The 121896-nt window shown below is 43.4% G+C and overlaps 1 protein-coding gene across 1 annotated transcript; it reads right to left on the bottom strand.

Moving 5' to 3' along the window:
* Positions 1-1064: 1064 nt before the first annotated feature.
* On the bottom strand, positions 1065-92051 carry MYBPC3 (myosin binding protein C3). Its single transcript, XM_075836769.1, has 32 exons — positions 92036-92051; positions 91491-91751; positions 85389-85478; positions 84124-84207; positions 83623-83771; positions 80498-80615; positions 79674-79722; positions 71028-71084; positions 68913-68915; positions 61432-61598; positions 58076-58208; positions 57265-57267; positions 54374-54498; positions 52697-52802; positions 44896-45062; positions 40985-41150; positions 38672-38778; positions 36658-36687; positions 34003-34139; positions 32129-32288; positions 30231-30335; positions 29131-29319; positions 19898-20032; positions 17666-17833; positions 16273-16361; positions 9794-9989; positions 9574-9713; positions 9279-9438; positions 7300-7436; positions 5743-5929; positions 5064-5097; positions 1065-1380 (listed from the first exon to the last, which is right to left on the bottom strand). The coding sequence occupies exons 1-31, from the start codon at positions 92049-92051 to the stop codon at positions 5087-5089; spliced, it is 3645 nt and encodes a 1214-aa protein (XP_075692884.1). The 3' UTR covers positions 1065-1380; positions 5064-5086.
* Between the last annotated feature and the right edge of the window lie 29845 nt (positions 92052-121896).

Raw genomic sequence — 121896 nt, 5'->3', positions numbered from 1 at the left:
TGATGTTCCTTTTGGATCGCCGTGGTGTCTGAATGCCACAAAACGTTCATCCCCATTTTTGCCTCCCTTTCAATAGTTGTCACATTGTCCTTGCAGAACAGTAAAACGAAAGTTACATTTGGCTCCATAATGGCTATGATTGTGGTTCAATGAAGACCCAGAGCCCTTAACCCTTTTCCAGACTGAAGAAAACCAATAAAGTTTGTGAATATTTCCTGAGTTTGAGTTGGCACCATGTCATTCCTTCTTTCCCCTGTAGTGGCGCTGTAGGAGAATTGAATTCTTACTGCCAGATCCTCTAACAGATTACAGCTGTTAGGTGACATCCAATATGGCTGCACTTCCTGTTGTCAGTTACCAAAATTACTGCGTAACTGAATAGAAAAACGCCCGTATCTCTGTAAGTAAATAACATAGAATGACCATAGTTTGGCTGCTGCTCAAACTATAGAGATGGACGACCTCTCTTTTTCCAGAGTTTAAGGGTATGTTCACACGCAGAGTCAAAAACGTCTCAAAATATGGAGCTGGTTTCAAGAGAAAACCGCTCCTGATTTTCAGACGTTTTTTGTGTCACTTGCGATTTTTGAGCTTTTTTCAATAGAGTCTATGGAAAACGGCTCCAAAAATGTCCCAAGAACTGTCCTGCACTTTTTCGCGGCCATTTTTTTTAAGCGTAAAAAAACGCCGCGAAAAACGCTCTGTCGGAACAGAACGCAGTTTTCCAATTGAAATCAATGGCCAGATGTTTGGAGGCGTTCGGCTTCTGATTTTTTGGGGCGTTTACAGCCCGAAAAACTGCCAAAAAAAGGCAGTGTGAACATACCCTAACTCTCCATCGTGAACTTGCTCTTGAACATGTTTCTACTACTTTTGCGATGTACTTGCAGTAACTTTTATGTGATTCTGTTTTCTACTTCTATATGCCAAATCTCAAGAATGAAAAGTTTATGAATAAAAATGGATTTGCGCATGTTCTGTATACATGGATGGTGGACCCCCAGAATCTCCTCCGGTGGCCCAAATAACCCCAATCTGATATATAAAAAAAAAATACCTAGAAATACTGAGCATTTTTTGTTTCTTTATTTCACCTTCTGAAACCACATAAAGCACGTCCATGTTTTAGTGATACATTATCATTCCTCAGTATGACTAGACAGGAGTCCTATTACACATCCCTCCGTAACATTTAGAAAAACAAAAACAGAACAAAGAGCCCATGTATCCGTCATGGAATATGAAGTACATATTGCAGTGAATGATGACGTCATCAGTGGATTTTCGGCACTGCATTGTACATATGTGTAAATATTGTATCTGAATTAAATACTGCATTCTGTAGTTTGCACCTTTTCCAGTTCTGCCGCCGTTCTTCACCTAGAGAGAGAAAGGACATAGAGTTAGTGGTGGTCTCCATTATATAGAGACGTGGTCTCCAATGTATGGCTTTCCAAAAGCTGTTAAACTACATCTACCAACATGCCCTGACAGTCACGGATTCCCTTAAGGGGGTTAGGAAAAAAATCTGACTGCTTTATTCCCAAAACCGTGCCATACCTCTTCATATAAACACATTGAGCCCTATATACAGTGCCTTTCAAAAGTATACAGCCTCCAAAAAGTTTGTCAGCAGTAAAATGTAAAAAATGTAAAAAAAAATTGTACCTACAATCAATCACTTTAATAGCGCTGAGCTGCAATACCAGAAACAACCAGTGGACAAGTGTGGCACGGTTTCTGGAATATAGCAGCCATGTTTTTCTAATCCTATATCCCCGCTTTAAAGATTAACGGTTCTGTGCATGGACTTTCTGTTACATGTTCTCACTTTTATGTGTCCTTAGAGTTGGAGATCACATGACAGGAAGTCTAGGCAGAGAAGTCTGTTACTATGGCAACCCCAGAGCAAGCACAATCTTCACATTACTGCAGCAGTTAATAGTGGAAAATGAAACAAAATGTATATGATTATTTATTCAATTTGAAATCTATTGAACTATATTTTTTACCACATCCCACCAAGTGGGGGAAAGGAAAGTGACAACTGATGTTATTTTGCCCCACTAGACATTATCTTGGGGGACCTATAGTGTACTTAAGGCCTGATTCACATTGTGTTTAAAAGGGTTTTCCAGACAGTAAAAATTGATGGCCTATCCTCAGGATAGGCCATAAATAGCCGGGGGTTGGGGTCCGACTCCCGTGACCACCGCCGATCAGCTGTTTTGAAGGGGGTGCAGTGCTCGTACCATTCACAGGTATTGCAGCCTTCTATTGAAGTGAATGGAAGAAGATTCACAGTGAGCAAGTAGAAATGAAGCGGAAGCGGAAGCAGCGCTCGTACGAGCGCTGTACCCCCTTCAGAACAGCTAATCGACGGGGGTCCCGGTAGTCAGACCCCGACACATCAGCTATTGATGGTCTATCCTAAGGATACGCCATCCATTTTTTACTGGCTGGAAAACCCCTTTAACCCTTTTGGCGGAGGTTTATCAGGAGCAGTTGCGACGTATACCTTCGGCGGAAGGTAGAGACATATCCCTCTGTATAGGCGTACAGTTGGAAATGTCGCCCGTACTCCGGGGCTTCCCCAGGCACAGCGCTTCAAGGTGCACTGACGTCACTGTCCATATATGGACCGTAATGTCAGGGGCTTTCCACTACGGAGTTGCCGGCCAGAGCCTTGCAAGCGATCTGTCCAGGGACTCCTGCCTTGGGAAAGCCCTTGACGTCACTGTCTATATGTGGGCAATGGCATTGAGTTTTAATATGCTGGAATCTCCGGCCACAGCCTTGCCCGGGAATTCCACTCCTGGAGGATCCCCATATGTCGTTGTCAATATATGCACAGTGACGTCAGGGGTGTCTCGAATCCCGAAGTACCTGGCCCAAGGGCTACTGATGCTCTGGCCGGGGACTTCTTTGTTAAAAGCCCCTAACATTACTGTCCATATATGGACAGTGATGTCAGGGGCTTCCCCAGGCCGAGTGCTACTTAATGCTCTTCCCGGAGACTCTGGTATATACGTTTATCGTATACCTCTGACGGATGCCATACAGTGGCATCTGTCACACTTGGGCTCCCATGTTAAAAAAAATAAAAAGTATACCGCACGGCATACATTTTTTTTGCGGGATCCCTCAGGATGTAATAGCGTAGTCTCCTACATTCTTCCATAATTTACTGATGTAGACCATCCCGACGGAGGCCAAAAGGATACTCTTTTGGTCTCTGTCGGTGTAATGGAGCCCTATGGACACATTTATCGTGTATGTCTGGAGCTTTCCAGATGTACACGATGCGTGTAGGGCACAAACGTGTTGTGAATCAGGCCTAAGAAGCTACAGTATGGGTAACACTGTGGACCAACTCATAAAACATAGAGAAATAGCTCTTTAAAGGGGTTGTATAAGATCAGATAAAAGTCTGTTTTTTTTTTCCAGAAACAGCACCACCCATTGGCTGTGTCTGGTATTGCAGCTCATCTCCATTAGGGTATGTGCACATGATAGCAGGCATTTACGTGTGAAAAGACACTGTTTTCAAGAGAAAACAGCTGCCTCGTTTCACACGTAAATGCTCCTCGTAATATACGAGGCGTCTGTGACACTCGTAAATCTTGAGCTGCTCTTCATTGAGTTCAATGAAGAACGGCTCAAATTACGTTGCAAAGAAGTGTCCTGCACTTCTTTGCCGAGGCAGTCAATTTACGCGTCATCGTTTGACAGCTGTCAAATGACGACGCGTAAATTACAGGTCGTCTGCACAATACGTCGGCAAACCCATTCAAATGAATGGGCAGATGTTTGCCGCTGTATTGTAGCCCTATTTTCAGGCGTAAATCGAGGCATAATACGCCTCGTTTACGCCTGAAAATAGGTAGTGTAAACCCAGCCTCAAAGTAAATGCTGCAATACCAGACACCAGAGTGGTGCTGTTTGAGGAAAAAGTTGTCTTTTTTTTTTTTTTTTTAATCCTTACACTATCCCTTTCAGTGTATTACAAATGTATAGGGCCACAAAGGCGCTGCAAAAAGTAGACACTCCAGTCCTGCTGATCACTGTGGAGCACAGGATTACATTACACTGGAGGGACGATGCCAAGTTTTAATACACTACAAAGCTGTATCCGGCAGCTGTCACCAAACCACTAGAAGCAGATTTATATATATATCTATCTATATATATATATATATATATATATATATATATATATATATATATATAAAATGTAGTAAGCAGGGAGACACGGTTTTCCTGGCACACAGCGGATACTTGAGAAGTGATCCAGGGAGTGTGGACAAGTTATTTTTATCTTACAAAGTTCTATAACTTTATACTTTTATGTTCGAGTGGCAACAGGATCTGCAGGTTTCATCTCAATGTGGCAGATGTTGAATAGTGTTCAATGCCAACAACCATGTACATCTGTGCCCATATATGCCAGTAAGACTATGACTAGATGCTGTACAACGCATGGCACAAGTCACACAGTGCAACATTGAATCGTATCAGAGTGCGACTTTTGGCGGCACACACATTGCAGTTGCAAACATTGTACGACTGAATCCCTATGGATATAACCATCATGCAAATTCATCCAAAGTCATGTCCACCCTTGAATATAATTGTTTAATCTTAATAGGTTATGTGCTAAATAATTTCCTAATTTATCTTTTTAGCAGTCGGAGCTTTGTTTTTCTGTTACTGAGCTCCAAATCCCCTGCATAGATATGTTAAAATATCACATTCTGGCTACCTGCAGCCACCACTAGAGGGAGCTTACTGCATACTGTTTATACCTTGCTCCCTCCAGTGGTGGCTGCAGGTAGCCAGAATGTTATGTTTTACATCTATGGCTATGTGGGGGATTTTGAGCTTTGTATGAGAAAAACTAAGCATTGATTGCAATAAAGATATATTAGAAACTTAATCAGCCCAGAACTTTGTACCTAAAAATAACATGGTTTCAAAAAGTGGAGAATCCCTTTAAGAACCCCCAAAAATGCAGCCAGAGTTTTCTGCCCCCTCTGGATGCAGAGAAGTGATAATGAACTTACCTGCCCTCGCCCATCGCTGCTATTTACTGTGGAACTGCAAAATAAAGAAAAAAATATTTTTTAAACTTTGACTTTTTTTTTTCACTGCACAATAAAATACTATTCCGGTGCAGGATAGGAAGGGGTTAAAGTTAGTATGTCTCGGCTCGCGGGTTGTCCGGACATCCCATTCTAATGGCTGAGATCGGAGAAAACTCAGATCCTGGCCATTTAACCCCTTAGGGTACGTTCACAAGGGCTATTTTCGGCTGTTTTTCAGGCCGTAAACGGCCGAAAAGTCGGAAGCAGAGTGCCTCAAAACATCTGCCCATTGATTGCAATGGGAAAAACTGCATTCTGTTCCAACGGGCCGTTTTTTATGCGGCCGTTTTGAAAAACGGCTGCGTAAAAAAACCCTGCAAAAAAGTGCATGTCACTTCTTCATCCGTTTTTGGAGCCGTATTTCATAGACTCTAGAGAAGACCGCTCCAAAAACGGCCGTAAAAAAACACAGCGAAAATCGCGAGTGGCATAAAAAAAGTTTGAAAATCAGGAGCTGTTTTCCCTTGAAAACAGCTTCGTATTTTCAGACGTTTTTGAGTTTGCGTGTGAACATAGCCTTAGATTCCGCAGTCTATAGCGCTGGTGCAAACAGCCAAACAGAACATTGTACTACAAAGTGAGAGAACCAAAGACTCACCTCGAACCTCCAGCCGGCATTCAGTCTCAGCCTCTCCATGCTCATTCACGGCTTTGCATGTGTAGACACCACCATCAAAAGGACAGGGCTTCCTCACCTCCAAAGTGAGTACACCCTGTTTACTGAAAGAGCGGTAACGGGCCTCCCCAGACAGGTCCATCTTGTTCTTGTACCAAGTAATTCTTGGCTACGGGCAGAGAAAAAGAGAAAAGAAAGTTGAAGAGAAGGAAAGAAAAAATAGACTTAGGGTATGTTCACACGCCCTATTTACGGATGTAAATCAGGCGTATTACGCCTGGAATTACGGCTGAAAATACTGCTTGAAAGCGTTGGCAAACATCTGCCCATTCATTTGAATGGGTTTTACGATGTTCTGTGCAGATGGTCATTTTTTTTATGCGCCGCTGTCAGAAGACGGCGCGTAAAAAAGACGCCCGCGTCAAAGAAGTGCCTGTCACTTCTTGGGACGTAATTGGAGCCGTTTTCCATTGACTCCATAGAAAAACAGCTCCAATTACGTCCGTAATGGACGCTGCGAAAAATGCCTGCACATGCCATTACGTCTGAAATTCAGGAGCTGTTTTCGCCTGAAAACAGCTCTGTAATTTCAGCCGTAACGGACGTGCACGTGTGAACATAGCCGAAGAGGGAAAGAGGAAGGGGCTGAAAAGCAAAGAAAACAAGATAAAAAGAACAAGCGATAAAAGGTAGTGAAGTAGAGAAAGGGACAACGGAGGGAGAGGGCATACCTTCCAAAATCAGACTTTTCATGGGTTCAGCCTTTGAAATGGAACTCAAAGTGGTGGGGTTTATGCAAATGAGCCTCAAAAGGGGCGGTTCTGGGAGGTTTTTTTTGGGTGTTCCCGAATGGAACAAGGTGGGGTTTAAAAATGTCCCATGAATGGGATTTCAAATGTTGGGAGGTATGAGAGAAAGGGAAAGTGAGAAAAAGCGAGAGTTTATCAAGAAGAGATTAAGGAGGGAAAAGACACAGAAAGAGAATAAAAGATGGAATGAGAAAGGGCAGAAAGAAGGGAAAGATAGGGTATGGGAGGGAAAGAAGGAAGGTAAAGAGAGAATGTGAAAGAAAGGGAATGAGGAAGGGAGAGAAGGAAATGGGAAGGGAGTAGTAGAGAAGTAGATTCAATGAGAGTGACATTTAATAATGGATTTCCTTTTTTTTTTCTATTGTATCGCTGCCCTTCCCCATTTATAGTCCATATAATCCCAGTGTCCATATAATCACGCTTCTACATCTCAGCTGATAGTATGTATTCCTAAAAGTTGAAGGAATACGGGAACTATCTATGTTGCCTTATCCATGGACGATGTCCCCTCCTGCAGTCATGGTTACCAATGTTGGCGCTCTGGGACCGTATAGAAATAGGCGCCATATTACACAGTGAATCTTGTGCAATAATCTATTATTATTATTTCTCCAGGTGAACCCTATTAAGCTGCAATATTTCAGTGATGTGTAGACGGTAAAAAGCCATCACTTGTAATACACAATCCCATAAATATTCAGCTCTATAGTAACTCCGCTGATATACATACCTTGGGTGAACCACGCAGAGCACAGCTGAGGGTGGCGTTGTATCCTGCAACTACAGAACGGTTTATGAGAGGATGTGTGAATTTAGGAGCCTCATCAAACTCATGTTCTTTGTAATTGGGAGGTTTGTATGCAATTCCTAAGGGAATGAGAAAAAAAAAAAAAGTCAATTCCAACAAATAGTATTTGACTGAAATAGGCAAATTCACAAAGGTGACAGCAAAAACTATTAATGAATTATTCAACTAATAAAAAAATGTAGGTGGATAATCAGTGGAGAGGTGGCCAGGAACTACGGAAACAGCCAAGCTTGCTGTACTAGGCGGTTTCCTATGGAAGTGAATGGGAGTTACAGTAAAAGCCAAATTCACTTCTATGGGAGTTACGGAAACAGTGTAGCACGGCGAGCTTGGCTGTTTCTGTAATTCCTGTCCACTTCTCCACTGATTCCCCACCTGGATGCTGCGGCCAGCAGCAGCCTCACCAATCAAGGAGAGGTCGGTCCAAACAAACAAATTCTGATTATAGAGTCTCCCTCTGCTGTGACTCCCAGTGATAAAATCTAAGCAGTGTGGGAACCTGACAGAAAGTGTTCAATTCCCCTACAGCACCCCCACAGGGGAAATTAAGCATTACGTGGTGACCATTAAACTCAATGGCTGTCTGTGTAATTCAGGGAGCTATCTGCTCTGGCTAATTGTTTCTAAATGAGAGACCCCCTATTAACGCAGAATACCCTTATAGGGTGTTGGAAATGGGTTTTTATGAACTGTATAAATCCCTTTAAATATAACCATCACCTCCTGAAAGGCGTAGTCTCATAATTTAAAATATGAAAAATATATAAAAATATATGGCGCAATGCCTGATGGGTCCCATGACCCCCCGTTCGCCTTTTCACAGCGGCAGCTCTCCCCATAAATGCGAATAGAAACGTGGCTGCATGTTGAAGTCTTTGGAAGCTATAAACAAAACTGAGCAATGCTTGCTTGGCTCCCTTTTTTCTCAGTAGCTCTTAAAGACTTCATTGAAATTTGTTGGGAGCTCTGCTGCTGTGGACCAGCGGACGGGGTCAGGGAATCACCGTTCTCTCGACAGGTGAGGGTCACAGAGGTGATTCCTGCATCTATCAGACATCTACATCATATACCCCTTTAACTATTTATCTTGGATCTCAAACAACATATACTCCATGTAAGTGTAAATTGGTGGGTACGGGGTTATGGGTAACTTTTCCCAATGCCAAAATTGCAATTTTAGGTTTGACAACCTTTTTAATATATGTTAAAAGAAGACACTTGGGGTTGCCCAGTTTAGAAAACTCCTTACCATACACCCTCTTAGGGAATTCTGAGTTAATACAGGAGGGGCCTCTGTTGAGGACCCTCATCTCTCGGCCAGAGTGGAGAGCGGTTACAAAGAGCGTCTCTCTCTGGAGGACCTTTCCTGCATTACACCCGACAATCCATTAATTTAATTGACATCTGAGTAATGCTCCATTTCCCCTGTGGTGGCGCTGCAGGGAAATTGAACCCTAAAGGGGGTTTTACACTGGGCAATTATCAGGCAAACGATCGTTCATCTGCTGATCGTATAGTTTTAAAAAAGTAAAATATTATCGTTGTCAGCAACACATCAACCTGTGTAAACGGGGACGCGCTGCCGACATGATAATGTATGGGGACGAGCGATCGGAGTAACGACCGCTCGTCCTCATCCATAGCTCCGTGAGACAGGAGCAAACGTGCACCCATCAACTAGTTGTCCCGTTGATCAGCGCTCGCTGCACCGGCCAAAATCGTCCGGTGTAATAGTGTATCAGGTTTCCCGTCAGATTACAGCTCATCGCTGGGGGTCCCAGCCGGGAGCACATTGCCTTCTGCTTATTGTCAAGGGACTCTAACAAGTAGGGATTATCCAAACCAGGGAACCCTTTTTAGTATGTATTTCAGTAGACATTGCCGTATTCAAGCACATTTACCTGCTTTCTGGATATATGCACTGTTCTTGGAGCTGGCAGGTTTTTCGCTTAGACCACACATGTTATCACTGAATACTCGGAAATAGTACTCATTACCCATAATCAAATCAGATACAACACAGTTAAGACGTCTGTAATGTTCGTAGACCGTGAACCATTCCTGAGGAGAGAACAGAAGATGGAGATCACATACATGTATCATAGGAGACCAGGATCATCACATATTGGGTTGGGTCCTATACGAGTCCTTCATTTTTTTCTTTGGTTTTTCCATTTCGAGATTCTTTCAGCTCACCATAGTCTTTTTGTCTGCTTTTTGGATAGTGTAGCCGGTAATCTCCGTATTTCCATCATCTTGAGGTGGAGACCATTCCAGGGCAACATTGAATCCCCATATTTCCACAATCTTCAAATTCTGAGGAGAACTGGGCTTGTCTGAAACAGGACATTTCTATTAAATAACATTGGAAACCAGTGTCTGGATTCTGCATGGTTTTCTTGTCTATGTGACTTACCCACAATCTGGATATGGATGGTGGCAGCGTCCTCACAGTTCTCAATCTGGATTTTAACCTGGTATTCCCCAGAGTGATGCCTCTCAGCAGATCTGATGAACAAGATGGTGTCGGCCTCACTGTTTCTGATGCCAACCTGTTTTGGATCAATAGGTTGCCCGTCTTTCAACCAGGTGACCGCAGGGCGTGGCTTTCCCTGTATCCCAAAAATGTAGAATTGATTATGGCATATAGAAATGATAAAATTAGAACAATTTATCAAACAGCAATCACAATTATGCGCCGATTAAAGGCAATGCAGAACTATTGCGGGGGTGGAGAGGAAATTATAATGGGATCCATAGAAGAAGAAGAAGCCCACCACAAAGCTGTCTTTACCCCAAGTGGCGATTCTGGATTTCGGAACTAATTCTTGGGGTGGGAAACTTAGTAGGAACACCAGAACTGAGGAGGCAGAGTAACATTACTCAGATTACTTGGTGCACAGTCTTAGGCTCCATAGCAGAACTTAGAATAGGGCTTCACTCTTCCATGGTCACCATGAGCAGCAAGAGAAATGATAATGGCTTTCTCTCTGTCCCCTGTGTAGAATATGTCTTAGGCTTAATGGGTTTATAATGGAAGCCAGGACGATTTGCCAGATCCTTTGTATGTTGAATCCAGGCGGTGCCTGACAGACCCTATTTACTTATAATGGGGTCATCTTGTGTTTCATCAAGGTTTCCCCAATTTTAAACAGCAAGAATAGCGCTGCATGTTGCCATATTCTTGCCTTCAAAAGTGATAGATACCATGGCGAAACTCCCAAGGGGAGGGCATAACGGCAGTGTGAACAGAGCCACGCGCAGTACTATAGAGATCAACACTACCACCCCTTCCTAATCTCATGCTTAAAGGGAATGTGTCATTAGAAAATGACCTATTGTTTATATCAAGTTTTTATGTTAAACATGTTCAAGAATGTTGTGTGATTTATTTTTTTATTTTCTATGCCATTAGCTATATTAAAAAAATAATCCTAAAATCTTGTAGTTTTTACTCTGGCCACTGAGCCTCACAATAAACTGCTGAGAAGTGATTTCTAAAGAACAGGAAGGGTCAGTCATCTCATTATCATCACAGGCAAGATTAAGGGCCTTTTACACCGGCTGACACTCGGCTGCTGCAACGAGCGCCAATCAACAAGACATCGTTGATCGGCGCTCGTTTGCTCCTGTCACAAGGAGCTATGGATGGGGACGAGCGGTCGTTACTTCGATCACTCGTCCCCATACATTATTATCATGTCGGCAGCACGTCTCCCTGTTTACAACGATAATATTTAACTTTTTTTACTTTTTAAAAATGATACGATTAGCAGATGATCGAGCGTTTGATTGTTTATCTGACAAACGCTGCCCTGTTTACACAGGGCAATTATCGGCAACGAGCGTTATATGAACACTCATCTGCACGATAATCGCCCATTGTAAATCCCCCTTTACACAGACAGGTAACACCTCTATATAAATAACACAGGATACACCATTTATAATAGACTTTCTTCTGTAGAGATCACTTCTCAGCAGTCATCTCATCATCACAGGCAGGTTTACACTGACAGGTAACACCTCTATATAGATAACACAGAATCCACCACTCATAGGCTGACCCTTCCTGTTCTGTAGAGATCACTTCTCAGCAATCATCTCATTATCATCACAAGCAGGATTACACTGACAGGTAACACCTCTATATAGATAATACAGGATCCACCATTGACAATAGGGGAAGGACACAGCTCCCCTCCTCTCCCTCCCTGCACAATGACCTCTGCACAGGTCACAGAGCATGCCTAGAACACTCTCCCATAGAAGTCAATGGGTCCCCTACTGGTTCATGTGGCTGCTGTAAAGCATATCTCTAAATGCTGTTAACAGCAGCTCAGGCAACATGTCTGCCCCCATAATCATGTACAGAAAATAAAGGGTGATACATTCCCTTTAAATAGTAACTGTACATTCACAACACTTAAAATGTCACAGAAAATATCAGAAGATCTTGACAATTGTGAGGAATTGATACGGAAAATGAATTGGAAAATTGTATAATTGTGTTTTACCTATTATAGAACAGCACACCCGGACGCGTTCCTTTACAACAATAGATATTTGATAGAAAAAAAACACGTACTATATGTATACAAAACCAATCAATGTTCTCTTCATGTCGCCTAGTGGTCATAATTGGTATTACAGCCTCTCTTTTAAAACGGTCTTGTGTTTTTGACACTACATTGACATGTGGAGGGGGAATTTCAGTCATCTGTAATTGCCTCTTAAACACACCAGCCCTGTGAGATCTTGTTACAGAATTTATACACAGCATTACAAGAATCACATATAAGGGTATGTTCACACGGCTTATTTTCAGCCGTTTTTCGGGCCGTCAACACCACAAAAAATGGCTGACAAAACGGAAACTGAACGCCTCCAAACATCTGCCCATTGATTTCTGTTTCAATATGTCTTTATTAAACAGTTGAGACATCGGAAAATATATATGTGAACAGTTCGCAGGTAGAAGTAAATAGTTAAAGAGGCTCTGTCACCAGATTTTGCAACCCCTATCTGCTATTGCAGCAGATCGGCGCTGCAATGTAGATTACAGTAACGTTTTTATTTTTAAAAAACGAGCATTTTTGGCCAAGTTATGACCATTTTCGTATTTATGCAAATGAGGCTTGCAAAAGTACAAATGGGCGTGTTTAAAGTAAAAGTACAAGTGGGCGTGTATTAGGTGCGTACATCGGGGCGTGTTTACTACTTTCACTAGCTGGGCGTTGTGTATAGAAGGATCATCCACTTCTCTTCACAACGCCCAGCTTCTGGCAGTGCAGACACAGCGTGTTCTCGAGAGATCACGCTGTGACGTCACTCACAGGTCCTGCATCGTGTCAGACGAGCGGGGACACATCGGCACCAGAGGCTACAGATGATTCTGCAGCAGCATCGGCGTTTGCAGGTAAGTCCATGTAGCTACTTACCTGCAAATGCTGATGCTGCTGCAGAATCAACTGTAGCCTCTGGTGCCGATGTGGCCGACACGATGCAGGACCTGTGAGTGACGACACAGCGTGATCTCTCGAGAACACGCTGTGTCTGCACTGCCAGAAGCTGGGCGTTCTGAAGAGAAGTGGATGATACTTCTCATCAGAACGCCCAGCTAGTAAAAGTAGTAAACACGCCCCGATGTACGCACATAACACACGCCCAGTTGTACTTTTAGGGTATGTGCACACACACTAATTACGTCCGTAATTGACGGACGTATTTCGGCCGGAAGACCCGGACCGAACACACTGCAGGGGGCCGGGCTCCTAGCATCATAGTTATGTACGATGCTAGGAGTCCCTGCCTCTCTGCAGGACGACTGTCCCGTACTGAAAACATGATTACAGTACGGGACAGTTGTCCTGCAGCGAGGCAGGGACTCCTAGCATCGTACATAAGTATGATGCTAGGAGCCCGGCTCCCTGCACTGTGTTCGGTCCGGTACTTGCGGCCGAATTACGTCCGTCAATTACGGACGTAATTAGTGTGTGTGCACATACCCTTACTTTTCAACACGCCCAGTTGTACTTTTGCAAGCCTCATTTGCATAAATACGAAAATGGTCATAACTTGGCCAAAAATGCTCGTTTTTTAAAAATAAAAACGTCACTGTAATCTACATTGCAGCGCCGATCTGCTGCAATAGCAGATAGGGGCTGCAAAATCTGGTGACAGAGCCTCTTTAAAGTCTCAAATAATAATTAAATAGTTAATTCCTATGAGTTTTAACATTTTGAGAAAATGGGATTCAAAATAATATGGATAATAAAAGAAAGATAAATACAATTTCAATGGGAAAAACAGAGTTTCGTGCTGAAGGTGCTTTTTTTTACGCGGCCGTTTGAAAAAACAAGCGGTTAAAAAAAAGCCACGTAAAAAGAAGTGCATGTCACTTCTTGCGACGCTTTTGGAGCCGTTTTTATTGCATCAATAGAAAAACAGCTCCAAAAAAAAAAACGGCATCAAAAAGCGTTTGATGCTTTAAAAACGTCTGAAAATCAGAGGCTGTTTTTACTTGAAAACAACTCCGTATTTTACAGCCGTTTTTCGTTTTGCGTGTGAACATACCCTTAATGTGAGTAGTGCAATGTGAGCCGCTGCTCACTATAGAATAACCACAGGACGCTTATCTCCTTTTCCCCAGTAATTATATTTATAGCAGTTTTTCATTTTTAATAGCAATCTCTTATCCCTCCTGTCATTCCTTACCTCATATTTCATATCGACACACAGGATCCTAAATTTAACCAGTGACCATGACCACCATGTGCCGCTATCCGATGGTGCTCCATCATCATCTCCAAAACCTCGCCCCCCTGTTGTACATTCCCATCACTTATTTGCCTCCACTTCAACTTAGTATGAAGTATGAGACAAAATGACATTGGACGCTCTAATCACTACACAAACTTCTAAATAGAAATGTCCTTCGCTTTATAGCAGCTCTTATGGTTAAAAAATATCTAATACATTCTTGTCGTGCCTTCTGCTGTATCTGTAAACCACAAATCCATGGTGCATTACGATATTTGGACACCCCCCTTAAGACATTTCTAATACACAGCTATGATCGGTGACTACAGCTTAGATGCATTGTCTGTTGGAAGTCTGAGGTAGTCTGAAATCCACATAGTCTTAGGAGGTGGATCTCTCTCCCTCATTCTTTACACTGCAGCTCTGCTTGTTCAGATTGGATGTGGGGTATAAGCAAAGGCTTACCAGGAGCCCATAAGGAAGTCAGCATATAATTTCTATTACAGCAAGGATGGAAAAACTACTACTACTCAGAAGTTTATCAAGTACCTGCCACACATATACTGAGGCTTTAGTAAGTGGAAAGATTTTGGAGATCAGCATTGAGGCTGTTTGGGGTTTGCTGATGCCCTATTAGATATTTTTTTTAATTATTCCATATACTTTGATGTAACTTCTGGGGTTTAACATCTTCATATTGTGTTATCAGCTGCTATTGGTTTACATGGACAATTCAACTCCAAGATGTACTGAAAGGTTGGATGGAAGAAGATCTTGTTAAAGTCACATCCAGTCCCAAAAAAAATTAAATAATCGAATTCATTATTTAACTATGGCCTACCAAATGCAATCTGCTTGCTGCGATAACTGATAATTCCAGGGAGTTTGATTTTCACAATCCCTTTTTTGTTAGAAGGGTCCACCGAAAATATGTTAACCAGAATCTGTTCTGCTGCTGGTACAGTTGTAATCAGCTGTAATCAGCAGAGCAACCTGGCAGCAGGTGTTCATTTCCCCTGCAGCGCCACCACAGGGGGAATGAAGCATTACATGGTGTCCATTGATCTCAATGGGCTGTCCAAGTAATTCATGGATGTGCTGGGTCCTCCAGAGACAGAGGAGCTTTGTAGCCATTATCCGCACTGGCTAATTTGTGGAGGTCCAAAATGAGGGACCCAAAGCGCCCCTATAGTGTATTTGAATATAGGTTTTTAAAACCAGACACCGGCTATAATAGAAAACAATAAAGATCAGATATCTGAATAGGGGTCAGGAGAGCATGGTCAATTGAAAGTTGGAGATTAGTTTCTAAGCTTTCAAGTACAACAGCAAGGATTTAGGAGAAGCTCAGAGCCTGCTCTTCTGTAAGAGAACTCCACCCCAGCCTCGGTGATCAGCGATCTCTAGATTAGTAGAGATCAGTAAGTTCTTTCCACCCTGTGCGCTTATGGAGGCTGATGTGTTGACATAGGAAATGATAGGAACCCCCTCCCCCCCCTGCCTATAAATGAAATATAAAGTATGGTCAAGATGAGCTGGGCCCTGCTTTAATATGAATAAATAGTAGGTCACCCTTACCAGGGCCGGCCTCACGTTGGATGGTGCCTTATGCAATATCTTTTATTGTTATAATTTGGTATAGTTATTTGTACAGAGTATAAATGCCATTCTGGATGGTGCCCAAATAACGGTGCCATACGTTGACCAAATAATGTACAGATGTGTAAATAAGAATGCTATACAGTACCGCCGCCACCACCACTGAAAAATAATATACTGTGCAGTGCCACATAATGACTCATACCATCATATAGTACTCAAATAATACCAACATACAATGACCAAAAAACTACCATATATAAAGTAATCACACAACAGTGCTATACAACATCAAACTAATACTGCTATACAAATAATAATAAGATTTAGGGTGGACAGACGCTACGACTGCCAGGCAATCTAAGGCGACCCCTTCAGTAGTGGCTGCACAGGTCGCACACGAATAAAGCCAGTCCTGGCCCTTCTGACATGATCCACCACTTGGGCTATTATGTATTACTATAGGACAGCAGACAAGGTAGACACCAGTACAGACATAATTCAATGAGGCCATCATCCATGAGCCATGAATACCTGGAACGGTATGACAATGTTCACTGTCTCGCCAACTCTCTTCACAAGTTTCTGTCTCAGGTATCGTGGGAGCCAGATCTTTGGTCGTTCTGAAGGAAGATGAAAGGTATAAAATCAGAGTAGGTATAAACCAGAATCCTCCTGTGTTATATAGCCATTGGGGCAGATTTACTGACACGGTCTTATATTTATGGCTGTTGCACACGACCTAGTGCCGCTCGGGACGTTTTTCACAGCATCCGAGTGGCACCTGATAGTTTTCACGGACCCATTCACTGTATCTGGTGAATCGGATTCGTGTAAATGGACACGACTTTCCGATCCGTGGAAAGATAGGACATGTCCTATCTTTCCAAGGATCACGGACAAAGCCCGGCCGGCGCACACTGACGTGTGCATGAGGTATTAGACAGCATAAACTTGGACCAGGAAGTCAGAAGATGCCAAATTTATCAAAGTGGTTCACACTTTATAATATATTTGGTTGACGTATAACACATTTTTCCTTATACCAAATCTGCCCCGTTTTTGCTTTTGTGACAAAGTAAGAAAAGATCTGAAGGGCGGATTCTTGCAGAATGGTCGGAGTTTGCTTATATACACGATGGACAGGGATGCACATATAGACACGGGGGCCCTATAGCGGGGATTAAAAGCAGAACCCCCTTCTGACGCAGGTTAACAAAGCCATATTCTTAACCAACTGGAACAGGAGGACTTGATGTTTTTTTGCCCCCATCTCCCTTCTACCATCTTTGGGTTTATTCCCCACACCCTTGTATGTAAGACCTGTGGAGAGGTGATCCCTGCACAGGTTCTCACCACCCATTAAAATAATGGACGCAGCCAACCGAGTGTGGGCCCCCACTCTTAAGGGCCCTATTGCAGCCACATGGTTTGCCTCTGTGATATGTACACCCTTCATGATGAACCTGTGCAGTAGAAGAACTACTAGACTTCCCAGCTATGTCCCCCATCCAGGCAGCTTCTCAGCCATCATACAAACATACATATGCAGCAAGTAGGAACTGCTTTGTAACATGAGATATATTACAATAGTAGATCCATACTCCATTAAAACTTTAGAAACACTTCAAGCAAAGATAATACTAAATATTGAGATAGATAGATAGATAGATATGAGATAGATCGATAGATAGATGGATAGATAGATAGATAGATAGATAGATAGATAGATAGATAGATAGATAGATAGATAGATAGATAGATATGAGATAGATAGATAGATAGATAGATAGATAGATAGATAGATAGATAGATAGATAGATAGATATGAGATAGATAGATTAGATAGAATATTTTGCAACAGCTGGAAAGCTACAGGTTGGAGATCACTGATCTACATTATATTGCATGACCCTGTAACACTCACGCATGATCTCCCGGATGGTGACAGGCTCTTTCATGGTGCATGGCTCACTGGGTCCTGCCAAGTTAATTGCTCCGACCCTGAAGGTGAGTCTCTCCCCAGTGGGAAGATCTCGGATCAGACAAGATGTTCTCTCGGTCAAGCCTTGCAGTGCAGGGACCCATTCAGAAGCTGCAGAAAAAACGCAATGATCCAGTTAGGCTTTTTGTAATAAGGAGACAACACATAGAAGATCAGGTCATGGATATTACATAAATAGTGTGGACTGGGGTACATGCTGTACAAGCTTTTGGCAGGTGCAAATACTGTTCTGCACCAATGAAACCAGTCTGAATTATAACCACAACATCTGGATACTCTGCCGTTCTACTGAACCAAACTTACATCCCCATAAAGTCCTGTGGTGGTCTAAGTTTGGTTCAGTAGAATCACTGGTAGTCTTGGTGTTGTGGCTATAACAAGGACCCTCTCTCCAGGGGCCCCATAGCAGCCATTTGGGTTGCCTCTATGGCATGTATGACCCTCGGCTACAATCTATAAAGCCTTCTGCAACAATCCTTTAAAGGGGTCTTCCTGCTAGTACAAGTAATGGCATATCGTTGTTGATCCTCACTGATCCTCAGAATGAAGTGGTCTCTGCAGGCAAAAAGTAGAAGGGATTCTTACCCTCAATTCTCAGGATTTGCGTGGTTCCCAGAGCTCAGACCTCACGATCTTAATTTTATGGCACATGTGCCATAACATTTTATTGTGGGACTATGCCTTTAAATAATGCTAATAAATAAAACCTACATTACGAGCCTTTTACTGTAACAAGCATCTGGCACATGCTTTATCCGTAAACTTTCAGGCCCGATATTGGATACATGGATCCCGGTGTCATTATTTTACAAATGGAAATAGTGGAGTGCCTCATCACCCCTCTCAGATGTACCCGGAGCATCTGTGAATCCTCATCTGGCCTCCCTACACGATGGGCACATTAGAGCATTGGCACTTTGGCTGCTTGCTGTGTCGATAGACATAAGCGTCTTGCCCAAATCACATTAAATCATTATCAGCAGCGGGGAAGCCAGAAGTAAATGAATCTCGTGTGATGGGGGCAGTGAGCTGAAAAGCTCAGGTAACACCTGATTAAAGATAATAGGCGTAACCAGCCGGGATTACAATTAATATGGACATTCCTGGGCTTGTTTTTTGAGCTTTATCGTCTCCAAGTACAAACAGAGTGAAGTGTTTATCATGGCAGAGTCCCAGTTCATAAGACGGAATGAGAAACACAAGACGATAAGCCCTTAAGCTGCTCCCTTCCAGTGTCAGGGAGTCTTTGAGATGACTCTGTGCCTACATTAGGACGGTGCAGGAGGGCCATAAAGCGTACCTCCAGCTATAAATGAAAACTTGTCTGTGCTCCTGGATCCTTACTTATAATGTGCGGTGTTTCTATTATAAGCTCAGCTGTCTGCACTTCAGACACTGACTGCCTTCAATTTTGATGACAGGAAGTAGCCGTCTGACAGATGCCATTGTCAGCCATTTTAGCTCTCATAGAGCAGCTTTTCTGTCACCTGGTCACCAGAAGGTTCTCCTTTCTCAATTTCTCCCTGGCATTTAACAACAGTAGGAGAACCCTGAAGCCCTGAGGGAGTAAATCAGTGACAGGAGAGGGGTCCATTTTGCTATACAGCCACCCATCATCTCCGGATGTCCCTTACAAGATTTCACTACCACTGAATACATATACATGAACTTACAAACCAATTCTACCACTTTATTAGGGCTATGATTTGAGTTTTGTGTTCAACATTTTTTACTCCATCAGGTGAGCAATGGCAGACTAGGTGTACACTATAGAAGGCTTTTATTTTAATTTTATTTTTTAATAAGGCTGGAGCTATAGAAAGAGTCACGTGTGGCGCACAAGAGTTGCGGACTCTATACAACTTGTATTATTACCTTTGAAAAAGAAGTCAAATATGATCTTGTGACTAACTTAAAATTCCCAACCATGTCTGAATTTTTGCAATGGTTATATACAACCTTTTTGTGACTCACATGTGACTTTAGGCTGTTCTGTATCCCTAACCTAAAAGGTAAAATGGAGGAGATGTGAGATTTTATTTCTTTTGCAATTTGTAGGATATGTACTTCTGTTTTTGGCAGATGACTCAGTGGTAATGACCTGGAAAGCATGAATTAGGAATGTCTTAGAAGACAATTGATCGAAGCACTTACAACCCTCCTTGCAGTATTCCACCATGTATCCATCCAGTCCTCCGGCGCCGATTCTCTCTGGAGGCCTCCATTTCAGTGTAATGCTGGTGTCACTCACATCCTCGACCGTCAGCTGGGTGGGTTCACCTGTAGGAGCTGAAAGAAACAAAGGAAGTTAAACTATGGGGAACAGTGGCGGACACAGACATCTGCGGGCCCCTGTGCACAAACAGTATATGGGGCCCCTTGCTCTTCAATATCTCATCATAAATCACCGCCTTATGTCTCTCTTACAGTCTATCAGTAATTGCTAGCCATAAAATTCATTAGCTCAGGCATTTACATGCAATCTAATGGATAGTAGAAGGCTGACCATGGACCTCCTTACCTACTGGGCCCCAGTTCAGCTGCACAGGCTGCACCAATGGTATGTCCACCCCTGACTGGGAACTTATAAAGTGAAGTCATATCCAGCCCAATAAGTAAATGTTAGAAGTTGACATGCAGATGGGTCCTATTGTAAGTCGTCCTCGGCATAGTAACGACCGGTCTTCCAATGTCACACTTAGGCTAGATTCAGACGAGCGTGGGAAAACGGACGTGAAAAAAAATTTCACGTCCAAGGTGCCCCCGTGCGGGTCCTGTTTTCACGGATCCCCATAGACTTGAGCCTATGAAGGGATCCGTGAAAATGGAAGATAATAGGCCATGTGGACAGCCCCATTGAAAAACATGCGTCCGTGTGACGGCCATTGTTTTAACGGCCATCACGCGTGCGTATTCAACGCTCGTGTGAATTTAGATTGGGTTATAAAGGAAGAGTTTTGTATCTGAAATCGAAACACTCAATATTAAACCATTTACATTCAGCATAAGGGATCATGCACACGGATATATTCTGGCTCTGCATTTTAATAGGGAACCCGTAGAAGTCTCGAGCACTACAGAGTTTATTTTACCGTAGTCCTCTACAACATCGTATGCCGTATTGTGAAGGTATTCTCGCTTTTACAAGGATTGCTACTAGGGGAGAATATCTCATAATACGGCAATGTACAGAGTCAGCCACAGAGAGTACTATGGACCTGTAGGGACTACGTGTCATCGTAGGGACTCTGCCGTAGGCATGAAGACTAGTTCTGTCAGGGATTCAACTCTTTCTGCTGCAAATGATCTGATCTCACCTTATACTTATTCAGGTTCTAATCTATAAACATCATTTAAAATCCAAACATATCTAAAACTTTATTGATATGACCAATTTGCACAAATACAACAATATGGTAACACATCTCTAACAACATTCAACTAGAAGGATTCAATTGTTATATAAAATTATTTGTAGTACTAAGTTTGGGAATGTCATCATTTACATTATGTTCAAGTGTGGTGACTAAGATGAGATCTTGGGGACCTTTACATATCCGTACAGTACAATCTACGAGACCTCTACATACATGGAGTCTACATATGCAGCAAGTCCATATGTATCATGAAGTTCTCACCTCGTGGAATGAATTACAACACAACGTAAATCATAATAACCGAACGTCCTGTTTTCTTTAAGTTAGAGGACATGGCCCCTTTAAGCGATAAATAATAAGATACAAATTGTGTTTGCTATGTAAATAATATCATTCGATCACCCACATGTAAATATATAGATGTAGCAGAGCTGAATTTGTAACTAGTAGCAATAACACATCATGAGGAGTTGTGTATATCTCTTTTTCTCCATAGTCTTACCTTCTGGGTAATGATCATACTGATCGGATCCATTAGATCTAATTATTATCTGATCTACATATCGATCATAATTATTCCTTCAATTAAACTGGGATTATGGGGAACAGTGGAGCCATATTTTGCGGGGAAATAATTTGCTAGGGTCGGAATAATTTTTCCGGGTTTCATTCTCACAAAATATCTCTCCATAGCTCAGACCGGAGACCTATTATAGAGATGTCCATATCATTGGTGAGAAATTTGAACATGTGAGCACAGGTGCCATTTTTGGGGTTTTGTAGCTGCTTTTTCTAAAAAAAAGATATCGCAAATATAGCACCAAAAACAGATCGTGTGAATACTGCCCAACTCAACGCACATCAAATATTTAAATGACGAACTTCCTTACAGTACCAACATCCTACTAGCCCCATCATGCACACCTCTGCTGCTATAACATTATTTCGCTTCATTAAGCTACTGAAAATATACAGCAGGTCACAACGACCAGCTATTATCGCCTTGTAAATATATTGTTTCTGCTCAAAAGTATCTACTAATCCAACATACACAATGAATAACAATACTGAAGGCACAAAACAACCAACTGTACAACACCAGCAGCAAGAAGAACACATGAACTTCAATATGAAGACTTCTCAAGAGCCACCAATTCCACCAAAGGAAGCTCCAGATACATCTTGAACAATCAAGGTTGATGGGACATAAAGCGTCGTTCCACCAGTTGGTATCCCACAACCATCCCTCCAAACCTACAACGGTTGAGTCCTCAGAACTAACGGACATTGATTATTCCAACGAACGGAGTGATAAAGGTGGCCCAGACCTAAAATTTCCTTTTTTTGTTTTCTGATAGGTCTTCGAGATTCCACTTCAGCACGTTCCTCAAAACGTGACACTCGAGTCATGGTGGAAATGATGGAGGCTCCTGATGCAGAAACCAAACTTCCCACTCACGGTTCAAATGTGAGGATGAAAGAACTAAGGCAGGGATGTATTATCATAGGGACTGTACAAGTCTAGCGGAGGAGGGGGGGTTTGGAGGATGAGCTCAACAGAGACCCCACTCCCCACCCCCTTCTTATAGCAAGGAACATTTCTTTCCTGCATTCTGAGCCTTGATCCTCAACAACTCTAATGCTCTCACCTCTAAATATAGCAGCCACTTTGCCATCAGCACATTTACGAAACTAAAACCAGACAAGGAATGGTAATTTCATGAAAATAATTTGAGAAGAGGTCGATGGTCAAAGAGTGATAGGAAAAAGAAAGAATCTCAACACTCCATCTAACAAAGTCTTTATATATAGATCCTATATACGGTGAGGGCAGGTTGTGTGTTCGTTTCATTCGAGTCACCCCTCCGTCATTGTGTGAAAGGTGACACAACATTTAATGAAAATAGAAAAGACAGGAATTTTAGAAACCGCACGAAGACGCTACCAGCTGTCGCAGGGAATCTCTTAAATGTCACCGCGATCTGACTCACTTGTAATATAAAAATGTTATTACGTTCTACCACTTATGTATGAAGGGTTGAAATTACGGCTCTATTTCAAGTTACGAAAAGATACTGTCAAACCTCCACAAGGACCTTCAATCTTTGCACTACTACATTGAAGGTGGATTATTCTATTTGACCGTGTTTTCGTAATGGCGTCACAGAGAAATGACAGATACAAATGTCGAATTAGTTAAGGCGGCCTTAGAGGATGATAGAACAGATAAAAAGCTGCAGTGCACACCTCCGATAAATGTTCTTATAATAACGATGGTTACTGATTTGTTCGAATATTTCCTAATAATCTGCCAAAAAAAGAAAAATCAAAAAGTTTGTAGTTGAGGGATTGATCTAGGGGTCCATTTAGATATGTAATGGACGTTAATTGTCAATTTAAGGTAACACGTGTACACGATCAGTCAATGTAATTGTAATCAGAGGTTTATTAACAAGCCGTAATGCCGGTATCAAGGTCTATGGAGTCCCTGGGGCATAATGGTGAACGTAACTCTCAGAAGGGAAGCAGCGAAATGGAGAGTGAAACTGCCAAAAGTACCATAAAGTGCCCACATGCTACCACATAGTACAAAAAGGGAACCTGTCATATTGAATATGCGGTCTGACCTGGTGGCAGCATGTTATAGAGCAGGAGGAGCGGAGTAGATTGATATAAAGTTCTGTAGGAAAAGATTCAGTATAACTTGTAATTTATTGATCGAAATCTCTGCTCATTCTGGGGTTTCGAGTCTAGTGGGAGGTCCTAATCACTGATTGACAGCCTTCCCTGTAGGATTGTATATACAGAGATACCTGTCAATTACTGAGAAGGACCGCCCACTGGACTCCTAAGCCATAAATGTATGATAGATGCAGGTCCCCAGAACGGGGTCACTGGTCCCCGTCCCATCTGGAGAGGCGGCCGCCGCTTCCAGGCTGTGAATCAATGAAGAGATGGCTGTGCTTGCGTGTGACTCTCCATTGATTTCTATAGGAGTTACGGATACAGCCGAACAAACAGGCCACCTCTCCATTAATTCTCTGGAAGAGATTCCATGGATATTCCATGAATGACTTAGATGGGAATACCACTTTAAATTGTAATTCTCCACTATAATTTATTTATTATAAGTATTCCTTCATTTTAGCTTCAGGATCAACTCAATCATCATATGAAACCCAATAATAAACTACCTACCTGGAGGCTATAGGTGATACCAATTATAACAATATTAAAATATGGAACTGCTTTCTAAGTAATAGCCTAACATTTTCTTAAATATTCATCAAAAGTTGAACCTTCACTTTAAATCATGGTGACATCAGTGATGGCGCTCCTGGGTCGTCCTTATTTGGGCAGGGGATGCAGATCTTTGCCTCTCCTGCCTTTCTGGAGTAAAGTAGCTCTGTAAATAGTGATGTAATACTAGCTAACTTTACTTTTAGCAAGAAGCGTTCCTTAGAGTGAAACCTGGCCTGGTTAGAAAGGGGTTAAGAGAAATAACTCCATTGAACGTCTCAAGTGTCTTATTCTTGTCTACAATTACAAAACCTAAAACCGTGATGGCGTTAATGGTTGGGTGCGGAGACTCCGCATTGATCTCGTAACAGCTGGAAGGCTACATGATAACTGGGCACACCGGGGGGGGGGGGGGGGGGGGTGGTTGGGTCCCATCGGTGTAATTTGACTGATGATTTGTGGATATATGTTTTTTAATTCATCTCCTGGTATGTTCGCATGCGTGTGTGTTGTTCCTTTATGTTTCTTTGTTAAAGAAAATAATTAAAAATCATACATTGCTTAAATAACACCACCATATAGTGACCAAGCAACAGCTTCTTACATAAAGCAATGTAACAAAAGTGGGAAAAACTGATACAATGAATGTGTAGGACGTACTGCGGTTATCTAAAGCCAAAGAATTTCCTATCCACTTTGTTCATGGGGTGTTTATACCCCATTGATGGGAAGAACGTAGAATATAATAAACCTTATATGACAAAGGCAATTGCGGCACCATTAGGTTAGGAACACACTAGATGTAAACACTGCGGATTTTCCGCAACGTATTTCATTGTGGAAAATCCGTAGCGTATTACGGTAGCATCAGTCTGGGGGAGATTTGAACAAACTTCATCCACACACTGCGGAAAAAAATCAGCTGAAAATCGTTCATAAATTGACCTGCGGTGCGTTTTTTAAGCCACAGCTTTTCAATTTATGCTGAGGAATCGCTGCTTTTCTGTTGCAGTTTTTCCCCATTGATTTTAATGGGGAGGTAAAACCCGCAACAAAGAGGCATCTGTCGCGACTTTTGCAGCGGAAGAGTGAGTGAAAAAAAAAATACAATTTTTTTTTTTAAATTAATAAAAAGAAAGTTTATTCTTACCCCGGCCATAGTCCTAGTGACGCAATCCTCTATTCTGAGCGCAGCCTGGCCTCCTGGGATGACGTTTCATCACTTGTGACTTCTGCAGCCAATGAAAGGCTGCGACGGTCATAAGGACTACAGCGTCATCACAGGAGGCCGGGCCGCGCTCAGAAAAGAGGGACGCGTCATCATGACTATGGCCGAGGTAGGTATAAACTATTTATTTTGTTTCCTGCAGAATTTCCGCAGTGGACATGCAACCCGAAATACTGCACCACAATTAGTGTGTTTTTTTGGACGGAATGCTCTGCGGCTTCCAGGACGGATACGCTATGTACTTTTACACAGCGTATCCATCATGTGTGTTCCTATCCTTATACGGTTTACCACAGGAGCCGAGTTTTTAAAGAGGTTTTCCAGGATTAATAAATAAGGTTTAAAGAGAACTGGGTCATATAAGGTAAACTGGTTAACTGGCCTGAATAGCGCTGCCTCCATGATTTCAGTGCTGTTTTTCTTTTTTTCCTGGGCCCCATAGTTCTAGAGATACGGCCCACTGTTGAGTTGGCTCCCTATATGCTAATTTGCTGTAGTTAGCCAATGAGGTGGAGCTAGCTACCCTGCCTCTGATGCTGACCAATCAGCACGAGGCAGCTTGAGGGTACTTCACGCCCTGTTGGCTAACTACAGAAAATTAGCATAGAGGCAACCAACACAACAGTGGCCATATCTCTGGAATGAGGGGGTCCAGGAAAAACAAAAGCACTGGAGTCAGGGAGACCGCTCTGTTCAGGTCAGTAAACCAGTTAAACGTATACAGTATGACCTAGTGACAGGTCCTCCTTAATAGGTCTAAAATAAAAAAACAAAGTTGATATATGGTGTACAGCTGGCAAATGAGGGCGGGGATTGTCGGAGAGGGAACAGTATAGTTCTTGTGCATGTTATGTAGTGTGTGAAGATACCTTTAGTACAGTCTACATTAAATAGTGTGTGTGTATATATATATATCTATGTAGGTTCATGGAGGCTGGGTTCGCATCTGCATTGAAAAATCTAGAAACAATTATGCCACGTGTGAACAAGAGCATAGGGCAGTTATTCCAAGGGGTGGACACTCTAACTTTAGTAGTTACTGACAGGTCTGACACGGTTTGGACAGTTACCTTGACGGATGAATACAAATTCTGTATACATCCTCACGTAGACGACAGATCAAGGAACACGACTAGTGCTAAGTCTATATTTTAAGGTGCCATATAAATAGAACTGGCCTTTTCTGGATGTGTGCTCAAGTTGTCACCTAGACTATGTGTTTCTATGAGGCCTAAACTGGGCAATTATAATAAAAACATGTCTATGAAACTAGGAATTCCTGGCTTAAAATTAATTTAAAGTAGTTGTATGAGATTACAAAGACATGGTGGCTTACATCCAGAAACAGCGCCACTTTTGTCTATGGGCTGTGTGTGGTATTGCAGCTCAGTACTATTTACGTCAATGGGGCTAAGCCACAATACCAAGCATAGCCTGTTTACAAGAATGGCGCTTTTCCTGAAAGTAAGCAGCCATGTTTTTGTAATCTTATACAACCCCCTTTAATGATACACCGAAACATTCACAGAGACTCATTAGATCCACTTTAAAGGTTAACCTATGCTTTAAAGGGGTTTGAGAATAGACATTGGCGACATATCACTAGGATATGCCACAAATATTTGATTGCCTGGGGTTGACTGATGTGACCCCCGTCGATTGCTACAATAAAGTGGCAGCGGTGCTAGGAAAACTTGGCTCCACTTGGCTTACAGTCAATGGCCGACCATGCAGCTATCCGAAAAAAGCTGAGTGGAGGCAAAGGAGACAAAGTGGCGCTGCGCTTTCCTAGTTGGTACACCGTCAATCAGACATTCATGGCATATTCTAGCCATATGCCACCCATGTCTATCCTTAAACTACCCCTGGTATGTTACATGACCCTAGTAGTTCCATTTTGCTAATTATGATCTGAGTTTTACTTTAATTAGTCAAGCAAAACGTATATGTCAACCATTGTGTCTACGGCTGTTACCGACCATGAACATGACCTCAGATATTTCGTATGACTCCAAATGCCGAAGGAATGAACATTAACCAGACTGACTAGAACTCGGGTTCCCATGTGTTTCACATTTCCAGGACAGTGCAGTCCCTATAACAATTTTGCCGTAATTCTTATTCCTAATGTCTCGGCAGCCATTGCACATCATAAATATGAACTAAATACATTTTGAAAAGTGCAAAATAACAACATAATAGGATATAAGACGTCCGGTCCCCCGGTAGCGCTATAAAAATCTATGAAAATCTCATAATCAGCGCGGCGGAGGACAGGAACGTATATTAGTGAGTATACTCACATACTGCAGTGACCGCACTGCTAATAATTTTTGGTCCCCACATAACCCCTTTAAGGGGCCACAGCACTAAACTACTGATGTGGTCCCGGCAATCATACTGATGAGAAAGTAATGGCATATCCTAGCTATATGCTATCACTTCTGTGATGGGAATAACCCTTACAGGAAACACCTTAACCAGTATGGTAATTGCCTTTCCCTACACGGGTGTTGTGGGCGCCAGTCAGATGACAGCTAAGCTCCACCCAGAACAGGAAAGATTTTAAAAAAAAATGACAGCTGGTAATTATAGATCATGTAATGTACTTAAATTAATAAATCAGGGACTTTTAAGGTTCCCATTCCACAATCCCAGTCATCACAATATTACCCATGTAAAAACATGCAATTTTAAATGACCCTCCATTGCTCTGTGCCTTGAATAAAATATTATGAAATTATACATTTTGAATCAGATAATAACAGAAAATCAAACCAAAACCGGAAAATGCCCCAAAACAACACAAAATACCAGCTTTTCTAACCTAAAAAATTTCCCTTTTGCTCAAAAATAAATAAATACATTTATTGAAGGTCTATTTTTTCCACCATAAAATGAGTTTCTCTCTTGCGACAGTCCACTTTCCTTATGTACTATAAGGTCACGTGCAGGTAATAGAGGGGGTCCTCCAACAGGACCACGTACAGCCATACATTACTTGGAAATCCAATAGGTGCTGTGTAATGTTTGAAATGATCAGATGCAAAGCTTATCTTGGGGGGGTCCTATCGGGAGACTCCCCACAATTAATTAGTTAAAAGAAGACATTCCTAACTGAAAGGCGTTATCCAAAGTGGACAATACATTTAAATTCAACCGCACCAGGTTGGGTGCGACTGGCCCACCAGAGGATCCTCCAGTGGGCTCAGGTATTGACATAATAATGGGTCTCAAAGGTCCAGCAGTAGACAGCCCCATTCGGAGGTGACTTTGGAGCCAACCATTTACCTCTAGGGTCTATTTTTTTATGGGATGATTGATAAATAGCCTATTAGACCTTATTGATGACATTTCCGGTGTGTACAATGAAAATAGGAAAGTTTATGATGCAACTAAAAGTGGACATGTTGCATGTTCTATATAGATGGAGGGTGGTTCTCAAATAATTTTCTATGATGTATCCAGTGTCTGGGGTTCCTTGGGCCCCAAGTGTAGAGGTAAAAAGAAGAAAAGGTGGACACTAACTGTGCACAACTTACCGATTGGCATGAATGGCTGAGATGGCTGGCTGGGAAGAGACATGCCAATGACATTCACCGCATAGATCCTAATCTCATAAATCGCGCCTTCAATCATACGTTTCGATTCATAGGTCAGCTCTTTCACCAGGTCATAATTTAGCCGCATCCAACGGAAACTCTTCTTCTTCTTCCTCTCCAATATATAACCTTTAGGGACAGTGACAAAAATAAGGGTTGAATATGAGACTATGCCTCTCTAGACATCCGTATGGCAAAGTTGCATAAATTATTTGGTGATATTACAGACTATTGCTACATAACTAGGCATAAACCTGGATAACTGCCATAGTGGGAGTTGTAGTGATGGCCATGTTGGTTGCCATCCAGCTTTCTCAGAAACATATCATTAAAGGGTAACTAAACGTTCAACAAACGTCTGACATGTCATAGTGACATGTCAGAAGTTTTGATTGGTGGGGGTCCGAGCACTGAGACCCACCACCAAGCGCTAAAACGAAGCGGCAGAAGCGCTCGTGTGAGCACTGAGCCGCTCCGTTTCTGTTCGGCTTTTTCCGGAAATCGTTATAGCGGTGTACGGACTCAAGAGAAAGTCTATGAGCATGTTTTCCGGAAAAAGCCGAACAGAAACAAAGCGACTCAGTGCTCACCCGAACGCTACTGACACTTTGTTCTAGCGATCGGTGGGGGTCTCAGTGCTCGGACCCCCACCAATCAAAACTTCTGACATGTCAGAAGTTTGTTGAACGTTTAGTTACCCTTTAAGAACCACAAATCAGCAAAATATTATTACATGATTACTTTTAGTTCAAGTAGAGGATGACCTCTATTAGTCTTGGCGTTCCCATGTAATCCATGGGCACCCACTGGCTTCAATGGATAGATTGTAATACAACATTTTCCTGCAGAGTCGCAACATTTCCCCTGTAACGTTCCGGACAATATTAGCTGATAGACCGGGGGGCTTACTTTTATTTTTAGCAAGGGTTGTCCTGATAGGACAACTTCTTTGAGTAAATGTTGCCATTATTGTCACAGCTATTTAGTGACATCCTACTCGGCAGTAGTATTTATTACAAGGAGCGGGCATCATCACTCACCTAGGATTGGCATGCCTCCGTCATACTTGGGTACCTCCCACTGCACGGTGCAGAAATCTTCTCCAATGTTAAAGATCTTAGGGGATTCAGGTGGATTTGGGACCTCTGTGAGAAGAGGACAATGAGAAGATTACATTTCATGACTATGGATTGACTCTCTCAGTAGTCAATCACACGTTATTTAAGTACATGGCCAATGTTTGCATTTATGTTTAAAAACGATATGGGTTGAAATGAGTTGGGGATTAATTTCATCCCATCCCCCAATATCTAACATAACCAGGAACCCCGCAATGTGAAGGCTCTCCTGGATTGGTACCTCTGAATCATGTCATCTTATAATGGGCTATGTCATGATCCATCCCATCTTCTCAATAAAGAAGGTTCCTGTATTATTTAGCAGGTGAAGCATTTAATCATACTGTATGAAAGATGGGGTTGATCGTGAGATCTCGCATTACAATAAAAGTAAAGCAAAGTATTAGTTCAAATATACAGGGTGGGCCATTTATATGGATACACCTAAATAAAATGGGAATGGTTGGTGATATTAACTTCCTGTTTGTGGCACATTAGTATATGGGAGGGGGGAAACTTTTCAAGCTGGGTGTTGACCATGGTGGCCATTTTGAAGTCGGACATTTTGTATCCAACTTTAGTTTTTTCAATGGGAAGAGGGTCATGTGACACATCAAACTTATCGAGAATTTCACAAGAAAAACAATGGTGTGCTTGGTTTTAACGTTACTTTATTCTTTCATGAGTTATTTACAAGTTATGGGTGACATTATGGGTGTCAGGTCCGAGAATTCCTAGATGAACTGTTTCCTGGAAAGTGGATTGGTCGTCGTGGGCCAGTTGAATGGCCCCCTAGGTCTCCCGATCTGACCCCCTTAGACTTTTATCTTTGGGGTCATCTGAAGGCAATTGTCTATGCTGTGAAGATACGAGATGTGCAGCAACTGAAACTACGGATACTGGAAGCCTGTGCTAGCATTTCTTCTGCGGTGTTGCTATCAGTGTGTGAAGAGTGGGAGAAGAGGGTTGCATTGACAATCCAACACAATGGGCAGCACTTTGAACACATTTTATAAGTGGTCAGAAACTTGTAAATAACTCATGAAAGAATAAAGTAACGTTAAAACCGAGCGCACCATTGTTTTTCTTGTGAAATTCTCGATAAGTTTGATGTGTCACATGACCCTCTTCCCATTGAAAAAACTAAAGTTGGATACAAAATGGCCGACTTCAAAATGGCCGCCATGGTCAACACCCAGCTTGGAAAGTTTCCCCCCTCCCATATACTAATGTGCCACAAACAGGAAGTTAATATCACCAACCATTCCCATTTTATTTAGGTGTATCCATATAAATGGCCCACCCTGTACATAAACTGTTGAATATTTTTGCAGAGAAAAGCTGTAAAAAAAAAAAAGTGCGGTTTTCCTTTAAACGGTTCAAATAATGGAGGACTCACATAAGCTATATAAAAGGGTATTAAAGGAACACTCGAGGGAAAACTAATACACTGTGTTATGCCTAGTGTAGGCCTGCGGGGGTGGGGATTTACTTCTGCTTTGGTGTCCTTTAGATCTTTAAGTTATGTTCTACCCCCTTAAGCCCTGTGTAACATGTGCCTGAATTGTGCCCGAATTGCGAACCTGACTGTACTTTTATTTAATTTTTTAACAGGTTCAAGACCAAGTATATCTCCGCAGTTCTACAGTATGTCATTTTAGTGCCTTAATGCCACCTGGTGGTCAAACTACAATAGTATTTGATATCGTGCAGTTGTGTGTTGTGTAGATAGGACCTGTGGTCACATGACCAGGATGTGCAGGCCTTCAAGTAAGTGTTATACTGAAGATGGTGTTGTGACAGTCTCTTTAGTGTCTTACCAATGACTTTCACATTAATGGTCGCCTTGTCCTCTCCAGCTTCATTCTTAACCAGGACAGTATATGACCCCTCGTCCAGCTTCTCTGCCCCTTCAATGATGAAGACACAGTGGTCCGGGTGGGACTCCACATGGACTCTACCATCAGACTCTGAAATTATCTAAGTTACAAGTTTATTAATGTAAATATTTGCAAAGAAATCAATGCCTTCTGGGACATAAAACGGAGGAGATTCAAGTGACTGCATATATTCTACATAGAGGATAGAAAAATATTATATATCCTGGACACTTTTTATAGAATATACTGCAGCAGCTATCTATCTATCTATCTATCTATCTATCTATCTATCTATCTATCTATCTATCTATCTATCTATCTATCTATCTATCTATCTATCTATCTATCTATCTATCGGCGTAGCGAAGGGAGGGCTACCAGAGGCATGTGCCCTGGGTGGCAGGGTGGGGGATGTCAACAAGCCTCATTACCTTGGCCAGGGTATTTAGATACAGGGATTGGGAAGTGAACTAAGAGGAGGAAAGCCGGACATCGCTATCATTCTATCAACATTGCAAACCCAGTATAACAGTGCAGTTACCCAACAAAACAGTGAAGGTAAGTTGTGTGCGATCACATAATAGACAGTCCACACGTGATATAAGTAACTGTGCTCGTTATTTGCTTCTTTAACACACATAAAGGGCAAGGTGTGCCCACTTACATCCAAATCGTCGTTCACCTCCACCCCTGGCTCAGGGTCAGTCCTGACAGGGGTCTGCTCAATGACCTGATATTGGGAAATAAAGCTGAGACTAAAGGAAGAGTAGAGGATATAGACATGGAGGGAGTGGAGAATGGGAGGCTAACATATGTTGTGTTCAAGACAGCTGCGAGTGAGATCATGGACATGGAAAACCGCAAAGAACAAGAGCAATGTCAAACATTTTGGTTTAGAAGACATTCTATAAAAGACTATTCAGTCCTTGTGAGGTCAACGATGGAATGCCTCCATGATAACCTTTGGTAACCAAAATTCTTGCAAATCCCAGTCCCATCTTACTGGTTTCAATGGTTGTGCTATTAATATCGCTTGGAGATTCAGTGCTAAAAAACCAAATGACATTTGAGTGAGGTACGGTCGTTTAGGCGACCAGGTGTGAAGGATGGTTTATTTGCCATTGACTTCCACGACACAGGTCACCCTCGCTCTCTCTCGTCTGTGTCTGCCACGGACACTTTTAAAGGGGTTGACCCTTCGCAATCAGCTGTAATCGGTAGAGGTATCCAGCAGCAAGCGTTCAATCTCCCTGCAGCGCCACCACAGGGGAAGTGAAGCATTACATGTTGGCATTGATATCAATAGGCTATCCCGGTTAAGCACTGTTGTGTTGGTCCTCCAGGGTTAGAGACAATCTTTGTTGCTGTACTCTACTCCAGCTAAAAGATGGAGGTCCTGAACGTGGGACCCACTTCTAATAATTCAGAAATCAATTGCAGGGTATTTTAAAATGAGTTTACTAAACAAAAAAAAGCCTTTAATCTTCTGGCGGGTGATGCCGTAGTTGGAGGTACACTTTAATATGCATATTTACATAACATCTGACACAACAGAAGATATCGTTGGGCGCTGTGAATTGGGACCCTCACTATTCATTAGAAAGGGGAGGTCTGAAGTGCTCTTCCAAGCAACGTGTCTTTTTGGATCTGAATCTTCATGGTATGTTGATAGCACAACCATTGAAACCAATAAGATGGTACCGGTAACCATAATATGTCAGAAGATATGGAACTAACATCACTAACCAGAAAATACTGCCCTCTGTGGACCAGAACCTAAGGAGGTAGAACGTAAAAATACGGTCAATTCTCACCTTGTCTCCTTTACTCCAAATCACAGAAGGTGCCGGATCTCCAGAGATGGGAACGTCAAGGCGCAGCTTATTCCCAGCAACAACAATGATGGTGTCAGCATTTCCAGACATACAGTCCAGCTTAATTTTTGGGGGCTCTGATGAAGTTAAATAATCCACATGAGATAAGTGAACACAACAATGGGGGAATCACAGATTATACAAAAAGAAACATCAAACAGATACATGGTCCATGATGACAAGAAGTTCTTACCTCCCCTCACAAAAACGCACTGACCCCTTACAATATACAGTGCTTTGCAAAAGTATTCAACCCCTCAAAGTCAACAGATCGGGAGGAATTTATCAAAGCCTTTACGCTATTTTGATTTCGTATAACAAATTATGACGCTCGCCATATTTGTGTTTTAATTGCAACTTTTCATCCTCTCCCCACTTTTCAAAATTGGCACAAATAAGTGGGCGGGGATTAGCCAGAGGGGCGTGTCTTCACAGTCTGACAGTTTCGCCCTAATATACGCCAGAAATTGGCATAAATTATGGCACAAAATCTACAGCTACTCACAGCAGGCAAAGATTTAAAATCCTGGTGCACAGACTGCCAAAGTTGCACCAAATTTATTAAAAGGCGTGCGCCTCTCAACAGATTTGGCACATCTTACTCCAGCGCACTTTAGTTTAAGACTGGCATCTGAAAGGCCAGTCTTGGTAAATTCCCTTCCATATTGTGTCTTTATTACAAATAATATAATTCATTGTTGGGTGTTCTAAGAAATGTGAGCGGGTTGTCCAGATTGGGAAACACTGTTAATGCAGCAGAGCTAAATTTGTTATATGGCCCAATATGTCATAATATCAGAATAAAATATCAGTGGTAATCCGAAGAATGTGGGTAAACCTACCAGAGTTATCTTAAGGGTATGTTCACACGGCCTATTTACGGACGTAAATCGGGCGTTTTTGCCCCGAATTACGCCCGAAAATAGCGCCTCAATAGCGCTGACAAACATCTGCCCATTGAAAGCAATGGGCAGACGTTTGTCTGTTCACACGAGGCGTATATTTACACGCCGCTGTCAAAAGACGGCGCGTAAATAGACGCCCGCGTCAAAGAAGTGACCTGTCACTTCTTTGGCCGTAATTAGAGCCGTTATTCATTGACTCCAATGAATAGCAGCGCTAATTACGCCCGTAATTGACGCGGCGTTCAAGCGCCTGCACATGCCGGTACGGCTGAAATTACGGGGATGTTTTCAGGCTGAAACATCCCCGTAATTTCAGCCGTAACGGACGCCCTCGTGTGAACATACCCTAAGGCTGGGTTCACACGACCTATTTTCAGACGTAAACGAGGCGTATTATGCCTCGTTTTACGTCTGAAAATAGGGCTACAATACGTCGGCAAACATCTGCCCCTTAGGGTATGTTCACACGTAGTCAACAAAAACGTCTGAAAATCCAGAGCTGTTTTCAAGGGAAAACAGACCCTGCTTTTCAGACGTTTTTTTACCAACTCGCATTTTTCGCAGCGTTTTCACGCCGTTTTCGCGGCGTTTTTTACGTCCGTTTTTGGAGCTGTTTTCATTGGAGTCTATGAGAAAACAGCTCCAAAAACGTCCAAAGAAGTGTCCTGCACTTCTTTTTACGAGGCGTAATTTTACGCGTCGTAATTGCCGTACGACGCGTAAAATTACGCGTCGTGTGGACAATACAGCATTATACCCATAGAAAGTAATGGGCAGATGTTTGACGACGTATTTGAGACGTATTTCCAGACGTAAAACGAGGCAAAATATGCCTCGTATACGTCTCAAATTTGGCCGTGTGAACATACCCTAACAAATTCAGCTCTGCTACATCTGCAATCCTACAAATTGTGAAAGATCATTTATTTTGATGGTGCCTTGAACATACTGGTGGTGGATTTTTAGTACATGATCAGTGGAGATGATTGAATTGATTCGCCTTATTTGCTGTTCTATAGAATAAACAGGGAAATCAATGTATCTATTATTCTTATATATTCAATTAACAATTAGAATAATTAAAAAAATAAAAATAATATGTCTTATGTCTATGTTCAACTTAAAAGATATGAATTCCATCCTCAGGTCACCCTCTTTGGCCAGTTAACCTTTATACTTTGGGGTCCCCAGATCAATTAAGGTGAATATTGGCAATTAGTTCCGTTTCAAAATATTATGACTATGTTTTCTCTAAAATTTATTAATCTAGTGTTAAAAAATTCGTATTTATAATGTAAAATTTTGATAATTTTAGCAGAATTTTTCAAATTTCTACCTGAAAGGGAATTCTAAATATTGAACATTATGGATCATTTTGATGAAATTTTTCACAAAACTTTTTGTAGAAAATGTCAAACGTGACAAACGATTTCCCAGCAAAAAGCATTCGTTTCATTACTCCGCATATCAAATACTAGACCAACACAAAGGACACCCCCTGCAGTTCTCAATGGGAACTGCAGCCAGATGAATTTCTCGTATAGCACATTCTTTGTCACATAAAAATGGATTCTCTATGGTTTTACAGAATCTTAGAGAATGAGTATTATATCAGCAAGACATTTCAGTACAAAGTAAAACTAATACATGACATACACCGAGACATCACTGGGGGTCACAAGCATCGTACCTTGTCTGGGAACAAAGTCAATTTTCACCTCTGAGGAAAGACAAAGGAAAGAGAGAGATTGTCAGACTCGTGTAGAGAAAATACAGGACAGTATATACAGCGACACTTACATCATTCAATTACACCGGTTCTGTCCACGAACATATGAACAGTTTTAGGCCTCGTGCACACCTCTATTATGGCCCGGTTTTGTACGGATCCATAAAAGGGCTCCCATAGAGTTACATGGGGCCTTACTGTACCTCCATATGTCTCCGATTTCATACAGAGGCATGCTCCATAGCATTACTACATATCATTTCTTCTAGGGGCAGAGGCGTAGCTAATGAGCCCTGGTGCAAAAATTCAGCTTTTCCCCCCTGCGCTACTTTCTTTCACAGCCGTGGCCCGTCTGTAACTTTCATCTGCACCAATGCCCCCTACACAGTAATGGGACCCCATAATGAAACCGCAGATCAGACATTAAAAAAAAAAAAAGGCATTTACTCACAGCCCCTAGTTTCTGTTCAGGGCTGGCCGGATCCCCACGGGCTGTCACATCAGGGTCGCAATGCATACGTGGTCAGGTAGTAGTATGCGACGCAGCAAACAACATCCTGATGCTGGACGTTGTGTGCTACATCGCATATACCGTCCGGACACTGAGCAGCGTCAGGATCTTCTATGCCCTGTGGCACACACCTTACCATGTAAATGAGCCTAGTGCCACCCCCTCCGCTAGTCACGCCTCTAGGGGTGAATATCCCCCACATATGGCATCATACAGTGGTAATAGGAGTCCTGGTAGTACTGCCCTGTGTACAAGGCTTAACATTAAACAATAGGCTATACCGGTCATTCAGGATTCTCGTCAGGTCCGATTGGGAGACATTTGTTAAAGGAAACCTGTCACATTGAATATTCAGTCCAATCTACAGGGAGTATGTTATAGAGCAGTAGTAGGTAAGTAGATTGATAAATACTTTTGTAGAAAAAGATTCACTATTACTTGCAATTTATTCATCTAAATTTCCGCTCATTCTGGGCTTAAGAGTCCAGTGGGCGGTTCCTACACAGTGATTGACAACATGCCATGTATGAGTAAGAATGCAAAGAGCTGTCAATCAGTGATTAAGACCGCCCACTGGACTCCTGAGCCTAGAATCAGAAGAGGTTTAAATGAATAAATTACAAGTTATAGTGAATCAGACTGCATTTTCGACATGACAGGTTTCCTTTAAATGTCATAGGACTTTCTACTTTCTACTTTCTAAAACTTTGATAGCTCCAGCCTCTAAAAATAAAGAACTGCCATTTCTAGATAATAACGTATTATGTTCTTATGCTTAGTGGGGGAGATTTCTCAAAAATGGTGGAGCAATTGTCAACTATAGAAACTACTCAGGTTGCAGTTTTTACTGAAAGGCTATGTACAACTTTTATTTTTATTTTTTTTAAATGTGTATAAGTGTGATTGGTGCAACTTTGTAATTACATTTTATTAAAAAATATTTTTACTTTTTGAGATTCAGGTCTCAGCGTAAGATACAGCTGCTCTGTAGACAGGATACAAAGCAGCTGTATCTCAAAAAGTAAAAATATTTTTAAAATAAAATGTAATTACAAAGTTGCACCAATCACACTGATACACATTTTTATTTAAAAAAAAAACAAAACAAAAACCAAAAACGTTTTCAAAAGATGTTCATAGCTTCTAATAAAGACAGAGGAGTATCTACCACAGAAGATGACCACGCCACGGGTATGGGGCCACGCTGCTTCCCTTCATATGATGCAATTTGGTTTAACCTGCATTCGCCACTAGGGTGAGCTCACTGCATACAGATTTATCTTGCTCCTAATGAGTTCAATGGGAGCTGTATAAATAGATATGCAGGGATCGCCAGCTGGTGGTGGCTGCATGTAAACTATTGCCATTACTAAATGTCCTACTCTGCTATTCAGTAACCCCCATCATCATTAGTTTATAGTTGTTATTCCTGTTTCTACACTTTTAATTGATAGTTTAACTCACCCATAAAGTGCAGTTTTGCAGAAAGGTTAAAGGCAAATCCGTTGGGAATGAAGGAATAGTCTCCCTCATCTGATGATATCACATCATCAATGGTCAGCTTGTGAACTCTGCAGAAAAAAAAGTCTGGTTAGAGCGCCTGACAAAATAATACAACCCTATTAGACTGCACACTACATCACTTATTGCAGTTTGTAATCCAGGACTGTTCAAATTGGTGACAAGAAGTTGCAACTATTGTCGGCCATTTTGGAGGCTATGGGCAACTCTCCGGTCACACAGACACTGACAATGCATTCAAGTTTATAAATCCACGTCCTATTCCTCTCTTTTCTGTGCATGTTACCTATGTAGTTACACCTCTATATCTTCTGTGCCTGGTCAAAATAGTGCACAAGGGAAAGAAACTCCAACAATTAGGTAATAGCGATTAAGTCTCACACAAACTTTACCGAAGTGTCGGGAGTGTGAATAGACATCGCGTCCTGGCTGGAGGTGATGTCTATTCACTCTCAAGACACTTCAGTAAAGTTAATGTGCGTGTATGTGACAGCACAGCGTGATCTCGCTGGATCACGCTGTGCTGAGTACAAATGGACATGAATGAAGAGAAGTGTATGACACTTATTTACAACACCCACTTGGTCAAAAGTTAAAGACCCAGTTGGTCATTAAGAAAGTAATTAGCATAAATATAAAATTGCTCATAACTTCCTCAAAAATTATAATTTTTCTAAATAAAAAACAGTGTTGTTATCTATATTACGGCTCAGATCAGATTATGTAGAAGATAGGGCAATTATAATGTGGTGGCAGAGTCTCTTTAAAGAACCTTTCACCTGGCCACACATGTGTAGCTGAGTCCACAATGTAATAGGCACTGCTTCACAAACCCTGGGGCACTTTAAAAAAAAATAAAAAATATTCAGTTATTTAGATATCGTGGGCCGTTATATTTGGCACTCGCTATGTAAATAACCCCCTGAATTGTCTTTCTTTCTAAATGGCAGGGGGGCGTGTTACTTATCGCGCTGATACTGTCCAATCATCTATGGACAGTGTGAGAGCGGCTTGTGCTGTGTGATCTCTCTCACAAGATCACACAGTCTTGTCGTTCCGCAGAGAGCGTGCGCGCGCACCCTCACGCATGCCCGTTTGCCAAACATCTCCGACATCGCCGCTCCCGACAATACAGAACAGAAGACGAGGAGAAGATGATCTACTCACATCCAGTATCGTTGGGAGCGGCGACATCGGAGATGTGTGCATGAACAGGAGTGCGCACATTCGAGGATGCGCGTGCTCTCTGCAGAACGACAAGACTGTGTGATCTTGCGAGAGAGATAACACTGCACAATCCCCTCTCACACTATCTGTAGCTGATTAGACAGTGTCAGAGTAAATAAGTAAATAATAAAGAAACGCCCCATTGATAGTTCAGGGGGTTATTTACATATCGGGTGCCAAATATAGTGCCACCAATATCGAAATAACGGAGGAGGCTAGACATTTTTTTTTAAAGTGAATCAAGGTTTGTGCGGCAGTGCATTGCCTTTTACATGGTGCACTCAGCTGCAAATGTATGGGCAGGTGAAAGGTTCTCTTTAATTTATTTCGCAGTCTCACTAGGGGACTTCACATTGCGATTCTTTGATCGCTGATCTAACCCTTTGGTACACTTAGTATATCAAAGCATTATTGCCTGTCAGTAAGAAACTGACAGGCAATCTACTAAGCCATAGCAACTTCTCGGTGCCCCGCGATCGTATTGCGGGGTGCCAATGGGTGACAGCAGGTGCCCACTCCCTTTGTTTAACCACTTAGATGCTGTGGTCGCTATTGACCAATCTCAGCCATTGCCGTGGGATGTCGCTGTATATTACAACCGGCATCCGCTGCGGCTGTGCGGGTACAGCTCCTGTACACCCATTTGCAGCAAGGCACCGCTAAAATGGACATACAGTTATGTTAAAATGCGGAAAGGGGTTAAGGAGCTAAGAGTGCTATTAAATCTGGAAAGTCATATAAGTTTGAAATAAAAATATATTATTTTTATAGTGCACCCTGGGGAACATTGATGTAATTATTCTTTAAGGCAGTGGTCTCCAAACTGTGGCTTTCCAGCTGTTGTAAAACGACAACGCCCAACCAGCCCCGAGACCCTGTTGCTGTCAGAGCATGCTGGGAGTTGTAGTTTCGGAACAGCTGGAGACCTACGGTTGGGGACCACTGCTTTAAGGAAATGTCCGGCTTACACAATTCTTACTGATAATAAGTATATGAGTTCTGATTTAGATATTAGAGCTTAAGAATGACCTTCCAATGTGGGTGATTTTGATGCGGTCATTGGGAACGACCTCTTTTCCATTCTTCACCCATATTCCTGTGACAGTCTCATCGGATACTTCACACTTGAATACAGCCTGCTCCTTGGCTTTCACTGTCAGATCAGCTACACCCTGCAGTACTTCCAATTGCTTTTCTGGAGAGACAAATTGACTTGTCATACATCATTGTAGGAAATGTTGGATAACTTGCATAACCGAGACAAAAAGGTATAGATGCAATGCCCTCCCCCTCCCCTACATAGCGCAGTCAGCCGTTTTGAGGTCTCAAAACTGCTGACAGATCCCCTTTAAAGTTAAACTCCACCTTTTATCATCATGCCGTTTTAATGTCCAAAATTTTGCGCTGATTAATTTCTTAATAGATCTTTATAGCAGTCAGAGATCTGTTTAACTGATACAGAGATCTGCATAGGCAGGGTTTAATGTTAACGTGCTGGATATCACCAGTCACCACTAGGGGGAGCTTACTGTGTACAGTCTTAGTATTGAGTTCAATGTATAAACAGTGTAGTAAGCTCCCTGTAGTGGCGGCTGTAGACAGGCAAGTTGTCTTTTTAATCTTTGTCTATGCAGGGTATTTGGAGCTCTGTATCAGAAAAACAGAGCTCCGATCGCTATAAAGATATAGTAAGAAATGAATCAGCACATTTTGAATTTAGAACATATTTAGAGAAGTTAAAAATTGTGTTCAGGGGCAGACATTTAGTATATGTTGTCCTTTTGGACACCATTTTACATATAAAATTATTTCACCTAAAAAGTTGAGTCACTTTGTAAATACATTACATATTTTGTTCTTATCCCGATTTACAGCCTGCATTATACTCCAGAGCTGCATTCATAATTCCGCAGGCTTGAGAGCTGAAATTTATGCCTGCACAGAGCTTGCTCTGGTAACTTGCATTTGAGATGTGTCTCCAAGCGGTAATTCTCTTTAATGTATTCTCAAAGACAATTAAAGGGAACCCGCATTGCAAATAAGAATGAGATAACTGCATCTGGTTAAAAAACGAGGCCATTAAGGGCCTGTTCACATCTGCGTTTGGTGTTTCCATTGCTCTGTTTCGTCAGAGGAGCAGTGAAAATTAAAATACAGGAAGTGCCGGTTCCTTTGCATGACGGACACCATTGGCGCCTGAAGGAACCCATTGGTTTTAATGCTTACCATCCAGTTTTCTTTATAGTGTCCGTCATTTTCTATTTCTATTTTGGCATAGATGAGTGACGGAGGCCCCTAACGGAGTCTCCAAAGTAGATGTGACTAGGCCCTAAGTTAATTATGGTCTGAAGAAACATCTACAAGATCTTCCATTTCTATCTTCAACATTATACAATATAATTGAATACATTTGTAAGGCCTCATTCACACGACAGGGTCCGAGTGTCGGCCGGGAAAATCGGCCGTTTTTGGCCGATTTTCCCGGCCGGTTTGCATCCGATTTGCATCCGTTCCGATTCCGTTCCGGGCCGAGTTGCCGTTTTTACCGGCCGATTTGGACCCGATTTGCATCCGTTTTTTTCCCTGTCCGTTTTAAAATCGGATGAATTTCATTTAAATTTGTTGCCACACACAGCCCTTTGTAGATAATGCCACAGCCCCCCTGGTAGGTAATGCCACCCAGCCCCCTGCAGGTAATGCCACCCAGCCCCCTGTAGGTGATGCCACACAGCCCCCTGTTGGTGATGCCACCCTGCCCCCTGTAGGCGATGCCACCCAGCCCCCTGTAGGAATACCACCCTGTCCCCTGTAGGTAATGCCACCCAGCTCCCTGTAGGTAATGCCACCCAGCCCCCTGTAGGTAATGCCACCCAGCCCCCTGTAGGTAATGCCACCCAGCCCCCTGTAGGTAATGCCATCCAGCCCCCTGTGGATAATGCCACCCAGCCCCCTGTAGGTAATGCCACCCAGTCCCCTGTAGGTGATGCCACCAAGCCCCCTGTAGGCGATGCCACCAAACCCCCTGTAGGCGATGCCACCAAGCCCCCTGTAGGCGATGCCACACAGCCACCTGTAGGCGATGCCACACAGCCCCCTGTAGGCGATGCCACACAGCCCCCTGTAGGCGATGCCACACAGCCCCCTGTAGGCGATGCCACACAGCCCCCTGTAGGCGATGCCACACAGCCTCCTGTAGGCGATGCCACACAGCCCCCTGTAGGCGATGCCACACAGCCCCCTGTAGGCGATGCCACCCACCAGCCCCCTGTAGGCGATGCCACCCACCAGCCCCCTGTAGGCGATGCCACCCACCAGCCCCCTGTAGGCGATGCAACCTACCAGCCCCCTGTAGGCGATGCCACCCACCAGCCCCCTGTAGGCGATGCCACCCACCAGCCCCCTGTAGGCGATGCCACCCACCAGCCCCCTGTAGGCGATGCCACCCACCAGCCCCCTGTAGGCGATGCCACCCACCAGCCCCCTGTAAGCGATGCCACCCACCAGCCCCCTGTAGGCGATGCCACCCACCAGCCCCCTGTAGGCGATGCCACCCACCCTGCCCCCTGTAGGTGATGCCACCCTGCCCCCTGTAGTTGATTCCACCCTGCCCCCTGTAGGTGATTCCACCCTGCCCCCTGTAGGTGATGCCACCCAGCCCCCTGTAGGTGATGCCACCCAGCCCCCTGTAGGTGATGCCACCAAGTCCCCTGTAGGTGATCCCACACAGCCCCCTGTAGGTTGCACCCATCCCCCCCCCTTCCAGGAGAAGTCACTGACTTCCTGACTTCAATGTCCATATATGGACAGTGTAGTCACTGACTTCTCCTGAAGAGGAATTCCCTGCCACAGGTCGGGAATTCCGCTTCAGAAGTGAGTGACGTCACTGTGTCCATATATGGACAGTGTAGTCACTCACTTCTCCTGTAGCGGAATCCCCGGCCATAGAGTCGGGGATTCCGCTGCAGAAGTACGTGACTTTGCTGTGTCCATATATGGACAGTGTAGTCATGCACTTCTCCTGTAGCGGCATCCCCGGCCATAGAGTCGGGGATTCCGCTGCAGAAGTGCGTGACTTCGCTGTGTCCATATATGGACAGTGTAGTCACTCACTTCTCCTGTAGCGGCATCCCCGGCCATAGAGTCGGGGATTCCGCTGCAGAAGTGCGTGACTTCGCTGTGTCCATATATGGACAGTGTAGTCACGCACTTCTCCTGTAGCGGCATCCCCGGCCATAGAGTCGGGGATTCCGCTGCAGAAGTGCGTGACTTCGCTGTGTCCATATATGGACAGTGTAGTCACTCACTTCTCCTGTAGCGGCATCCCCGGCCATAGAGTCGGGGATTCCGCTGCAGAAGTGTGTGACTTCGCTATGTCCATATCTGGACAGTGTAGTCACGCACTTCTCCTGTAGCGGAATCCCCAATCCCCGGCCGGGGATTGGGGATTCCGACTCCTACAGCGAGCAATAAAAGACCCTCCTCCTCCTCACATGCACTCTGCACTGTGAGGAGGAGGAGAGAGAGTGCGCGAGCGACGGTAGACCCGGCGATCACTCGGGACACATTCCGGTGATGGCCGGGTATTACCCGGCCCCATAGACCTCTATGGGAGCCGGGCGGCCGGGCACCCGGCCGAAAATAGAGCATGTCCTATTTTTTGACGGCCGGTTTTCCCGGCCGTCAAAAAATCGGTCGTGTGAATAGCCCCATTAGGGGTCTATTATTCCTAATGCAGCCGGGTGCCGGCCGATTTATGAACGGCCGGCACCCGGCCGGGAAACCCTGTCGTGTGAATCCCGCCTAAATGTTTCTTCTTCTCTCCGTTGTGACATAAATCTCTGAAGTCAAGATGGCTGATTGCAGGATGTCTGCGCAGAACATTGTCTCTAGCTTGTACGAGCTTCTCTCATGGTAACCCACTGGCACAAATATTTATTTACCTTGTACCATCAGCTCAGCAACGGAGTCTCCTCCGTTGGTCTTCACGATATAGTTGCCACTGTCTTCCAAGGTTGACTCATTAATAATGAGGAAATGCTTCTTCCCATCTTTCTTAAACCGATATTTAAAGGTTTCCTCTCTGGTCAGTTCTACTCCATCTTTTTCCCTATAGGAAATAAGAGAAATCCATCAAATCAGTCCATCACATCAATGGAACATCAACGAGCTCGGAGGCCTCATCTGAAGCTTCTGGGCCCCAATGCAAAATCTGTAACAGGGCCATTTATAATACTATTGTCTTCTCATGTGGCAGAGGGACCTTTGAGTCCCCTTGGACACCAGGGCCCAGGTGAGACTGCTACCTCTGTACACCCTTGTACCCTTAGCTACAATGCTAAGTCTACCATAGATATATCACAGAATTATAGATTAGGTCATATAGATTACAAAATCTTTAAAGGGGTTTTCCCACAAACATGTGTGATCGCTGGGGTTTCCGACCACTGGGATGCACAGCGATGAGGAGAACAGGGGACCGAAAGTCCTCCAAAGTGCTCCATAAGAATGGCGCGCATGCTCAACCAGCTCTCCCTTCACTTCTATGGAGTTGCCAGAGACAGTAGCCCTGGAAGCCCCATAGAAATTAATAGAGCGCTGGCCAAGCATGCGCACCAGCGCACCAGTCTCATGGAGCACCTCCGGGAACTTTCGGTCCCCCCTTCTCATCGCTGGGCTTCCCAGCGGTTGGACCCCCAGCGATCACACATGTATCCCCTATCCTGTGGCTAGGGGATACATGTGTTTTGTGGGAAAAACCTTTTAACAAATGTGTAATCTACTGCCATATTTTACGGATATATTAAATATACCTTTTCTTCAGAGAGGTTTATCAACCAAAAATTTAAAATTGTCATATATTAGTAAGTCAGAAGGTCGTGCAGCAGCTGAAGTTTGGTCATTATGTTTTATTTCCTTAAAGAGATATTGACATTTTCCTGTTTAGTTGTGGCAGACATTTTTCTTAAAAGTGACAACAGGAAGTGCAGCCATATTGGTTGTCCCTTTTGAATTAGTTTTCCAGAATCTGATGGTAAGCTATGATTTTTTCATCACGTTCAATCAATAACAAAGTGGTAGTTTAAGGCTATGTTCACACGGAGTATTTTGGGGGAGGAATATCTGCCTCAAAATTCCGTTTGGAACTTTGAGGCAGATATTCCTCTCCCTGCACGCCGATTTTTGCGGCGATTATCGCACCGTTTTTCGCCCGCGGCCATTGAGCGCCGCGGGCATAAAACAGCGAGAAATACGCTTTCTCTGCCTCCCATTGAAGTCAATGGGAGGTCAGAGGCGGAAGCGCCCGAAGATAGGGCATGTCGCTTCTTTTTCCCGCGAGGCAGTTTTACTGCTCGCGGGAAAAAGACGCCGACGCCTCCCATTGAAATCAATGGGAGGCGTTCTCGGGCCGTTTTTGCCGAGTTTTGCGACGCGGTTTCCGCGTCAAAAAACTCGGCAAAATACCCCGTGTGAACATAGCCTAGAGGACCAGTCACCTGAGATGTCTATCTTAGTAATTACTTGTATTCCCCATGAAATAACAATTCTGGAGCATATTTTCTTAAAACTCTGCATTGTGCCGTTCCTCTGATATTCCTCCTAGAGTTTCATGAATAAATTGACAACTGGGTGTTACTAGTTGGGGGCGTGTCCCTACACAGTCTGACTTTGCCAGCACTAATTGGACAGCGTCAGTCCCTGTAGAGACACACCCTCAACAGGTAACACCCAGTTGTCAATTCATTCATAAATATCTATAAGGAATAAGAACAGTACAACATAGAGTTATAAGAAAATATGCTCCAGAATTGTTTTTTCATGGGAATACATGCATTTAATCATTTAATAAAATAGACATGACAGGAGAGGGGACAGGTCCTATTTAACCATCTGTAACCAAGTGAAATCCCTAAATAGTTCAAAATATATTGTTTACAGCAGACTGTACCCATGCTAGAGCCACAAAGTACCCTGTACAAATATGCCAGTGACTGGGCCCCTATAGGACTACATACTTATCTCCATAGTCCTGCACGGTTCTCTAACCTTCTTACAGGAACTTACATGTTAGCTATATATAAGTGGCTCCTGATTGGCTGCTATCTCTTAGGGTATGTGCACACACACTAATTACGTCCGTAATTGACGGACGTATTTCGGCCGCAAGTACCGGACCGAACACAGTGCAGGGAGCCGGGCTCCTAGCATCATACTTATGTACGATGCTAGGAGTCTCTGCTTCTCTGCAGGACAACTGTCCCGTACTGTAATCATGTTTTCAGTACGGGACAGTAGTTCCACGGAGAGGCAGGGACTCCTAGCATCGTACATAAGTATGATGCTAGGAGCCCGGCTCCCTGCACTGTGTTCGGTCCACTACTTGCGGCCGAAATACGTCCGTCAATTACGGACGTAATTAGTGTGTGTGCACATACCCTTACTGTGCCAGTCCCTACTGTCGGTGGAAAGCAATAAAATGGACAAGTTTTGCGATATAGGACAGTGGCAGTAATCCAGAAAAGTATTTTAGGCTGGGTTCACACGACCATGTTACGTCCGTAATGTACGGAACGTATTTCGGCCGGAAGACCCGGACCGAACACACTGCAGGGGGCCGGGCTCCTAGCATCATAGTGATGTACGACGCTAGGAGTCCCTGCCTCGCTGCAGGACAACTGTCCCGTACTGTAATCATGTTTACAGTACGGGACAGTTGTCCTGCAGCGAGGCAGGGACTTCTAGCGTCGTACATAAGTATGATGCTAGGAGCCCGGCTCCTTGCACTGTGTTCGGTCCGGGACTTGCGGCCGAAATACGTCCGTCAATTACGGACGTAATTAGTGTGTGTGCACATACCCTTAGGGAGATGTTGGTTTATTCACCACCAGGTGGAAAGAATGAGCAACGTTTCGGTTCACACCTGAACCTTTCTCAAGCTTGAGAAAGGTTCAGGTGTGAACCAAAACGTTGCTCATTCTTTCCACCTGGTGGTGAATAAACCAACATCTCCCTAACATTGAAGTCCTGGTGCTGTTACTTGCTCTCTTTTCCTGATATATATATACATACACACACAAAAAATAAAAGTTATAAATTTTTTGTAAAACAATGTGCAATTACATTACATGGAGATAGGTGGCGCTGTTGTCATATAAGAACACTACATGCAACTAAAGAGAGAAGACAAAATATACGTTTCATAAGCCAGTCTTCGCTTTCTGCTCCGCTAGAGTAGGATGCGGAAAATCCGCACCTCTATAAAAATCTGACTGCAACTGTGGGTTATAATTGTGGCGCAAGGACCACGACCGTGCGCCATCTATTCCCGATCCTCAATTGGATATAAAATAAATAATGATACTCACCCCACTGCTCCTCTTCACTTCTCCCCTCCAGGTCCCCTCAGCATCCCAGCGCGGCTTATACAAAGCCCTATAGCCAAGCAGCATCAGGACCCTTTTGTGAAGAGTTCCCCCTAGAGTATGTATAATTTCCATCCTTGCACCAGTGAACATGATAAAATTACAAGATAAGCAAGACGGTTGTTTGTTCCTTGACAACTAGATAAAATTTTTTTTTAAAGTTTCCTCTAAAAAAAAATAAAAAAAAATGGTTTTCAATGTGAAATTATTGTAATAATTTATTTATACTTATGTACAGGGCCGGCTTTTGGGGTGTGCGACCTGTGCCATCGCAAAGGGCGCATCACTCCAGTAGATGGAAGGGGGCGCTGTGCTGGCTCCCTTCCCCTGCTTGTGTTTCTGAAGCGCCCGGCGACTCTGCAGCTGTCTTTCCGCCTGGGCGCTACTTCTCTGCAGTGGCGTAACTACAGCTGTAGCATCTGTAGCAGGTGACAACCTGAGGGGGCCTGTGCTGCCCGCCGGACGCAGGCACTATTGAACACTATGGCAGAGCAGGGAGGTATCTCCCTGCTCTGCCATTTACTAGGCTACAGGCCTGCAGCCTATCAGGTGCAGGGACAGGATGCATGCGCAGGGCGGCATGATGATGTCACTGGGTCATGCCAGCCTATGCAAGGATCCTGTTGTGGAGCAGTTCTGTCCGTTGCGTGAATGAGGCCTAGGGGAGTACAATTTTTTTTAGTGGGGGGCTATATGGCACTATCTACAAGGGAGAGATGGGGGGGGGGGCTGTATGGCAGAATATACAGGGGGGCTTTATGGCACACGATCTACAAAGGGGGCTGTGTGTGGCACGGAGGGTAGGGGGACATTATACTGTGGGGGGCACTTAGGGGGCATTATACTGGGTAGGGGCACTTCAGGGGGCAATATACTGTATGTGGCACACTTAGAGGACTAAATACTAATGTCATTAAAGGGGTTATAATATATTATTAAATATGATTATTATACTGATGGGGCAGCTGTGGGGGCATTATACTGTATGGGGGGCACTAAAGTGGCATTACACAGTGTGTGGGAGCACTCTAAAGAGCATTATACTGTGGGGGGCATTATACTTTTTTATGGGGCATTTTTTTATGATGGGGTGGGGTGCCGAAATAAATTTTGCACACGGGGTGTTATGTATCCTAAGGCCAGCCCAGGTTAGATAATAGCAATACTGTAGATGTTTGGTATTGTCATAATCCCTATAAAATAATGTTAACATGTTATTTATATCTCACTGTAAATTAGAATATTTTTTTCCGTTTTTTTATAAAAAGTTAATCAATGAATGGTATGTAACCCTAATTGGGTGCCATTGAAAATTACAACTCGTCCCACAAATAACACACCCTCATCTAACTACATTGATGGGACTGATGGCTCCTGGAATGCGATGATAAAAAAAATAAAAAAAAATTGTTTGCCCCTGAAGGTCCCAAATTGGCTGGTCCTTGAAGGGGTTGTCTTACCATGATAACCCCTGTCCATATAGCCTATTAGGGCATATGGACATCAAAGGGGGAGGTCCATCTGTAAGAGCGGAGCTCGCTCTGGTGGACCTGGCGTGTAGTTGCATTATATGGACGGCCTTTGACTTGAATGGCGGGCATGCAATGCTACATTTCCTCTGCAGCAAAAGTGCTGCATCTATGGGACCTCCTGGACACTATCATGTAATTTAGACCTCTAGTCTGCTTCTGATTCCTCAACTCACCTTCTGATTTATATTCTTAATCCAGTTATTTTAAATTGCTGAAACTGTAGGATACAGAATAGCGTCTTAAAGGCTATGGACACCTTTAAAATTGTTTTATTTTTTTGTTTTTTAATAAAAATGTGTATCAGTGTGTCTGGTGCATCTTTCAAAATAATTTTTATTAAAAATTATTTTAACTTTTTCAGATACAGCAGCAACTTACATGTGATCGATAACAGGTGGATCCCCCTGACACTGAACCTGTCAGTGCCGCTGACCTGACGGATTCAGGCCTTAGCGCACGTTACAGCTGCTCTGTATACAGGATACAAAGCAGCTGTATCTCAAAAAGTAAAAATAAGTTTTAGTTAAAAGTATTTTAAAAGTTGCACCAGACACACACATATCTATCTATCTATCTATCTATCTATACAAAAAAGATAAATTACTTCAAAAGGTGTACATAGCCTTTAACATTCTAAGAAAGACGTTCAAAGTAGAAGAGGTATCGGATTTCAATGTCGGTGACGGAGTGACGGCCCGAGTAGCTGTCTGCGGCTGGTCTGTAGGTTACAGAGGTCTCTGCAAGGTGCCTTTCAAATGAGTTTTGCTGACAAAGTATCTCCCTTCACTTGTGTGCGCTGCTGGAAAACACATTTTGGCAGCTGTAATTAGAGGACATAGTTGAGATGGCTTTACATGTTTCCTCTAGGAGCAGATAGGACACTACAGGCAGCGGCTATTTTAATTGCTGAAATATATACTCTGTTATAATTATAAGGGTGTCAGGAACGGTGCAAGAACGTTTGTTAAAATGCTAACACCTCCTCGGAGATGGGTAAGATGTATTCCCTGGAATGTGAGTTCTACTTCTTAGTGCCTTCCAAGCGCATGATTAAGTGAGTGAGTGCTACTTTTTAGGGTGCCTTCCAAGCTATAAGAAAAAGACAGGGTGTAAACACGTACAGGGACCAGAGGTTCCTATTGCAAAGTGGCAGAGGGTCAAGCGGGCTGGAGTCCATGTGAGGCCGAGCCAGCTGCTGACATCATTTCAAACTACTTCTTAAAGTAGGAAAGTCATACCTTCTCCAAACAAGGACGTCCACTATAAATGTGTGTGTGTGTGTGTGTGTGTGTATATATATATATATATATATATATATATATATATACACTCACACATACATACATACACACGTATGTATATATATATACACACACACACACACACACACACACACACACACGTATGTATATATATATATATATATATATATATATACACACACACACACATATACACATACACACACACACACACACACACACACACATATATAACATAAAAATATTAGCTCCTATGTGTATAAATTTTTTACTTCCCCTTTCCCACCCCTTGGTTGAACTTGATGGACATGTGTCTTTTTTCAACCGTACAAACTATGTAACTATATGTAATATATATATATATATATATATATATATATATATATACACATACACACATACACACACTGCAACTCCGTGCTACTGTAGATGGAACTTTTACTGTTATGATTTCCCTTTAAGACTGTTCATGTCATGTCTTAATACATAAGATATAATACTTATGTTCGCGCCATATCTCTAACTCCCACTTATACCTTATTCAGACGAGCGTATAAATCGGCCGTGTGACGTTCGTTTTTTTTTTTACGGCCTTCACACGGCTTCATGTAATTTTATGAGGCTATTTACACGGCCGTTGCTTTGACGGACAATGTGAAGTGCAATGTGACGTCCTATTTTTGTCCGTTTTCACGAAACCCTCAATAGACTCGAGTCTATGAGGGATCCGTAAAGACGGGTCACGCACAGATGCGAATTGGCTGTGAAAAGTGGCCGTTTTTCACTGCCGACTTGACAAATGCTCGTTTGAATAAGGCTTTATAACGATGACTGTTGTGTTCTATTTGCACCCCAATCCCCCTCCCCACAAAAAAAACTAAAATCCCACCCAAAAATAAAACAGGTAGGTTTGGTAAAATGTATAGAGGGGTATTTGCGGCATAATTTCCTTTATCAGTTGTATCTGAGATAATTCAGCTTCTTCTACTACTCAATGTTCTCCTGCTATATGGAGCCCTGTTCTTAAGATTACAATACTTTATATTATTAGTTTACTGATTTCTACCACTTCAACAGCATAATCACCCTCTAAAATACTTTGTGCTGCTGGGAGACTATATTCCTATTATTCCCCTCATATCATATACCTGCCCTATTACATGTAATTGTACCATCAACAACATAATGATGTGACTGGACAAGTCACTGTCTTCTACAAAATCAGCTCACTCATCTCCTGCTGCTGTTATCATTTGAGATCTCCAGATAGAGGTTGTTCTATTCCTTTTTATGAAGCTGGCACATTTACGTAGTTATAGCTCTTTTTTGTACGTCTTTCCCATTGGTGACAATAAGAAATAACTACACAGCAGTGAAGAGAAGACTGGGAGGTATCACTGCATAATAAGGCAAATTTGCCTTTCAGTGGTTTGGAAAACTTTGTGACAACCCCATTAAGAACATACGGCTATAATATATACTCATCTAATTATATAGTTATTAGGCTTTTTCCATAAGGTTTCTCACCATTTCACCTGTGCACCGTCCTCTGACACTTCACATTCAAACTCCACTCTTTCTCCAACCATCACGGCTTGATCTTCTAGAGGACGGAGGATCAGCACCGGTGGCTCTGTAAGAGAAGTTCATTCCATTATTCCATACGTGAAAAAGTTTTTGGTGATATTCTTGTTATGGTGGTTGAAGGTGGCGGGTTAGACTAAGTTCACACCTGCGATGGTGTTTCCGTTGTTCTGCTCCATCAGAGGAACAAAACAACAAAGATAACCATTGACTTTAATGGGTTCCCGTCGGGTTTATGTCGGAGTGTCCATGGTTTTACTGGAAACAATAGTGCAGCATGCTGCACTATTGTTTCTGATATTTTCGGCCGGATCTGTGAAGGAGGCCCCAATGCAGATGTGAACACGCCTTTAGCTGCTGTTGCTCTTGCTATGTGGAAACCATCAACAAGGTGTTGTTGATGGATATGCAATTCTTCTTTATTTAGTACTTTGATATGCATAATTTTGTACTGTTCTTAATGGGTCTGACCATCTCATTAACACAATAACACATTTAAAAGGTAGTCTCAACCCCTTGCCCAATTCCATTATTAGGGCATATGGACGATATAGAGGAGAATACCCCACTTTGGACCCTCCTCTATTAGCCAGAGCAGAGAACCGCTAACAAATAGCAGCTTTTTCTCTGGTGGACCTGGTCTGACCATGTATCACAACTTCCCCGGCTATATCTCCTGTTTGTTTGTGGTTTCAGTAGCTGAACCTCGGGCTGGTTACATTTTTTTTTTAAAATGGTCGTCTTGATGAGACATCCCCCCTTTATCTCATAATTACCCAATTACATAACTACCGGAATTCGTTGCGGAAAACCCGCAGCATAATACAGTAGCAGCAAAGTGGATGAGATAGAACGACTCTCATCCCCACGCTGCGTAAATACGGAGCGGAAAAAACGCTCAGAAATTTGAATGCGGCGCGTTAAAACAAAGTCAGTGTGAAAAGCCCCATAGAAACAACCCTTAAAAAAAAGTCAGTCACATGGCCGATTAAGTCATTCGTGTGAATAACCTCTTAGACTGGCCATACATTTTAGATAGCGTGTGAACGGCCCCATTGAAATACGTCCGTGTGACGGCCATTAAAAAAAAAACGGCCGTCACATGGACGTATACTAAGTTTGTGTGAATAAGCCCTAAGGGCGACATTAAATGGGGCGGCAGTCCAGCATGAACACTGCAGCTCCATTCAATGTCTATGGGAATGACGGAAACAGACGAATACAGCGCTGCTCGGCTCTTTCCGTAATTCTCATAGACATTGAATGGAGCAGCGGGCACATGCTCAACCACCAATGAAAGGGCTGCAGTGAGGAGGATTTGGGGGTTCAGGACCCTAGTTCTCAAGATTAGTCGGGTAGCCTAGCAGTGGGTCCCTCAGCGAAAAGAAAATTATCAACCAATCCTGTAGACAAGGGGGGTCAAGGTACAAGATCTTTAACTACTTCCTTCCTTTCTATCCACTCACTTCATAAATGGAGTTATAAAGATGGCAATGAAATAAAGAAGATGGTGTCCACGTCACCTTACGATAGAAGAATACTGCCAACATTATTAACATTAAAGATGGGGACAACACAAGGATTGGCGGTCTTTTAGGACTGCACTATACAGATACAAACCTCTAACAAACAGTTCAGTGAAGCATTTCTCCTCTCCAATGACACACATATACGCGGCGTCATCTGCCAGGGAGCAGTTGTTAATAGTTAGAATCCTTTTATTTCCAATACTCTCAAAGATGTACCTAAGAAATGCAAACGAGAACGTAAATGTCATTCGAGGTTAACCATTTATTTCTATTAAGGTACGACTCTGGCCACATTTAATATTCAATATACTTCTATTCTGTGACCGCCATATGTCTTTGCATGCTTTTCGTCATTGTGTGTCACGGTGTAACAGAGGCCAAATAGTTTGTACCAGTTATATCCACCTTTGCAATCTATTTCTTTTTATTGTTCCAATTCATCTAAAATAAAAAGTGATGCAACTGGGCAAATAGTTTTAATTAAAAACTTCCTACCGTTTTGAGTCTGCAGCGCCCATGCAGAGGTATGTGTCTCCATGGAAACAAACGACTCTGTGTAGTCTGATCCTGCAGTTATACTTCCTTCCATTTGTCGCCTACTTCTTGCTAATCTACCAAATGTATGTTACATCCGACACATTTTCATAACAACGGGGCAGATTTCTCAATGTATTTACGACAGTATGAACGCCTTATTTATAAACCCGCTGTGCCCCTTTTTCCTATACATGCGAATGTATACAAAAGTGGGCAAGGATTCAGAGTGACTCATTTATCAATATTTTCCAACACTTTTCTCTTTAGGAAAGTGTCGGAAAGCAATGCTGCACTGGACAATGCAGGGGTGTAGCTCCTTGCTTCCCCCACCTCTCTCAACAGTGATTGACAGGCTGCTGTGCATCTAGCTGTATACATGCAGCCCATCAACCACTGCTGACAGGGGTGGGAGGATGCGGGGAAAGCGGGGAGATGCGGGCGGAGGCAGGGGGATGCGGGGAGATGCGGGAGGAGGCAGGGGGATGCGGGGAGATGCGGGAGGAGGCAGGGGGATGAGGGGAGATGCTGGAGGAGGCAAGGAGATGCGGGAGGAGGCAGGGGGATGAGGGGAGATGCGGGAGGAGGCAGGGAGATGCGGGAGGAGGCAGGGGGATGCGGGGAGATGCGGGAGGAATGCTCAACTCATGAATACACCGGACAAATAGTCCGCTGCATTCTTTGATAGCTCCTATTACCCAAATGACGCAATAGGAGAGCGGACCTGTCCCCATACTATTCTGGCCTCAGACTAGCATAGCATGCTGACAGATCCAATTTAAATTTGTATTTCCTTCTGAGACATTTATGGCATATCCACAGGGTATATCATAAATGTCTGCTTGTTGCGGCCCCAGATCTGCAGAACAGGGAATGGGAATACCCCTTTACCCTCTAGGCATATATCTACTATAGCACATAAGTGCCGTTTGGTAGAGTCAAGTATCCAATAATGATTCAGCTATGCAATTTGGCTGAAAATAAATCTGCCCCCTTCCCGTTTCACAGCTCAGAATGTGTCTACCCCACACGTTAACACGCTGAACGTTTAACACTGCGAATATCAGACGCTTGTCACAAGGATCATCACTCACAACATAGCTCACTGTACGGGGGGAATGTTCACAAGAAATTGGCAGAAACTGAATTTAGACATTTTAATATTAATTGCATGTGTTCTCCGTTTGTTGCATGGCGGATCTACAAGGTGCATATTAATATTATAGATTGGCTGGTTGCAAGAAACATAAGCTGCTCTTCTATCCTCCTCATCCAGTCACTGATAGATCGGTGTACGTGATGAATTTAGGCAGATAATAAAGGGTTGTCCAGGCACGAATAGGTCATCAGTATATGATCGGTGGGGGTCCGACACCTTGACCTTGTGCTAATCAATTGCTCCAGCTGCCTCCGGGCGCCGGATGTTGTGCAGGGTATGCAGTATTTGGAGCCGGAATCAGATGGCTCCGACCACTGCATAGCGGCCGTTCTCCATAACAGCAACTCTGCTCCTATTCACTTGAATAGTACTGCAGCTCGGCCGCTATTCCGTGACCGGAGACATCTGCTTCCGGCATGGACATCCGGTGCCCGGAGGCAGCCGATCGGTGCGGGATCCAGGTGTCAGACCCCCACCAATCCCATACTGATGAGCTATCCTGTGGATAGGTCAAAAGTTGTCCATGCCTGGACAACCCCTTTAAGGAAGGCACAAGAATCTAGTGCAGAGTAAAAATAATGTGGTGACATGTAGAAAAAAAAAATATTATTAACTCCTCAAGACTTATTGAAGGTAATAATGCATTCTGTTTCTTGACTCATGTCTCTATAACCTCAATAGAGGATTGAAATTCCTTAATTTGGACCCCTTAGTCTATCATACATGTTCGGATTCCTATGTTTTTAAAGTTCTGTCCAAAAGAACTAAATGCATTGTCTTTACGTTATAAAGTAGAAGCTTCCTGCAGCCACCACTAACGGGAGTTTACTGAAGACCCATTTATACAGCTTCCGTTGAACACAATAATAAATGCATCTTAAGCTCCCCCTAGTGGTGGCAGAATGCAGGCAGAATTTAATAATTTAACTCTACAGTTGTGAGAAGAGAAGCAGATGATTTGGAGCTCTGTTACAAAAATGTAGATCTCAGAACCCTATAAAGATATATTATAAAATTATTCAGTACAGAATTTTGCACCTATTTAGAATAAAATAAAACGATAGATACAATTTAGACCTGTCCAAAAGGTGCTATGCTATACAGTTTTCGGTGAGCACCACCTGCTTCCAAGGATCTCATATAATAAAGTGAAATCTCAAGAAAGATAAGATAAATTTATGAAAAATAATAATGTGGGGATTTTATATCATAAGGAAATGGCTACTCCACTCATTAATATGTGTGACATCTGATATATGAACTCTTGTAGAATATTTCGGAGAACTTACTTGCTGAAGAATCATCAACAATTTCAAGTCAATCCAGAAAAAAGCAAATGATAGGGGGAAGAAGAAAAGAAGACAATATATGGATTAAATACTCTATGAAGTGTAATCTTTATGCATCCAGTCATTATGTAAATATAGGTAATTCTATACATCATGATATTGAAATCTTACCGATTACAATAACCCCACCATACTTATTGGATGGGGACCCTTACCTAGGACCCCCATAATTATTGGTTTGAAATAGGAGTCAAGATTTTTTTTTTCTGGATGGGGAGGGGGATTACAGTGTCACACCAAACATGAAATCCATGTGCCACTAGTTAGGACACCACCTGCCCTTGCCTTAAAATCTTTGTGCAATACAACCCCCATTGTATGCTAAAATCCATTGGTACTGTCAAATAAGAAGGGGGGAGGGGGTCCATTTAAATGTCTGGTACTTTGCACTCAACCAAATGCATCTACTGAAACATTAACAATATTTGCATATGCAGCATAGATCTATTACTTTATAATGTGTAAGTATGGATATCGAAGTCTGTGGAGGCCCCTGGGCAATGCACTATATGGGTAGGGTGTGTAGTCTAGTTAGGACATTAAAAAAAATGTTCCCTCAAAGAGTACAACATTTAAATAATACTACTATACAGTGGCTAAATAATACCCCCATATAGTGCCCAAATAACAGTGCTCAGGCCCGTAGGCCTGCCAAGACTTTTAGCCCGTGATGTGGATCGTCCTGAGAGGGGTGAACATCTCCCATTTCATCTTACCCCTTGCCCCCATAATTTTATTTTAGTCCTCTCACCTTCCAGTAACACGGAGCTCTTGACCATTCTTCAGCCATTTCACCTCTACATCAGGATTGGCCACTTCTACGATCAGCTTCATCTTATGACCCTTATCCACTTGGTATGCAGGATCAAGCTTCTTCAGGAATGCTAATGGAGAAGAAGATAGAATAAAATAAGCGAAGGTTGTGGGTAACAAAAAAAAAAATACAAGAATACTAAAGAATAATAATTGCCATTGTGTGGCACTATTAAATTGGCACGGTTTGACACTATTATATTTACACTCTAAGGTACCATATGTTGTAACTGTACACTACTCTTATGTAAATGCTCTATGGTGTGCATAGAGGTAAATTGTCACTACGTTTTTCGTCTGACAATCTTTATTTTTTATATTTTATTTTTTTGTACAATGTCTTTATTGAATTTTCAGTGTAATAAAACTATTAAACCTTCATAGATTTCAAACTTAGGTAAGCAGAGGTAGACTACCCAATGGCGACGTAAGACAAATATGAGTAAAATAATATCGAATGGCATCTACCAAGATAAGAAGATGTGTATAAGTACTTAACAAAACGGAACTGCCAAAGTGGAGGTAAACTGGATATCTGGGGAGAAGGGTGAGGTCTCGGTCGGCCGGTGTGGTTGAAAAGTTAGTGGAACAGGAAATCTAGGGCATACTGTTCTAGAATAAGGGCATCAAAAGGATATAAATTGAATTGAAAGTGGGCCTCCCGACTCTCGCCATGAGGGATGTCATGTGGAAGAGGGATTGGGCATGTTGGATTTCCTGCCGGAGGGCTGCCAGGGGGGTCTGACAGCAGCTTATTTCCCTCTACCAATTAAATAAACATGCATGCTCAGTCAAGCATGCATGTTTATAGTGGAGTCGGGGGAAATGGCTGTTGGCTGAATAAGCATTTGGCGGCCAGCAATGTGATGTGTATGGCCGGCTAAGTTTCAAGCTATAGATATTAAACTGGCCATACACATTAGATGAATGTTGGCCAAACCAGCCACTTTTGATAGGACCAGCTGACAATCTCATATGTATGGCAGCGTCCCGACTTTCCCCCAATGGCAGATAACAGGTGAGAGAAGGGGCGGGCATGTTGAATTTGAACATGTCCAATCCTTTTATTTGTTATTGGATAAGTCACAGCTAGAGGAGTCTGGCAGCGCCTTTCTCTGTGAGAACACATGCACGCTCAGCCGAGCCGAGTCGAGCATGCGTGTGTGGGAGGGGAGTTGGGAAAAAACAGCTGTCGGCCGAACAAGTCTTTGGCCAACAGCTATGTAAAATGTATGGCCAGCCTAAGAGGTTATTCACACAAACGACTTAAATTGGCCATGCGGCAGACGTTTTTTCGACACACGGCTGCATTAAAATCAATGTACTTCTATGGGGCTATTCACATGGACGTTGTTTTTTTTTTTTAATCAAATACTTTTTATTGTACATTTTCAACAATTACAACAACAATCCAGAAATGGGACGGCTGAATCCAATGCTGCGCTATGAGTTTCCGGGTCACATACAGTACTCTCCCCACTACCAGTTTCCCATTAGAGTCCAAAGGCAGACTGTCTACAAAATCTAAAAGACATACCTTTGGACATGGCCGTTGTTTTAACGGACTGTGTGAACGGCCTGTGAAAAAAATAGGATGTCAAAATTTTTGCCCGTTTTCACGGATCCCTCAATGGACTTAAGTCTTTGAGGGATCTGTGAAAACTTCCCGCAGGAATGCAAATCGGCTTTGAAAAACTTCCGTTTTTTTACAGCCGATTTGACACACGTTCATGTGAATAAGGCTTTAGTTAGACTTTTGGTGTACCCTTGCAATCTCAAAGGGATTTGCTGATAATCTAATCTAGTCTATGGGAACAGACCCACTTGTCACTGGCTCCTAAAATGGGTACTGCAGTGAGAGATATTTTTGTCACAGTGACAACATTATGTTGGAGTGATGTCATGGTTGTCTCTACAGTACAAGTATCTATATGATAAGATATAGAAGGAGAACATGCAAGAATGTCAAGTGCTGGATCACAAAGTATCTTCCAATATTTTTATATATTTAAAATTTGGTTTTCACCATTTATTAAAACTTCCAACAAGTCCCAAAAAGGATGAGGCTAGCGAAGCAAGATATGCCGTCCCATTACACGCTGGACGTATTCCTAGAAATGGATGGGTTTATAGAGATCATAATGGTCATATAGGATAATCCATAACCTGTTCCCTACCATTTCCCCTAACAATCCACTGAAAACTAGAATCAGGGGCCATAGGTTCTGCCATGTAGGACAAGTTACCCAGTATGTACTAACACAGTGTGCATGAAGAATATTGTACTACATAGAGACTGGTGAAAGGCCAGGCAGGTGGTTTGTTATACTTGCGTAATTCCTCGCTTCAGTAGCTACGACAACATAACATTTGGTATTGTTTTTAACAAACAAGGGGTTGTGAAATACATGGTTATTTTTTATATCAGTAAAGCGAATTAAAATAATTATACGCTAAATATAAGGAAATATTTCTCAATTGTTTGTAGAAAGGTGCCCAATTTTGGGAGTATTAAAAAACTAGACTGACATTAGGAAATCCACTAAATTAAAAAAATAACCAGTACTCACCTGTTGAATTTTCCGCTGCTCCAGCAATGACACTCCGGTGGTCTCCACCGATCTTTGTTCACTTTCCCTGCAGTAATGACATGCCGTACAACCATGTGACTGCTGCAGCCAATCACTGGCCTAAGTGGTTTTGTGCCATACATGCAAGCATCACCATGGAGGCTAGCAATTGGCTGCAGTGGTCACGTAAATGTGCGGCATGTCATCACTGTAGGGTAAGTAAACAAAAAACGACGAGGACCACCGGAGCCGCAATGTTAGAGCGGTGGGCGATTTAACAAGTACTGGTTATTTTTTTATTTGATCACATTCTCTAATGTCAATCTATCTTCCAGAAAACCCCTTTAATTATTTGCATATAAAATGCTACCTGCCTGAAGCTACCACTAGGTGGAGCTTACTGCATACAGTTCATGCATTAATCTCAGTAATAAAACAGTATGCTAAGCTCCCCCTAGTGGTGGCTGCAGGCAGACAAAATTGTATCATTTAACACTTTGGCTATGCAGAGAATTTAAATTTAAGAACCAAATTATATTTTTTTAAGGATTAATGGGTATTATTTATGAGCCAAAAGCAGAGGTCTCCAACCTTCGGCTCTCCAACTGTTGCAAAACTCCCAGAATTCCACTATAAAGGAATGCTGGGAGTTGTAGTTTTCAACAGCTGGAGAGCCACAAGTTGGAGACCACTTTTAGAGCTTCCAGTTAAGCCTCCTCCTCACCTTCACTCCTCTTCTCCTCTTTCTTCATCTTCTTCAGACGTTTTAGGAGCCCACGGAGATCCGTGATACCATATTGGAAAGCAATCTTCTCATATTCTGAGGGTGGTGCTTTACGAAGAATATCCCAAACGTCTACGTCTGGTTCAATCTCCTGCTTTGCCTCATTACTGTCAGAAGAGAATAAATCAGTATACAGCCATGGATGCCTCCAACCTAGACCTCAGGATGGAGTATGAAAACTTCACATATCCATTTCTCTCTATGGAAAGGAAATGTACAGCTTCATGACCTAAAAAGTCATGTACACCTTTGAATGGATTTTTTTTTTTTTAATTAAATCAAGCAATGTATTTTGTGTTTATAAGCACTTTTCTAATTGACATCTATTAAAGATTTTTTACGATACAGTTTCTATGTATACAGAATACGTAGGAGCTGCATCGTTCTCTCACACAGGATCTGGCTAATATCAAAAACACCTTAGTTATGAACTTAGATGTGATCAATATTAGCCGGATCCTGTGTATCAGAGAAACGCATGACCTGCTCTCAGCTGAGCCGTCAATTCAGCCGAACTGACGGAATCGGCTAAGAAAAAGCGATAAAGCTTCTATGTATTTAGGATACATAGAAGCTGTATCATAAAAAGCAAAAAAATTAAATTAAATAAAAATGTACAAAAGTCAACTAGAAAATTGCTTAAAAATACAAAATACACGCATTTAAAAAAAAAATCCATTTATAGGTGCACATAGACATTAAATCCCTCGTAAATTTCATTTGGAGACTTGAGTCGATACAAATATCTATATAATCCTATATTTAGAAGCTTCAATGCAAAATCTGTTATGGTGCCCCTAATTATCATTACAATATATAGTGCTGGTCTCCTCATATGGGACATATAAACCTTGGGTCCTCTCAGACTGCAGAGCCTGGGTGTGCGGCCACAATCATGGCACCCCTACTGTTACGCCCCTGCCTATTTCCCATCTGTATTTGCTGTCTGGTCACTGTAGTTCCTGTCAAAACTTCCCAATTTATTCCACTATGGAATTGTTAGATTAGGACTGATCACTAGTATTGAAGATAATTTATTTTAATCTAAGAGTTTAGTAATTAAATTACTAAATATTCAGGTGATTTAAAGGTAAATCTCAGCAGGGAATAGGGAGTCAAATAGGTTATTATCATTATTGATTTTTTCTCTCTGGGCATGTAATCTCAAGGGATTAACTGCACAAACAGCATAAAATAACGGAGTTCCTATGTGATTAATCTCGTCATGAGATTTAATCAGGCAAAAATCTGTGCTTTGCCGTAGTCTTCTTTTTTAATATTGTTTCATGGCTCGGTCATCAGGGACATAGCTAGTGGGGTTGGCTAGCATGTGCCCCAGGAGTCAAGGGATGGGCAAGAAGCCAGTCTTTATTGGCCGGGGTATTTAGATTATGGGCTAGAGCAGTAAACTGAATCTTTGCCCTAAGTGAAGGAAATCCTAGCTCCAACTCAGCTTTCATATTCTCCGATTACTGCAAAGATTATTTTTTACAATGAAACAGAGCTGCAATTTGCTAGCAATAAAGAGTCCACAAATAGAAACTGGTTGCTGTAAAGCATAGCGCTAGGTACTCAGAAAAGTAGAATACTCATGAATATTGGACACTGTAAATCGCAATTGGAACATGTGTTTATAGGGGATATTAATCCAAAACCACGTCATGTTGGTAAGGACAGTAAATACTTTTAAAAAGAGAAGACTGAACATGAGAAAAGAGACACAAATGTTGCTGCTATCCATCTGAGTCATGTCCTGTAGGGGTATGCATAGAAGAGAGTGGCCTCTTAGCAAAACTTGAGGCCCAGGAGGTTCTTGTTTGCCCCCTGAAACTATTTCCACCCTCTCGTTTTCCAAAATTACACTTGCTATGAAGAGGGGGCCACGGCACATGACCACAACTACCACGTTGGTCACGGTTCTTAAATCCAAAAGGTCTCTAACCACAGATTACCTCTTGACCTTATGGGAAGGCCTTCGTATGTTGTGGGTCTTACCGATTTACGGAACGCAGGAAACTGCTGGACTTGCAAAGTAGCATTCAGAAAAGCATGCATCGGAGAGAGAGTACCCGCATCACCAGGGCAAGAGAGAGCAAGACACGTCAGTGCAAGGCAATCATCATAACCACGATCACTTGCCAAAACCGGGCAAAGAGGTAGACAGAAAGGCAGACATAACTTCTTGGACATGCAGTACAAAGAAATTGTCCATTACATGCAAAGAGAGAATGTGACAAGCAACAAAAAGTGCAAGAAAACAGTGCAAAAACGGGACCAATGCAGGTCAGGAGTAAGAGAAACCTCAGAACTTAAATAAAAGCTTTAGGCATTGTCCCTCTGTGGCTGTGACAGCATTCATGGAGCACAATCATTTAAATCTTTGGCGCAATTTGATATATGCCTATTTCCACATTCACAGTATTAAACCATGCAAGCATTTCCACATCAGAAGTTTAGCCTAGGATGGTTTTAGGAAAGAACATAGTTTATATCTCTTTGTTTATATGGGCAATATTAATTATAGGAAGACTAAAGCAGTGGTTCCCAAACCTTGTCTTTTGGCCGAGACTTGTTTGGGACTCCCACTACTGTACTTAGTCCCATTTAAGCTGACGTATGTTAACATAATTCATAGCTAGATGCCGGCACTTAGTTCCATTTGAAAAATAAGTCCCTTCCGTCAGCTCTATGCTCCAGGTTTGGATTAAACTGTATCTGCATCCTGAGGACGCAGATACAGTTGAAACTGGGACATCGGTGAGTGGCTCACAACTCCCCGGAGGTCTTCACATGACCCCCCCCCAGGGAGTAAAGACCCACAGTTTGGGAAACACTGGTCTAACGGATTTTTAGAGAACTAGTCATTGAGGAGATCAGTTATTTATTTGTCATACGTAACATTATCGTTCGTCCTCACGCTCTTGACGATTGCCCCATTTAAATGTACTAAACCAGCGCTGATCAACATGGTATTGTCGTCGTTCGGGGCTTGTTAAGGCCCGTTACTGCCCATGTAAAAGGACCTTTAGACTCTAAAAAGGTCACATATGCCCAAGAGTTCTGGCTTGTCATTTAAGGGTGGTTTTACATGGGTAGATTTACACCCGGTAACGAGCGCCAATCGGTGATAACAGCATGTTTACTTGGGGGATGTGCTGACAACAAAACATTATTTTTTTGGTTGCATAAAAGGTGCAATCAGCCGACAAACAAACGTTTACACAGGGCAATGATCTGGAATGAGCGCTCGTACAAGCGCTCGTTCAGCCGATCATCTGCCCATGTAAAAGGGCGTTTAGGTAAAGTTTTTTTTTCCGGGACATTAATATCAATGGTCCGATTGATGGAGGTGTCGGGAGTCAGATCCCCACAATCAAATATTGATGACCTCTTCTAAGAAAAACCCATTTTAGGCTTCCTTCATATACACTTCTTGTGTAGCGTCTTTTATGGCAGAAAAAAAACGCATCTAGAAATACTTTTTAATAAAATGGTACGTGCGTTTTTTTGGGGGAGTTTTTTGTGGTGTTTTTTTTTCCCAAATAGTGTGTTTTACTATGTACCTTAGGGGTTTTTTTTAGGTGTAATTTTTCACATTGCAAATTATGATTCAAAGATCACGTGATGCACAGTTTCCTCTTTGCCGCACATGATTTATTTAGAAAAAAATGAATTTGCATTTTTCTTTTAAGAGGCAAATAAACCTATGGAGGTCTATGGAAAAAAAACGCCACTAAATGCTTGAAAAGCGCTAAAAACGCTGCATGTGAAGCAGAAGCGTAACTTGAAGATACTGGGCCCCAATGAAAGATCTATAACAGTCCCCCAACCTACGATATATCATTTATAATTCTAGTATCTTCATATGCGGCTGAGTGGCTTTTGGGCCCCCTCAGTCCCCAGGGCCTGGGCGCGACTGCTACCTCTCCACCCCTTAGTTTGAAGCTACTCTGATGAATATAAACCTTCTACTATGCACTAAGCCCACTGCCATAAAGTGATACTTTAGGGTGCCCATTAAGAAGATCCCACCTATACCCTTAGATAAGACCTGATCTGTCTTGCTCATACCTCAGTCTTGGTCTTGCTTATTTTAAAGCATCTTTAGGAGTTTCTAGACCCTTTTCTGCAGCTAATTTTGGAGTTTTTGCCGTCCTCACAGTGAGCTCCCGCTAATGTTGCTGTATTGGATGTGACTAAACACATTTTGCTCGGTGTATTGCTTTCACAGCTGTGTAGTTGTCAAAAATAGTGCTTTGTGTAAGCAAGGCCACATGTGAAGAAATGTGGTACAATCCATCCGAATTTGCAGGTCAAATCGTAGCTTGTCAAAGTCACAAATTACCAACAGTTGAGGCAGCCATTTTGTAAGCGCTATACACTGACGAGAATATACTGTAGCCTACCAAATAATTAAAACAGATGACAATTGTTTCATATCAAGCGATGCTATCCGCAGCACATGCTATCCTCCATTCAAATTAGGGCATCTATAAAATGCCCAATGGAAGCTAGAGGGTATGGTTGAACCCACTTAAATGCCCCCTTACACCAAGAAGTGCGGAACAGAACCTGAGTCACTAAAAGGTTATAGTGAAAAGGAACCATCACGTGTTCTTATTAACCCCTTCCCGACATTTGACGTACAGTTACATCATTACCGTGAAGGAGAAGCATGGAGCGGTTGCACGAGCTGAACCCGATCCATACTAAGCGGTTGTCGGCTGTACGTTACAGCTTACACGTCACTGCAATGACCAGGATTGGAGATAACGCCGATCACGGCTGTTTAACAACTTAGATGCCGCGGTCATTAGCGACTGAGGCATCTAAACATTCAGAAAGAGGGGGGCATCCCCCTCCAACAGCAGGGTACTGATAGTTGTCATGGCAGCCTGGGGGCCTACTGAAGGCTCCCAGATCTGCCGTATTTGTGCTTCTATTAAGTCCTGCCAGCTTTGGGGCCAGTAAAAGTACAACATACTGCAATACCTAAATATTGCAGTACATTGTGCCAGCGATCCAACTTCGCCTGGTTATGTCCCCAAGGAGGACTAATAAAAAAAGTAAAAATAACAGTTGAATAAAGTTTTTATATATACAAAGAAAATTTAAAGTTCAAAATACAAGTGGCCAAAAGAAAAATTGGCCTTGTTGCTCATAGCAACCAATCAGAGCTCAGCTTTCTTTTCTTAAACTGCTCTGGAAAAATGAAAGCCAAGCTGTGATTGGTTGCTATGGGTAACAAGGCCAGTTTTTCTACAAGACAGAAAATGTTTCGGCGACAGGGGCTATTGCTTTCATCTTGATGAGATTTAGACATGAGGAAGGCAACTCTGCCTGACGTGTGGTGTTGTCTTTCTTTATTGTTGAGGATTCAATAAAGATTTGCAAAGCATCACTAATATCCTGGTGCCTGAAAATGGCTGCCTGCACTGTGGAAGGAAATATTATTACTTTAATATTATTAATTCAAATTTGCATAGTTAGGTGGGCGATTTTGTATCATGAGAGCTTTGCAGTTAAAGGGTAACTAAAATTTAAAAAGACTTTTGACATGTCATTGGGACATGTCAAGAGTTTTGATAGATGAGGGTCTGAGACCACCACCGATCGCTAAAACAAAGCGGCAGAAGCGCTCGGGTGAGGGCTGTGCCGCATTCTCTCTGATCGGCTTTCCTTGGACTCAATAGAAAGTCTAAGAGTCTGTACACCGCTCGCTCGGCTTTCCGAGGAAAGACAATCAAAAAATAAGCAGCACAGCGCTCCCCCTTTCCATTTTAGTGATCCTGGAGTCTCAGTGCTCGGACCCCCACAGATTATAACTTCTGACATGTCGCTATGACATGTCAAAAGTTTTTTAAAAGTTTAGTTACCTTTTAAATATCCCTTTATTACACATAGATGGGAATACGTCAACATGTGGTCTAAGAAATCTATCTAAAAGGTACTAAAGCAACATGAAAAAGGACGAAATCTTTTCAATGGGCTACTTGCAAGAGTTGATATCAAAACACTATGCGGATTATGGCAAAATCTTTATGTTAATCTTTTAACACCATTATGTATTTAGGTACTACACTTAGTGTGGATTAATTTATTAATATATCTTTATAGCTGTCATAGTTCTGTTTTTACATAGCTCCAAATCCACCACTAGGAGGAGCTTAGGAGGTTACTGCTTATTGTTTATATAGTAAACTCCATAATAAAGCAGCTCCTGAACTCCCTCTAGTGGTGACTGCTGGCAGCCAAAAATTTTCTATTTAACTCTATGAAAGGAATTTATTGAGAGTCTCAACCTAAAGAGTGCTGACTCTTAATATATTAGGCGCATCTCTGGCTGTCTCTGTGGTCAGAAAGGGATTTGCTCTAGATTTGCACTATAATTGACACCATTGTTGGCCTACATTATAGTAAATTTGTTATGCTGTGGAAGAAGTTCTGCTCATTTTTTGAAAAGTCGTATTTTTTTTGCAAATTACGACTATTGCGGCATTTGCACTTGTTGTATGCCAGAACAATGGCATAGAATGAATGATAAATTCCCCCTAGGTCTATGCAGGGGATTTGGACCTCTGTATCAGAAAATGGAGCTCAGATTGCTATAAAGATATATTAAGAAATAAATCTGCAGAGAATTACGGGTCTATTTAGTTTAAAGAAAATAACATGGTGTTAAAGGGTGGACATTCAACATAAGGATTTTAAGAAACCAAAATTTTTCTTGCTCAGCTTTGTAAATGGTTCCTATCCAGACTTGAGAAACCAGATGTGAATATATATATATATATATATATATTTTTTTTTTTATTTATTTATTTTTTTTTTTATTTTTTTTTAATTACATTTACCCACAATTTTTTTTTCATCCAGTCATTAGATGAAGCCAGACCTTTCCTACCAAGAATAACTTGCTTTCTAAACTCTGGTTCTTTTACCTTTCTTTTTCCAGTCAAGCTGTGATGAGAGATACATCTGACAAAGTAGGCAGTGCGGGCCTAATATAGTAACCAAGCTCTTTCTTCTGATGTATACTATCCTATTACTCACTGGAGACCAGCTGTCACTTCTACAGAAAGGTGCCATTCCCTCCGAGATAGAGACAGCTGCATTATATACGCTTCTTCGCACTCTACTTTCTGGAGCGCAGTGGACAGTCAACGTATTAGTGATTCGGTAGCACGGCACTCACTGTCTATATATAAACGATTAACAGAACCGGTGATAATGACTCACTAGTTAGATCTGATCAGCAGCATCAGAGAATAATTGGGGAGTGCGACATTCGCTAAGCGTTACTTAATGTGTATTGCTGGCCTATGGACATCAGTCCAAGTCAATGGTGTATTAGGTTGGCCAGAAGCATCAGTAAAGCTCACTCACTCATGCATATGGCAGGAATATCACGGAGAACTTACTCTCTGTATGCAGGAACAATGATAAAAAGGAAAATAAGAAAAAGAGAGTTATAGAAAACAAGAGATGCAAATAGTAGTTTATGTGAAGTCTCATTGAGATACAGATAGAAGTGCAGCAGGCTTTACAAGAGCACAGTATTAGAAGAACTACGCAAGCATTGGAAGACGGATAAATGATTGGAAAATAGCAAGAGACAGAGAGAGAAAGGGTTGTTGCAAGAAAGCGTAAGAAAACATTGGAAATAGCAAGCACCGCATAGAGCATATACTGCAACAGCACCTGAAGGCAATGAGCACAGGATGATAGAAATGCAACAAGCATCGCAAAAGAGCAAAGAAATACTGTATAGCAAACAATACTAGAGCACAGGACTAGAGAGATACAGCAAGCATGTGTAGAGCACAGGACAAAAGGGATACAGCAAGCAATACTAGAGCACAGGATAAAAGGGATACAACAAGCAATACTAGAGCACAGGATAAAAGGGATGCCGCAAAAAATACTAGAGCTCAGGACAAGAGAGATACAGCAAGCATGTGTAGAGAACAGGTCAAAAGGGATACAGCAAGCAATACTAGAGCACAGGACAAAAGGGATACACCAAGCAAGAGCACAGGACAAAAGGGATACAGCAAGCAATACTAGAACACAGGACAAGGGATACAGCAAGCAATACTAGAGCACAGGACAAGGGATACAGCAAGCAATACTAGAGCACAGGACAAGGGATACAGCAAGCAATACTAGAGCACAGGACAAGGGATACAGCAAGCAATACTAGAGCACAGGACAAAAGATGCCGCAATAAATACTAGAGCACAGGACAAAAGGAATGTTGCAAGTATTAGTGGTGAACAGAATAGGAGTGATACAGCAAGCAATGTTAGTGCACAGGACAAAAGGAATTCAGCAAGCAAAGAATAAGCACAGGACATGAGGGAAGCTGCAAGCAATACTAAAGCACAGGACAAATCAGAGGCATGTAAGACATTAAAGCGGGCCAGGAGGAGATTAGCAAGCAGTGATAAAAGACAGACTGAATTGGAGGAAACAAACATTATAACGATGGATGACAAAAGCGATGGTAAAGGGACGCAATATAGAACATAGGAGACAACTACAACAGGAAAAAAAGGTTTCATCCACCAGTACTAGAGCACAGGAGGGAAGAGATGCTGCAAGCAATATATGGTACGCTAGAATGAATGGGATGCGATAAGACTCGCTAGTAGTAGAACACAGGGACAAAGAGCAGAACATCGGGAACGTAGCAAACAATTCCTGAGCAAAGGGATGCTGCAAACAATGGACTGCCGGCAACTGAAGCGGCCTATATTTCTTCCCTCATATTGGTTATCTAGGTGTAAAGGACGTGCCCTTGTACCTTCTGGAAGGATAGTCCAACTTTTGTTAATTTTCCCCATGCAGTGTAGAGTTGATATTTGTTTCCAAAAATAGAAAAGCCTGAAACTCATCTGTAAAAATTAGAAAAGGCCTGGAGGACAATTTACCCCTATGCTTCTTGACATACCACCCCACATTACTAAATAAAGAGCGCAGGAAGCAAGAAAGATCTGCCACAGACATTGCAAATAGCATAAAAAAGGAGATATAGCAAGCAATGCGAAAGAGCTGGACAAGGGATTTTTTTTAATTTAATTTAATGCCAGAGTGCCAGGGGAAGCAAAAGCTATTCATATATACAGGGCACAGAAAGCAAATGTAGAATCACAATTCAATAATAAGGAATCACAGTATAAAGCATAGAGATATTGGTATGTACTATATACAAAGGCACCAAATACAAATTTAAGGGTCAATCTGTCATTTTTGCTTAGGACGTCATAAGCTTATATCCTCAGTACCTCTCTCACATGGTCAGGTAAGTATTGGCTTGATGGCCGTATAATATGTTAGGTTTGGAAAAGTAGCAATAAACATGGAACCCAGGTGTATTTATCACTATCAATAATGTTTTTTTTTTTAAAAGTTGCCAATTTTTTTTTTCAAGAAATGTTATAGGGATGCCAGAATGCTGGGCATAAGTTACACCCAGATTAGTGATAGATGCCAGAATATAGCCTTGTGTGGATATATTACTATTGAATACTCACCTTTTCTTGAGAAGAGCACTAAAGTCCAGTTCTCCAGCTTCTTCGGTCCCATCTCCACTGGGAAAAAAAACCACATCAAGTACCCAAAATGAGTATTGTATTATAACGGCATTAGGAGTTCAATAGCAGCAAAAATGACACCAACCTGGTTGGCTGTATTATATAATCTTTTTGGCTGATGTAAAGGTGGTCATCATCTCTAGTCTCTATCATCATTCAAATAGCCATAAAGTGGTCATGTTTTAGTGCCCGTATTTTGGCCAAAATACCAAAACCTCCCATGGTTCTACTGAACTGGACTTAGATGAGTATAGGATCGTATGATGATCTAAGTCCGGTTCAGTTAAATGACGGAAGATCATGGTATTGGGTCTTTAATATAGATAGTAAAATGTAACCGCATTACGGCTGACCGAATGTGTCCGAAGTTTTATATAATGGAGCCATTGACCTATATATTTATTTTCAGATCATCATTACTGGGTGGTAGTGTAATGTTACATAGATTCCTATCTTGTGCCACCCTGTCCTAATTCCTGTCTGTAGTACAAAATGGAAGGGCATGGTGAGAAGTTTGGCACTACCTGCACCCAAGTATGCCACCGGTAAAGATTCATTCTCTTACCCTATCCTATGTTTATCCTACATACATGCCCATTACTATAGCGATCCAGTCTGAAAACCTTTATAATGTTACTTACCCTTTGAAATCAACCCCTGAAAATGATGACGAATGTGACCTACAGCTGGATCCTAGGTTTACCGGCGGGCATTTTTTTATGATACGCGTCAATGAAAATTTTCCATCGACACGCCTGCAAATAATATCTGTATAAAACGTCACATTCTGATGTCAGAACCCAACGATTATACAGCGATGAGCGGTGCTACATACAGTAGGCGCTGCTCATCGCTTCCTGCACGGTTTGCTTTAGTAGGACGTTCCTTCTCTTGTGTATATCACTGTTTGACTGCCAACTAGAGCCCTCTCGCTTCCTTTTAAAAAAGAGGTTCTGCAGCCGCAGCGATGTGTATAAGCTATAATGTAACAGCTACAAAAACATAAAGAATATTAGGAGTCACCTTGGCCTCTTGCTTTTTTAAGGTGACTGAACTCTTTGGGGACTTCTAATATTCTTATAATTTACAGTAGGGAGTACATTATTGCAAACGTTACCTTCTTTATGTTGCAGCGGGGCTGGCAGGGGACAGCGCATTTTTCTTTATATATACCCTTGGGCTTCAATAATTATTATCTTTCTTTAAATATGGCATGAGTACCCTAACCATCTCTAGAAATGCCACATTTGCGAAACCTAGAACGAACCCCAACAAACCCCCAAAGGAAACCTCGAAGAACCCCAATGGACGCCACTGTAAGTCAACAGGGTCCGGTGACTGTTCGATCTGTCATACGATAGTGCCGTCACAGCATCATGGCTTCCTTTATACACGAATACCATCACGCTAGTGTGAACAGAGCTTTATAACAATGAAGATATGGATTGAGATCATATATGGCAGTAGGTTAGAACAAAATAATGTAGGTCGGGAGCCAGTCAAATGCAAGAGCAATCTGGAAACATTAAAGGATTGTATGAGATTAGCAAAAAGTATCTGCTTTTTTCTAGCAACAGCGCCACTCTTGTCCATAGGCTTTGTCTGGTATTGCAGCTCAATCCCATTCACTCGAATGGAGTGTAGTTACGTTACTAGAAACAACCTATTGACAAGGGTGGCGCTGTTTCTGAACAATAGCAGATCCTTTTTTTCTAATACCATACAACGCCTTTAAAAAACATAGCACAAAACGAAGAGATTCCACATCACTGGACCGCAACTGGGTGCACGCCTCAATTGGACCTGGTCGACGGTCCTCAATATCAGACAGACAAAAAATGGACAGAGGCAGCACTTCCAAAACGGATCAGCAATTTATTCACCTGTGCGACGTTTCAGTCCAACAGGGCCTTCTCAAGCATAGAAAGGTCCTGTTGGACTGAAACGTCGCACGGGTGAATAAATTGCTGATCCTTTTTGGAAGTGCTCCCTCGCTTCTGTCCATTTTATGTCTGTTTAAAAAACATAGGGCCATTTGGGTCCCACAATTTGTGCTAGGGCTGTAGAAATTAGACAATTAGCCACCTGGAATTTTACCAGTCCTGGGAAGAAAAAGGCAACCATTGCATAAAACATAAAATATACATATGACAATAATGACAAGTTCGCGAAAGCGACAGGAATATTTGCAAAATGTGCTTGTATGGCAGAGGACAGACATAGCCTTTGGCAATATATAGATGTTACAAGCTGAAGGTTTCTGTAGGTTTCGGGGAAACATAAATCTTGTGATGACAGGTGTAATACAAGCTTCCTAGAGCCAGGCAGCAGTAAATTCTATACATTGAGTTGTGCACGGCATGCAAGATAGAGTGAGGGTGAGTGCTGGGCAGACGTATAGGGCCATAGAACAGGTGGTAGTGCTGCAAGTAAATGGTTTGCTGTCAATACAACTGTATTGATAGTCTAAGGACAGAATAAGATCTTCCTTGACAACACACAGAATTCTGGTTGTTCATTTGCTCAGCAACTATCCCAATGATGAAAGTCTTCCAATAGGGTTAGATCCGATCTTATACTGAACTGATCTTTGCATTCAGATCCATATCCCAACACTGTCTCATGTTGGCATGAGCATTTGGGTATGTTCACACGGCGGGGGTCCGTAACGGCTGAAATTACGGGGATGTTTCAGCCTGAAAACATCCCCGTAATTTCAGCCGTACCGGCATGTGCAGGCGCTTGAACGCCGCGTCAATTACGGCCGTAATTAGCGCTGCTATTCATTGGAGTCAATGAATAGCGGCTCCAATTACGGCCAAAGAAGTGACAGGTCACTTCTTCTACGCGGGCGTCTATTTACGCGCCGTCATTTGACAGCGGCGCGTAAATATACGCCTCGTGTGAACAGACAAACGTCTGCCCATTGCTTTCAATGGGCAGATGTTTGTCAGCGCTATTGAGGCGCTATTTTCGGGCGTAATTCGGGGCAAAAACGCCCGATTTACGTCCGTATATAGGCCGTGTGCACATACCCTTAGGCAAACCCACGCAAATACTATAGCCCACTAGGCTTGGGAGGCCCATGGCCAGCTGGGTAAACTCTACATTTATCAAGCCAATGGTGGAGTAGACCACTGTGACTATCACCCAAGGGCCAAAATACATTTGGAGGCAACTCTAAGCGGCTGGTTGGGTTCTTTGGTTGTCTTTTTTTAGAAAGCATTAACCAGGACGACTCCTACAGGGGCAAAGGCGTCATGGGTTAATTACATTCTGGGACAATTTTGGGCTACAAATGGGCAACGCTTTACTATAAGCAAGTGGCCATTATATGGCTTGATCTCCTAATGTCAACTATAACAGGGGCGGACATACCGCATGTGCAGCCGGTGCAGCTGCACAAGGGCCCCGCGTGGGAAGGGGGCCCGTTCCTCTGCTGGCCGACTCAGTTCTCAGCTGCGCGATGCTGAGGACTGAGACAGAGGCCCGTGGACCACTGGCGTAGCTATAGGGGTCGCAGCGGTCGCAATTGCGACCGGGCCCCGAAGCCAGGGGGGCCCACGGCCCCCCGCACCACATCAATAAAAAGTTACTATAGTAACTCGGGCCGCGGGCCCCTGTTACTATAGTAACATACTTTACTTACCTTCCTGGTTCCGGATCGCAGCGGAGGTCCTGACGTCAGGCGCTGTGCGCAGCACATGACGTCACAGCGCTATGCGCCGCGCACAGCATCGAGACGACAGAACTCCCGCCGCGGCCGAAGAGGAAGGTAAGATAGCCCTGACTGGCGGGGTCCGACTCCTGGGACCCGCCAATCAGCTGTTTTGAAGGGGCCGCAGCACTCGTACGAGAGCTGCTCCCCTTCATTCCTGTCACTTCATTCCGGTCACACTGTGAATCGGTTTCGGCGATTCACAGTGTGGGCGAGTAGTGAAATGAAGGGGAAGCAGCTCTCGTACGAGTGCTGCGGCCCCTTCAAAACAGCTGATTTGCGGGTCCCGGGCGACACATCAGCTATTGATGGCCTATCCTGAGGATAGGCCATCAATGTTTAGGGACTGCACAACCCCTAAGCCTACGATGTAGCAGGCTTAGGGGGCCCATGAGACAGGATCACAGATTGTGTGATGCTGTCTGCTGGGCCCTGTATCTAAGCCAATCACATGGTAGGCTTAGATACATGGCCCATGCGTGATCCTGTCTGCTGGGCCCTGTATCTAAGCCTACCACACTGTAGGTTTAGATACAGGGCCCCAGCACACAGTAATCTTATACTGTATAAGATTACTGTCTGCTGGACCCTGTATCTAAGCCTACCTTGTGGTAGGCTTAGATACAGGGTCCCACAGACAGTATCACACATGGGCCCTGTATCTAAGCCTTAGGGTATGTGCACAGACACTAATTACGTCCGTAAGTGACGGATGTATTTCGGCCGCAAGTACCGGACCGAACACACTGCAGGGAGCCGGGCTCCTAGCGTCGTACTTATGTACGACGCTAGGAGTCCCTGCCTCGCTGTGGGACAACTGTCCCATACTGTAATCATGTTTTCAGTACCGGACAGTTGTCCGGCAGCGAGGCAGGGACTCCTAGCGTCGTACATAACTATGATGCTAGGAGCCCGGCTCCCTGCAGTGTGTTCGGTCCGGTACTTGCGGCCGAAATACGTCCGTCAATTCCGGACGTAATTAGTGTGTGTGCACATACCCTAACACATGTGTTACTAATCATTTTTTGTGTGTTTTCTTACAGGTTCGGTCGTTGGACTACGGCGGATTCCAGGACTACTTCGATGACAGCTTTTTTTTTTATTAATAAAATGGTTAATGAGGGTTGTGTTTTTTTTTTTTATTTCAATAAAATATTTTTTCTATGTCTTTGTGGTTTTTTTTAAACTATATTACTACCGCCTTAGTAATGGCCGCCGGCTGATTGACAGCATCCATTGCTAAGGCAGGGCTTAGTGTTAGCCGGTGCAGAGGCTAACACTAACCCCCTTTATTACCCCGGTACCCACCGCCACCAGGGGTGCTGGGAAGAGCCGGGTACGATCCAGTACCTGACCATCTGTAGTGATGGTCGGCCACTGGGGTGGCCGCAGGCTGGTATTATCAGGAGGGGAAAGGCCAGATACAGTGGCCCTTCCTACCCTGGTGATGCTAGGCTGCTGCTGCTTTATTGTATCTGGCTGGTTATGAAAATGGGGGGGACGCCACGTCATTTAAAAAATAATTGGAAAGAACGATGTCGGGTCCCCCCCAATTTTCATAACCAGCCAGATACAACACAGCAGCAGCAGGCAGCATTACAAGGGTGGGAAGGGCCACTGTTTTTGGCCTTCCCCAGCCTAATACTACCAGCCTGCGGCCACCCCGGTGCCTGCCCGTCACTACAGCTGGTCGGGTACTGGTTTGTACCCGGCTCTTCCCAGTACCCCTGGTGGCGGTGGGTACCGGGGTAATAATGGGGGTTAGTGTAGACTCTGCACCGGCTAACATTAAGCCTCGCCTTAGTAATGGAGGTTGTCAATCAGCCAGCGGCCATTACTAAGGCGGTGATAATAAAGTTTAAAAAGATACAAGCACATAGAAATTTTTTTTATTGAAATAAAAACACAACCCTCATTAACCATTTTATTGAGAATAAAAAAAACGCCGTCATTGAAGTCCTCGTATCCGAAGTCCAACAACCGAACCTGTAAAAAAAACACAAACACACAAAAATAATCAGTAACACATAAAGAAGCAAAATTATTATTCTTACCTTTCCTGGGTCCAGCGCTGGAGCCGCAATGTCAGCGAGCTGGGCCCTGTATCTAATCCTATCATGTGTGATACAGTCTGCTGAGCTGTGTATCTAATCCAATCATGTATGATACTGTGCTGGGCCCTATATCTAATCCGATCATGTGTGATACTGTCTGCTGAGCCACTGTATCTAATCCTATCATGTGTGATACTGTCTGCTGAGCCACTGTATCTAATCCTATAATGTGTGGTACTGTCTGCTGAGCCACTGTATCTAATCCTATCATGTGTGATACTGTCTGCTGAGCCACTGTATCTAATCCTATCATGTGTGGTACTGTCTGCTGAGCCACTGTATCTAATCCTATCATGTGTGGTACTGTCTGCTGAGCCACTGTATCTAATCCTATCATGTGTGATACTGTCTGCTGGGCCACTGTATCTAATCCTATCATGTGTGATACTGTCTGCTGAGCTGTGTATCTAATCCTATCATGTGTGATACTGCCTTCTGAGCCACTGTATCTAATCCTATCATGTGTGATACTGTCTGCTCAGCCACTGTATCTAATCCTATCCATAGTTTATAGGGTCGTAGTGCTATAGATATGCTATGCTGTCTCCTATACACACACTTTTTTTTGGGGCGGACACATATGTATTGGGGCTATTTCCCGGACATTTTAAGCCCTGAGGGTATGTTCACACGGCAGCGTCTGTTACGGCTGAAATTACTGTGCTGTTTTCAGGAGAAAACAGCACCGTAATTTCAGCCGTAATGGCATGTGCAGGCGTCTTTTGCTGCGTCCACTACGGAAGTAATTGAAGCTGGTTTTCCATGGAGTCCATGGAAAACGGCTCCATTTACATCTGAAGAAGTGACAGGCAGTTTTTTACGCGCCGCCTTTCGACAGCGGCGCGTAAAAAAAAATGACCATCGGCACAGAACATCGTAAGACCCATTCAAATGAATGGGCAGATGTTTTCCGACGCTTTTGAGCCGCATTTTCGGATGTAATTCAATGCTAAAACGCCCAAATTACGTCCGTAAATAGTGTGTGTGTGAACCCAGCCTTAGTGACGCCCCGGCTGCTAGTGCTGCATTGTTGGGTCACTTAGGAGACCCAGCGATGCAGCTGAAAGCGGACCGTTGGCCATGAGAAGTTTGCGGGGTGGGGGGGGGGGGGGGGCCCTGGCACATTATCTGCACAGGGGCCTTTTGCAGTCTGTGTCCGCCACTGAACTATAACCAATGTTACCATAACCATTTTTCCTCAGAGGTGGCAATTCCAAACCAGTCATTACATTTTGGGTGGTAGACACATGGGTTTGTAGGACATGAGTGTGAAAATCAAATTAATGCACCATCTTTGTACAAACAACGCATGATTGTATTCAAAGAATGACATTGAATCTGTGGAATCCCACTTTTCCTAAATGTGGCCATAGATATGAAACAGTATTAGAAGGTCCAACCACTGGAACGTCTTTCATCTGACGGACTATTGGTAGAAATGCATGCTGGGATTTCCTCCAATCATAATTCATAAGGATCAGTCCGCCAAGTATCAACTTTAATAGAAGAACAGATTTATTGATGTCCTATTAGGAAGACCGTCATTGGGATGTTTATGAAAATTGCTGGAGCAAACCTTAGCTACCTGGCACTGGATGTCCTCCTTCTTGCTGGTCCTACTAAGCTCCTGGGTGTTTTAGACAAGTTTTAGACATCTATTCACTAATTTAATATTGCAAACAATACAAACATGCATGACAAGTCCAATATTACAATATGTAGGATTTATAGCTGATTAACATTTAATAAATAGTTAACTAATCACATTTCCAATTATCTGTAGGCCATCAATATGTGATGAGTAGGGGTCTGACCACCCGGACCCCATCCATCTGCAGTAACACCATCCATTTCCATGTGGCTGTTCCTGGTACTGCAGTTCACCGTCATTCATGTGAACTAGAACCAGACCCAGCCACATGGAGAACGCCGCAACTGCTTCTTTCTACTGACAGCTTAAACCTCTACATGTCATATATTGATGGCCCATTCTAGGTATAGGTAATCAAAGTTATATCCTGGAGAAACCCTTTAAAGGGTAATAAAACTCAAAAATTAAAAAATGTCTTACGCCCTCTATGTTAGGCCGGATTTACACGAGCGTGTGTGTTTTGCGCGCGCAAAAAACAGCATTTTGCGCGCGCAAAAGGTACGTAACAGCTCCGTGTATCACCCTCTTATGATGCGAGGCTGCGTGATTTTCGCGCAGCCGCCATCATTATGACACGGTTTGTATGTTTGTAAACAGAAAAGCACGTGGTGCTTTTCTGTTTTCATTCATAGTTTTTACAGCTGTTGCGTGAATCACGCGCGTCACACGGAGGATTTTCACGCACCCATTGACTTCAATGGGTGCGTGATGCGCGAGAAACGCACAAATATAGGACATGTCGTGAGTTTTACGCAGCGGACACACTGCGTAAAAATCACTGACTGTCTGAATGGCCCCATTGACGAACATAGGTCCGTGCGAGGCGCGTGAAAATCACGCGTGTTGCACGGACGTATATCACGTTCATCTGAATAAGCCCTAATACTATGGGGGCTCCAAAAAGATGATATATGGGGGACCTGTTTTATAGCATCCTCACATCTGCATTAGTGTCACTATGGAGCAAAACAATCAATGGTAACGGTCACGTGCATGAGGCCCTTCTGGATCACACATACATTTTCAGGATAAAGGCCTTAATAAATTGTCCAACTTCTGAGATGCAGCAATATAGGGAAGCCTTACTTTATATAGAGACTTACGTGCGTTTGAATGCGGAGCGGATATCAATGTCCCCGGTGTTGGCGACCTCTGGATGGAGAAAAGAGAAAAATTTAATCTCCTTGGTTGTTAAAAATGAACAACCACTATAAAAAGATAAAAATATCTAGAATTCCCTCCCTATAGGCGCATGTTGTCCCTAGCGACATCACATCTAGTTTACACGTCACAAGATTTTTCTTCTTCTGAATTGTAAGGGTATGTTCACACACACTATTTACGGACGTAATTCGGGCGCTTTAGCCCCGAATTACGTCCGAAAATGCGCCTCAATATCGTCGGCAAACATCTGCCCATTCATTTTAATGGGTCTTACGATGTTCTGTTCAGACGGTCATTTTTTTTACGCCCCGCTGTCAAAAGGCAGGGCGTAAAAAAGACGCCCGCGTCAAAGAAGTACCTGTCACTTCTTGGGACGTAATTGGAGCCGTTATTCATTGACTCCAATGACAAGAAGCGCCAGTTACGTCCGTATTGGACGCAGCGTTCAAGCGCCTGCACATGCCGTTACGGCTGAAATGACGGGGCTGTTTTCTCCTGAAAACAGCCCCGGAATTTCGGCCGTTACGGACGCTGTAGTGTGAACATACCCTAATTCTAAACCCAACAGAAGCAAGAAAGAGTGAGATACCATGGTAAATCTTGCAGGTTTTTTTTGTAAAGGAAAGTATCTGTTTTGGGTCAATTTCACCCAAAATGAATAATTTTCAGAATTTTAACGACAGTTTTATTTTTCAGTTTTTTCTTTGTATTAGTATTTTCTATGTATTTGTATTATTAAGGTATTTTTACAGTTGTTATTTACCTTGCACATTTAAATTAAAGTTGCAGCTGTCAAATTTGTCTTTACTGGATACCTCACACCTGTATCCTCCGGCATAAGTGGTCTTTGCCTTGATAATTTGGATCTCGAAAGTGTAAATCTGAAAGAAAATGCAACCGAGAGTGAATATATCTGGACAGTAAAGCCGGCCTCACACGCAATGATAATCGCTTGGTCTATGGTATTTAAGACAATCGTACTGATCAATGGAACACTGCGCTGGTGTCATTACTACTATTATTTAAGTATTTACTCACTGTATCTGAGAAAAGTGCATGTGGGACAATGCAAAGGCACTAATCGCAATGAGAATTTGGAGCACACCTTGTACAAGGGGGGGGGGGCTCTTTACTACTATGGCAAGGCTAAAAACGTTTGCTTTGTTGGAAAATAAAGTTGTCCTGCCTCTGGGACCCCTTGCATAGAATACTACACCCAGAATAATCAATGTAAATCCAATCTGAAGTGGCTTGACGCACACTGTCCAGAAGGATTTACATTGATTATTCTGGGTGTAGTATTCTTTGTAATATTCTTGAGTTTTAGGGTTGTTAGAAATATTAAAAAGGGTCTTCCAGCAACTGCAATACTTTAAATGTCCTGTCCAGACTAAATCTGAATTAATGTTAGTTATTTCTTTAGAAGGTTGGAAAATTGTGAAGATCATAGATAAAGGGTACGATAAACTATTCACTGGGTACGGACCTCTGTCTTGCCAATTGTCTTACTTTAAAGTTTTTAGGTTAAACATACACGTACTTCCGGCTCGAAGAACCAAAATGTTCGGAGAATTTACTATTCTTTTTGTAAAACTCGTTTTATTTAGAAATACAGTACAAATGTATACAATTCACAGCAAATATTACCGAAGACATAGTGATCACATTGAAGAATCAGAATAAAAACATAAATACAGGTACACTGAATAACGTTTTGGACATGCCCATTATCGACCGTCTCAAATTCGGAAAAAATTACACACATATGGACTATTGTACAATATAAACCGGGAGTATACATGACGCAAAACATAATAAAATAGACACATTATTATCCCTGCAGTGTGGAGTCTCTCAGATCTAAGTATCTATGCGGACCATAATTAGTAAGCGGAGATCCACACCAACTTCCCCAGATCCTTTGAAATTTGTCTACACAACCTCTGCGTCTATAATTAACTTTTCCATAGGTGAGAATGGAGTTGACTAAAGATTTCCATTTGGATAACCTGGGTGGTCTAGGGTCCATCCATCGCATTGCAATTGTTTTCCGCGCCATAAACAGCACTTTTCTAAGGAAGATGCTAGTATGGTATGTCCATTGGGCTTCAGGTAAAATTCCAAACAACTGTGGGGTATGTGGAACCGGACCCTGTAGCACCCCTTGCACTACCTCCACCACCTCCCTCCAAAAAGAATAAACATGCTGGCAAGCCCATATCATATGCCAGAAGTCCGATCTGGGATAGCGGCACCTATGGCATTCTGTACTCGGGTATCTTCCCATTTTGTACATCCTCATGGGTGTAAGGTAACTTTGATGAATAATCGATAGCTGTATCATTTTATTGTTAGCGGCCAGTGATACGGTAAGTGGAGAAGAAAGTATCTCTTCCCAATCACCATCTGTCAAATCAGATACTTGGGCCTGCCGCTTGTCCTTCCCAGGCGGAAGTGAGGCAACCAGCATAGTTTGTATGAGAGATGTATATATGGACGAAATTAGGCTTCTTGGCCCCTGGGATTTAAAAATGCCTATCAACGGGAACTGAGAAAATTAGAATTTACTATTCTTATCAAAATAATATTGAGGAGTCATCTGAATGAATTAAAATAGCGCGCCCTTTTATTCTCGTTAACGAGGAGACAAAAGGCATAGAGATGACTTGATCTGCTGTTTTTGTCTCCTCGTTAACGAGAATAAAAGGCCGTGCGATTTTAATTTATTCAGATGACTCCTCGATATTATTTTGATAAGAATAGTCAATTCTCAGAACATGTTCACACGCTGTGTTTTCAAACGCCTCGAAAAACAAAAGCAGAACTCCTCCAAACATCTGCCCATTGATTTCAATGAGAAAAACGGCGTTTCGTTCAGACGGGGCGTTTTTTTACGCAACTGTTTGAAAAAAACGGCGCGTAAAAAAATGCCCCGTAAAAAAAAGTGTATGTCACTTCTTGAGCAATTTTTGGAGCCGTTTTTCATTGTCTCAATAGAAAAACAGATCCCAAAAACGCATCAAAAAACGTTTGATGCTTTACAAATGGCTGAAAATCAGAGGCTGTTTTCCCTTGAAAACAGCTCCGTATTTTACAGCCGTTTTTACTTTAGCGTGTGAACAAAGCTTTAGATCCGCAGGACTGACAGGTTCAGTGTTAGGGTATGTTCACACGCTAACAAAAAACGGCTGTAAAATACGGAGAAGTTTTTAAGGGAAAATAGCCTCCGATTTTCAGCTGTTTTTTTAAACTGCAAACTTTTTTGGCGGCCGTTTTTGAAGCTGTTTTTTTATTGAGCCAATGAAAAACGGCTCCAAAAACGGCCGCGGAAAAAAAACGCCAAGTGGGAACGAAACGCAGTTTTTCCCATTGAAATCAATGGCCAGATGTTTGGATGTGTTCAGCTTCCGTATTTTCAGCCATTTTTCGGCCCGAAAAACAGCTGAAAATAAGACGTGTCAAAATACCCTTAGTGGATTCTGCGTGTCTCTGACACACAAGATCGAGCTGCTATCGATCATGATGGATAACAGGTGGATCCTGCATCAGAGATGCGCAGGACCCGCTGACACTGAACTCGTCAGTTCCGCGGACCTGACGGATTCAGGTCTTAGCGCACAATACAGCTGCTCTGTATGCAGGATACAAAGCAGCTGTGTCTCAAAGTGTAAAAACTTTTAATAAAACTTAATTATAAAGTTGAACAAAACACACTGATTGACCGTTTTATTTAAAAAAGAACCGCTTTCGAAGGTGTACATAGCCTTTAAGTATATATATATATATATATATATATATATATATATATATATATATATATATATATATACGGTATCTATCTATAAAATGTAAACCCCTCTATTTTCTACTGTCCATATCTCTCATTACCTTATTGTTGCGGTCATATGTTTCAGCGATCTGAAGATGTTTGCCCACTTTGCTGGACAGGTCCATCCATTTGCCCTTGAACCATTTTGCCACTGGTTTCTTCATCAGGTTAGCACCATTAACCCTTGCTGTGAATTTTATGTTTGCACCTAAAGTATGAGAAAAAGAAGTATGAATGATAAATTCAATGGGGCAGATTTATTAATACGGTGCTAAATTAAAACGCGATGAAACTAGACCAGACAGGCATAAACTGCGTGAAATTTATCCCAATTGCAACTGTGCGGCCGAAAAATGGAGCACACCGTTATTACATTTGACTCATCTTAGCCAAGCCACTTTCAAAACTGTTGGGAAAGATGCAAAAAGTGTCGTAAACACATAATAAATACGGCGTAATCATTTACTAGACTTTTTTGGCGCAACTTGTGCCAGAAATCTGGTGCATTTTACTTAGAAAATCTGCCCAAAATTCTAAGGCATTCATCTTAAAATACTGACCAACAGTGACATCTCCATCAACCGGTCTCTCCAAGAACAGTCCAATTTCATCCTTGGGAGCCTCTGGGGGCGGCGGCGCAGGAGCTGTGAGATTGTAAAGAGATTATCACACAACCATAAATCTTTGAATGGGTTGGATCAACATTTGAATAGAAATTGTATTGAAATTCCTAAAAGATTAGCATCAGGCTGGATTAGCAGCAAATTTTCTGATGATTCTTCAATTTCAGAGACTGACTCAAAAGCTAGATATATGGATTGCTGGCAGGGTTAGACCAGGTAAAAGGCAAACCTGAGCGACACCAAGGCCAAATGGGCTTGAGGGGCTCATGGTGATATAGGTAAAAATACTATATGCTTAGCAAGTCTAAGGGTGAAGTAGATTAGAGGCCCAATGTGACTATGACACTTAAATGGGTTGTACCAGAATCGACAATTATCAACTATCCACAGGATAGGTGATAATGGTCTGATAACTGGCGGCCCCATTGCTGGAACCCCTACCTATTGTGAAAACAAGAGTCCTGAATCCCTCACTGCAGGGGGCAGGGAGGAAAAACGTAAATGTAGTGGTGGGCATGTTCTCAGCTGCTTCATCAATGTCTATGGGACTGACGGGAACAGCCGAGCGCTGTACTCGACTGTTTCTGGCATTCTCATAGATTTTAAATAGAGCGATAACGTGCATGCTCGACCACCACTCCATTCAATGTCTTCCTTACTGCGGTCAAGCAGTGAGGGGGAAACAGGGGGTTCAGGACCCAGCTTTGTGATCGATGGGGGTCCCATGGTGATATTTGTCGATACTGGGAATACCCCTCCAGTACACCTGGAGTCGGCTGGGATTACTTGTTTAAACCTAGGTTGTATTTTAAATGTTGATCCAGGGTGATCGCCACTTGGCATCAGAAAGTATCACCTTTAAGGGCAGATTGCTCATGGGTTACACTTTTTTTTGCCTTTTTTCCTTCCTGAGCCAAAAGGGTGATTTTAACTCCTTCCTTCTTTTCTTCCATATCCGCGCCCCTTTCCTGGATAAACTTGATAGTATGGTTTAAAAAAGTTATGTCTAACTACTATGTAACTATATAGAAGGACCCAATGGTTGCCTGGCCGAAACTTTTTGAAGGAACTTTAATGGTTTATTCAGAATGTGCTTAGAATTATCCCAACTTTCCACGCGTGTGTGTGTGTGTGTGTGTGTGTGTGTGTGTGTGTGTGTGTGATATATATATATATATAATAGTGTAAAAAGTTATAATTACCTTCTGCAGGCGCGGCATCTTTTTTCTCTTCCCCCACAGCTGGTGCTTCTGGAGCAGGAGGGGCAGGAGCTGGAGCCTCCTTGGCTTCTTCTGCAGTTATTTATAGAAATTTTAGTTAGTTTGCTGGATAAAATGTTTCTGCATCTACAATATATAAAGTTTTAGGGTCACATACAATTACATCTAAGGGTATGTGCACACACACTAATTACGTCCGTAATTGACGGACGTATTTCGGCCGCAAGTCCCGGACCGAACTCAGTGCAGGGAGCCGGGCTCCTAGCATCATACTTATGTACGATGCTAGGAGTCCCTGCCTCGCTGCAGGACAACTGTCCCGTACTGTAATCATGTTTTCAGTACGGGACAGTAGTTCCACGGAGAGGCAGGGACTCCTAGCGTCGTACATAAGTATGATGCTAGGAGCCCGGCTCCCTGCACTGTGGTCGGACCGGTACTTGAGGCCGAAATACGTCCGTCAATTACGGACGTAATTAGTGTGTGTGCACATACCCTAAGCCTAATGGGTCTGCATGCCATAGAATATAATAGATGGCTAATTAATGTATAATAAATTGCTACGGCTTTGAGTATAAATGATGGATCATAATTAATGAAAGATTGCAGACACATTGCAAGTTAGTGAGTTACCATGCAAATCTATAGTGTGACCCTACATCAAGGTCAGTCAAACCCATGCAGATGCATTAGAAGTAGATCCTGGCTTGTATACATTTTGAAGAAGTTGCAAGCAACAGGCAGATTATCAATGTCTAGATGATTGTGAGACCCTAAGACGGTTGCCCCACTATAAGAAATTAGTATGAAAGAGCTGGAACCTGGAATCACCTGATCATTAAAGAGCCCGAGGCGCGCCGTCTTGATCCACCATCGTCTAATTTACCTAAGTCTAAGTTTATACTTAGCGTAAACACTGCAGATTTAAAACATCTAAATAAAATTCCCTTATCCAGTATTCCCAATTTTAGTGTTCAGGGCCACGTGCCATCATCCACTGAAGTAGGCACAACACACACTATAAGGGCATGTGAACACAAAGCGGATTAGCTGCGGATTTTCAGCAACGGATTTCGTTTTGGAAAATCCGCAGCATAATACAGTAGCAGCAAAGTGGATGAGATTTGAACAAATCTCATCCACACGCTGCCTAAATGATAAGTGGAAAAACTGCTCAGAAATTGACATGCGGTGCGTTTTTTTTTTTATCTCGCAACATGTCAATTTTATTTGCGTAATCACTGCTTTGGTGATGCAGGTTTTCCCCATTGAATTCAATGGGGAGGTAAAACCCGCAACAAATCGCAGATGTTGCTTTTTATGTGGTGGAAAACCTGCAATTCAGCCGCAAAAAACCTAACTCATTATAAAAATCTTATACTTACCCAGAATTCTGTGTTTCTTCATCCATGCCTGCGTCCTGAGATGTTTCATCCCATGTGACCATTGCAGCCAGTGACAGGCTGCAGCGGTCACATGGGATGAAACGTCATCCAAGGAGGCCGGCCTGCAGAGGGACGCATTGCTATGACTACGTAAATATAAAACGTTTTTCGTTTATTTTTATGTGCAGTTTTAAACAGAGGACATTCCGGTCGAAAAACTGCCCCATAGCAAGAACCAAACTGGGCCTCCCACTATGTGACCGGGTTTTGCCACCCAGGACAGGAGAGCCTGGGTATTTGCTTCCCCTCCCTGTACCCTTTCTATGATCTTTGGACCAATTCCCCACAACTAAAAATGCACTTCCTCTGTTGAGGGGCGTCCTGTACACCAACTAAACCTGATCCATCCCCCTTCTACAATGGCCCTATAGCAGCCACACGGGCTCTCTCAATGGAACGTATGCGCTTCAAACATGAACAGGCGTCGTCCACTTTGAAAATCCCTTTTGGTTAGAATTGTGCAGCGAAAATAAGTTTATTAAATGCGGTGCTGCTGCTGGTACCCCCACAAATCAGCTGTAAGGCCCCATGCACACAACTGTATATTTCATACGTAATTACATTCCATAAATTACGGACCGTTTAATTTCTATTGGCCATGGACACCTTTCAGTATTTTTACAGATGGGTGTCCATGCTAAAAAAATGATAGGACCTGTCCTATTCTTATCCGTAATTACCGCACGGACTGTCCCATAGAAGCCTATGGGCGCTTCCATAAATACGGAAGGCTACGGATGTGCATCCGCCAACCGTCCATATTTACGGAAGTGTTGCTGTGCAACATGATGGTGATAACATTTGCAGCCTCCCTTTTTTTTTTTTTTTACAGATCCGTATATACGGATGCACAAAGGACTGTATTTACAGACACTTCTGTATATACGGATAAAATTCGGATGACTACGGATCCATATTTCCGGACAGTATTTCGGGATTTATGAAAACACGGTTGTGTGCATGGGGCCTAATCTGGGGGAAAACCTTCCAGCAAATCTTAATTTCCCCATAGACACATTTTGTAGCTAATTAATGGACATCCCAAATGAGGAACTCTCATCTATTAACTCAGCATATCCTAAGGTATGAGAAACTGGTTTCCTAAACCAGACAACCTCTTTTAAATGTGAACATGGTTATATATATAACCATATATCTTCACATAGGCTGCCCAGATACCATGTGACAAAATATGGTCCCTTTGGATAACAGTCCTTCCAATGCGCCAACCCAGATACAGAAACTTCTCGTTCTGGGGATGCCAAATGTTACACGTTACATACACGTTACTCCGGATGAAGACATCGGAGAGAAGTCATCCTACGCCTCCTTGACAGCTGCACAGGAGCTAAAGATTGGCATGGGTCATAAACACACCATCCTAAATGTTACTTTTCTTATAATCTGTCGCAGGATAGTATTGCAGTTAAAAAGGGAATAGCAGGAACATAAACCCTGTAAGTTATATTGACTGGTTTACAGTTCACTAACTAGGCCCACGAAGTTGGAGCTAAATATGTTCTATTTCCCGGTAATACCTAAACATGAGATGCGATGTGAAATATATCTTTGGTATCGGTAAAGAAAGAGGAAGTTAGAACAGAGTAATAGTCTGCAGAATTTAAGGAAGGTTTCTAAGCTCATCGATGTATTAATAGCACAGAAAGTAAAAGGAATATTGTGCAAAAGAGGAACTTCAAGATTCTGATGGAGCCAGCAACTTTTTGGGTTGATGTGTTCAGTTCCTGAAAAATAAGTTGACCTCCACCTTTTGCCCTCATTTGTCCACCTGTCCTTAGTCACCGTTGCATAATCTATAATGGGTCTCTCTTCTCCAGCCGATCTGGAGGACTAACTTTTCTTGCTTTTCTGACAATAAAGGGGTATTTAGTTAATTTGGTAGTTTTCTGTTTGATGTGAAATCTCATGTACATTTTCGACAAGATTTTCACAACAGAGGACTCGCGTGATAACACGGTTACTTATGTGCACCACACTGAAAAGTGAACAACACATTTCGGAAAAAAAAAATTGACGCTTAAAGTTCTGAAATTTTTTTAATAAAAAAAAAAAATACTGTGAGTAAAAGCACAGACTACAGTCAGTTGTTCATGGTTTGACACTTGTATCCACAAAGACACCACTCAATGTGGGCAGTAGATGGGTGCACATATAGACCGATAGAAGTCATTAGTGGCTCACGACCAATGGAATTTACTAATATGTCAGACAGAGGTGTAATTTGAGGCTCCTGGGCTCCAATGCAAAATTTGCTCCCCCCCCCCAACTATTATGTGAAATTTATAGTACTGGTATCCTCATATGGGGCAGAGGGACTTCTTGGGACCACGAACACGGCATCCCCTGATGTCAGATATTTATCCAATGTTAATAGAATTATCAGGCACAGGTTTTTCTTAGGACTGTTTGCCCACTGAGTGATGTAGGACTTATAATTTGGAATTTAAGTTTATTCCAAGATCAGGGCTTATGTGTTGTTGAATAGACTATAGAGTAGAACGCATCATATTTCCTGGTACTGGTGGAGCAGAGAACAATACAGCAAAACGGGTCTGAACATTTTCAGGAGTGGTGGCTTTAAAATGAAAAAAAAAAAAACAAACAATGAATGCTGTAAAACGGTTAAAAGTAATGGAATCCAAAAGCTGGGTCCACCACTAATGCCAAGAACAGGGCTGTCAAGTCTTCAATGTCCAGTCGCAAGGTCTTCTCCTCCAGTAAATTCAAGATTTAGAAACTTCAGAGCATATTTATGATATATTTTTTACCACTGGGATAGACCAGTATAAAATCTCTATTGCCCATCTTAGGCTACATTCAGACGAGCGTGTGCAACCTCGGACATGAAAAACTGAAATTTTTCACGCCTGAGGTGTACCCATGCGGGACGCGTTATCACGGATCCCTCATAGACTAGAGCCTATGGAGGGATGCGTGAAAACGCAAGAAAATAGGAAATCTTATTTTTCCCACAGACCCTTCACATGCTCAGTTGAAACAGCGGCCCCATTTAAATACATGTGTCCATGTGACGGCCGTTGTTTTAACAGCCGTCACACGCACGAGTTACACGCTCGTCTGAATGAGCCCTTAATGTTTTAATCCAGGTTCATGTTTTGCGTTAGCATTTTCCCTTAATAAGCAGCTGTGTTCTTGCTATGGGAGTAGAAGACTAAATGGATCCTACATAACCTTTATCAAAGAGAGAAAATCTTCCAATACTAGAAGGACCGTTAGCTGCTATGACAGACTAACAATTCCTGGAGGAGCGGGTTGGATGGGTAAGGCAAGTACAAAGACATCCATGCCGAAAGGCCCAGCTCTTCTAGGATGAAGTCTTCTAATGAACATCACGTTCCAGCACTACATCAGAAGATAGTTATTGGAAAGGAAGCATACATCAATAGAGTACTAACCACAGAAAAAACAAAAGACCATTGATCGATGAGGACAAGAAATAGAACAATTCTTTCCAGATCATGGTGTGTAACTTTTACCGAAAGTGTCTCAAAAGGGGTTGCCTCATGACGATAACCCCTTCTCTGAAGACAGAGGTCTTGCTCAGCTTACTTACTTGACTTAAATTTTAGTAGTTATGTCAGCATCCTAAAAAAAAACGTATCTTACTAATAACTTGATTACCAGGTTGTTTAGAGATGTAAAAAAGGAGATGGTACAAGGCGAACTTGCAACATGCCATAACGAGTTTGTTTGTAGCTGTAAGTCCTACCCTAGAATCCTCTGGTCACACCATTTAAACCGCTCCTTGTCATACACTCAAGTCAATACTGATGGTACTCATAGTAGTCGCCATAATGCCAACCACCAACTAGTACCCATAGTGCCACCCTAATAGTAAAGTATAACACACCAGTTCCACAACTCCACATTGACCCCCTTCTCCACTGTCAGCAGTTAGGAGGTTATATGTGAGTAGAATGTCAGTGGATGTTGTTGTACGGCTATGTTCACACCTGCGTTCATGGGTCTGTTGTTCTGCTCCATCAGAGGAGCAGAACAAGGGAATAACTGGAAGTGCCGTTGCACCACGGACACCACTGGTAGCTGACGGAACCCATTGACTTTCTGTTGGGGTGTCCATGGTTTTACCGGAAGCTTTAACGCAGATGTGAACCTTTTATCATGGTGATCTCTCAGGATTGACATGGGATAAGGATGTCCGTGCAAAAAAAAGTGCATGTTATAACAGTAAGTTGGTTGCGGAAGGATTACAATTTTTTGTTGGTGATGCCTTGGGTCTGTGTGTGAATACATTCCAAATTAAGAATTGTGCCCCCCAAAGTGCCCTTACTCCACAATTTACATGGTGAAAATCAGATGGTTAGAAAGAAAAAATTTGCAAATATCATACCTAAAAAGTTTACATGAACATTGAATAATAAAACAAGCTAAAATTACCATAGATCCATTTATATAATGCCCTATTGCACTTTCCTAATTTGCCTATATGTAGATATGTCTTAGATATCTAACATAGTGAAAGAATAGACAATGCAGACAACAGAACTTTATACTTTGATGGAATGGATCATTTTACATATTCAGAGTATAATGTTAAAAATGCAGAAGAAATGGATGTGGGATGTCTAGTTCTTACCTGGTTTCTTCACTTTGAGTTCAAACTTCACCTTTGAGGTTCCAGCAATAATGGCGTAGGCGACTTCATCCTCAGCACTGGCATTGTTGATGGTCAATGAGTGGCTTTTGCTATCAGCCTTGATGATGTACTTGTCACTAGCGGCGATGTCTGCATTATTTTTTTGCCACTTCACCTTAAGACCAGCTTTCTCAATCTCAGCCTCAAAAGTAATGGAATCTCCCACAAGAACCTCTGAAGATTTTGGCTTCTTGGTAAAAGCTGTGCACAAAAGTGAGGAGAAAGTAGTGGAGTAATACTCTGGAATATGTCGTACACTACAGCTGAGAGGAAGACCTTGGGAACCTTTTGGAATTATTGTGAATGTATAATATTCATCTCTTCATTCAAGATAAGATCCATCAAAGTTGACCTTCAAAGCGGAGGCAATTCAAAACTGAGCTCGAAGTACATTATTGGCTTACCAATATAATAAAATGAACAATAGAAGAAATCATTTAGGGTCTCATACAGGGTCAGGGTCTCATACACAAGGGCATACGTACCATAGAGGTAGGCCATGCGGTTGCACTGAGGCCTGTGGAAGAGGGGGCCCAGGCGTGGTTGTTCCAATTCCCATTCCTATTGGGTAGAGAGACCTGTGAAGGTCCCCCCAATACAGGGGAGCTGCATTACTTGTAAACAGAGGGTGGGGAATTGGCTCAACGGCCATGTAGAAGGCATGGGCAAAAACACCAGGCCTTTCTGCCCTGTGCAACAAAGTCCAGTACCTTAATGGGGCTCGGTTTTGATTTTTGCTATGGGGTTTCCTCTCCCCTATGTACACCCCTGCTCATACACACTGCAGAATGGTTCTCAATGGACTTTAAAGAGGTATTCCAAGAATCAACATTTATCACCTATCCACCATTGGCCCGAGCCCCCCTTTTCTCATTATTGTATGACCGCAGCAAGAATGACTTTGATTGGAGTGGCAGACGAGCATGTGCAGTGCCGCTTCATTCCAAGTCTATGGGACTGACAGAATGAGCGGAGTACAGCGCTTATCTGTTTCCATCAATCCCATAGTCATTGAATAGAGAAGCAGGGCACATCTTAACCTCTGCTCAATTCAAGGTCACTGCGGTCAAGCAGGGAGGAGGAGTTGGGGTACGGGACCCCTGTTGTTGCGATCTGTGGGGGTGCCGCCTCTGAAACCCCAGCAATCCTGTAGATAGGTGATAAATGTTGATTCTGGGAATACCTATATAACTTTTCACCCCAGCTGAGAAACATCTAAGAAGATAGAGATTGGAAATGTTTGTAGGGGAAAAAGAAACTCCCAGATTCACAAAACAAGAACTGGAATTGCAAGTAAGTTAGAAACAATGGATCAGAACGGAATAATGAACAGATAAGTAAATGACTAAGAAATTGGAACAGAAATGGTGCCAAAATCCTTAGTAAGTTTAGTATATAAGATAAGGTATGTAAAGGAAAAGGAGGCTGTTGTGCGCTGGACCCAATGGAACAATATCAGTTAATACTACGTGTCCAGCAAAGAAGTGATTCCAAACCATATTAAAAGATCATGACACGATGTGAAAAAACACGTTTTTGGGCATTACATTATTTCAAACAAAAAATTTAAATTAACCAATTGTGGAATGGGACTTTTTTTTAATTCCTGTTTTTTCTTTTTTGGAAAATAAGTTGTGTATTGACCATCACAATACATTTGTGATGTAAAGAAGGTACCACGCCAACCCCAAAATGCATTGCTTTCATATCCTAATCGAGATGGTTTAACTAGCTGGAATTGATATTTCCATATGGTATGGACATAGGTTGCAGGATAAGTGTTATTAATTGATATCTGGTCCATTAAAAGCAGCGCCCAACAACTTATCTTTTACCGTCCATACTACATTTGATGTTTCGACTATCGGTTTGTTACCGCCATCAAGTCCTATCAAAAAGTCAAATGCTTCAATCAATTAAGTTAAGTTTCACTGGTCATGTTCAATTTTGTTTCTCCGTTCTATATTTGCAATATGTCTTGCTGGAAAGAGGCAAAACATTTTTGGAGGTGGAGTTTCGGAAGGATAGGCTTGGGCTTCTTTCAGTTCACTTTTATGTCACTATTCTAAAACTGGCGTAGTCTGCTTAGGAGTGGGCATCCTGTAAAGGGTATGTTGTAGCATGGTCAACTAAAGAACAAAAAACAATAGGAGGACACCTATGGATTTTTTTGCATGTTATAATGTCTACGTTTATGAGTCTACCATAAGAAAAACTTTGGGCAAAAGAGGTGTAGAGGTTACAAAGGAGACAACTGCAGCTCTCAATAAAATTGCCATTGACAAATGACAAACCTGCATGCCAGTTCTAAACTTTATCTCAACTGTTAAAAACTGTGGAGCGTAACATGAAGTAGGTCACCTTTTATTTCCTCATGGTCTCACTAGAGGTTGGGTCATGTAACAATACCATTGACCATGTTACATAGTACGGTTGAAAAAAAAAAAAAGTTTTGAAAAGTTCTGGCCTTAGACCGATAAAGATTCTCCTGTACGACCTAAAGCTGGCTTTAGAAGCATTTCCAGAAATATGGTGTATAGATCAGTCGGCTGACGTAACTCTGACCTCTTCTCAGCAACCATAAGCAACCTCAGAAAGACTTACTGTATATTGAAGTCATGACCTAAAATCAGATTCTCACTGGGTATATGAACTTTTTTTTTATCATCGACCTTGATTGTTTTTGAACCCAACTAAATTTATTAAAGAAGTCTTTAAATTTCCATTTTGATGGCTTAGATGAAGATTAGAATCCAGATAATTCCATAGGGTTCATAGACTTGTTCACGGCTGTAAGTCTCTGTATCTAATGTCCGGTCATAAGAATTATGCTGTACGTTATATAATAGTCCCTAATATTTCCTACATGGTCACTACTACAGGTAGCTAAATATCAAATACACTGATCGCTTCACCCAAAATACACGGTTCTCCTATTAGTTTATGGTTGGAACTCTTCATTTTTTGCAGAGGAGTTTATTATAAAATCCTATAAAATTGCATGACTACACTAGTCCATCTTCTAATGGTTAAAATTCGGCAACCACTCTAATTTTTTTTTTTGAAGAAGACTAAAAGCTTGTCACAACTCCACCCCCAGCACCGATGAACTGCAATATGATCTTGATTTCTGGCCTGACTTCCAATTATGGGTAAATGCCTAGGACACTGCCACATGTAGGGACCCTGTATGGCAGCACATGGAGATCCTATTGTCCGTATTAAGGACCTCCTAGGCACTCTGTGTACCGTCACATGTCTCTATGAGGCTCTGCATTCTCCCCTGAAGACATTCTTAATATGGCAGTAAAAAGCTATTATTGGGGTTCCCCAAATAACAGTTTTATGGACACTTGGGATTTCATATAAGTGACAGTGGTTGAAATGTCCGCTTGATCAGAAATAAAGGTTATACATATTCCTTACATTCTTTCAGACATAAATCTTTACATTTAGTTCCTATTGAGATCACTATGACAGATACAACTCAATTTGGCCTAGAAAAAATGGGCAGAATTTATTACCCTTTCTACGCTAGTATTCCAATTTAAATGTATTCTGTCCATAGCATCTGTGAGCCGAATCAGGGGTGGACTGACCATTTAGGCAATATGTCAGTGCCTGAGGACCTACAGCTCAAGGTGGTCTATCTATAGCTCGCCAGTCAAATGCAACCCTTATTAAAGTTTATCTGCAGGGCCTTCAAAGAGAAAACATATGACTATGGTGGGTGGAAAAGCGCCCCGGATCTTTATCGCCCAGGGGACCAGATAATTTTTGGTCAACCTGAAGCAAATGATAAAATATCTGTAGGTCCGGATCACAATGTAATGACTATAGAAGTCTATATTCTGCTTACAGCATAGTAATGATCATATTGTAGATGACAACCATGGAACAATTGTCCATATTTCCGTTATTTTAAATAGATCTCCATAAAATTAATTTTTCCAAAGTATTGAGGGTGAAAAATATCAAAAGGTTAGATCTACGGTAAAAGGGGTAAGTGGGTAAGGGGCCGTTGACCTTTAAGGCCGTGGGCTCAGGCCACTCTCGCTAGTCAAATACTGGGGCAAAGCTGAGCCTTAGGCTAACTGCATATGGTCGTATTACAGCTCCGTGCTTGAACATGATCGTCCTGGGACATCAAGAATGCCTTTCCCAAGTCCATAAAATATATTAAAATCCAATGGATTTTTTTTTTTATCACAGTTCAGTTAAGGAATCATTCGAATCGCAACGCATTCAGGCTTTACGTCCTGCGCATATGACAGGAAAATAGCCCATAGGGCACTATGGATACGTTCTGCGTACAGGCAGTGTGTACGTGGCCTTAACCTATACAAGCTGTTTCTATGGATGGCTCATTTACTTACTCCAAATACAACATATAACAAGTACATACAGCTATCCGATCTGCAGTTCCCTAGATGACAATTTAATGGAGGACATGAATTGGCTAAAATATTTTTTCATCTGAATGGGTAAGTCTAGAAGCCAAGATATAACGGTTCTCAAAAAGTGTAAAAAATCCAATTCGCGGCTCCTATATTTTTACCATCAATAATACCCAAACCTGTGAAGGAAATCTAAAAACACTAGGGAGAACAGATCATCAAAAATAGTAAATTACAAGAAGGCTACCACTTTCCTACAGTAGGGGTTATGTGTAAATATAAATTCACTTGATGCCCATGAAAGTAGCACTGTAAGTTGGTGCTGCACTTGGCAAAAAAATAAGGCTGCAAACATGATCGTAAATGTGCCCTAATGACAGTCCATAACCAAACTCTTTGACACATGTCCTCCAATAAGTTCATGTATGTACAGAAGGATTTTCTAAACCAAAAAAAAAAGTTCTAAAAAGTTTTTTTCTAATAACAGACCATGATAGGTTAACCAGACCCGCCAGATCTTTGAGAACCCCCCCCCCCCACATGGTTTCAGAACATGAGGGTCCTGTTCCCTTTTTACAATGGCGCCAAAACTCAAGGTTTGGGGGTTCCTCAGTTGCCTTATGCACATCAGTCTAATTTTTATGACATGCCTGATGTTCTATAAATCCATTTATTGGATGACCCCATAAAGTTCTATAAAAAATTGGACTTTTATTTTAGTGCCCTTATCTTAGAAGTCAACTATTGCGGAGATTAGTGATAACCGCTGCTTGTAGTAACATGCTCATTGTAACACAGTCAATGTACATATATACGTGCGGGATAGATGAGAAGGATGCTCAAGGATCTTACAGTTCATTAAATATAATCTGATTTCCCAAACCAAGCCCTGGCATTCTTGTTGCCATTGAAAGTCATAGGAAGGTCACTCATCCTTCCACAGTCCAGACCAATGTGTCCGATTTAATCTGCATCCTCAACAGCCAAGATGCTTTGATTTCCCATGCAGAATATTCCATGCATTGTAACTACATGCTTCCCCCTTGTCACGTTGTCACCTCCCCATATATCCCATGTACCTGTTTTCTTAACAGGCTCAGGCATCCCGGCTCAACCTGGAAAAAAAAGTCCCACGAGAAGGTTGCAAGCTGCAGCAGAGCTAATCCAGTCTTCGGTTGAGACTGGTATGAAGCTGCTGGATTCTACAGACCCCCTTAAAAAAGTAAGATAAGGAGAAACCCTCCGTGCTCCACCCCCCAACACTCTCTCCTGTTGTCACACAGTCCTGTCACCTTCCAGGCAGCAGACCTCACTTGACAGGACATATCAGCTGGGATATATATAGCTGAGCCTCCAGTTCCTTGTTGTTTGCCCTATGATCCTAGTGGTTTTGCACAGGTTTGAAGTCTATGCCAGACAATTTTCTTGCCCGACACAGTTCTACTTGCCCAGATGTGGGTGGCACATATTTCGCCCATATGACTATAGACTTTACCGCCACCCTACATTAGCCTTGTCACTAGAGTGTTCTCTGTAGTCGCGGAGTGGCCTTGCTGAAAGCTCCTGTCATTTGCTGCTGACCTTGTATACATACACGACACATACGCAGCGTATATAGGCATCTCAAAACAGGATAGACCAAAGACAGAAAAAGTTTGGGTCCCATGTTCCACCATGTGTACACAATGTGATGTGAGCAACGAAGAAGTCAAAGTTGAATAAAAATTGATGCACGATTGATGTAAAAGTGGACTATCGAAGTCCAGCCTCAGACTAGGATCTACAAATAACTGGGGGGGGGGGGAGATTTACTAAAACTGACATCTTAATCTAAAGTGCACTGGAGCAAGATATGCCTAAAATATTAAGAGGCACATGGCTCTTATTAAATTTGGCGTATATGTGGTGTCACGGTCACAGGGTATGTGAACCCACTAGGCCACTCCGCCGTAGCAGAGAGGCAGCTGGCCTAGTAACTGTCTATACAATAGTCTATAACAGTTCGTAACACACGGGTACCTGAACTAGTCCAGACAGTGGCTGTGGCTTCAGCACTGATGGAGGTAGAGCAGGTTGTGCCAGACGTGGCGTACAATACTAGACGTGGCAGAAGACACTGGACGTGGCAGAAGACACTAGACGTGGCAGAAGACACTAGACGTGGCAGAAGACAGCAGGTCCAGTAGGGCACGACTCCAACACTAAGAGGCTCAGGAATGAGAACACAGATGGGATACAGGATACGGGTAACAACTGGAACGGGAAAAGAGTAAGGGACCATTTGCAAGACTGACATGGGATACACTAACAATGCTCAGGCAGGGATCGGAAGGGCAGGGCCCTTCTTATAGTCCAGGAAATCATTGCAGTTGATTATGATGATTGTCCACATGTGGGTGCGCTGGCCCTTTAAGACCGCGCATGAGCGTTTATGCGCACCCTACGGGACACAGCGGACTGGAGCAGAAGTGAGCACTGACGTCTTCTAGGAAGGAGATGCGAGCCAGCGCTCACTGCTGATCCATGGCTGTGGTCGTCGGGAGGTGAGTGAACCCAACGGTCCGCGGCCATAGACGCTACATGTGGCCATCCATAAAATCTATGCCAGTTGTGATTTTTGCTATAATTTACACCAGTTTATGGTGTAAATTTTACTGAATTTGGCAGGCAAAACTCTGCCCCGCTAAGCCTCACCCACTTTTTAGAAAAGTACAGTGAGAGGCGCAATAAAGAATAAAGAAAAAAATCACAACATTTTTGTGCAAAATACATGTTTAGGGATGGCATAGATTGTTTTAAAAATTCACCCCTATGTATTATCTACCACGCTGCATAGTAGCAGGGACTGTGTTTCATTTTTATAAAATTTTTATGGGATTTAAAGGTGAAGACGCACGTCCATCGAAGATTCCTGATGAAGTGAAGGTCAAACCTAAAAATATTCAGTGTATAAATGTGCTGTCAAGTTGAGTACTCTGAGGGGTGGAGGGCTCCGGAGCAAAACAAAAATGGGGTCGTTCCAGCCTGAGCATCAATCCTAGCTTGATTTCTCCAACCCATCCCCCTTCTGTAAGTTTCCTCAACCACCAATTCTCCCCAGATGTGGACACAGAGATCAGTGAACATTAGTGTGAGAACAATATATGGGCCCTATAGTTTAGAATAGCTCCAAATAGAACCCCCCATTTTTTATTTTTAACAATCCACCAGTAATTGTGAGCCATGAAATAGAGCAGTCCCTTACATGCAATCTAATAGACTGTAGGAAGCTGTAGGTGACAGTAGCTCCCTACCTACTGGGCCCTTGTGAAACTGCTCATGCTTCTCCCCTAGAATGGATCAAGGACAGGGGGCTCATAGCAAACAAAATAGTAGGCCCCTTTCAGGTGCTGCCTGACACCACCACACTCCTATAAAAAAAATGGAGCGAAGCAGCACAGGTCTCGGTAAATGGGATGGTGTCTCATCGTCCTGTATTGGACAAATCCCAGCCTATCGACTACAACACTTCCACCAGCGTTCAGACAACAGCACACATCTCCAATAGTATCCAAAAAAAGTTATATTTATTGGTCAAACATCATATGCTAAATGGCATGGTTTCAACCCATTGTGCATGAAGGGTTTTTCTTAAGCCTTGAGAAAGACCCTACTTGCACAATGGGCCGAAACATTGCTGTTTAGCATATGATGTTTGACAGATAAACACCACTTTTTTGGATTCTATTGGAGATCTGTGCTGTTGTCCAATCACTGGTGGAAATGTTACCACCCCACTCCTAATCACTTACAAGTGCAGGTCCTGGTACCTCATCCCTTTGCTGGAATGAGCCCTTCTCTCTCCATGGGCTGCCTTTATGGTACATATGTTGTTGCGTGCTACCTCCTCCCCCTGCCCTGCAGATTTTGGGACAAAAGTAGTAGTAGAGGGTACCATCAAATGCCCCATACCAAGCCCTAACTATGGAGATGCACTAGAAGGAGGTATAGATTTGCCCTGTGCCCCTGCACATCCTGGGCCCTATACTATTGAGCAACATTACGTATTCATGTAGAACCCATTGTATTCTGCACAGTTCAGGTCCGGAAGTCGGGCGCCTATCAGTAAAACAGGGACAGCTACCGAGAACTCTTAAAGCTTATCTCAGTTCACATTCTCTCTGTGTCCCTTGTGACCTTCATAACTTTGAGATCTGAGACTAAACTCAGCACAAATAGAACGATGGACGAGAGTGGCTGTCAGTAATGGCTTAACGCTCGGAACAACTCACATTTATTACTTTGTTTTTGGATTTTCCTTACGTATATATGAAGCCAGTCCTATCCCGATACATGACAGCTGGTAACGCTAAATGACGGCCATTAGGTAAATGTGGATTAAGAAGGTTGTCACAGCATCCCCCAGATTACACGGGGTTATTAGTAATTATGCCATCATAGATTTCTAGATTTTTGAGTACTTAGGTGGATTATGTTGTTTACACTGGGGGTATGTTGAATTGACCTGACCGGCATATTGCACATAGTAATACTCAGAAACATCGCAAGCTTCAGAGTTTATAGAATTTGCAATTGATCCTATGCTTTGATCTGTGAATTAATAAAGGATTTGCAGAATTCTTCCAGCGAGAAATAGATTTACCACATCGTGAAAGATGCAAGGAATGGCTGATGTTAGCTCGAAGCTATTCAAGACGTGGCGTAGACCATGATTGTATGTGAAGATGATTGAATATAAGAATTCTGTAGCCGGTACTTGCTGAGTGGCTACTTGTTCCTTATGTAACAGTAGAAGAAGCTGTTTATCAGATGCTATCCTTGACATGTAGTCATGCAAATCTGGGACATCTATAGTATGTAGTTTAATTATAGAAAATACAGTGGCAGGATCTGTGCATGCAAAACACTTCTACATCCAAATAAAACGAAATGTTCATCGCCTCTCAGTTTGCACGGCTTCCTTTTTAGAGCAGCTGTTGGAGCTCCGGAGTTGTCCCTCTGTTTTTAGGGTCAAAAACCAAGGCATTGACATCCATTTTTGAGGCTTTGCAAGACTGTATTTGGTCACCTGGTCACCCAGATTGTACATAAGTATACTTAGACAATTCTGAAAATAATTAAATTTATTTCAGGCAAGTACCCTCCAATTCCCAGTATAATGTGACGTCCATGACATCATGTGGTGGCGGTAGTCAAAGCAGCATACTTGACTACACTTCCTATACAAGGGCATCCCACAAGAAAGCGTATATTGTGTGATATAGTATTTTTATAACAATGGGAGTCAATGGCAGATATTTGCATATGTCGGACTATACATCCGGTATATGTTCCTGGCACCTAATGTCTGATGTACACACCAAACGGGATATAAACAGAACCTAATGTATATAGGACATGCCATAATTTGACATTTTTATAATAAGGCACGTGTCGGCTTCCTGCTTGTATTCCTCAGCTTCTGTAATTATCAAATGTACATCAGTAATCCCAACTCTGTGTAAGTAAATACTTAAAGTGGAAGACAAACAGAAAGGTCCAGAAGCCCAACTGTTGAAAAACGAATGTATTGTGATGATCAAGAGGACGTTAAAGGGTGACTAAACTTTCAGAAAACTCCTGGCATCATAGACATTTTATGATGCTGGGAGTCCATGCCTTCCCGCGAAACTGCTCTTCCGTACTGTATCATTTTGTTCAGTACAGAACAGCATTTCCGTGGGAAGGCAGGGACTCCTTACATCATAAAACGTCTGTGATATCAGGAGTCCCGTTCACCTGTACCACGGTCGGACCGGGAAATCCAGTCGACACACGGACCATTTTTCACGTCCCAAACTTGGTCGTGTGCAAGAACCGTAAGGAGCCATAATATGGTACCCGTAGAAGTCTATGGGGCTCTACTCTACCACTGTACGCCTCTGATTTTGGATGCCATATACTGTATATCTGGCAAAAAAAAAAACAGAGTCACGTGTGGTCGTATAATTTTTGCAGGTGGAACTGTATAGAAGTGTTATTTAGACATCTGTATGTAACAGTTCTTTGGGCACCACACTGTATGGCATGGTTATAAGTACACTGTATGGCAGTACGCCATTTTGGGGGGCGCCAACAGAGGGTAATTCCCCATCCAATGTAATGCCGGTTCTGACAGCGGCATGCGGATTGCCTATGGCAGGGACACCATGTGCCTCTATACAGGTTTCCATGTACAGCCATGTTGATAAGGCCTTAAGCCCCATACACACGACCGTAAAAAATCGCTGTAATTGCGGACACCTTTCCATATCGCTACGGAAGGAAGCGAAACGCGCGTCGAGGTGGTCCTCGGATCGGAGTGTGTTCTTTTCCCCATGTCTACCTTAGGTAGATGAACAGCCCATTGATATATTGATGTCATCTTTCATACTCATTGACTTATATGATAGTATTTTGCCGTTTAAAGTTGATCATTCTAGATACCTGATCTTCTGGTTTAACTCTATCACACTATTACATTGGTGCAATACTGTTACATTTCATGGCTATTACCATGGGACTTGGTGAACATTCCCATCCGGGGCGTTTTTAATTTTTTGTGTTTTAAACGTATGTTTTTTTGTGGGTAATTTTCCCCGTATGGGATAATAAAGATTTATACATTTTACTATTCTTGTTGTCTACTTGATGTTATTTATACATCAGGTATATTTTTGGATTTTTTCTTTAGATTAATGAGCCTTGGAAAAATGTTGAAAAAATGTGCAAGGCTCATCAAAATGCGGCATAACTGGCCAGGCAAGTTTAACATTTCTTATACCAATAGAAATGGTGCAAATCTTTAATACATTTGGTGCATTTTATGCCTCGGTCAATAACACAGTATGAATTTGATGCCCATCATAAACTCAATTTTTTTCTGTACAATTTCACCATGTAGTGGCACACGGATTGCCTGGGCTATAGAAACCCCACCTGCAACCTTAGACCTCATACACACGACCATAGTGTTTTTTACGGACCGCAAATACGGATTCGTAGTCACCCGCAAGTCATCTGCATATCTGGCACACTGTCCACAGTGCATCTGTATTTACAGATCCGCCAAAAAAAGGGGAGCCTACAAATTATGCCAACATGACCCAATCCCTTGAAAAGGTTACATGATCGATCAGGCGCTATTTACTTGGGGAATCCCCTGCCGTCGCATAGCAATGCTTACACAATTACGGACGGCTACGGATGCACATCAGTAGCCATCCGCCATTTTGCATGCACCCATAGACTTCTATGGGCAAGCCTGGGCCGCAATTGCGGACAAGAATAGGACATGTTCTATATTTTGCGAATCATTTCTACGGCTCGGACACATATCCGTAAACATTGTACAAGTGTGGCACTAAAGGAAGCAGCATTGTTTCTTAAATCCTGGACAGCCCCTTTAACCTAAACAGTCAATATAGGCACTAAAAACGCTTTACCATTTACAGATAATGAGCGTATTGCAGTGTATTTTAGACAATTCTCCATTTTGGTTTTAAAAAAACTTTCCCCCTCTACCAATGTTTTTTTAAATAAACTGCTCCCAAAACGGCAACGCAGGTCGCTAAGGGCGGATTTACACGAACGTGTAATACGTCCGTGCAACCCGCGTGTTTTTCACACGTGTCGCACAGACCTATGCTAGTCTATGGGGCAGTGCAGACTGTCCGTGATTTTTGCGCAGCGTAAAACTCACGACAGGTCCTATATTTCGGCGTTTTTGAAGTCAATGGGTGCGTGAAAATCACGCGCACCACACGGAAGCACTTCCGTGGGATGCGCGTTATTCGTGCAACAGCAGTAAAAGAATGAATGTAAACAGAAAAGCACCACGTGCTTTTCTGTTTACAAACATCCAAACGGAGTGTCATAATGATGGCGACTGCGTGAAAAGCACGCAGCCGCGCACCATATGAACATGACACACGGAGCTGTTAAGTGCCTTTAGCGCACGCAAAACGCCGCGTTTTTTGCATGCACAAACCGCACACGCACGTGTAAATCCCCCCTCAGGCAGTTGTTAGTGCAATATGTTCGGGTGTATGGGTGGAGAACAAAAATAACTGAAAGGCCATACTTACTGATATACCGGCAGGTACAAACACCAGTTCCCAGCAGGATGCAGACGAGCCACAATGCTACATAGAGGGAGACTGCACAGGTGCAAAATACTGATGAACAACCACTCTCACACCTACTATTCCTGATGGGGTGGCTGCTTAGTATGATCATTGCACACAGATAAGGCTTCTATAAGGCTACGTGCACGTAGGGCTGACATGCTGCATAACACACAGCATATCGGCCTTGACGGCTGCAGGGAATCCCAGTTGAAAAACCGCAACAAATAGTGGTGCAGTTTTTTGGCTGGAATGTCTGCTGCGGAAAACTGCATGTTTAAAAAAAAACACATACCCTCTGACGCCCTGCAGATCGGCCTCTTGGGTTGACGTTTCATTCCATGTGACTGCTACAGCCAATCAATGGCTATAGCGGTCATACGGACTACAGCGTCATCCCAGGAGGCCGGTCTGCACGCAAAACAGAACGGTGCGTCACCGTGACAACACTCATGTGGTACGTGTAAACTGTTTATTTTTTCCGTAGCGGACGTCCTGCCCGAAAAATTGCATCACAATTCAAAGATCTTTTTTTTTGGGCGGAATTCCCTGTGTTTTCCAGGATAGATACGCTGTGTACTTTTAGGGTATGTTCACACGGCAGCGTCCATTACGGCTGAAATTACAGAGCTGTTTTCAGGAGAAAACAGCTCCTGAATTTCAGATGTAATTGCTCGTACTCGCGTTTTTCGCGGTGGCAATTACGGACGTAATTGGAGCTGTTTTTCAATGGAGCCAACGAAAAACGGCTCCAATTACGTCTCAAGAAGTGACATGCTCTTCTTTGACGCGGCCGTCTTTTGACAGCGGCGCGTAAAAAAAAATGCCTGTGTGCACAGAACATCGTAACTCCATTGATTTCAATGGGCAGATGTTTGCCGGCATTTTGGAGCCGTATTTTCGGACGTAATTTGAGGCGTAAAACCCCCGAATTACGCCCGTAAATAGGGTGTGTGAACATACCCTTACAAAGCATATCCACGCTGTGTGTTCCTACCGTTACAAAAAGTTGTTTCATTAGAAACTGTGCGGATCATTGGTGTAGCACCTCAGATGTTCCTCTGCTCGACAGATCAGTAATGAGGAATGTTCCTTGTGTGGTCAGCTCAATCTACAGCAAAACCGAGAACTTCAAACACATTCCCGGGCTGTCGATAGAAAATGAGCAGTTTGGTGACAGATGTCATGAGCTAATGTTCACAGCTGATGGGATAACACCTCTGGGTAAGAACTGGCATGGTCTTCTCAAGCAGCCTCCTCTCATTCTTGTAGTCTACTAACTTATACACTCTCCAGGGTTATAAACCGCACCTAAAAACGAATAAAAAAAAACACTATTGGGTGCAGATTTTACCTGTGGAATTACCTGCGTATACCTGTGGTTTTGATGCAGATGTGCATTTAGCCTTAGGATATGTTCACACGCAGTGGTTTCAGACGTAATTCGGGCCGTTTACGCCTCGAATTACGCCTGAAAAAACGGCACTGTTACGCCTCCAAACATCTGCCCATTGCTTGCAATGGGTTTTACGGTGTTCTGTTGACACGAGGTGTCATTTTACGGGTCGCTGTCAAAATACGGCACGTAAAAAGACGCTCGCGAAAAAGAAGTGCAGAACGTATTTCGTTGCAGAAAATCCGCAGCAGAGTGAATGAGATTTGGACAAACCTCATCCACACGCTGCGTAAATAATGAGCGGAAAAACTTTCAGAAATTTACCTGCAGTGCAGTTTTTTAATCCGTAGCATGTAAATTGTATTTGTGTAATGGCTGCATTTTTGTTACGTGTTTTCCCCATTGAATTCAATGGGAGGTAAAACCCGCAACCAATAGCAGATTTTGCAATTTTTGCGGTGGAAAAGCTGTGATTCCGCACTTGCACTTACCCAGAATTCTGTGCTTCTTCGTCCAGGTCGGCCTCCTGAGATGACGTTTCACCCCATGTTACCACTGCAGCCAATCACAGGCTGCAGCGGTCACATGGGATGAAGCGTCATCCCAGGAGGCTGTACTGCAGGACGGCAGAGGGACGCGTCAACGTGGCTACGTATAAGCATGAAACTTTTTTGTTTTAACGTGCAGTTTTCCGCAGTGGACATGCTGGCCAAAAAACTGCACCACAATTTGGTGCGGTTCTTCGGCTGGAATTCCCTGCGGCGATCAGGCCAGATACGTTGTGTGTTTTTACGCAACGTATCTGCCCTTTGTGAACATACCCTTATTTGTTATATTTGAAAATATTGATTATTTTCACACTTGGGTACAATGAGGCTTGATTATGATTGTTGGAAAACCCCCTTTAAAAATTGATGGCCTATCTTCAGGGTAGACAATCAATGTGTGATCGGTGGGAGTGCCATACATACGGGTATGGCATGTGCCTGGTACTGCAGCTTAATCTCCTCCACTTGAATAGGATTGAGCTGCAGTACCAGGCACAGCCTCCAGTCTTGGACGAGCCTCCTTATCTGTGGACCTCTACCGTCAAATAATGATGGCCTATCGTAACATTTATCTGTTCTGCACTCTTACAATGTTCCTTAATACAGTGTCAGCAGCCAGGAGTTACATGGAAACAGGACACCAGTGGCTTTAGTATGCAACTTTCTCTTCCAATGTGTCAATAAAGGAGAGGGATAGAAGGATTGCTATGTGGCACGGCCCCTTACATGTCACGACCTTCCCAAAGTTACAGCTGGGAAAATTTTCAGTTCAGTGGGGCAGTCAGTGACTGATATTTCCAAAAGTGGCAAACTGGGCAATGTCTTCCCAGGGTATCCATTTTCTAGTCCTCCCGCCCCACAGGAGTAAGGCCCCATGCACACGAACGTGCTTTTGCGGCCACAATTCCCCCGAAAATCCACGGGAAAATTGAGGCCCCATTCATTCCTATGGGGCCATGCACACAACTGTGGTTTCCTAGGTCCGTGCATGGCCCAGGAGCCCGGACCGCGGACCGCGGAAAGAACGGGCATGTCTTATTACGGCCGTGTTTTGCGCTCCAGGCTCATAGGAAATAATGGACGCGGCCATGTGTGCGGCCCGCGATTTGCAGGCGGCTTACGGGTGACACTCCGCTGCCGGCCAACACGAAAATCACGGCCGTGCACATGGCTACGGTCGTGTGCATGAGGCCTAAGGCTTAGTTCACATCTATGGTAGGGCTCTGTTCCGACGTTCCGTCGAAGCTCTCCATAGGAATGGAGCCCTGACAGACACAAACGGAAATCATAGGTTTCCGTTTCCATCACCATTGATTTCAATGGTGACGGATCTGATGCCAATGGTTTCCGTTTGTCTCCATTGTGCAAGGGTTCAGTCGTTTTGACGGAATCAATACCTTGGTCGACTACGGTATTCATTACATCAAAACTACGGAACCCTTGCACAATGGAGACAAATGGAAACCATTGGCACCGGATCCGTCACCATTTCCATTTCCATTTCCATTTGCGTCAGTCAGGGCTCCATTCCGACGGAATGGAGCTCTAATGGATATGTGAACGAAGCCTAACCTGATTTTGCCAGTGACCTCTTCACTACCAGGGAATGTAGAAGTGACTTCTTCACTGCGTAGACCACCAAGAATTTCTCTTTTAACCCCTTTCACTATCAGTAATGTCACCATTAATCTCATTACGACCCCAAACCACCAGATAATGGATACTGCACATGATTTGGGCACTATATGGCAATATCATGTCGTCTGTATATGCTGCATTATATGGGCACAGTATGGGAGCATTATATAAGCATTAAATAGCGGTATTATTTGGCCATTGACAGGAAATATTGTATTGTCAATATTGGCAGTGTTATGTGGGCACTATATGGTAGTATTATTTGGCTACTGTATGATGGTATTATTTAGGCACTGTATGGTGGTATTAGTTGGGCACTGAATAACAATTCTATTTGAACATTGAATGGCCGTATTGTGGGGGAAATATTTTATGGACACTATATATATATGATAGTAATACTTGGACAATATATGGATGTAATAATATAATATATAGACAGGTACTAATAGCTCCAGAGTGCACAAGCCTGCAGCTAGGCATGCTGGGGAATTTAGTTCATTTTATCAGTGTTTCCGTGCATTCTGATGCGTGCCATGTCTATTAAGCCTTTTTCACATCTGCGTTGAAGGCTCTGTTAGGGGCCTCTGTCACAGAACTGGAAGAAAATATCTGCGGCGCTATTGTTTCTGGTAAAACCACAGATAGCATGTCAGAAACCCGACGGAGCCTATTAAAATCAAAGGGTTACATCGGGCGGCGATGGTGTTTGTCATGTAACGGAACCGGTGCTTCCAATATTTTCGTTGTTCTGCTACTCTGACAGAGCAAAACAACGGAAACACAGGCACAGGTGTGAACAGGCTCTTAGTGCAGAGGTTGAACAGTCACTCAGATATATGTGTCAAGGATAATTATCTGCACATTTTATTTTGCATACTCCTTGGCGTCAGATGAAAAACAGGTGGTCCCTGAATTGAAGTTGAGAATCCTAATTCCATTAGAAGGTAAGTAAAAGTGGAATATGAGAGTCTTTAAAATGTCTTCAAACTAAAAATAGAAAAAGATTTGACAACAGTCAGGAAACTCTAGAAGCAAAGGCCATAAAGTGAAGGGAGAGTTGGAGTGAGGATTCATTTTAGACTGGACTGTGGGTAATAATTGTGGCCTAGAGTTACATTTAGAATTTCTTCCCTAGATGTTGAAGTGACCTACAATATGCTGAGAAGCAATATCCCTGTAATCAATGAATGCAACTTTAAGGAGCTTCTGACATGGAAGAACGTCTTCATTTTGCAGAGGAAAAATAAACTTTTTGTAAAGTTTTTGCAAGGGAGGCAATTCAGTAAAGGCCCTTTTACACCGGCCGATAAGCGGCCGGTGCAGCGAGCGCCGATCAACGAGACATCGTTGATCGGCACTCGTTTGCTCCTGTCACACGGAGCTATGGATGGGGACGAGCGGTCGTTACTCCGATCGTTCGTCCCCATACCTTATTATCATGTCGGCAGCGCATCTCCAGGTTTACACAGGGAGATGCGCTGCTGACAACGATAATATTTCACTTTTTTAAAATGATAAGACCAGCAGATGATCGAACGTTTCCTCGTTCATCTGCTGATCGTTCCCCTGTTTACACAGGGCAATTATCGGCAATGAGCGTTATATGAGCGCTCGTCTGCCCGATAATCATCCTGTGTAAAACCCCCTTAAGGTGTCAGTCTTCTAAAATGATATCGGTCTGATCTGTATACTGCTGTATACCGTTGTGCAAGGTTGTATATGACTGCAATAGGAGACTAAGGGTCCTATTACACGGCTCGACGTGGGCCGTGCAAACGAGCGCAGAACAACGAGACAGCTCGTTGGTAGGCGCTCGTTTGCTCCTTTCACACGTATTGCTTATGTATAGGGACGAGCAATCATTACTCAGATTGCTCGTCCGCATACATTTTCATCATGTCGGCAGCGCATCTCCCTGTTTACGCAGGGACATGCGCTGCCGACAACGACGATTTTTACTGCTGCATAAAACAGCAGATCAGCCGATGTACCAGCGTTTGCTCATTCATCTGCTGATCGTTGTCCTGTTTACATATGAACGCTTGTTTGCCCGATCATTGGCCCGTGTAATAGGGCCTCGATATAGCTGTTTATCGGTCAGCTATACCAGTGTCTAACATTAATAAAACGTGTCTGCTTTCTTCCGGCAACAGCGCTACTCTTATCATGACCATACAGATGAACCAACTGTGAACTATCTATTTATGAAAAATTAATAAGAATGGCAGCATGCACCCACTATAAGGCTGGGTTCACACACCCTATTTACGGACGTAATTCGGGCGTTTTAGCCCCGAATTACGTCCGAAAATACGGCTCCAAAGCGGCAGCAAACATCTGCCCATTCAGTTGAATGGGTTTTACGATGTTCTGTGTCGACGGTCATTTTTTTTACACGCCGCTGTCAAAAGACGGCGCGTAAAAAAGACGCCCGCGTCAAAGAAGTACCTGTCACTTTTTGAGACGTAATTGGAGCCGTTTTCCCTTAACTCCATGGAAAAACAGCTCCAATTACGTCCGTAATGGACGCAGCGAAAAGCGCCTGCACATGCCATTACGTCTGAAATTCCGGAGCGGTTTTCTCCTGAAAACAGCTCCGTCATTTCAGACGTAATGGAGGCTGCCGTGTGAACATACCCTTAGAAATGCCACAGTCCCCATCATTTGAAATGGGCAGTGCATGAAACGGGGATTCTCTCTCTGGTGTTTCTTGTGTCATGCACCCCCCCCCCCCCCTCAGGTCCTGTACTAGACATAACACAGTGTATCATCTCTCTTTCAGGGGTAAACTAGTTATACCACAAAACTAGAGTACCGTGTGTACTACCTGCAAATGCTTGCCGTCATTGCCATCAGATCCTTTCCAACATTCTACAAGATTTGACATCCATGGAGAACTTTCTGAACCTTCGCCCTGTGCACTCTATAGGACATTGCAACCTAGCCCACACATTAGTTAATGTTGATCCGTCAGCTTAATATGCTGCCCAAAGTAAGCGCAGGCGCAGCATATAACAGCTACAGGTCCGTACTCCTATAAACCAAATTGACACACATTTTTCTTTTGCCGTCTGGCTAATAACAGCGCTGAAATATACAGCGGACTCATAGTTATGAGTCTGCTGTATTCATGACGGATGTGCTCCCCCCGCCTCCTTCCACCCTTTAGTCCGGTGATATTTATATGCCATTTTGGCTACAAGGAGTACGGACTTACCTATGGCAGCATATTTAGCTGGCAAATCCAATTTAACTTTCCCATCTTCCTCCCCTCTGAGCCTGACCCGGTTTTGTTTTGTTATCTTTTTAGAACCAGTTTTGTTGGATATGTTTAGGTCTATGTTACCACACTCCTCAACATTGGAATTACAACACCAAGAAGGAAAAATTTTGGAATTGTGGAAATCACAGAATCGATGGACATGTTAATAATATGCAAATGATAAAAAAATGGAACAAAATATTCCAAACATCTTAATTTATTCCATATAGAGTATGAGCGCCACGCACAGAAATACACGCACTTACACACCATGGCATGCTATCAATGAGGTTATTAATGGTTGTCTGAGGAATGTTATGCCATGCTGAATGCACTTGGGCACGCAAATCATCAGGATTGGCTGCTGTTAGCTCACTTTGCAATTGCCGACCAATGATGTTCCAGATGTGCTCGATGGGAGACAAGTCCGGAGACGCTGCAGGCCATGGTAGCACGCTTAGGCCACGCATGCTGCTTATAGTAGCATGAGTAACATGCGGCCCGGTGTTGTCCTGTTGAAAAACGGCTTCTGGGACACTTTGGAGAAATGGCCGTACCACTGGTTCCACGACCAAATCAATATAACGCCGAGCTGTTAGTGTACCTGAAATTAAGACTAGAGGGACTGACTATCGTACATTATGTCACCCAGCACCATAATCCCAGGAGTAGCACCAGTGTGACGTTCCCCTGTAAAGGCCTCTTCATGGTGTTGCCCACATGGTCTCCAGACCAATCTCCGGATATCATTGCATCCAAGACAAAAGCGGGACTCATCCCTGAAGAGGATAGACCTCTATTCCAGCCTCCATTGACATCCTGTTGTGCACCATGATAGACTTTGAGAGCGGTGGCGTGTGGTCAATGGAACAGCTGTAGCTGGGCGTCAGGCTCATAGCCCAATGTCGTGCAAATGCCTTCTGATGGTTAATATCGACACTAGTTGCCGCCCTAGGCTTGGGATGTGACGTCCAATTTCAATTGTAGCACAGCATGGATCACTACGCGCCATTCTTCCAATCAGATGATCTGTCCGTGAAGAGGTTCGCCTCCGTGCACTTCTTGCTGTTATTCCCATTTGTTGTTGTTCTCCCAACCTCCGGGACATGCAACGTTAAAGAGTGGTGACATCTCAGCCTAGGTGTGTTGCGAGTGATAAACCAAGGTCTCTTAGTTTGCGACAAGTGGCGATAACTGGCACGTCGACAAATAGGAGGCATCACACAATCATCCCATACCATATTTTTGAGGTTTCATGTGGCTAAAAATCTTTGCTTTCAGTCTGGCTTTTATGCCTCCCACGTGCCACAGATAGGAGCTAGGTGCTTGAAAATGTGATCACTTGCAGATGTTAGCGACATCTGCTAATTCCTCGATTTGCACAACCTTACAACTTGTCCTTCTTGGTGTTGCAATTTCAATGTTGAGGAGTGTATATACAAATAATCTACAGTATAACTATATATCTCAGCAATAAAAGTGGCATTAAAGTGGCACAGATTACATCATCTTGTGAGAGATCTAAGGACATCCCCTTTTAATTATAACTGCAAGGGGCCAAGGTCACACTAGATATATAAGCAAGCAGGTTTTCCATATGCTTCTCTGTGCCGGCCTTGATGTTTATTAACATGTCACTGTCTGTTCATTATAATACACGCTGATCCAGGCCATGAATGACATCAACGATGCCAACGATCTAAGGTCTATTACTGTGCCATATCATATGCAATTATATGTGTTGTGTACTCTATGTACAAATAGGAGCAGTAGTACAGCAAGTACATATAGTTCAGCGGGATCGGTCACATGACGAAGAGTCGCGTTGTAATCAAAGAAGACTGTGCAACTAGACTTCCGGTCCCCCCGGCAGCACTATGAAAATCTATAAAAATCTATGAAAATCTCAGAATCAGCGCGATGGAGGACCGGAATGTATATTATCGAGTGTACTCACATACTCCAGTAAGTGCACTGCTAATAATTTTTGGTCCCCACATAACCCCTAATGTACTATTCATCATGCCATGAATAGTGATGGTGCAATGAGATGGTGGATAATCTGCAAGCCCATGTATACCCTTGTACTCAACTGCTTTCCAACAGTCACGGGAAGATGCAACGTCCTGAGCATTTCGATGAAGGTTCCTATTGAATATACTGTACATATTGAGATTTGAAAACCTATAGTTAGCATTTATTATGAATTTGCATTCTGCATTAGCCTTAAAAGAAGCCTCATACAGTTACACACCTATCATAGAGGCAGACTAAACCGCCGCTAGGTAGCTCGCGGTAAGAAGGGACTTGGCCTTAAACTGCTACTGTGCTTCCCTTCATGATAAAATTATGTTTACCTGCTGCCACCACTAGAGGGAGCTCACTGCATACAGATTTATATACAGCGTATACACAGTATAATGGGCTTCCTCTTCTCCCTTAACAGGAAAGAAGAGGCTGGACGGCAGCACGGAGGGCTTAAGGGGAAGCCTCCATGACTGCCATAGGAGGGAAGAGAACCAATAGGGGATGAGGTAGTTGGGAGAGGGGAGGGGACGGGGGGAGTTGTCTGTTCTTCCCGCTGTTTTCGGCATTGAGCCGGAAGCAGCGGGAGGAACAACAGGTAGTTAGCTGAGCTCCCACTGTTAGTTTTCTTACCTCCCGTGGCAGTGTTAGAATGGCTTCCCCGGCCGCATTGCTTGAGCAGCTGCAGGCTGCAGCGGCGTTTCATGATCCGGGCTGGCTGGAGGAAACAGTTGCAGGGCTGGCCCGGATGCCTCAGGCAGGCCCATCGCGCTCTTTGTCGGCAGCCGGCATGGAGGCGCCCCCTTCCCCCACTCTTTTAACGGACGGTAATGTCACCACAGCAGGGGGAGAGATAATCCCCGCGGCCCCTGCTATAATAAAGCAGGTGGCGTCGTCGGGAGCGGTGGCTCAGGCCAGGTCACCACGCCGCTCTCGGCGGTCCCGTCCACCAGAGCGTTTGAGCCCAGACATGGCCCCGCGGGCTCGGCGTCGCAGGGGGAGCCCTTCTAAGGCCAGGTTGCGGGGATGGGCGCCTCTTCCCAGGGCCTGCGTCCTGGCAGGAATCCCCAGCCGCGACGGGGCTTGGCGGCTAACAGGGAGTCGCAGGCCGGGCTCCCGATCACACCCCCGCCTTCAGCCACAGTATGCAGTGTGCAATCCACGGCCGCCCCGCATGGTGATGTACCGGCCAGGGGGCAGGCTGCTTCGAGATCGTTGGGGAGGACGACAAGATCAACGCCGACGTCGAGGCAACAAGTTCGGTCGGAGGTTTGGATCCCTACAGTCAGGCGGCAGGTGGCCGGCCCTTCGGTCAGCATGTCGGGGTCTCCATGTCGTAGATGTCGGTGTGAGAACCAGTCAGCACCAAGAGAAGATTTGGAAGATGGAGAGCTGGATGAGACGCAGCGCGGTCAGGATTTTCCGACTGGCGGGAATACAGCGCCTGGGCAGCCCGGTGAGTGTGTAACTCCAACGTTACCGTATCCAGCAATTTTCATGTCGGGTTGTGAGGGGGGGTTAGCAAGCGCGGAAGTTGCGGCTGTTGATAGTGGTGTAGTCGGGCGCGATGGCTTAGCTGATTTGGTGGGCTGTTTGCGCGAGTTAGTGGGGCGTTTAGATAGGGCAGCGGCCCCTGTAGTTCCTGTAGTGTCCCCGGCGGTGGTATGGGAAGGTCAGCGTGATGTATTGCCGCGGTCCGTGGGTAGTAATGTTGCGGGGGTGTCAAGAGAAGCGGTAGCGGTGTCGGTTCAAACTGAGGCGCAGAAGGATGGGGATAGAATTAGGCTTGATGATCGCGCACGGGGGGAGGTGTATGTCTGTTTTGAAGGCCTGTTAGGTGCTCACTTGAAGCAGGAAGTGAGGGACCGTATTTGGAATGATGAATATGTGGAGATATTTTCTCTTCTGCCGCTTGCAAAGTTCAATTTGGATAAAAGCAAGCGGGACGAGAGTAAAAAAGAGGAGGAGGAACGCCGGCGGTATAGGCTTATTCCGCAGACGTTCGTGAACTGGTCGCAAGCTTTCGCTATTCTGGCGAGCGTGATCGGGGAGAAGGCGCCGGAAAACTGCTCGGCGTTGTTCTGTTATTTCGATGCCATTGGAGAAGCGTATAGGGCGTATGGTGGGCAGGCGTGGTTGAGGTATGATGAGCAATTTCGGCAGCGAAAAGCGGTTCGGCCGGCGATCCGGTGGGATCAAAAAGATATTGCGCTGTGGTTAAGGGTTACGGCCCCAGTTAAGCAGTCCTTTCCCGGGAGCGTTGGCCAAGGAGGTCAGTCGGGTCAGTCCGGACAGGGTTCAGCTTCAAAGCTGGGTTTCTGCTGGCAGTTCAATGAGGACCAGTGTAAGTTCGGGGCCGCATGCAAATTTAAACATGTCTGTTCGGAGTGTAACGGGTCCTCTCATGGGGCCGCAAAATGTATGCGAAAAGGGAAACGGTCAGGTCCTCATTCCTCCTCCGCTGGTCAAGGGTCGGTCTCCAGTGAGGGTGGAAAGAATGGCATTGTATCTAGCTGAATATCCGGATAGGGCTGCGGCCAAGTTAATTTGGGAGGGGTTTTTCGTTTGGTTTTGTTATTCCCCCTCCTCCGTATGAGGTGCCGGTTACGCGGCGTAATCTTAAGTCGGCTTATTTGCACTCGTCGGTGGTTTCAGAAAAATTGTTAAAAGAAGTTTCGTTGGGGCGCATGGCCGGTCCTTTTGTCGAGCCTCCGGTTGGGGATTTGGTTGTATCCCCCTTGGGAATCGTGCCGAAACGGGAGCCACATAAATTCCGTTTGATTCACCATTTGTCGTTTCCCAGGGGAGCGTCGGTTAATGAGGGGATAGATCATGATTTATGCTCGGTGGTGTACACGTCATTTGACAGAGCGGTGGCGTTGGTGCGAGAGGCGGGACAAGGGGCGTTGCTGGCAAAAACAGACATTGAGGCGGCTTTTCGTTTGCTGCCTGTACATCCAGAAAGCCCACGGTTGTTGGGTTGCTTCTGGAACGGGGGGTTTTATGTCGACAGGTGTCTTCCAATGGGGTGTTCTCTTTCATGCGCATACTTTGAGGCGTTTAGTAGTTTCGTGGAATGGGTGACGAAGGGTGTAGCGGGGGTGGACTCGTTGATACACTATCTGGATGACTTTTTGTGTGTTGGCCCTGGCGGTTCTTCGGTGTGTGGTAACCTATTGTATTGCTTGCAGAAGGTTGCGGGGGATTTCGGGATTCCGTTGGCACCGGAAAAAACTGAGGGCCCAGTTTCCACCATCTGTTTTTTAGGGATCGCGATTGATTCAGTCGCTATGGAGTGCAGGCTGCCTGAGGATAAATTACGGCCATTGAGGCAGGAGGTGAGGCGGGCCTGCCGACTGAAAAAGATTACGTTGCGCGAACTCCAGTCGCTGCTGGGGAAGTTGAACTTTGCCTGTAAGATTATGCCAATGGGCAGGATTTTTAGTAGGCGCTTGGCGGCAGCGACGGCGGGTATCAGGGCTTCCCATCATTTTGTGAGGCTTGGTGGGGAACACAAGGCAGACCTGCAGGTATGGGATGAGTTCCTTGGGCAGTATAATGGTAGATCGTTGTGGATGTCCCCGGTGCAAGAAATGAGTGACGTGGAGTTGTTTACGGATGCGGCAGGGTCCGGGGGTTTTGGCGCATATGCGGGGGGGTCAATGGTGTGCGGGGAGCTGGCCGGACAGCTGGGTGAGCAGTGGGCTGACACGAAATCTGGCCCTGCTCGAGCTGTTTCCCATCGTGGTTGCAGCGACCATTTGGGGGGACAGGCTCAGGGATAAAAAGGTTTGTTTTCATTGTGATAACATGGGAGTGGTGTTAGCAATTAACAACTTATCGGCATCATCTCCACCGGTGGTTCAGGTGCTGCGTCATCTAGTGTTGTTGTGCTTGTCGTTGAACGCATAGGTGGTGGCGGTGCATGTGCCAGGGGTGTCCAACTGTATTGCTGATGCTCTTTCTCGCTCACAGTGGGATCGCTTTCGTCAATTGGCACCGGGAGCGGATGCGTCCGGCTTGGCGTGCCCGGAACATCTCTGGGAGCTGGTTTCGGTCCCGTGGAAGGGTTGATTGAGCGGTCGCTGGCTAAGGCGACTTGGAACGCTTATTCGGCTTGTTGGCAGCAATGGGAGGAGTGGGTAAGAGTATTGGGCAACGTCTGTACGGAGCAAGACAGGTTGGTGGCATTGTTGTATTGGTTGGGTGATGCTTGGGAGGCGGGGTTTTTCGCTGGCTAAGGTAAATCGTTTCGTGGCAGGTCTGGCGTTCGGTCTCAAATTACGGGGTTTCCATGATGTATCCAAGCATTTTCTAGTGAAGCAGGCGTTGAAAGGATTGCGGAGAGGCAGGGCGGAAGCGGATCAGAGGCGACCGGTGTCTTTTGCCCTCCTTGGTTCACTGGGCGCATCGCTGGGGGCGGTTTGCAAGTCACCTTATGAGGTAGAGTTGTTTAGGTTGGCTTTTTCCCTTGCGTTTTTTGGGGCGCTCCGAATAGGGGAGTTGGTCTCTCCTAGTAAGGCTAAGGCTGGGGGGTTGCGACAGGTGGATGTTGGTCTCTATCGGGATAGACTTGAGTTGTTGGTGCGGCGGTCTAAGACTGATCAGTTGGGTCGCGGTAAGCGGATAGTGTTGTTTGCTCTCCCTGGTTCAATGATGTGTCCGGTCGCTTGCATGGGTGCGTTCAGGCCGGTGGGAGGGGTGCCGGAGGCGCCATTGCTCCGTCATGAGAATGGCGCGTTTTTGTCTAAGTATCAATTTGATGCAATATTCAGAAAATGCTTGGCTGTGGTTGGGGTGGGGGACGGGTGCTACTCGTCTCACTCGTTCAGAATTGGCGCGGCTACGGAAGCTGGGCGTTGGGGATTGGATGATGAGGGCGTGCGGCGGATTGGCCGCTGGGAGTCCAATAGGTTTAGGTCTTACGTGCGCCCTCATTTGTTATAATTTGTATGTTGTTTCTGATGATATGTGAGTTTCTTGGCCTTTCTTTCAGATCATCGCCCATGTTTGGTCTGGCTGTTAGGACATTCTTTTGTGCACTGGGGCGCACTGCGGGCGGATGTGCGCCCTGATGGCCGCCAGCTTCGCATTCCGCGTCAGGATGCGGTGTTACATTGGTTGGGATTTCGAGGTATGTTATGGAGCCGGGTATTGGCCGAGTTTCAAACATATGCTCGCCTGGATAGAGTCCCGGAGGTTTTGGTGTTACATGTTGGGGGGAATGATCTAGGGGTACGCCCCTTTCGTGAGCTAGTGCGGGATATAAAGCATGATTTGCTGTGTTTGTGGGCGTCTCATCTGTCCTTGATGATTGTTTGGTCGGACATAGTTCCGAGGAAGGCTTGGCGCCTGGCACGGTCGGTGGAAAGGGTCAACAAGGCCCGCATTAAGGTGAATCGGGCGGTGTCACGATTCGTTGCTAAGAATGGGGGCATTTGTGTTCGTCACAGGGATCTGGAGTCCGGGGTTGGGAACTATTGGCGTAGTGATGGGGTGCATTTGACCGAGGTTGGAATTGATCTGTGGAGCTTGGCCTTAGCAGAAGGAATTGAGAGGGCGGTGGTGGTGTGGAGGAACTCACAGGCTTAAGGTAGTCAAGGCCTGTTTCGCTGTGGCGGGGGGAGTCCTTGAGGTTGGTCAGTACAAAATGGTGGGGGGGTCGCATCGGGGGTATGCGTCCCCTAAAACGGTAGATCATTTGAAGACTTCATAGGGTGTTACCCCTTTGAAGTGGTCTTCTGGTGGAAAGTATATCATTTGAAGACTTCATCGGGTGTTATCCCTTTGAAGTGGTCTTCTGGTGGTTGGAGCCATCTGCAGAGGTGAGCGGTGCTTCCGAGCTGGTTTACGGCTGGAGGTAAAGAGTTTGGTGGTGGTTTGCAGATGGCTAATTTAAAAGGAAAAAGATTCGGTTTTAAAATGGCTTCAAGGACTTCCCCTGCTCTGTTAAAGTATTAAAATATGTTTATGGTTAATTCTGATTCTGACCCATGGTGGGTCATGTGAATTGGAAGTGGAGTTATCCGAATGTTTCGGATTAAATTGCATTTAAATAATGTAAATAAATAAACGGCTGCTGTGGCCAATTTCATATCCAACCTAGGTTGTCACGTGTCGTTATTGGGAGATGGGCAGGAAAAAAGGGGAACAGGTTCATTAGGTAAAACATGGCATGACTCTACTTAGGCCAGTCAAGAAGAGGCTGGACGGCAGCACGCAGGGCTTAAGGGGAAGCCTTCATGACTGCCATAGGAGGGAAGAGAACCAATAGGGGATGAGGTAGTTGGGAGAGGGGAGGGGACGGGGGGAGTTGTCTGTTCTTCCCGCTGTTTTCGGCATTGAGCCGGAAGCAGCGGGAGGAACAACAGGTAGTTAGCTGAGCTCCCACCCTCCCGCCCTTAAGTAGGGGTTGGCCTGGGGATCGGTGTGTTATGTTTTGTTATTGATTTATGCTGTATAATTTCATAACTTGTGTTTCTCATTTTCTTTTGAGCAGGTTCGGATGTCATGGCAGCTGGCGGGGGGAGTCCTTGAGGTTGGTCAGTACAAAATGGTGGGGGGGTCGCATCGGGGGTATGCGTCCCCCAAAACGGTAGATCATTTGAAGACTTCATAGGGTGTTACCCCTTTGAAGTGGTCTTCTGGTGGAAAGTATATCATTTGAAGACTTCATCGGGTGTTATCCCTTTGAAGTGGTCTTCTGGTGGTTGGAGCCATCTGCAGAGGTGAGCGGTGCTTCCGAGCTGGTTTACGGCTGGAGGTAAAGAGTTTGGTGGTGGTTTGCAGATGGCTAATTTAAAAGGAAAAAGATTCGGTTTTAAAATGGCTTCAAGGACTTCCCCTGCTCTGTTAAAGTATTAAAATATGTTTATGGTTAATTCTGATTCTGACCCATGGTGGGTCATGTGAATTGGAAGTGGAGTTATCCGAATGTTTCGGATTAAATTGCATTTAAATAATGTAAATAAATAAACGGCTGCTGTGGCCAATTTCATATCCAACCTCGGTTGTCACGTGTCGTTATTGGGAGATGGGCAGGAAAAAAGGGGAACAGGTTCATTAGGTAAAACATGGCATGACTCTACTTAGGCCAGTCATGTGTAATGTGAAGCTCCACTCTCTTCATAACTGGATTACTTACATAAACAAACGTATTTCCATTCCCATTGCTAGCTGGATATTTCCAATCCCTAGGGTATGTAATTTGCAAGCACAAGAGATGGACTTCATTCTTTCTGAAGCGGAAGTAAGCCTTGGATGGCCTCCATGCAGAAATGTTTTGAGCTGCCAGAGTTAGCCTGTGGTTAATGAGCTATGCATCAGGATTAATCTGGCATCAGAAGAGAATCGAGAAGCACCTGACACTGGCATCTCTGGTACGAACTGCCATCTTTCAGTGGCTGCATACAGCTCCCTTAGGATTGAATTATGGCCTCTATATTTAGGCTCCAGCTCACCGCTCCAACTGCGGCCTGGGATATTTTCAGCCTGCCAAGTAGAGCCCACATTCCCTCGCCCTTCCCTCCCTGCAACATGTGATGACACAAGAATGGAGACTAGATCTAAGCTGCAATCCTGGATTTTGTAAAATAATATGATAATAATGATGCTCTATCCAGATTCCTTATGCAGAAAACTGACTGAGGTCACATTAGGACTGGCGCAGTGTGTGCCGCATAGTCATTTATATTCTCTATCTTAGTTTTTTTTATTTATTTGTTGTATTCAAGAATTTATATACCGGAGAACCTTCATGATAATGATCTTAAACTGGAACTCCAGCAGAGGAGGTTTAATTGATTTACTATATAAGCTCATGTTAAAGAACAATTCTGCTCTGGGAATCCCCCTGTGTTGTCCCAAAATGGCTACAGCGCTTCTTAGACTATGAGTCTGAGACACTCCCACTGATCTCGGATTGGCCAGTGCTGCTCATGTGAGTAGTTCTGGTCAATCCAAGAACAAAGGGAGTGTCTTAGAGCACAGAGGAATCCCCAAAGCAGCGGATCCACAGCAGAGGGGCGCAACTGGAGGGCATCAGGTAATATAACTCCATATACCGCATCACATTTATAATTTTGTCCTGGGATCGGAGGGTCGCTTCAAAGTAGGTGGAGATTGTACTTCGTATTGGTATATTAGTTTTAGAATTAACCAAACTGCAGTTCTTAATTAAAGGGTAATCGCTAAACGCTTGACAAACTTCTGACATGTCATAGTGGCGATCCGAGCACTGAGACCCCCACCAAAAGCTCAAATGAAGCGGCAGAAGCGCTCGTCTGAGCGCTGAGCTGTTTCGTGTCTGTTCGGCTTTTTCCTGGAAAGCCAATGTATCGGAGTACGGGCTCATAGACTTTCTATCGAGCCCGTACTCCGATACATTAGTTTCCGGAAAAAGCCGAATAGACAAGTTTGTCCAGTCCCAGGATAAACTTCTGACATGTCACTATGACATGTCAGAAGTTTGTCAAACGTTTAGTTACCCTTTAACTACAGCATGTCATCTCAGACACAAAGTTTGGCTGAGAGCCATTTAAGCCACCTACAGAGGTTATCACCTAAAATCCCCCACATAGGCTTTAAATGTGTCAGGGAAGCTCCTAGTCAGTTGGAAGTCCTATTGAGATGGGACTTAAAGGGGTTTTCTGGTTTGGAATAACTATTTTCAAATACCCTTTCAGGAAATTTGGGACCTTAGTCAGGCCGGAGAGTGGTTAAAAAAAGCATCACTAATTCTCTGGTGGACCTAGCACATCCATGCCGGTCACAGATGGCTCATTGATTTAAATGGTCTCCATGTAATGCTATATTTCCCCTGTGGTGGTGCTGCAGGTGAATTAAACACTTGCTGCTGAGTTCCCACAGTGATTACAGCTGATTGTTGTTGCTGGCCCGATCAGCTCATTTTTGAGGAACACTTTAAACAACAA

This window comes from Rhinoderma darwinii, chromosome 9 (genome assembly GCF_050947455.1).
Source record: "Rhinoderma darwinii isolate aRhiDar2 chromosome 9, aRhiDar2.hap1, whole genome shotgun sequence".
Taxonomy (NCBI): domain Eukaryota; kingdom Metazoa; phylum Chordata; class Amphibia; order Anura; family Rhinodermatidae; genus Rhinoderma; species Rhinoderma darwinii.
The sequence above is the reverse complement of the archived record's forward strand: the minus strand, read 5'-3'. Positions and strand labels throughout refer to the sequence as shown.

Coding starts and splice junctions, on each gene's coding strand:
- MYBPC3 (XM_075836769.1), bottom strand. Junction 79,723..80,497: donor CTTTAATTTAAATGTGCAAG/GTAAATAACAAC, acceptor TTCTCCATCCAG/AGGTCGCCAACACCGGGGAC. Junction 7,437..9,278: donor TGCATATATCCAGAAAGCAG/GTAAATGTGCTT, acceptor TCATTCCCTTAG/GAATTGCATACAAACCTCCC.